Raw genomic sequence first — 141024 nt, forward strand, 5'->3', positions numbered from 1 at the left:
AGAAAAACCAATTCTATTCTTCCATATTACATTTCCAGTCATTTCACAGTTGTCTTTTGTACCGTGTAAATGGAGCATAAAGACTGTGGTAAGTGCCAACCCTGGTAAAATGAGTTCTGTTTCAGTACATTATGGTTGATTTTCAATGTTTCTTGCTGTTACTATACTTTTCTGTCAAGGAGAAGGAGGTGGATGCTGTCTAACCAACTGCTGAGCTATTACACAGGTGGTTTACATTGTGGTTTCCACTGATAGCAAATGTTGTAGTTAGAGATGCAAAATGGCTTCCATTATAAAATTCTGACTCAGTGTTCTCATCGTTAGCCTTGGGATGAAAGTTGTCTCCAAACAGAATGAAAGCAATAAGAAAATAAATTATTTGCCCTACCAAAGTCCTCTTATTGTGGAATTTGTTTCAAATCCTCTGCCCAGCTATTGAAACCTTAATTTTTCATAAACATGGGGAACTGAAACAAGATACTCTGCAAGTAGCAGAACTAATACAGAACAGCTTTTCACCAGGGAGCAGGAGTTACTGAGCTGCTCTCAGAGCCAGGATGGTCCTGTAAAGCCATCAGTATTGCCATATTCCAGCTATGTTGTACCTTTGCTAATGAGCCCAGGCAATTTCAGGCTGGCTTCACATCTGGGCCATGGTCATCCTGCAAGGCCCGTAAGGGCCTTGATAGCACTGTATGGCCTGTGCAGCAGCACATACAGGGTTAGGAACACGGAAGAGATGTGACTGAGAAAGATGTACATGAAAAGAGATCTCTTGTACAGATGAACTTCCTTGGGTCCTGGGCCTCTTGATAAGCTCGGAACTTACTATGAATGGAACATTCCCGTTCACTGTTCCATTCATAAAGAAGAAAGGAGCCAGTTTTGTTGCCCAGAGCTGCCCGCTCCCATAGGAATGGTTGCCCTGCTGAGCTGGTTGTGGGTAGTGGAAGAAGTGGTTGGATGCTTCTGCACAGCTTGGTAGATGTGCCAGTTTTCATTCTTTTTCTAGGGCAGCCTCCTTCACATCAGGATCTTGCTTTCACTACAGCAATCCAGAGGACAATGTTGTCTTCCCAAAGTCAAAGGCAGGGCGAAAGTAACTGGAACAAGGAGATAATTCTTTAGCAGGGGTTAGAGGGCAATGAGAGGAGGAGTGTGTGCTCTGCTGGAATAGCAGGGATCAGGGACTGGGTCTGTTCCTATTCTCACTGACCTACTCTGACTCTGGGAAGCTCGGGCTGCTTCAGTCCCCATTTGTAGGGAGAGGGAAACACTCCCTCATCTTCACCAGTGTAGCAAATATAATAGCCCTTATCTACAGGATTTTCTTCAATACCATGATGCTTCTTTATCCTTTTTCCCCTCAGCTCTGGCTGCACAGGCAAGCTTAAAGGAGGAAGGGGATTGTCCTTTTCCCCTCTTAGTGCCCTTACCAAAGAGAGGAAGCACTTTCGTGAAGGCAAGGAACTTCTGTACTGCTCTGAACGTGCTTGATCCAGAAAAGGCTTTGTTAGCTGACTCAGCTTCAGCAGCACTGAAATGAAATTAGCAGGTGTTAAGCCTGTTTTGAAATGCTGCATCACTGTGACCCGATTAATAACAGCCTAACTCTTTTAAGCTGCCTCTTTGGCCTTCTATGACTAAAATTTTGCCAATACATCATGTTGTTCCCTTGGTTTTTCTTATGCCAAAATGAAATTCACTTTATTGCATTAGCCGTGGTGGCTGGAGGATGCTTGTTATTGAAGGCAGTCAGAAATCTATCGTCCTGTTCCTGCAGAGAGCAGAGTGTGTGCAGCTCCTTATGGAGGGCTGGCTCACACCCAGGGCTGTGCAGAGCTGTGCCTTACCCGTGGCAGTAACTGACCACTGCTAGAAAGTTATTTTATCTGGATTGTTTTGTTTGAGACCCCAGGCTCAAAGCTTTTAGTACTTTCCTGGCCTGTTAAACGGGGAAATCATGTGCTTTGCTTGTGTCTCGTGCCTTCTGACTGGCTGTGGAGGTACAGAGAGACCCACAGTCCCTGCTGATTACTGTTGTGGCAAATAGCGAATGCCACTGCATTTTTATTTTGTTTTTAATACTTAGGGTGACGAACCTCTCGTGCTTTCCTCATGTAGTCTGTGTGATATAGTCCTCTGTCCTTTTCTGCAGATGCTGTTGGTAAAGCAGCTTTTAAGGAAACTGCTGGGTGCAATGAACTGGGACACCTTTCTCCAAAGGTGAGAATGGTATCACTCCTCTTGTAGCCTTCACCTTCCTGGGCTCCTATTTTCCTGCCTCAATTTGTTTATTTAGCCTATATGTTTCCAGGGCAGGGCATGGCTCGTTTCTTCTGAGCTGCATTCAGCAGAGCCCTGATCCTTGGATAATGCAGCAATAAACCTCCTGGAGTGTTTCCTGTCTTGACAATTGTGTGCTGAGCCCCATCTTCAGAAATTCTGGAACCCAACAGGCTCAGATATCTTGGATGTAACCAGCAAGACAAGAATGAAAACCAGGTCAGCTTTTTGGGAGCTAGTGTTTTGATACTCTGTCATCCAGCAATCACAGGAAACTAGATACTGAAAATTTGGTTATCTAGTGCACTGATATCTGCTGATAATCTGCCTGCTGGTTTTGATGACTAAGTGAGGGCTGACTCTCCAGGTGTTGTTCCTACTTGACTTCTGAGGTTGACTCCAGCATCTGATGTCAACAGAGATGACATTCATCCATCTGCAACAGGCCTGTGTGTCACCAAAACTGAGTTTTAATGTGGTGACTGAACTTTATCCTGTTCACTACTGCCACCTAAGCATGCTGCTTATCCCCCACATGCCTCTAAAAATGCTATGGATCCCCTGGATGGCTGAGTTGTTGAAGGGCCGTATCCTTTCTCTCACTGGTCAGTGCAGTGTTTACACCCACAAACATGAGGAAGCCTCAGCTCTCAGCTCTGCCATACCCAATATGAGGGCATGCTCTGTTAGACTAAAACTGATCTAATCCCATTAAAACACCCAAGCTGTGCGAGTTCAGACTGCTCTTTGCTCTGAGTTCTTGAGTACATCTCTGAACCTAGGAGAAAAAAAGGCACGATATTCATTACTGACATAAAGCACAGACTATGACAAAACTAAAATTGCACTGCTGCTAGAAGTGTTTGTGAAGAGGTTTTTTTTAGTAAAAATTTTCTTTGGCTTGCTGTGATTTCCTTAGTTTGTGCTATTTTCATGCAGATACAATGATTTGTTGTATAACCAGTGTTTGCACATGTCCTGTATTTTGATACAAATTGTCTAGCACTAGAGCTATCCTAAATGGTCATCACAGTAAACAAAGCCCAGTCAGTGTGTGTTGGGTGAAAGGAGCAGATTTGCAGTAAAACAGCTGACAGGGGAAGAGACAGTGTGAGACTGCAGCCCTGAATCATGTCACTGACTTCAGGCAATGCAGATCAGCAGGAGACAGGACTGCAGCAGATGGTCTGAGTTTGATTAATCAAATGTCCTGAATTAAAGCCTGATTGTTTTTCTTTAAAAAAAGTAGGTTAAAAAATAAAAGCAAGCTGACAAGGTAAATGCATGCACTGTCTATCGCTGTTATTAACTTCAAAAAGCTGAAGGCATCATTGTTTTCCTGACAGATCTCACCACATGGAACATCAGAGTGTTTAAAGAGATTTAAAACATTGTGAGGCTCAAGCACAAGTACAGCAAATTCTGCATCCGCTGGAAAGGTTGAGCATGATGGGCTGGGGACTGGTGGAGGACAGGCAGGACTATGCTAAAATACACAGGGCCCCATCAGTCTTGAGAGATGCTCTGGGCCACAAAACCCTGTTCAACCCCAGACATTCACCACCCTGTGCTTGAATTCAACGTAGTTGAGGGGTTGAGCCTTCCAATGTGACTTCCAGAGAAGGAAACCAGACCTCAGTTCTCCATGGCTGAGACTGCATGTTTATTTTTTGCTTCTAAATAATGCACATTTCATTATAATTAATCATCATAACTCAAGAAGTGGGGAAAAATTACAGAAGTGGTGCAAAATCATATTCAGCTCAATTTTCTGTCTCTAAAACAGCAAAAGCCACCCAACATTTTAGGAGTGCAGAATTGAATTAAAACTATAGATTGATCATAAGTCCTCTTGGCTCTAAGCCAAGAGTGGAGCTATTAATTTGACGCAAATTAATCTATGCAAATTTGCACACTGATTTAATGAAGAGACAGACATGCAATCATTTCATTACTTCTCAGATTTTCAATTAGATTGAATTCAGTAGCTGGCCACCATCATAGTCGCGGAGTTTTGCTAAAAGGTTATTTGATGAATATTTATGAATTTGTGACTCTTGCTACAGCTGGGCTTAATAGCAAGTATCATACTTTCTGAGTACATGCAAACGATTCTTCAAATATCCTAATGTGGTGATTGATTTACCTTTTTTTTGTCTTGACTGCTCTATCTTTAATCCTGGTTATTACTCTGGTGTTCTGGTCGGAGACAAATGACTTGCTATGGGGTAAGTGACTGTTTTAAATTATTACAAACACTGTCTTGTTTCATGGCTATTTCAGCGTGAGACATGATGTTCTGAACAGCTGGAAATGTGACAAATCTCACTCAAAGTGCAAACAGATAAAAATTGAGACAACCCATAATCCTGCCCTGGGCAAAAAAGGTGTCACTTCTACAGATGTCTGAGATTAGAGGGATGGATTCCCTTCCCATGGAGCTCTATAATGATATTCACCTTGCAATCACACCTAAGGATGTGTTTAGCTGGAAGTCTGAGGCTTCCTAACTCCAGTGAAGCCAGTACCTGCTTAAGCATTGTCCCAGTTTGAACTGGTGGTTCTGAACCTTATCCAGCTTTGCTGAAATTAAAGGAGCTAGGAAAAAAATCTGTGAATGGGAATAAGAGCAAGTCCAACACATTCTATTCCTGCCTTTCATTGTTTCAAGTTCTGAGTTGTTGCAAAGATCCAGATTAAAAACTGAGTGCACAATGCACTCATGTATTGCAGGACCATTTTTGACCTAGTGGGTGTTTGGGGAGCAAACTAGGTGAGGAAGCTAAAGCTTTAATGTGCACACACATTCCTCCTTCAGGAGTTCAGAAGTGTTCTCCTCTGGACTCATTTAAGGCCACAGATGATCTCTAGCTTTAAATCTGAAGGTTCATCCAGACAGCTACCTTTATTTTTGATAGGCTTTGGTTTTTTTCTTTCCATCTTTCAACCTGCCTGTTCACAAGACATTGGCTTGGAGTTGGACCAGATCTCTTCTGGAAACAGCCAGAATCAGCAAAAGTTATGCAAAATACTGGCTGCTCTGAGGTGGCTTTGCACCCCAATCTATAGACAGAATGTAGAGTAGAAAACATTTCATTTGGTGACAAGTTAAACAGGAAATGAATGATCACATCATTATGAGCACCCTGAATCTCCATTTTTCTATGTTTATCCATGTAAGCGCTTACAAAACCTTCAAAAACAGTGTCAGAGCATCTTCCTGTAACCATAGGTGTGCTGTTTAGCATCTGGCATGAGGGACTTGGTGTGTCTCTCTGCATCTCTTCTCAGCTGTGCTACAAATGGGATTTGTTCCTGAAGTCAGCCTGGAGAATACACAGCTGGTAGTTTGGATAGGAGATAGGGGGGTTTGTGATGCTCCTTAGTTCCCAAAGAAAACAATTCTGATGTCTGAGGTCAGCATCTTCCTGCTTATCACATGCTTCAAACTTTGCCTTGGACTTTAGCCCTTTACTGGTACAATGCAAGTGAAAGCACAGGTAAATGTGAAAGGAAAAAGGCTGTAATTTGTGAGCTTTACAAAACGAGATCTTGAACTGCACAAGGCAACATGGAAATAAGCCCTATATTTTATCCATTCAGAGGTGGAAAGAGCTGGCTAGCAAGAGTGAAAACATACAGACATCTTAGTAAACTGTGATGGAGGTGACAATGGTAAGTTCAGAACTAAGCCAAAACTGGTGTCACTTGCACCTTCTGCCAGACTCCTCAGTGTGCCAGTTAAACCAGTTCTTTTGCCCTTTGGTTGACACCCACATATATTATAATTACTCCCACATAACTACAAAACTGGCTCATTTTACCTGAGCAAGAGTGTTTTCTGTATGAAGAGTCAGAAGAGCAGGATATATCTAGAAAGACAAGAAGTGGTGATAAGGAAGTGTTGGCTGAAGGAGGCTTCACCTCCTTTTAGATTTCACTCTCCACTGGAGCCAGGGTGTTAAGTTTATTCCTACTGTAACATACACGATGTTATATCTTCCCACTGACCTCTGTGTGCTGTCCAGGGTATGAATTAAATCTTGTTTGTGATGGAGGAATTTAGCTGAGAAAATGGGAGAGCAGCAGACTTCAGAGGGTTAGGAGGTTACCAGGACAAGGAAGGCATGTTCCCATTCTGCTGAGGGGGAGTTCTATTCTCTTTCAGGGGCAAGGAGATTGGTCACTATTCACTAATAGCTCCTGAAATAAAGAATATTTATAAATTTTTGCAATCCCTTTACTCAACAAGGTCAAAAGGGTGCTGCTTTCATTGCAGCCTGTTTCTTGCACTATATAAACACCTGCAGGTTATGTCAGGCAGGACTCAGCTGCTCTGTGAGGAAATGCTGCAGGATTTCGACACAGGTCTGGACTGCCTGGGAAGAAAAGCTAATTCAATACAGGCTTTGGGAAAGTTTGTAGCAAATGTCATTGGCAGCGTTTGTCCATCAGTTATGTAAACTGGAGTACATGGAAAGGAGGATTATCAAAGCAATACTATCACCAGCATGTGACCTAAAGCTGAACCATTACAGGGAGGCTGGGCTGAGGTGGGGCTGCAAAATTTGACTCTATGAAGGAGTTTCTGATTTCCACACCAATTTATTTGCATCGTGTCTGTCAGTGTCTAATCCTCTCCTACTTATTTATATTTTTCCGTGCTCTGGAGAACATCCTCCCTGAGCTTTTTCTTTAACATAACAAGAGGAGGTTTCATCACTAGCCAGAGATGTGACCATACAACTTGGAGAGGTGTTGCTGCTTTTACAGCTCTATTATTTGACAGGGCATGATGTTTCCACACTTAACTGGAGAGCTTGTCGAATGCCTCATTGCCCTCCTGAAAATTGCCTTTCTTCTGTGCAGCGGTGACAAATGACCATCACAGGGTCCATGGAGCAGGAGGGAAACTGTAAAATTCCACAGAAATTAATTTTCTGAAGCAATAGACTAAACCCCATGTTTGCACAGCCCAATACATTTCAGCCCCTGACAGCATTTCTGCCTCCCTGTGGGAGCAATCGAAGTGTGTCCCCTGTGCTGAACTTGGAGCTGGTTTTGTTGGCTTTTGTGGCTCACGGAAAGGACATGGCATGTCCACCTTGGCACAGCAAGATGTACTCTGCAAGCCCTTCTTCCACGACTGAGCAAGCACCACAATCCTGCTTTCCCTTTAAAAAGCAGGGATGTACAAGAAACAGGACTGCCCCATCTAAGGGACCGGGAGTGTTTTGTCCCCAGTACTGTTACTGGCCCATGCTGGTGTTTCTGGTATGTCCTTGCCCTGAAGGTGCATGTCCTTTCCTTGGAATGGGGCCCTGAATTGGCAGGAGACATCCTGGGAGCTAAGGAGATTGATGTGAGGGAGAAACACAGGAGATCTGTGTGTCCTCACGGATAAGGCACCACCCCTGGCTTTACCTGAGGTAACTCCCCTAATGCCATTTGTGGTCAGTCTCATTATTACTACCACAGCTGCCTTCAGGAGAAAGGCACTGGTGTACTCCTGAGTAAAGGAAAACAGAGGTAAGGCACATAAAAAAGGTGCTTTTCCTGCCCAGGGCACAGTGCTGAGGGGCTGACTCTGGGGTACTATCCCCTGGCTGTCCCCTCTGCCTGCGGACCAGGAGGAGACCCCTCCCCTATGACAGGCCCCTGGGTCAGGGTTAGATGCCCTGTCCTGCCCTTGTCCCCTACTGTGCTTCCAGCACCCCTTTGCTTAAAGGAGAAGCTCTTCCCATGATGCAAACACAACAAGGAAAATACCTTATTTAAACAATAAAAAAAAGTCACCTTGTTTCCAGTGGTGTGTAGCCCATTGCTGCATGGAGGAGTTTTTACTGCAGGGTCTAATCTTCTGCTGTTCCTGGCACTTGTCTGGACTTTGGGGATATTTTTCTCATACTTTGGCTGCAGGTAACACTGTGCCTGCTTTGTTGTGCTTCACTTGCACCCGTGGAACCCTCTCCAAACTGCCCCTGAGTGGCAAGATGGCTCAATTTATTGTCTCGTAATATTAGGTCTCTCAGCCATACTGCAAATAAACCTCAGAGAGAAATCAATATATCCCACCCTTAGCACATTGATTTACACCACCTTTCCGATGATGGCTCTTGTAACAAATGCAAAAGGGCTTTTAAAGACTTATCTGAATGCAAATGTCTTCTACATGCAAAACACAGCAGTGTGGGGTGGTGAGCAATATGTGGTCCTGAAACAGCCTGCAGGTCACGCGGGCTCGTGCAGGGTTGACTTCTGTGCATATGAGTGCATGTTTGAGAGATGCAGCCCATGGTCTGGGAACAAGCAGTAAAACTGTGGGATGCTGCCTCAGCATGTGGGCTATAATGGAACAAGGATGGTGACAATACATGATGACAATAAAAAAATAAATATATAAATAAAGCCAGCTACAAGGTTTGAACCTTGAAGCACTTTGTGTCAAGAGAAGAGCAGAGCTGAACACAAAGAAGCAGCATATGCCATGCCGTGCTTTTGAGCTGCCTGTATTTTGGTGCCAGGCAGCTGAGTGCCTCAAATTTTTGTGTGTGAGAGCCTCAGTCAGATGGTTACAATACCAAAATACCGGCCTTTTAGCTGACAGGGCTGCAGTGAAACTCCCTGCTCTGGGTTGGACAGGGCAAGGGGAGAGGCTTCAGAAGTAGCTGGGATGACATATGGGGCTGCAGAGGTGGGTCCTGTCAGTATTAGAGCAATGTTCTCGATACTTGCTCACACCCCAAAGCCCTTCAGTGACCTGGAAGCTACCTAGGATTATGACTCTGCCTGTTCTTTCAATTTGCTGTCTAGAAAGTGTAATTTGTATTGTTACATGTTGCATGTACTCCAGCCATTGCTTAGCCACAGCAAGCCTTTGTGTTGAGCTGCGTTTTGGAGAAGTACAGCAGCATCAGTACCCAATGTCTCCTTTCATATGGCAAAGCACCCACCACATTCACCAGCCGAAGTCACCAGTCAGAGGAGTTGTAGGGGCTTCACAAGGTGCTGTGCCCTGGCAGAGCAGCATCAGATCATCTGTGTAAGCAGCCAGAGACAAACACTGGCAGCACAGTCTTGAGAAAATGCTGAATGCAGCTTTTTGCTGGCTAAAAAAAAGGACTTGGAGCTCTCTCCTGCTGCTGCGTTCCTGGTGTGTGAAGCGAAACAAGGCTTTGTACATAATTTGAAAGCAAACAGGATTGTGTCAAAAATATCAGACTTTGCCATTAATTATTTCTCCAGACTGGAATGACCCATGGGAGTCAGATTTTTTAGCCAGCTCCTCTGGGCAGGCAGATAGTATCATGAAATGTTCTTATCTGATGGAAGTGAGTATCACCCCCTGGATGGTACACTGATACACCCCAGGAAAGAAGCTGACAAAAATAAAAAGAAAAGAATTCTATTAGAGTTGGAGCTGAGCAGAACATGAATTTAAATAGCTACTTTCAGTTAGCTACTTGGTATATTAAGTACATAATTTTCCTGCTCCATTACTCCACTGTAAAACAATCACTAATGAAGATGGAATTAAGAGTTTGTAAAAATGCTTTTGAATATTTTGCAGTTTGACTCAAAGTGGTTCCTTATCTAAAAGGGCAGATCTGATAGTTCATAGATCTGCAGGGATTGCTGATATGCACTCTATAGTTGCTTTAATGGTGTCAGCATTTCAGAGCTGTTGAGCTGTACATCTGCATTGCTGCAGTCTATGAGTTCCCATTAGGGCAGTTTCCAGTATTTTCCAAGCTTCATCTCCAGTAAAATTTCAGGTCCTTGAGGAAGAAGACACAGAGGAGAATAATTTCTTATGTGTTTATACAGTATCTACCACCATAGGACTCCAATCCTAGCTAAAATCTTTGGGTACTGCCACAAAATAAATGATCTTCTAAGTGAGAAATGAGTCTTCTAAATGCTGTTTAAGAGCTATTTAGGAGGCTGAGTCCTACTGTACTAGTTCCCTGGGACCACAGATTTACTGTTGATAATTTCTTAGGATGGGTGCTTGGCTCATAGTACCAGCTGGGCATTTGGCAGTGTTGTTTTTCTCTTGAAGTCCTCAGACTTGACCAGAGGTGCAAAACCTAAACACAAGCCTAGACATCCTTCAGCTCTAAGGCTGTATTGGTTTGTGTGACCTTGTTGGGTCCTCAGATGTCCTTTAAAATGTGACTTGCTAGCGTCTGAGCATCTTCCTGTGTCCAGAAGGAGCAGAGGGTTAGGCTAGCTCAGGATCTTGTTCGCAGGCAGACTCACCAATGCATTTTAATGCTGTTGGTTCAGAATGTAGAATTTTTGTTTCTTGAAGAAACAAAAAATTCTGTCTTAGAAACAGGATTTTGTAATTTGGGTAAAATAGACACCTTCCACTTGAATGGCCCTCTATGCAAAGGTTATTTAACTCACCGAACATCATGATTTCCCATCAATTCCCAGAAAAAGCACTGCTCGATCAAGACACCTCTAGCTGCATGGCAGAGCAGTGCTGCAGCAGTGGTACTTTGCATGGTCAGTAAGCTGTGTTTATGGTGCACATTTGATGTTCCAGCCATAGTCCCATATCATACATAAAACAACGTGGATTTTCCCAGCAAGAAGCTCTGCTGTACCCCAGATCTGCTGTGCAGCTGCCTCTGCCCCCCCCAGCTCAGCTCTCAGTCCCAGCAACGCCTCGGAAAGTGCAATACTTTAAATAGAATGGTTGTATGTGCATCAGCCCAGACTGACTGTACTCATAATCTGCCACTGCTCTGGGCATGTACGAGGACAGGTATGGCACCAAAAAATGGAACAAAAAGCCACAGAGACTTTTATGCTTCCAAACACTTCGGCTGTAACTTGGATATTGGGAAATGCACTTCACAGGACAATGCATGATCTCTGCGCTGAGACCCATTTGCATGATTTGTCTCTTCTGTATTCATGAAGAGCTCTCTCATTATGGCTATTTCTCACATTTATTTTATTTCTAATTACAGTGATTTATGATTGGATTTTAATTAACTTCTCTTGTCAGGATCTTACCTATATGTTTAATTGAGCCTTGCAATCTAGGCCTCACACTGGCGAAAGTTGTGCATGGAAATACTCTTGTAGCCACTAGCTTTAAATTAATCTAAGATTAGATTCTGGAATGGAGCAGCTACTGAAGATGATCTCAGTTTCCGTGCTATAGAGGAGATGAATGAACTTGTTCAAGGTGTCTTCTGAGCCCTGGTCTTCCAACACCAAGTTAATGCTCAGTGGTCCTCAGACTCCCATTCCATGAGTCAAGTGCACCATGCCTGTGGATACACCCTGTAGTCCAGGAAGGTTGGCTTTGTGGATGCTGTCTTTCACCTTCACGGCACTCAGCAGCTCTAGTGAGACTTCAGATGTGACTTTGGAGGGTGATGGGACCCCACAGCAGAAGGAGGAGAACAGCAGACTGCTGACAGTGCTGTAGTGTCGATTCCCTGTGAGGCTGCCGCACATTCCAGTCGGAGAGAGCCGCCTCGCAGTGCAGCCCTGGCTGCAGGGACACGTTAACAGTGCCGGGAGCTAACTTTGATGTGACATCAGACTTTTAGTTTAGTATGACAGTCCCTCAATTTTCTAATAAATTTGGGTCAATGGTGGTCTTTCATGGGATAATTAAGGTTGATCCATTCTGCAGGGCAAGCAGGAAGAAAATTCATTACTGCACAAGGAGGTCAAAGAGGGCCAAGGTGGATAATATCTGTGTTCCAAGCACTGCTGTTTAGTGCTGCATCCTAATTGATCAGTGAACTATGTAAATGCCGAACAGGTCAGGCTGTGCATTTTATAAAGTGTCAGAACTGATGAGGCTTGCTTTGAAAAGTTACCTTGCTGTGCTGCATGCTGCCAAGAGAATAGGAAAATGGGATCTTTAACAATTGTTCATTTTTAATTCATGGCAAGTTCTTCTTATGATCTTTACACTGTGCTTGGCCTGCTGAGCATAGTGATTGCCCCTGTAAACAAAATACTCACAACACAAATACAACAACAAACATTCTCCAACCCTTGTCACCTCTTCCCCCCCTCATGCTGGGTGCTGTGCAAAGCAGTGGCAGAGCAGTGATGGTTTCCTATGACTGCAAACAACCAAGCAGCTTTGTAATAAAATTTATGAGCTTGTTCATGGAAGGCAGGCAAATTTTAGATCTAAACCCAAAGCCCATTGAGGCCACTGTTTCACACTCCCTTTGGTGTGGACTTCCTTTCCTTGTTTTTGTAAGAAGAGACACCTGATTCCAAGCACAGTCTCCATCTTCCTTCTACCTGGGCTCCAGGATCCTGGGCGGAATGTTGCCATGAACACCACTGCCCTGCACAGTAGAAAATAGGACCATCTCACAGCAGAGCTGAGCCTTTGTATGGCACTTCTAAGCTGGAATTCCAACACTGGGAGGAGGAGTTTTGCTATAAATACAGGGCTTTGTTTGCAGAGCTTTGACTTGCAGGATTGTGCTCAAGTCCCATAGCCTGAGCACTCTGCTAGAACAAATTGCTCTGAGAGATCTCAGTGTTTTTCATTTTACTATGACTGGAGGAATACCAAGTTTTTTTTTCATTCACTTGTAGCAAAGAAACTTACCTGACCTCAAGGCTTTACAAAGTGCAGTGAGTTAGAATCATCCAGGAATGAGAACTTCCTATGAAGCAAGCTGCATATTCATTTTTACAAGTGGTGCAGGAGCAGAATTCCTATTTGTTTCATTAATCACTTTTGTGACAGGCCCTTCACCACTCCTTCCTATCAATGCTAAAGCTGGGGAACATTGTTTTTCACAATGAGAGAGGGAAGAAGTGGATCTCTAATTATGAATACTATTACAGAGCAGAAGCAAATCACTCAAGGCTGTTTTAAGTATCATGCAATGGAAATCATCACTCAGGCTCAGACAACACGCATCTGTTACTGATATTAGAATTGTTAATGTGAGCATGCCATGGTTTTCCTTTGTGATAAGACTGTGCAAATAAAACAAAAAGAAATAAATTCAGGGGATGCTTGAAATTCTGATTCCTCCAGGCAGAATTCCTCTGGTGGGCCCTGGGCTGTTCACTGTTTGAAAGAGCAGAGTGGAGGACTTGCATCCCAGTCTGGGACAGGTATGCTAAGACTGATGGTCTTGTTATGAAGAACAAGGAGTTTCTAATCCTAAGAGAGGAGGTTGAGGCTCTCACAGGAGAAATAGCTTGGCTTTTACTGCTTCATGAAGTGAGAACTGAAGGGAGAATGTGATTGTTGGCTATAAATTCAAGAGGAATAGATAAGAAGGAGAAAAACTCTGTTGTTGGCCCATGTATCTGTAAGCTGGCCCAGTGCTTTCCCATTGTATGAATGGATTATTGAAAGATGTTACTTCTCCTAGAAGACTCTGGTTTTCTTCTAGTGTTGGACCATAGCAGCTGTGGTACTTCTATCCTTGGCACTAGGGTGGAACACTTACAGTCAAGTTGAGATAAATTTAGTTTCAGTGTGAGGAGGATTCCAAATATGAGAGCTGTGGAGATCTGGGAAAAGCTCACAGTATTCAGGCAGAGCACCTGAAATAGCCATAAATTGGCTTTTGATTAGTATCTGAAGGATTGCATGATGCGGGAGCATGTGATAGCTGAATTGTGATGGCTCAAAATCCTCTGCAGTCCTAAGGGAACACGAGCTGAAATAAAGAGACTGTGTAACATCAGTGAAGTGAGGAAAAATCTGCATGAGGAACATCAGCAGATTTACTAGCCAATGGTTTATATTTAATTATTGATAGTAATCCAAGCACTTCTTGCTCTGTCTTTTACTATTTTACAGTGTTTTCCTCTGTGTATTGAATGTCTGATTTACTAAGGAACTATATGCCTTGGAGTTGTGTAAGAACAATGAATGCATTCATCAGCTTTCATATAAAGCAGCTGTAAGATCTCACTGAGGAGGGCTTCTGCAAAGAGTTAAGCTGTGGGATAGAGGGGAATGTAATAGAATTATGCATAAGATTGGCACATCCATCTAATGTGCTACATGGGCTATGTCATCAGGTTGGTTGTTTTGTTTTCCCTCTGTGCTTAGAACTTACAAAAACATTTCAGAAATTCAGCATCAATATCTAGGGTAAGATTTTAGCTCCCACTTAGGCTCTGGACAAAGGAGCCAGGGTCTCAAATGGAGGGCTGTGCTGAGCACTTTCCCTTTGGCTCTGCCATGGAGAAAAGCTGCTCATCACACTCAGCCAAGAGGAATAGGGCACAGATCAGTGCCCTGGCCTTCCAGGCTCCCAATGCCTGCTGTGAGGGGGGCTGGCTACAGGTATTTTGGGGAGTTACTGTACAAAGGGAGTGCAGTGTTTTGAATTCTGCAGCAGTTTCTTCAGTAGGGCTGGTGTGGGATGCCACAGACCAAGAGCAACTTTGCATGAAAAAATTTTTCTGAGTGCATTGCCAAACTTTTGTCCAGGATAAACAACCAGGGAACATCAGATTGTTTCTGTAAGTTAACCTCTGCCAGTGGATTCACTGAAAGTACCAGGAAAAACTCTCATCCTTCCTCTGCACTGCATTGTATCCTTGCTTTGTATTGGTAAGATGAAGATTCCTTGTCTAGAGCCTTAATGGCTTTTGTGCTACAAAATACCTCACACACAGGTTTACCTGAAAGGAGGTTGCAGGGAGGTGGGGATCGGGCTCTTCTCCCAGGTAACAAGCAACAGGACAAGAGGAAACAGCTTCAAGTTGCCCCAGGGCAGGTTTAAATCAGATATTAAAGAAAATTTCTTCACTGAAAGTGTGGTCAGGCATTGGAACAGGATGTCCAGAGAAGTGGTGGAATCCATGCCTCTGGAAGTGTTCAAAAAATTTGTAGATGTAGAGACATGGTTTAGTGGTGTCCTTGGCAGTGCTGGGTTAATGGATGGACACGATGATCTTAGAGGTCTTTTCCAACCTTAATGATTCTGTGATATTATAAAATTGCAGGTCTCAATTCTTCTTTGATATTCCACTGAAAGGGAATATGATGGAGGGCTGATAAAATAGGATGGAAGACCTCACTGGGCCTCTCTGGAAGAATATGTGTGCTCAGAAGAACAAGTGAAAACCCTTCCCACATCCTGTCCAGGCCTGTACTTTGAACATGGGCTGCACTTCTTGATAGCTTGAACAGGTTTGGCTCAACCCTTGCAAATGGGAATGTATTCACAGAAATTACACAGCAACACTCTCACGAGATGCTACTCACCAGGAGTAGTTAGGAGCCATTGCAAACAACTGGATCCACACAGGACAGTGTTTTACACTGTCCTCAGTTATCATCCCTCTCCCGTTGTAAATGCATCTGAAGGGCGTGATTTCCATTTACAGTACATTATAGAACCAGGTCAAACATGAGGAATTCAGTTTTTTACCTGTCTGGTAACCTGACAGACCATGTAGTTTGATCTTTGTGAAATTATCTGACTAGACACGGCACTCTTCAAAAGTGGAGGATTAGGAACTATTTAGACGAAGACAAGTGTAATAAAACAGTGGTAAGAAAAGTTTCTTACCCTAGATTTACAGGGAAAATTAAAGAGGAAACTGTTGCTTATTTGACACTGAATGTGGAAATTATTGGGGAAAGTGTTACTTATTTGACTGTGAATGTGGGAATTATTACTAATTGCAAGAGTAATTTCTTGAAAATGATACTGTAATGATTCTTTCTATTACAAGTGGTAATGCTGTCATTACTGCATTACTCAAACTCAAATCCATGGGGAAGCTCTGTAGGGTGAGCAGTGATTGAAAGTTCCACATTAAAATAATTACACTCAGTCTTAAATTTAGACTATGTGATAAATATCTAATGTTCTCGAGATTTCTTAAGGCTCTTCTTTCACAAAGATGCTTCTCTTATGTGCACTGTGGACTGGCTATTTTGTTCTTTTTATACTAATCAGTTGTTCAGGACACGTTTAATGATGATATTCAGAAATGAAAGAGTTTTAGCATTCACACAATTGTGACAATCAAGAAATGAACAGCTCATTTCTTGTCTATAATGCTGTGTGGAGAAAAATTTGTCAGTCCTATCTGGAGCTTTCCTGGGTTTGCTGCCTCTTTGAGATAGGATTTAAGCATCTCGGTGGAAACATCCTGTGGCAATGTGAGAAATGCGACAGAGGAAGGTGCAACAAATGCTACTCCAGGTCTGGTGTTGATTCTGTAAGCCCTGGGGAAGGGGGCAGGGCATGTGAGGGATCAAGAAGGTCCTTCTGATTAGAGTAAAAGAGAGCTATAAAGTTGGGCTTCCATGAAGACTCTCTCTGCTGAGTGTCCGTCTCACTGACCCAAGTGCACCTCCAGAATTTCCTAAGGAAGGTAGAGCAAGCCCTTCCCCTAGCAAATACTGTTAATTCAGTTCTCCCAGAGGTGAGGAGCCTGCTTGATCTGGAATTTTAACTAGTGCCATCTGTACTACTTAAGAGTCAATTCTTTGACAGCCAGGTGGAGGCATGTGGCTGTTGTGTACAGATATACCTTGGTGTGGCTGAGACCAGGGAACACCTCTGAAAGGCAGTGAGAAAACAAGGGGCTTTCCTCTCCTTACTTTTTTACTGTGGTGTTCCTGGTAGCAACGGGGAACTGAGCCACTGCTGTGCCCTGCCCTTGGCTTGGCTTTCAGCAGAGGCTTGTGCTGACCTAAGTGTTAAATATTCAGGGATTGCTGTTGTAGGAACAGGTCTGAAGGAGAGTTTTAGTCGGGGTTTTCTGCACCAAACAAAGGGAAAGGAAGTCCCCCAAACAAGTTTTGCTTAAGTCACCTGGATGGAAATTAGGTAGTCATAGAAAAACACAACCCACTTCAACTAGAGGGTGAAGGAGCCATGGCAGATAGACTCTCTCCTGCTTTGGAAGCTCTTGCAGATCTTCTGCTCTCTGTTTCTCCATGAGGTCCTGAACAGGGGCTGCTGGCCAGCTGGGACTGCTGAGGGGACTTGGGTCCCACATGAGGGTGGTGGCTGGCCCAGTGTGGGCCCTGAGGGCTTCTGCCTGATCTCACTGCTCTTCAGTGATGATCTTACTTCCTTACTGAGCTTGTCCCAGTTAACTGAAGTTGGGGACTTGTCAGGATTCTCCTCTGGCAGAGAAAGTTTAGTCTTTACTCTTCAAACATATTCTCCTTTGTAAAAGTGTTCAGAATGTGTTTTCTTTTTAAGCGTAATTTTGAACACATTAATGATATTGGCAATTACTCAAAGAAAAACATGTAATCAATGAATGCTTGCTAGTCTGTGGGGTGATAAATTTTAGAAATACAGTCTGTGCTTGCCTGGAATTTATTGCTTCAGGCAAGGTGATGGCTGCAGCAGTGCCATTTCCAAAGACTGTGCCGTGCATTTATTTTCTCATTAGCGTCTAGTTTCTATTGTATATTTTGAACAAAGGTAACCTTGGAGTAGGAACACATTCCTTTCTGTCAGGAAGAACTTGTGATGCTGTTTCAAAGGTGCATGCATGATTGAGCAGCAATACATCACAAGAAGCTCTGCAAAGAAGATAATTCTCCATGGGCTGTAGTTGAAGAAAAGAAAAGAAAAATCCATTTTTTTAGATTACCGTACTTTGTGTGGGGGGGAGGGTTAATTTATGTCTGTTGTGACAAGCTCTCTCAGATGGTGAGTAGACTGTTTGTCAACTCATAACTATCATTCTCCAAAATAGCAAAGATTCATTGATTTGCATTTTAGTAGGTTTTGATAAAAATCTGTATTCCTTTTTAAAGGAAGGAAGCTGTTGTCAGTGAAAATTCTTTAAAAAGCAAAAATTCAAAGTGGTTTTTGTAGTTCAGGAGAGGAATTTGAAACAGTGACTCTAAACTTTAGCTGCAGTATGCATTGTACAGTATAAAACCCTTGCTGCATTGCTGTCATTTAATGCCCACGATGCAGACAGACTACACCGAGCTGGAAGTTCATAGGAGCTGCATTTCTGAGGATGGAGGAGAAGATGTAGTGGGGAAGTGAGGAAGGCCAGTCCTGTGGGAAAGCACTGAGCTGTGCCCTGGAGGAAGAGGAGGCCCATGGTGGAGGGAGAAGTATTTGTGACAAAGAATGTCAAAAGTCAGTGGGAGGCCTGGAAATGGCCTCTCAGATGCTCTTGTTTTGGAAGCACCTGCATTACAGCAACATCTCAGAAACATTAGACCCAGCCCAAGAAGGTAACAAGGAGAGGTCCTTTCTGTAGCTTGGACCAGAGCTGGGATGATAATCATTGCCCAGCACAGGAAAGACCCATTCACATCCCCCAGAAACCACAGGGCATAGTTAGAACAGGAAAAACACTGGCAGCAGAGCCAGGTATTGACCAGGATGTTAATCCCAGTACTCTCATTTTACAAAACACAAGCTGAGACCTTTAACAGCTCTGCTTAACCTCAGTCTTGTCTGCTCCAGCAGAAAGGTGCCCCCACGTCTGAGGCGAGCAATGATGCAGGGGAGTGGCTTCTGCTAAAATCCCACCACGGGCTGTAAAACCTTCGGTGTCTGGAAACTCCATCAGTGCAGGGGCAGCTGCCTCTAACACTGCCAGGATTTTGACTTAATGTGCCACTGGTGCAGCTTCCAGTGCCACCAGCACTCTGGGTTACACCCTCAGGGATGAGCTGAGCTGTCCCAGGAAAACAGAAGCACAGATAATGAGCTGTGGAAGCAAAGCAGTATTCCTTCAGGCTGCTGTTGTGGATGGGTTTGGATCACAGCTGAGCTGGCTCTGTGCGCTGGGGATGCTGTGTGCTGAGTGTTGGGCTGAGGACAAACAAGCTGCTCAGGCTCATCCCACTCCAAAGAGGGAGCAGTGCCTGGGGAATTCCAGAGATACTAAAGGGCTGCACCAGCCAAAGCAGCTGGATTGTGGCTTTCAGCTCTCAGCTCCAGTGAGCTGTGGTGTTGGCCCTTGCTCTTGTGTTTTTGTGATGATGGAGATGGAACTGACACCCTGAAGTTTCTGGTTTTCAGGATTTTTCTGTGATGGCAAGTTTGAATCCTCAGCCTTCCTAGGACACCAGGGTCCCAGGAACTTGCTTCAGGGGAAAATGGGGCTGGTCAGTCCTGCGCCAGGTTGATCCTAAAGGTGAAACTTCCATCAGAGGAGCAAAGGGTTTAAGGATAAATTTCTGGTGAGAGGCACTGTGTAATCACAACATGGGCAGACAGCTCTTGGCCTGACAAGCTTTAGCTCTGCAGTCAGCTACAGCTGTGCTGGCTCAAAAGATCACATTAAATCTATGCCTGTTCCTATTCACAAAACTTGATGGATTTTGAACATAACAAACTTTAATGTCTTTGAAAGTGCCTTAAGTTGGTAATGATGATGAAATGCAAAGAATCATCCAAACTTCTTCTGTTTACTTATATAGTATAAACAGCTTTATTCAGTAGTTCCTGCATGGGGTATTCAAGATTTTTAACTGACAACAGAAATCCACATATGGCTCAGAAAAATGTTGGCATCCTCTTGTGTGAAGTTTGTTAAAATTGTATGATAGACATCTTGTTATTTTAAAAAATCCTTTTCCTTTCAAACAAATTTATTCTGTGGTTTAAAAATTGTGTTTTCAAAGCTAATTGGACAAGGCCAAGGTTATAATTAGATTTATACTCATGAAGAATAGTCTCCTAGGACTATTTTCTAACTCTGTGTCTGAAACTGAAGTTTGTCAGCATGTCAAAATTTATTTTAAAAAATTGTCATCTGCTGTAAGTAACAATTGCAGTTGTACCAGGAATTTTTCAGTATCAAAGGCAGAGATGGTCTCAGATGGGGGGATCTGCCATTATTTACCATCTACCTTGTCAAGCTGGTTTCCTCCCTTCTCTCCTGGAGGTGATGCTAACAGCCAAAATTGTCCTGCTGGTGGTTTCTGTAGGATTAAGAAAGTTAAACCAACATGAGGTCATTCACTGAAGGCTGATTCATAGCTGTTAACAAGTGCATTCAGTAATCATATTCTTTCTACCAAAACAATTACATCTTTAGGAGAAGCAGGAAATAATTTATTTAGGACATAAGAATCTTCACAAGCAGCCTAAACATTTATTTAATTTTTTTTTTAAATGGGAATTTAAATTCTCTCTTTCCCTTACACAGAAAAGTGTGCCTTTATTTGCATCATTTCATGGCTGAGAGGTGTCTGGGCTCTCTCAGAAAAGCAAAAATGTTTCATTCAGCTTACCCTGGGCTTGTAACTGCCTTCCCCACCTATACTATAACTTTGTTATGGTACTCCCCTTGTGCTTTTACCTGCTGTTACTACACATCAGAGATACCTGCTGGGTCCTGGCTGAGCACAAGGTGTATTCCAGGTCCTGGCTGAACACAAGGTGTGTTCCAGGTCCTGGCTGAACACAAGGCTGCTCCAGTGGGTTCTCAGTAGAGGAGTTCTGCCCTCAGCCTCGTGTGACTCCTGCTTGCTGTGGCAGATGCTGTGTGCATGGGCACCTGTGGGAGAGGATCAGCTTACCTGTGGTTTGCCTCCTCTCCCTCACGATTCTTACAGGAAGCAGCAGCTTTTACAGTGGAAATGAGAGGCTGCTGCCAAAAAGTTCATCCTGATTCCATATCACAAATCCTGCATATTAAAGCAGTAATCCCTCATTAGACACATGCTATCATTTAGCACATGGAGGTATCAAAAAAAGGCAGGTATCCCTGCTGCTAGCAGCTACACATTTGGGTAATCAGAATTCATCTCTGTCCTGAAGAACTTGCAGCTGGAGCTTGTGCACAAGGCTCACAAGGAACTTCTTGAATGGGGAATTTTCCTGTTGTCAAACCTGAGTGGTTTGGTGGAAATGACCTGACTTTCCAGACAGAGCATATCCGTGTCTGAATGGCCACTGTTTTCTGTTTTCCTAGAAGCCCCAGCCCTTCCAAAATCCCATACAAATGGAATAAATAGTAAGGGCTTTCAATTTCATCAAAAGGCTGGGGATCTTGGACAAAAATGATCCTGAAAATTTTTATTGTTGTTTTTTGCTTTGTTTTGTTTGTTAAGTCTGGTTTCCTGGTAAGCTCTATTTATCATCTAATAGGAAAGGTGGAGGAAATGTGCCTTTGAGAACAAACTGATTAAATGACTTCTCCAGGGTCTCACATGTACTCCAGAAGCAGAATTGAACTTACAGCTTCTGAGTATTACTAGGGCCTTAACTGCAGAATGATCTTAGTCTTGTTACGTGAACATAATCTTAGCAATATGCTGGCTGACTTAAACCTCTAAAAATGAAAGCAAAGCTCTAGCTCAAAAATGAAATAAAATGCTGGAATCCCTTCAGTACCAGTGAATTATTAATATTAACCATTTAAAGAGGAATGTTGCAGAGGAATAGCCTTTTTAAAAAGTGTTTTCAAAGGACAAATGTTTATATTCAATAACCAGGCTGCAGGGAATCATCTCTGAGAAAGCTGCTTTGAGTCTTTACCCATAGTTTGCTAATGAATTTCAGCTCAAGTGCAGTTAAAATGTAAGAGTTTGACTAGGGAATGGATTGAAAATAATAATTTTTCTTCTTCCTGTTTTCTCTCTAGGCACTTGTTAAGAAAGGTTTGAATGCAATGAAGTGTTAAGAGACTTGAGAGCTTGTTAAAATAGCAGAGGGGCAGCTGTTGGAGGGGAGGCAAAGAAGAAAGTTAGGAACGTATCTGAAGAATTTTTCTTTCCAAGGAAGATTAAAAGCACTCAATTTGAGGAAAAATAAATGTCCTTTCAGATCTTCCTGTTACACACTTTAAAATCAAATGAGGCAGAAAATTTGTTTGGCTGCTTCTATGAGCATCAGTCTTTTATGTCTGCATTGGGACACTGGACCTGGTGTGCACATGCCCAGGCTAATTGCACTGGTAATGGTCTCATGCAGCAACTGGATCCAAAATTGGATGGATATTTAGGAATAATGGATGTACTCATAGTAACTGGGATCGGCTAAAACCAGGATAAAGTGCTCAAATATCTAGGTTGCAGTGGGTGATACATTCAATTTTGATAAGGACATTTTGCATTAAAAAGGCTTCTCTTTCCTCAATAATTAATCAATTTCTATATTTATGGCTCAATAGCCATCACTCAGCTCTGGTTAGGCATCTTCAGAGATGGCTTCTCCCAGTGCTTCTGCATTCCCTGCAGTCTTCTCAAATGCTGTAACCAACGGGATCAGATCAGCTTTAACTATGAGGGGCAAAGCCAGCAGCTCTAAAGCAGAGCAGTGTCTCTGTCCTGGTGTTTTCTGGCCTGGGTAAGGGCTGAGTTCAGGCTGTGTCTGTCTGTAAGAGCACCCAGCCAGGCTCTGCAGGGCACAGTCCCTGGATGGGGCAGTGCAGCCAGTTAGAGCCTGGTGCTGACAACACCAAGGGTGGGTGTGATCCCCACGTGGCCATTCACCGAGGAGTTGGGCTTGGTGATCCTTGTGGGTCCCCTCCAACTCAGGGCATTCTGAGATAAGAATCTGCGGTAAGAAGGCTGCAGTTGGCATAGCACAGTAACTGTGGGGCTGAGGACAGGCTGCAGGTTTTCACTGTTGGTCATCTCAAATAAGAACCAGTTTGTGGTTGTCTACCAAGACTGGCACAAGGGCAAGTGCCTGGGATGTCTCTGTGTTTGCCACATATGAAAGGAAGGGGCAGGTTCTCCGTGGGTCCAACCCACTGGTGCCAGACAGGAAAGGACTGCTTGGCCTGTGCCCTGTTCTTTTCTGTTCTTTCCACCTGCACTGTGTTGGATCTGATGATTTTTGGACCCTGTGTGGATCTGAATCTTTTTGTTAATCCAACTGAAAATTATCCTCCCCCGCCAAAAGGTGGTCTTCAGTTTGGTTTAGGTTTTTAGTTTGTTTGGTTTGGTTTTGGCAGAATTGCCCCAGAGCTGGCTCAGCACAGGTTCCAGGGAAGGAAGGCAGGGAGCAGGACCTCTGCCTTCAGAGCCGCTGTGTTGGTTACAGTGTTTCCTACACTGGGAAGTAGAATAAACAAGGAAGATTTGTTAAGTGAAGTGTCTTCATTGTTGTGTTATTACAAGTTAACAGGACAATCTGGGGAGCAGACACCCTGCACTGGGAGCAGATCTGAGCTGACTCTCTGGAAAGGTGGCAATACACCTTTGCTTTTGAAAGACTGTGCTAATGTGTATGCAATGTTAGCTTGTTTCGTGGTTTGCAGGCATGGATATTGAAAGAATTCAATTAGATTGCATGTGATTAAAGACACTTTTGCTGTTAATCAGTGTGGATTAGGAGGATGGGTTTAACAGCTTGAAGGGGGAGCTAAAATTATGGAAGGGGACTTAACTAATATTTGAAGTGCAGACTGCCATTCATTCAGCTGTAAGGCTTTGGGATCCCGAGAAGCCCCTGTTTCATTTCCCAACAGCATACAGATGGGAAAGTCTGTTTACAGATGCATCATGTTCTGTGGGAGACTTAGTGGGAATGTTTGCCCTGGACTTTTAGTATTATTCACATATAGCTCTTATTTAGATTGGATTTTAAGCAAGAAATCTGCCTCTGTTCTAGCCTAGTTTGCATTTCAGGGTTTGCTTGTACACGTGCTAGTGTGTACACTGAAGTGCCTCTGAAGTCCTGTGTGGGATGTGGGGATGGAGCAGGCACAGAGACTGAGCTGAGCTCCTGTCCCAGCCCAGCTCTTGTGAACGCACCATGTACACATCACCAAACTGTGCTGGGACAGCCCATTGCTCTGACCCCGCCACACCCAGGGAGTCAGAGGAGACATCTGGCAATGACTTTGTAACCAGGCCCTCAAATTAAGGTACCCTGAACTCTGGAACTCTGCAAAACCCCCGAAGATACGCTTGGCTGATATGCACCTTGATAGGCAGGGATACAGATATCCAGGCAACTACAGAATATCCTGGTATGTGTTAGTGTTGCTGGCTTTGAAAATAATAGTGGTATATTTTAGGGACTGAATTAAGCCATTTAAATCTTCCAGCCTGACTTCTGTAACATCAGAGGTTTTCCTTACATTTTAATTGAGAAAAAATATCTTTTAGCTATAAGGACCAATCTGTCACATCCCCAAGAGGGCTGTTCACCTACAAATCATCCTTAGTCTTAGAAGTGCATTTTGTTGTGCCTCTCAGTCGAGTTGGCAAGTCCATAAAATTGGCTTTGATGTTCAGCCTAATATGCTAAATTGAGCCTGGACACTGAAAACATTGTCCAAGAAGGGCAGAGGTAACCTGGCTTAAAATTTGGCTTGTCTTCACCTTAAAAAACAAAAAACCAAAACAACCTAAAAACCTAAAACAGACAAACAGAAAGTTCCAAGCAAAGAAAAAACACACAAAAATTATTGCCATCTAGTTTACATATGATCTCAGCCCGTCCCTGTATGGTTGCTGTAGTGTTGTTAACACAAGGGGATCAGGAGTACTGCTACTACTTTTCTGGTTGGACAATAAAATAATCCATGTTGGGGTATGAGTAGTAATTTTCTGCTACTACTTTTCCAGTTGAGCAACCAAATAATCCACACTGGTGTACGAGCAAGCACTTTTCAGCACACAACTGAAAATGGCTTTATCAAAATCCTCAATTAAAACAAACCCTCCCCTAGCCTCAAATACGAAATCCTATTCACTGCCAAAACTCGTTAGCTTGTCAGTTTGTTAAATATTCCCAGGACTAAACTCACCCTGCCAAAAAGGATAACGCAAAATGCAGAGTTTTCACAAAGCCATAAGAGGGATGGAAGTCCTTCTTTCTCTTGCTAATGTATTTCCAGCACTGTTTTGCATCCTTATGACTCTGGGGAGCACAGTCTGCGGAGTACACGATTAAGCATTATCACTGTGATTTCAGAGCCTTCCTGTTACACCAAGTAATAACTCATTTTCCACCATTGTGCACACCAATATTGCTGTCAGGGCTGTGAGCCTGACCCTGGCGCTGGCACTACAGGGGAAGGGAAGCCATAAACCATTGTGAGCACTTTTACACTTGGTAAAGTCAAACAGGCCTGTGGACTAGAACTTCATGCCTGCCATAGGCTTAGCAGGCTGGGCAAAATAAGGCTGTTCTGTTACTCCAAGGCTTTTTGGTTTATGGTTATAGTTTTCTGTGGGTTTATAAGACAGTCTTATGTTTTCCTGGAGGCACCATTTTAATTTTGAGGGCAAATCATGACCAGTGTTGGATTTGTCTGTTTAATGAGATTGCTCCGGGTAGAAGTTGCTCTCTGTTAATTAAAACATTCGCTTGAACTCAAACCTTAAGTCCTGTTTGGAAGCAGGAGAACAGCAGCTGCTGGGAGTGGATGTGAGAGGGAGGCTGAGGTTGGTGAGAAGGTGCAGCTTTGGGGCGGAAAGAAGTACAAGAACCTTTGCTCTTTAAATCCCTGCTCTTTCAGTCTCCTTGTTGGGCCACCTCACATGCAGTGAAAGGATGGCTGTGATGTCAGTTGATAGAGTATTACAAGGGGCTCTTGCTGCTTATAATCCCTAGACACAAAACTGGAGACCTAGTCCCCATCTCCCAAACGGGGAGGAATGTTTTCATTACTATGTTAATTCAATCTCTCCTGTAATGGTGATACTTTAATTGCTCCTCTGTTTTCCTCAGACATAATCCAATTCCCTTTGGCCTCCTAGTTTATCCACACATTAATTGGGTTATTGCCTTGTAAAACAGAAGGGCAAATACATAGCTTAAATTTTATGACAGACAGTTAATAAGCACAACTGAGATTTTTAAAGTGCCCTAATGCAATTAGGTGCCAGGCTCCCAGGAATTTCAGTGGGATCTGGGTGCCTTCCTGCATCACACTTCTTGGAAATACCCATCCCAGATATGTAAGGGAATCTATATTTCTTTACTGTACGTTGAGTACTTCAGAGTTTCTCCTTTTCAACCTGAAATCCCAATTCTACAGTCTTTAATCCTGTAAATCTGCTTTCGATTTAATCTAGTAAAATTCCTTTTGATTTCCTTGGTTAAGGTTTGTGGGGTCAAAGCCTTTGAAGTACAGCTGAAGGCTTTGAAGTATAAAACAGGCAGACCCAGGGCTTGGGGGACTGGTAAAGGGACACCAAGGTTCTCACCTTCAGGACTGCAGTCCCTGTCAGAGGTGACTCCGTGCTTCCCCAAGCTTGTGGCTGCAGGACTAATGTCCATCCCCTGAAATCTGAGGGAGCTGCTGAGTAACAGCCTTGTTCAGCAAACACAGAAAGCTCTGAAGCTTTCCCATCTCTCCACACCACCTTGCTGTGGAAAGGAGCTTATTTTGTCACAGCCAGGACTGTGCTAGTTATCCAACAAGCAGCTGTCTCTGAACCCCTCCTGCTTCATGGGCACTTTTGTCCTGTGAACTTCTATTAACTGTGTCAACAAGCACTGGACCAGGATAGCAGCAATGAAAATTGCTAGAAAAAAAACAGAGGTCTGTCAAGGATGGCCTTAATTCATTTTTACTTGAACAGTGCAGTGGAACACCAGGACTGAGCATACTGTGAAGATCTTCTCTCCCCTTGGCTGTTTCAAGCACCACTCGCAGCAGCAGGATCAGAAATAACCTTCCCACATAATCAAACACATCCTGCAACTCCTTCAGCTGGCTGTTCTGGGAGGCAACAGGTTGCAACAGGAGGGGAGATGGCTGCTGCACCCTCCCATGATTTTCTGGTGACATGGGAAACCATGAGCAAAGAGCCACCATTGTGGCAAAGCCTTAATCAAGGAAAAGCCTGGGCTCTGTATTGTCACTCACCTGGAGTTTGAATCAAACAGCATAAAAGGCAATAGGGAATGATCAAAGGGTGAATACTAATGATAAGAACATTACATGAATTCATGGAATATCTACCATGCCCTACCCACAGCACACCTGTGGAGTGGCAGTGATCAATTTTCTTCAAGCTGGCAAGGGAGAAATAAGAACTGTCGAAGCAGTACACACTTTGCCCTCTCTATTCTTTTAAAATATGGAGTGAATTAAACTGACAGGGATCGTTTTGCTTTGATTGGTTTTTAGATAAAAACACTTTCCATCCAAGCTTACACAGTGTAGGTGTTACAATGGCCAGGGAAAACCTGGCATTTCATAGAGCATTTCAGGAGCTGCTAAAAATCGGAATCAGAAATAAGTTAGTAAGTTGCAAGTGGTGGGAGAGAGCTGGGGGCAGATGCTCCTCCAGTTCAAGCAGGGACTGGAGACCCAGGGCTGAGCTGAGCTGGAACCTCTGAGTCCGGGTGAATGCAAAGCAAGATGTGTTTTCTTTTCTTTATTGGAATCTTTCTTGTTTAAAGTAATTTATGGATTCAGAATCAGTCTCAAGTAACTTTCACTGACCTGTGAACTGGGGTTTTTCAGGAAGCACCATGTTCCTAACCTCAGTGGACAGAGGGATGATGAACATCCTGATTCCCTTGGGTGTGCCATGGAGTGAGGCACAGTGTTTGCTTTTGTTTCTGACTCTTCCATGAGGAAAATCAGCCCTACTGCTGGCTGGGCTTCCATGTGCCTGTTGAGAAAAAATTACTTAAATCTGGAAGGTATCCCATGCAAGAATATAGAGATATGCTATCCTAGGTGGGCTGATCAAAGCCTCTGGAAGGGCTGCATTCTCCATCAATTACAGACAAATTCACAATATTTCAAAGGTACAGTTGTCCAAACAAGCTGAGAGCCTTATGTGGAGTGTTTCTGATCTGTTACATACGTTGGCTATGACTGTCATAATATCGTCTTAAAATCTACAAACAAATCTTGTGTTGTGTCTTTCATTTCCAGGAAGCACCTTTAATTTAAATAGAAAAAGTCTGAGTAATTAAAGCAAGCAAAATGCTGTAGCGAGGAATGTGCCATCCAGCTGTGATTGTGCTAAGTACCGATGTTTCCTTTCTCCATTCCCCAGAAATTAAAGGAGTTACAGACTCATTTCAACTCTGTTCCAGTTCCCAAAGCTCGCCTTGCCCATTTCCCACCGTCGCTGCTCTGGCTGGAGGCGTTCAGCTGTGTGTTTATAGAGAGGGAAGGGTTCAGCTGCCTGGGCTGGATCCACAGACAACAGCTTGGGAGCACCTGAACCAGCCTGGCCCCAGCACAACACCCGAGTGAGCGGAGCTGTGCCAGCCTGTCTGGGCTGAGCCTTCCGTGGGCACTGCTGTTCCTGCTGGAGCCTTCGCCATGGTTTTGCCCTTCTCAGCTCAACCAGTCAGCTCGTAGGACTGAGGGGTGAGTTCTCCCTTGGGGAAACTTCCCTGTCGTTTCTTTTGGAAAATAATAAAAATGAAACATGGAGATTTTCTTGGCAGTGTGGTGGATTTGGAAAAGACAGAAATGACTGCAGCAGTGCTCTGTTAAATGCTCACTGCCACAGGGGAAGAGATGCTGTGGCTGCTAAATTTGGGGTGGATTAAAACTCCCTCGTAGTGTAGGACAGAGTATTTTCATTTGGAGTTTGGAGTCCATCCAAAACAGAAATGTAGAAATAGAGAACAAGCTGTGATTCTGACAACTGCTCAATCCTGTCCTTCCATCCCTTCTCCCTGTACAAAAAAACAACACAAGTTTTGGTCTCAAGCCCTTGGTCTTGCTTTTCTTTTTGGCTGAGCACTCATTTCAGGTAAATGTTGCCACCAAGTTCTATTTCTTGAAAACCCAAAGGTCACAGATTCATTTTAGGAGATTGTTTTCTTCATTGCAGGCTTCAGGGTTTATATGAGGGGCCAGGATATACTTGATGGGTTTTTTAGTTACAAAAATACCTTAAATAATGTCTTTTACAGCCTCATAATCTTTATTTGTTGTTGGTCTTTTCTAATACCTTTCAGGATTTATTAGCTGTGTATATAGAAAACACCCTAAAATCTGATAAACTGTAATACTTTTACTCAGGCTGTTGAGTTGATTGCACCTTATGAGACTTGGTGACATCTTAAGTACTTCATTGAAGCTACAGCTATAAGATGATTATTGCTAGGTTATTTGCATTAAATATAACAGTAGCCACAAGGGTTTAAAACTGTTGCATACATTAGAAAGGAGATAAAACATATTGATTATGCTGGAATTTATTCACAGTTCTTTTAGACTGCACTATGCCCAGATGAACTGGGAAAATGCTGATCTTGCTGATAAGAAGCTGAGCTCCCATCAGTTCTTCACTAACAGAATCAGGCTCAGAAACAGCCTGAGATGGGGCAGTCAAAATACCACTTAAGCTGCTGCTGATGTCTCTCTTACTTAAGTGGAGTGTGGGCTCCAAATTCAAAGAAGTAGAGGGAAATATAGCACTGATTTCCTCAAACTGATTCCCAAATGACCAAGAAGTCATGGGGGATTGGGTGTTTCCCCCAGTAAATTTCATGGTTTTCTCTTTGAGATACGTTGTCCTGGCCCCATTCCCTGTAGAAGAGCTGTATGGATTGAATGCTCTAAAACCTTTAAGATCAGCAAAAAATTGGCCAGCACGTATGTGAACTTGAGTCCTGTCACTAACTTTGAACAGGCAGTGTAAGATCTCAGGGATAAATGAGAAGGCTTAAGGGAAATGTGGCGCTTAAGAACTTTACTGCTTACATTCTGTAGCACTGATTTTGATTGATAACTCTCTAATACTGGAAACATCTTGTCCAGATCAGAGGGAGCTCCTCACACGAGCTACACAGAGACCCCAGAGCTCACTCTAAGGGGCACAATCATAAAATAATTAGTGTGATTGTAAAAAGTAGGATGGTAGAAATGGGAAAAGGGGCAAAGGTGTTAAAAATGCAGGTATGGACTCTTTTAGCTCTGTTTCAGTGAAGCTCAGCTGTGGTGCCTGCTGTCTGTTCAGAGGGTCAGTCTGGGTTGTTAACCTGGGACTTTGCACGGAGTTGCATCGGGGGTGCTGAAAATCATGATGTGGTACAGATGGAGCCACTCCTTTTTGTGCCATGACACAGTTTCCCTGGCCCAGAAGGACCATCCAAGGCTGAGAGGTCATTTGACTCCCAGGGATGCACAGACTGTAACTTTGCCATCTACAAGTGCTCTGTCACACTGAAAAATCAGCCCTGTGCCTGGCATGAGATGTGAATCCCCCCTTTGTACCAGCTGGTGCAATGCAAGGCTCAGGACTGTTCTAACTGGAGAGATCTGGGAAGGTGGCAATAGCAGTTGAAGCTTTATCAGTTTTTTTTACACTTGCAGGTAAAGGAATCGTAGACTCTGTGACCTTGAACTGAACATGACCACCCTCTTTACAGCCTCAGCATAAGCCTTATCAGGACCACGTGAAAAAAGCATTATCACCTTTTGGAACTGAGTGGGTTCAGGGCTGTGATCCTGAGGTGTCCTGCAAGCCAAATCCAGCTCTGCTTTCCCTGGCCACAGCCAGCCCAACTCCCGAGAGATTAATGAGACAAATTCTGATCTCAGTTATATTTGTGGACTTGTCCCATATCCATCCTATATAAATCAGTCTTACCCTGTTCAGGAAAGCCAGCTGGGTTTTGGTCCCAATTAAGTCAATGGGAATGCTGCCATTGACTGCAGTGGGTTTGGGTTTCATTTGGGGTTGAGAGCTTTCAGTCTCATTTAACTGTTTCCTACTGGAAAAGGCAGTATTGTCCCAAAGCTGAAATAAATATTTGGCATCCTCTAAGCCAGGCAGCTCTCACGTAAAGGTGCATTGCATTTCCCATAAAAACTGCTTCAATATTTGATTGGCCAGGATTCTTCCCTTTCATGCTGAATCAAGGGCTCTAATAAGCATGATGACAAAATATGAGGAATTCTATGTAATTATGGCAACGGCACCACCTGCCTCTAATTAAGCTGCCAAAACATTTGGTCTAAAATGATGCAATGAATAAAAAAAAAAATTATATCCAATATTTTGGCAATGTAACAAGAAGCTGGCTTTCCTCACATAATTAGCTTTAACAAAGTGTTGTTAATCTGATTTTTGATTAATAGATTATTTAATCTTATAGCAGGCTGACAAGACTCTGATCTGCCTCTGGTTTAAGTTCTTGCCACCAAAAAGGCTAAGATTTGTAAGAGTTTTAAGAGATATACTTATATAAGAAACATTAGATTTCCTTATTATTTTCATTGTTCTACATGAGAGCCCCAAAGGTTACATTCTCTGAATTCACTGAACTTTTAAGCCTTTCATTAAATTGGAAGCCAGAGGAAAAGCTTTTTTTTCCCCTCTTCCTAATTCCTTGTACAGAGAAGTCACTGGTATGACTAACTGGGGGGAGGAGGGGTGCCCAGAAACCTGACAAGCTCTGCACATTTTAGAGCTGCTGGTCGGCTGGCAGAAAGTATCAGCTTTGTGGACTGCTGTGATGCCCTGGGGTGTTTGGTGGCTAATGGTCTCCCCCTAGAAGTGCTTCTCCGGTTGGATTTAGTGACAATGAGGAGGGGAATATAATGTGTAACAACAGCAAAGCAGCCCAACCGCTTTTCCAGGACTTGTGTGGCCATTTGGGTTTCAGAGCTGTTAATGTAACCTGGCATGTTAAATCAGACATGATCAACACTGTAAAAGAGCCAAGCATACCAATAGTACAGATGGGTGGCAGATAATGAAAGCAGCCATGGCTGAGCAGTGTAAAACTGCTGATCAAACCACGTTAATATGTGGGTCTTATAATTCTGAAAATCAGCATTTGAATACACCAGGATGCAAACAGGTAACTGTGTATTCACTGTAGGTGCCATCTATTAAAAACATATTTTAGCAGCTTGCTTGTGTCTTGCCCTGGGTGCCTTAAATGCATGATTTTTCCAGTGCCTTGTGCTCCCTGTAACAATTGGTGACTCCATGAAGTGGGTGTAAATAGTTTCTGCCAGCCACAGTTTGATGTCTGTTGTCTCACCCTGTTGAGTTTCTTTCCCATAGCAGTGTCTGGGCTGGATTATTTACTCCCACTCCAGCTGCAAAGTCTTGATGGGCTTTAAAATTCAGAGGAGTTTCAAGAAAGTCTGAGAACTTGACAGCTCTGGGCTATTTGTAAAGACAACTGTTAATTCAAAAGATTTGTTTCAATTTTCTCATCCTGAAGTAATGATAATGGCACTGTTCTTGTATCTGGTATATTGCTGGGCCAGTGCTGAGATTTCAGCATTTGAGAAAAGGTTTTCTGGTGCAGTTCCCTGCTCTGACAGCAGAGATTTGACGATACGAGTGATACTCCCTTTAGAGGTCAGACAGCCTTTATGTCTGTGTGCTCAAATCCCCTTCAGAGCTGGGTGCAGAAGTCCATTTGTTATCTCCAGGCTGCCTTTGTGCCAGCAGTAGGTTGGTTTCGTAGCAAACCTTAACAGATTTGCTAAATACAAACTGAGTTCAGGTGGTATCCTGACCCACAGGCATGAAGCTGCAGTGTGAAACCACCTCCAGATTCCACCTCCTGCCAGCACTGGAGATGTGGAGCATCCTCAGTGAATGCCTCCTGTACAGCTGCTGATAAGGGAGGACAATGAGGGCCAAAGGTCTCACTGAATGCTGATAGAGTGTGTGAACCAAAACCCCAACAGGGTGAGTGTCCCCCACGATCTGCTGAGGCAGCAGGAATTTGAGGTTACTCACTGTTCACTGGCACACCAGACAATTATAAAAGCCAGGATCTCCATTAATTCCCAAATCTTGCCTACAGACTGCCCTGCTCCTCCCAAACAACAGCAACAGCCCTTAGGTGACCACCTCACCTCTATTACATGTTGGACTGGCAGATTCAATGCTTATGGCTTTTTTTTTTTTTTCCCTCCACTCTCTATCTTATTTATCAAATAAGTGTTCAGATGCAGATTTGGGAATACCCTGTGTTTACTTTTAAATGCACTTGGTAACATTTGTTTTCTTAAAAGCCTATCCAAGGACTGAACAAATGGGCTCCTGAGCCAGTCTACAGAAGGAGGTGGCTAGGGTCAGTTTAATATTTGCCATGAAAAAATACACACTGCTGAGTCAATACAGAGAGGAATTATATGTTATTTGACTAGCTGCTAATTACGCTGAGCTCTTCCTGACTGTGCTTCCTTTTTAAAAGATGAAAGTCAGATCCCTCAAAATTCTTATATTTAGTTCCTTTGGAAAAAATGGTCTGGTAAATAAAACAAGTATTACTTCTCTAGTTTGTATCATGCTTCTTTTGCATGCTAATCCGAAGTTCCCCTGAGATAATTTGACAAGAAGGCCATTAATGCAAATTTAAGCATGACCTAGAAAGGACTTATTTTTCATGTACCACATTGATTCTCTGCTATTGTTATTTGTTCTTCTTTGTTTTAAAGTGCCTGGTGGTTTGGAGTTGCCTTTCCTTCTTTTTGTTTCCCTTTTTTTCTTATGATTTTAGTAGCACAACGCGGAAGAAATACATTTCAAATAAAATGCTTAAGTCAGATATGAAAGTGCTGCATGTAAATAACAGAATTTATCTGGCAAACACTAGATACAGTTTGGGAAAACTGTTTTTGTAGGCAATTAATAAAAGTTGACTTTAATTTCTTTCATTTTACTGGAGAACTTGTGTGTAAATTTGCATTATAGATACCTGAGCTCTCCCAGCAGGTGTGGTCTCAAAGCCCTTCATTGCCCAACCCTGCCAATTGGCCAGCAGAATGAAGTAAATGCTAACAAACCAAAACTATTGCAGATGTAAGGACTAAACATTCTCTTTTCTTCAATTGTTTGTTTCAGTAATTTCTAGGCATAACGTAATTTTGGGGAACTCTAGCTCTGGCACTCATGTAAGTTATCTAATGCAGAAGAAAGCAAGGAATAGACCCAAACACTTGAGAATCTCAATGCTTCTGGATTTGCTTATACCTTGTAAGGAGTAAAAAGGTCAGAGCTACCTGCTTGCCTTTAGCCCTTTACAGGTCACTTCAGGACTCTTGCTATTTTTATAATAGAATATATATGGAAATAAAGTATATAATGTTTCCCAAGGGATCTCAAAGCTCCGCGCCCTCTTCTTTCACTAAGTCCTTGAAAAATACACCATCGCTTATGGTCAGGAAAAGTAGATCTAGCTGGTTTCCAGATAAAATGTGGCTTGTTAGTCTGTCTCAGTCGGTGGGGCTTTCCTGCCTGGGACAGGTAGTGGCAGAAGGAGAACGTTTTCCTTCCCTATAGCTCCCAGCTGCGCTGGGAGGGCACTGCTGGTGCTGGCCCCGGGAGCGCGCACACAACTCGCTCCCGGGCTAGTTAATATTTTTGCTTTCCAGGTCGATACATCTGCTTAATATTCGGCTGGAGAGAATGCAAAACACTTCCTCGTGTGGCGCAATGGGGACAGCGCTCAGTCCTGAGGCGGAGGGAAGTTCAGTGCCTCGGGGTTACGGGGTAATTGAAGCGAAGGCTGGCGGAGGTGCAGCCCCGCTGGAGCCGGGGCCGAGCCGCCCCTGCCCTGCCCCGGGAGCGGAGCCAGGCAGCGACACCGCTGACACCGTGCCAGCTGCTGCTGCCGGAGAACGCATCCAGTGTCCAGCCCGCTTGACCCCCTGTCTGAGTAACTTGTTTTGCCATTTGTCACTGCCAAATGTTTCTTTATTCTGCCTCAGTCACTTGGTGTGCCACTCATTTGACTCCCTGCATAATTAACTTTGCCAGCCAATTGACTCGCTGTGTAATTATCTTTGCCAGTCACTTTGGTCTCTGCATATTAATCACGGTGTGTAATGGGCCTCGGGGCAGGCTGCAGCTCGGTGGGGCTGGCAGCAGGTGCTGGCTAGCCCTCGCACCCACCGGCGCTGCCTGGTGCAGGGAGAGAGCCCAAGGGCTGCCGGCACAGACGGGACCTGGCGGGGCTGGGACAGCTGCAGAGACATGCTGCCACTTGCTGCTTGTCTTCCCTGACCCGAATTTAACTCCGCTTCCCAGCAGTGCCCCCCTCCAGCCCTGCCCCTCCTCATTTAATTGCTCTCATTTCGTATCTCATCCGTCCGCCTTTGTTGGCGTCCCTGACACACTTCCCCATATGCTTTATCACACTCTGGTTGTGCAGCCTTAGCCCTTTGCTCCCCCAACAACTTGCAAGGCGTCCACAAATTCTTTGTTCAGCTTCAACTGGGGGGCCGTTTCGGCAGGATGCCTTGGAAAAATTATCTGACCTAGAGTGACAAGTGTGAAGAGCAGTTGCAGACAGTTTATACATCCTCCTCGGGGAAAATAAACCTGTTAGTGTGCTCCATATGCTACAAAGAAGTGGCTCTCGGCCACGAAGCTGAAACACTGGAGCCCTTCCTTGACTCTTTGTCTGCTTGTCTATTTGTCTTCAAAGCAGGAGCCCCTTACAGCAGACACTTCTTAAGTCCTGAGTACCAAATAGCTGCAGACTTTGTAAATAATGCAGATGAAAGTTTTGGATGTTGTGGGGAATAAATAACATCATGTCTAGATTAATCACAGGATAAGGTCCTTTGGAAAACTATCTTGCCTGCCTACCTTTCAGAGAGGGCTGTTTTTCTCCACTGGTACGTGGAGAAAAAATCTCTCTAGTCTGTGCTTTGTTCTGCCCTTTCCGAACATCTTCAGTCTAGCCCCTGTATTGCGTGATTAAATTTTGTACAACTTCATTCCCTACTGGATATGCTTCCGCTCTAAAAACACAATTCACCATCAAAACCAAAGGCTTCCAATCTAATTTTCCCGGACAAGGTTTTCTAGTTTGCCTGGACTGATAAAAATCCATTTCTAGGATTTTGGCCTCTCTGCGTCACTTTGTATTGACTGGTTATTTCATAGTCCAGTTATCCTCCTTGCTTAGAGGATCTATAACAAATTCTTGTAAGAGCTTTTTAAAATCCTCTCCCATTGCTCAGAGTTTTGCATCTCTATGTAAACAACAATGTTGCGCAGAGCTTATTTTTCTCAAGTGTCAAGGAAGTTAAACTCCCAAATGCATTTCTGAGATACAAAGGCACAGGCCCATACGGTGCAATCAAGAGTGGTGGTGTTACCTCACCGAATTTTAGTTGAGGTGGCTCCCTAACAGGAGCTTTCCAGCTGCTGGTTAGTGTGGCTCCAACCTGAGGTGCTTCAGCCCCTCTGTCCAGCCCTGTGCAGCCTTGCTCAGAGGTTTCTGATGGGCCTGGACATGGTGCCCTGTGGGGTGAGTGATGTGAATGTTTTGCTCATGTCAAAGGGAGGAAAGTGTTCCCTCTCCTCCCAGCTTGTCTTTCAGTCTCCAGCCTTTACATTCCCTGACATGTTCCTTGGAGAGCCTGAATTATTGTTGGTAATGGTTTTGTTTTGCAAGAGCAGAGTTCCTTGGCTGACTAAGGCACAGACAAATCATCTGTCCTGCCTTGGTCTTCCCATAACTTCTGCATAACAAAAGGAAAAGGAGCGATCCCATCTCAGCTGTCCTGTGCTCCCATGCCTGTGTTTCAGTCTGGGGCAAGATAAAGGAACTTTGTTGGGAAGAGATCTGAAGTTCACAATCTGGAGTCTTTCTTCTGAGGCTTAGCAGGTTTTTTTCTTTTTCAGAAGAAAAAATGAGTTCATGTGTGAAGTATGACTGCTGTTTATTACTATTTTTTTTCCTGGAGTGTCTCTCCTCTGCCTCTCCTGACAGCTTTGAGCTGCAATAAACCCACTCAGAACTGCACCAAGAGCCAGTTCTGACTGGTGCAGACAGTGAGGCTGCTGAAATTCAATTTCAGCACAGGAAGTGACATGACTGGAGCAAATTCCTCAGCTTGACATTTAAGAGCAAATATAACATCATTGGTGGTTTGACTGGGGCTGCTGTTGTTTTGGACGAGGCTTGGGTCAGTGGGAAACACAGTGACAGAGGGGACGAGCTAATGCAGCCTTGTTACCTGCTCAGGGACAATCTGGGGGACAAGGGCACAGCTTTGCATTTTCCCCAGGTCAGTCCCTGCCTTTACGGATACACAAACTCAAGGCTCCGTGCACAAGGAACTCCAGCAGAAAGGAAGAAAGAAACCCAGTCCTGGCACCGAGCTCTGGCTAAAGATTAACCTTGCTGACTAATTGAATGCTGGGTATGAAAAATCTTAAAACAAATAGACTAAAAACACTGGGCTGTATTTTTCCTCTCCACTGGCTGATGGAGGGCAGTGTTGCCACCTGTTTGGGCCAGCATTTTTAGATATTAAATAAACCTGGTCTCCTTCTGTGATACAGTACTGAGATGTTAATTCAGCTCTATTAAAAGTCTACAGCACAAAGTGAGCCAATAACAACTTTGAGTATGTCCTTAAAGCTATGTTTCACACCCACCCAGAACACAGAGATAACAGTGTTTACTATCACTTTGTAACTCTGGATGACTAAATCAAAAAGTAATGAAATGCAGCTGCCTGCTGTGTTCCTCTTTTCTCTTTCATTTATTCATCTTTCTGTAAGAGAGCCCAGGGTCTGTGATCCCCTCCTCTGGGAAAAGCAGGAGTAGGTTCCCCTCTGGGGAAAGCCTGGCTACTGCTGGGGAGATGTGGAGGCACAGAATGCTGCTCTTGAGGGATTTCAGCTGTGGTGACAGATTGGGCTTTGCTCAGGACTCTGAGTTTAGCCTCCTCACTGAACAATCCTGCCACCCTCCAAACTCAGTGCAAGATCTCTCTCTTTACCTGTATTGACAACAGATTGTCAGAGCGAGGGAGGAAAATGATACAACAGTAGAGGAAGGAAACAGGGATGCTGTTGGAAATCATTGGCCTTTTAAGACCTTTTTTAAGTCTTTCTATTATTGCAAAGATGAGCTTGTTATAAACTCCAGAATGGACAGACAGAGCCTGAAGTGCAAGAGAATGGGCCTGAGACAGTTTTCTATTATCTGGGAGATTTCTGTCTTAATAGAAGCTTTCAGAGCCAGCATGAGAGTTGAGCTCTAAAATTATGCCCCCACAGGAACACAGTGTGTTCCGATGGAAAAAGCAAATAAATTGTGTTTTATGATATTGGACACACACAGTATTATTCTGCTGGTTCTCAAGTCACGCAGACTCCATCACAGACATCGAGCCTAAATGTCCTCTGTGGCAAAAATCAAAATAACTTTCTGTTCTCACTGAGAAAATACTCACATGAGGCACTGCCTAGTGAAGGTGGCTGCTGTGTTCATCTCGCAAAGCTCTTCAGAGAGTTTTCTTCTCTGCTGCTCAGCCCTTTCTATTCTTATGCACACATTTTTCTTCTAATTTTTCTTTTCACAGTGTCTACTTACTCAACCTGTAAGTGTGAAAATCAACATTTACAGAATTTGAACCAGTTAAAACTAATTAAAGCAAACTGTCACTTTCCAGGCTGGGCTGAAATGGAGAACAGTCCGTGCCCCAATGCACACCCACCCTTTCAGTCCCCTGCCTGTCACACAGCAGGATAAAATGGTAACAAATCAGAATGTCAACTCAAATGAAGTTCTGCTACCACACTGCTACTCTGTCCTGTGGTTTCAGCCATCAGAACAGAACTCCCTCCACATTCAAACCTGTGGTTTATGAAATAGATTTTGCACTTCCAGTCTTGCCACAACTTTATTTACTTTACTACTTTCTTTACTTGCCACTTGTGGGTGGTGCCTCCTTTGGGAATGCTGGCATAGCTTCCATTACTGGCTGCACTGTTTATCATAATTCCACATTATTTTATTTTCTGCCAATGGCAATCATATTATAGCAATGGATTATTTACCTCCTTTCAGCTTAAATATGATCTATATATTTCAGCCTGGCTTAATAGCTCTTACATTTACAGTGCATTTTTTGAAGATTTTAATCAGATGTATGTTCCAATAATTCCTACAACAATATATATTTTTCGGCCAAAACCCAGAATTCAATAAAGAGGCTGTCTTCATGCTTTACAGGTTTTTAAAAGGAAAGAATCTCATGAACAATTTTTGGTGTTATACTTGCTTTTAATCTGCAATTAAGGGAATATAATTACTTTTCACCTTGTGTTCTGTTTGCTTTTTGCATTCCACTTCTGTGCTTGGAGTATGAATCATGTTTTATTTCATAGTTGGAAAGCAGGCATGGGTGTGCTGCTGATTCCATGTCTGGGCTGTATTTTTGGTAGAGACACTCAGCTGCTACAAATCAACAAAGGAGTCACTGAAGCCAAGTTGGTTTAGATGAGCAAAGGATGTAACCTTTGATCTTCTGCAAGAAAAAGCTCTTGACCCTACTCCTTTGAAAAGTCTAATTTCAAACAAAAAGTACATGACTGTCAATCAAACACATACTATTCTCTGGGTGAGGGTTTGCCCTTGCAGGCTTTTTGCCTCCTCCTAGGAATGCAGTCGATAGAATTCAGATAAAAACCTGATAGCTGAGAAAGACCCTTCAGCAAAATGTTTGTCCAGCAGTGTTAGAACTTGCCCCTGGATGATGAGTTAGATCCACCTTTGTCATTCCCTCATAGCTTTCATGCAATTAGGCAGCTGATTCCAGCACTCGTTGGAATTCACTGAGAATTTCCAGCCTGGATCTGCTCCTGCTACAATCAGTTTGACACTGTTGGAGCAGAGTGGGCCTGGGCCCATCTCTCCCAGGTTACCTGCCTATCTTCTGTTCCCCCTTCCAAACCTCAGGCTGTCACTGATGGAATAACTCTGTAGGCTCAGCCGAGCTTTCCCTTGAACCTGCTCTGTAATTAACTCTGCTTTAGGTTCTTATCTGTAGATTAACTTACTGCAGAAACATTCTGCATTTCCATAGCTTCCACGCCACATAGGAACTTGGCCACAGCCTTGGCATTACTCAATATGTCAGCTGAAGTCTTAGAAGTTTTCCAGACCTTTTAATCTTTACTCCTCACATAATATTGTTCCCTTCAAATAGATGTCATTCCACCCACAGACACTTTGCCTCGTGGGGCTCTTAATCAAGCTGGGTTGAGTAAAGACCCATTTCACACATGGAGGAAAACACAAGAAAGAGAAGGCCTCTAAATATAAACCTCCATTTAGGAGGACAATAAAGCCCATGCTTAAATCCATTCCTGTTGTAATTATTGGTGTTATGAGAGCTATAGAAACTACAGCCCTGTTTGTACTTGATGTTGTACGAATATATAATGAGGAGGAAGTGGTGTGCCCTGAAAGTCTGCCTGGCACTCTAAGGATGAAGGCAACAGGGAGATCCAAGCAACAGACGGGAGCACGGGAAAGTTGACAAAACCTTTATCTACAGAGGGATTCACTGGCCAAAACAAATTACCTGTTGAACAGCACTGTGATCTCTGTGGGTATTGTGGCATATCCTCAGCCCTACGCATGTATCTAAGGCTAATTGAAGAAATTGAAGTTCAGCATGTGCTTCAGTGCTCTGCTGAATCAGGGCCATAAAAAAGACTGTGTGATATCAGTGACATTCCTCAGCGGCTCCCAAATTGGGGACGTTGTGTCCAGCCAGGACAACTGAAGCCCCTTTCTGTGCTGTGATTTTCAACTCTGATTAAACCATCTCAATATACATTCCCAAGGCCACTGATGTAATAAATTCCCTCCAGAGAAAAAACTGCGCAAAGCAACGCTGCCAGGAAACGGGAGCCCTCACACTTAGTGCCTGTATTTATTGTAAATATCCTGACTGAAGTCTTTTGTGTGACAGTTTGAGAAGCAGCTTGTTGTTGTCACCCTCTTCAACTGCACCATTGTCCAAGTCTGAAAAGAAATTGGGATCTCATCTGTGGTGAAAAAAAATCCATCCTAGAAAAGGAGATGAAATACAGTAAAGACAAAAATAGCCTGAAAATGGGTTTTCAGTGGGAATGTAAGTTTCCTGGAGTTCCTGTCAAAATAATCTTCATCAACAAAGAGCTCTTAAATGCTATGGGATTTTCAGCTTTTTTTTTCTGTAATAGTAGATTCAACACATGAATGCTCATTCCCAAAAGTGGTGCTCTCCCTGACCGTATGGTCACAACATGACCCCCAGTTTGCTGCTGCAAACATTCTCAGCAGCTTGGCAGCCTTCTGTGCAAGGGGGCAGCTCACCTCACCCTTAGTCAGTTCCCAGAAGCAGCAAAATTGAAGGAGAGTTTTGCAACTGAGGTGGATAAAACCCTTGAGTGTTTGTGCTGGGCACTCCACCATGGTCATACCACAGGCTCGAGAGCTCTTCTGCTGGAATCAACAAGTCCCTTGTCTCAGTACTCCAAATGTGCAAGGCTCCTGCATGCATTAAAGCAGCTAAAATTTAGACAAAAGAAGCAGCCGGGTTTTTGGCATACTAATAGTATTAAATGTCATTATACCGTTAAACATCAAAGAAACCAAGCTTGGACCAGAGTTCTCCCCTGCTGAAACCAGTTAGTGACTGCAGGCTACGGCATCTGGGCAGGCCAGCACTAACCAGAGAGGTACATCTGCTGGCTGTGCCTGGCTGGGAGTCCTCAGCCACAGAATCAGCATCCACAGCTGCTTTCCAGCTACTGCTGAAACTTGTGGGCTTTCCCACAGCCCTGACCACTCGCCAGATCCTCGTTAAGGTGTCAGAGCTAAAGGCAAGGAATGTCAGATAAAATGTGGGGCAAGGATAGGGCTTAGTCACCACGAAGTGCTCCAGACTTTGACCCTGGGGGCACGTGGGGACACTGCTCCAGGGATGGTAACTGCTGTGGTGACTGTGGACAGCCACACCGCCCTGTGGCTGCCGACAGGCCTCACCTGGTAAAAATTATCACAATTAACAAAAGAGTACAGCTATTTACTAAAATAGAGAGGGGAATGTCTCAGTGAAACCACACAGCTCACTGGGTGTGCCTTTCTATTTATAATAAATCCCTCAGTGGAAGCATCATCAATCTGCCACCACAGGTACCTTTCTAATTAAAGTGAGAACATCCCACACACATTTCTCAGTGTCCAGTGTTCTTTCTTCACTTGCAGTGCTGGTTTTGACCTAGGAGCTCCTTGTGTGATTTGGTTGAGGGCTGCCTTGGAGTATGCTCCTTCCCCCTCCAGCCACCACAGCAGCAGAAACCAGGGATGCTGTGACAGGGACTTGCTGAAGCCAAACTTCTGATAGAGTTTTGGGCACTTCTGTCTTACTGGAATTCATTCCCCTATTGAGTCAATAAAATCTGGATGTTGAAGTTAGCACAGAGTGTAACACTGAGCCATGTGAGTGAGAATCAAGGTGTGTATCTTAACTGAGGAAACCACGCTGGTGACTGCCAGAGGACACATTTTCCTTTCACAAAAAAGTACGGAATGAATCAGCTGCTGATGAAGAAAATATACCCCTTTGCCACCTTTTTTTCTTTCTATCTGAGTCACATCTGCATGTCAAATGATGATAAGCGATAATCCTACCCTTCCTTCTGCAGCCTGCTGGCAACGAGGGAAATGTGGCTCAGTTGTCTAGAGAGACAGAAGTGATGAAGATGTAGAACATCTGAAGTCCAGAGATGTTTCTCTGGATTCCTTCCATGGTGTTTTACAGATTCTACCACCATCCTCCCTCGCCTGTGGGAGAAGGTTATGATGTGACAGGGAACGATGTTGTCACACAGCTGGGCAAAGCTGCACCTTCATGTGCTACTACCAAAAAGTTCTTTTGTAGGAAGGCAGAAATAAGGAGAGATTGGGAAACCAATTCAAAAGTATTCTGGGATTTTTGTGGTTTTGTGATGTTTCTTCATTCTCCCAGGTGTCTCATTAAAAATGAATTAAAATGAGACAATTAGCTGCTACAGAGAATTTACAATGCTGCTGCATCAAAGTACTTTGGAGTACTCACTAAATAAGAGCTAAGTAATTGGTACCTATCTCTACTGCCTGTCATAAAAACAATGGACATGGCCAGAGTCCTGGAGAGATGTGGTCTTTATTGAAGAAAGAAAATGAAGGCTTAAAAACACTAATTATAAACAACATATATAAATTAATATGATTAGCAGTAGCTTGACTGGCTTTTTCTTTTATCTTTTTTTTTTTCCCCTGCTTCCTTCCACACATTTTTGTTCTGGCTGGCTGTAGAATGAGTTTCCTGGTGAACAAATAAGGAAAGGCAGAAATAATATCACTTTCACAAAACTAAGGTCGAAATGCCCTTGTGCTTCTTAAAAATGGAGGCATGTCAGCTGAAACCACTGCCTGACTGGCCGCAGGACAGTTGCAGTCTGTCCCCCTCCCACCTTGCTGCTTCTCCTGTTAGTTCTTGAGCAGAATTCAGGTCTTGACTACTATCAGGACCAAAATTAAAGGCCAACATTTCCCGTGTCAAACGTACTGTGAGTGCACCAGCAGTCCCCCTGTGTGTGGGGCACACACAGCCTGGATGGGTCCCCCTCTGGCACAGGCATGTTTGATCCCTGCAGGCAGAGCCACCAGCCTGGGCTGAGGGATCCTGCCAACCCTCTGCTCTGAGCCAGGATTTACTGCTTTTCCACATCTTCAGAATGGTATGGCTGCTTCTGCCTCCCCAGCTCTCTCCTCTGGAGGATTTCACCCCAGGAAAAGGAGGAAAGAAACAGAAAAAGCAGTGAGGCAGGGGAGTGGCAGGAGAGAATTTCTGATTAACTCGTTTTTACAGGCTCCATTTTTACTTGAGAGTATACCAATTCCAGTTTTCATAACAATGCATTTTTCCTTTGACAAGTGCTTATTTCATTTCATATAGTTGTCTAAATAGTTATCACACTGCTAATGTTTCCAGCCAGAAATTATTCCCCAGTGTGCCAGATCCAGACCTTCCAGTAATTTGTGTATGTAAATTTAGATTATTATTATGTTCACATGTAATACTACAGGTAACAAAATGAAAGAGCAGGTACAAATTATCTGCATAAAAATCTGCATAAAATATTCACATAGGGAAACCCAATTTTTCTTGTTTGTAGAAATGTCTGAACATGTGAGATCTATTAATCAGTTGCACCCATACAGCTCATATTTATTGTGTGAGTCCTAACACCATCTTCCAATAGTTCATAAAATACGATCACTGCTAGGAGCTGAGCAGAATTCAGAACTGTATGATTATTTGGTTACTACTTTGGGTCTAAAATGTCTTTTTTTTTTTCCTCATTTGACAGCCAGCTCAACTATAGTGATCTGGGAGTTAGCAGCTGATGACTGTTCAGCACTGCAGGATGCTTAATGCAATTAGCAAAGTTAATAAAATGTTGGACAGGTGCCTTATACCAGGGAGGAAAAGGCGTTGTTCTTATTTGTTCAGGATCAAACAGTTATGTTGCCTTGTTTCTTTTAAGAAAGCATTTATTCTAAAAATGGGATGAAATAAAGAACAGAATCAATGATTGATTTGTTACCAGTTGAATTTTACAGTAAGTTTCCCTGTTTTCTGCTTCCAGGAAAATACAAGTACAATGCTTTCAGGAAACAACACCTACCTATTTGCAGAGGGGCACAGAAACAAAAAGTACACTGAAAAGGGCAAAGCCTGGAGAAGATTGCCCTGGAATATCTGAGGAACAAGTTCGAGCCAGCTCTGAACCGTCTACCTTTAATAATGGGTGGAGGACAGGAAATATAAGAGAGGTCAGAGAGGAGTGAGTTCTCTGCTCCTCCTCTCTTTGACGGAGTTTATCCTTGGAAATCACACACTTATCAGCGTAACACCTGGAAAGACGGCAGAGAAACTCAGTCAATGAGAGAGAGCTGAAAAGTACCTCTCTGTAGATCTGGGGGGAGCAGAAGGCTCCTGCTGAGAAGTCAGCCCATGAAGCATAAGAAAATCAAGGATGTTGCCAATAAGGTAAGTGTGAGAGTCTGCTTGTAACCTCACTGGAGAGCTCACAAGCTGGAGAACTCCCCCATTTAAGGTAAAAGTTCTGCTGCATCTGCCCTTGAGGGAAAACTAAACTAGGGTTAGTTAAACTAGGTAGTTCTCTGAAGTAATTTCTGTGTTGGTTTTAATGGAAGATTGGGAAGTCTAAGTAAGAGCCTGTAATTATGATGGGCTGGTTTTTTAAATTAAAAAAATTAATACTTAAAGAAAAGAGCTTGAAAGAGAAATTGCAGAGTCAGTCTGTCAGGTTGCTTGTCCTCTGTTTCGAGTCATGTTGTTCCAGGTTGTATTGCTTTTGTGCTTCCCTCACCTCTTCTATATTTACATCCTTCTAAGAAAAGATTCTATTATGGCTGAAGTGAAACCAGAGGAAAAGATAGTCTCAGTTTCTTTATCCCCATCCTGCCTCCTAAGACACCCCCTGCAGAGGCATCTGCTCTCAAGGAATGCACACAGCTGCCTTTGGCACTACACTTTCCCCATGCCTTCACCTCTGGGGATCAGAACTGAATCAACAACAAAAAGCAGACATGAAAAAGAGTGGCTGGAAGACATAGTATCACTTCTATCTATGTAATTGTGTTGGATTCTCTGTCTTCTGAGCAGCCATGGGGGTATTAGAGGGTGAACAAAACCTCAGAGGTCCGGCTGAAGGCAAACCAAGGATGCTCCAGGCCCTGCCCACCTTGTGAAATCCTCTGTCTGCTTTGGTCCCTCAGAAATCTGCAGAGCACAGGCGTGATAACAAGGAGCATTTTACTGTTCCTGCTGAGGCACAGGCAGAGCTCCTCGTGCTGGGACCAGGATTAATGCTGATGTAGCTCCAGTCTCTGGGTGGAGCCACATCTTTTACCCTTTCCATAGGTACAAAATGGCTCTCAGTTCACAGGTGTCACCTTGGTACCACTGGTAAATATAAAATGGGAGCGTGACTATCTTTGTGGGCTTGGGCTGAGAAGCTGGTAATTGCTTGAAAGAACTGTAGTTGCTTGCCTTCACTTAAATTGATAAGAGCTGGTGGTTAAGACCCTGGACTGGGCAAGAGGAGTGGTCAGGACAAGCTCTCTTTTGGGCATGGGGGGGATGACTTCCAACCTGCACTCTGTGTTAACAAGGAGGACTGCCCATCCCCCTTAGACACTTATTTATGAGAGAGGTACAGATGCATCAGCTCTCTGCGACTCCCCTCTGCAACCCTGGGCTAAAAGAATTCCCTAATCCTGCTTATCTGAAGTAGTTACACACCTCATAGTGTCCAGGTGTCAGCAGGAATCGCATGGCTGGGTTTCAGCTTTGAGTCATCGGGTGAAAGCAGTGTGGTCTAGGGCCTGTAGTGACTAGAAATCATTACCTTGTGTTGGCTGCTTGTCCTCTGCAAGATGAATTTGTGGGCTTGATCCATTTTCCCCGCATAGATGCATAAAACACCCACACATCTGGCTTGTATTAGCGTGTCCTCATTGGCAATTTCCCTAAAGACAAGCCAAGCTGGGGAGAACTGGAGTGTTTTAACCATCTGCAGCTCACCTGGCCCGTTGAGAGCACAGGTACAGCCAGGGAGCTACACAGGGGGTGCTGGTCCTGCTCAGCCGGCCAGGACATCCTCTGCTGCTGTGCTCCTGTTCAATAACAAGGTCCTTCCCCAATGTGTGCAATAACCTTTCAGTCCTTACAACCACGGTGTTTCATCCTCCCTGCTACGGGCAGCCCAGTTAGAAAGCAAGCCCATGCTCTCTAAGGACATGCACTTTAAGAAACAAGTCAATAAGCGTTGCCCCTCATCTTCACCTGCTGTGAGCCAAAAGCTTCTACTGAAATCGCAGGTCTCTGAACGCGGCTTTTCGGGAGCAGGGCCCCGGCCATGCGGGGTCCCCAGGGCAGTGCCCGGGCGCGGCGTCGGGGGCGGCCCCGGCTCTGCGGTGCCGGCGGGGGCAGCGCACGGCAGCCGCGCGGGGGGATTCGATCAGCGCGGCTGCCAAAGCCAATTATCGGGGAGAGGACGATATAATTATATTAGGGAACATCTGTACTTCATTAAAAGCCCTCGCGGGGCGGATTCGCGCCCGGCCACGTTACGCACAGGCGCTTCCAGCCGCTCCTCGCCCCTCGCTCCGGCAGCTGCGCCGCCCCGGGGCCGCGCCCGGCTCCGGCTCCGCGCCGCTCCCCGCCCCGAGCGGCTGCACCTGCCCCCGCGGCCGGCCCCCCCTGCGCCCGCCGGGAGCCCAGCCCATCCCATCCTAACCCATCCCATCCCGGCGCGGCGGGCAGGCGGCGCTCTGCGGCCAGGCTGCGCGGGGCTCCGGGGCGGTGCGCTCTGCTCTTCCTCCTCCTCCTCCTCGTCCTCCTCCTCCGCGGCGGCGGCGCCGGGCAGATGCGGCGGATCGTGGGGCGGCTGTGGCCCGCAGCGGGCTCCCGTCCCCCCGCCGCCCCCATGGACGGCAGCGGGGGCAGCAGCAGCCGCGCGTAGCTCGGTGAGTGCCGGTGCCGTCCCCTCCCCCGCGCCCTGCCCGCACCGCGCTGCCGCAGCCGCGGGTGCTGCTCCTCTCCTGCGCTGCTCCGTCTCCTTCTCTCCTCCGAAAAACCACCCCCGGCCCGGCGCCCCACGCGTGCTGGCGGCGCGGCCCCGGCTGGCGGCGGCGCCGGGGCTGGGCTGCGGGGACCGGCTCTGCCACCTGCTCCCTGCGGCGGCTCCGGCTCCCCTCGGGCTGCGGGAGCGCCGCCGCCGCCGGCTGCTCCCTCCCGCCGGGACGGGCTTTGGGGGAGCGCTCCCCGCTCGTGCCGCGCCAGCGTCCTGCCTTCCTCTCTATCGAGAGTCCCGGGCTGGCGTTGCAGCTGGGCTCCCGAACATTTGTTTCAGGGTAGGACTTTACCAATATCAATTTTGGAGTTATTTTGTTTCAGTTAAATTTGATTTAAATTGACTCAGCGGTTGTGAGACGCTGAGAGGAAAATGTCAGTTTGAGGATTGTTTTCTTTACCTTCCATTTAAAGATCTCTCTCTGTATATTCGGTAATGATTTGTTTTTGTAAAATAATTTTGTTGTGCTTTATTAACTCCTGGAGTTTAACAGTCCTCCAAGACAGACAGGCTTGTTAGAGGCTGAAATAATCAGCTCCAAGGTGCAGCAGTGCCCTTGGTTGTAACAGGTGCAGCGTACATATTCTTATGAACAATGAAATGGTTTCAGCATTCAGGTTTATTTGTATGCTCTGCATTTCTGTGACTCTGAAAAAATTGTCATGCCGTGTTATGTCAAAGATGTGCTTACGGCGTGAGCGTGTCCACAGTACCCAATTACCAGGACAGTGGAGCAGCTGCACAGACGTCCTCAGTCCGTGGTGCCTTTAATGCCCAGGGTACTCCTGGGTGACATCGCATAGCGTTGGGTGTTTTGGTGGCTGTTTGAGGACCCACAATGGTCACTGCTCCCTCTGGCACAGCATTAAACACTGGGAGATGACGAGGAAAAAGAGAAGTGCAGAGGGAACCATTTATGCTTTGATTGTGTTCTCTAGGCTTTATGGTCCTTGTCCATGTGTTGAGTAGGGTGGTGATGGCACATCATATGGTGTTACTGAAACTTAAAATACTGACATATGTATTCCACGGGAGAAATTTCCTGGGCAGGTATTTTCCAGATAAAAAGACTGTCATTGTTTTAGTAGCTTCTTGGGCTCCTTATTTAATGCAAGCATCCAGAGTGATACCACAGTTGGGAATTGGCTTAATGGGAGTTATTCAGGAGTTAGAGCTGTAGATCAGAAGGAAATTAGACTGGAATTTAATTATTGTTCTCAAGCCAATGTAGCTGAAAAGGTGTATTCCAGCAGTCCTTGCCCAGGTTCAGCTCTTGCTGTGGGATACCTGTGCTCTATGGTGCACCCAGTGGCACCTCGTGCCTCGAGGTGTGTCTGCCCTCCTGAGCACTGAAAGATGCCCCTTGCTGGTCCTCTGTTTCCCAGGACTCTTTTAATCTCACTGTTTTGTTAGGGATGGGAGAAGGAGTGGACTACTGCCTTGGTGGGATGGGGGAGGATGACTGGGTAAAGGAGTGAGGATGGGGGGTGCATTTCTTTGTTACACTCTGGCTCTTTATGTACTTCAGCGAAGAAGTAGTAGAGCAAAGGAAGAGTCAAGGCACTAGCCAGGGGAAAGTGCCTGGTAATAAAGTCCTGGGTGATATTAATGGAGGCACTGAACAAAGCAAAGGCACCAGAGATGTCTAAGAGGTCTGAGCTTACTGTAAGAGATGCCCTACACTGCACAGGCTTGGAGTTACTGCCTTGTAGCTTACCCTATCATAGGAGACAGTGCTTCTTCCTCCAGGAAACTGGTGAGAAAGTAAGTCATGGAGGTGTCCTCTGGTGCTTTCGGCCCTCTCCAGAGAGTTTCCTCAGTGGTGGGGTGGTCTGCCAGGTTATGCTGATAAGCTGCAACAGCAGTGAACTTTGTGTTGTTTTGTAGTGTCTACAAACCTTGGGACAGCAAAGTGTCTTGCAGAGGAGGTGGAGAAATATAACCAGGATTCCTTGTGATGTCTTAACTTCCCTTGGACTTCTTACAGCCTCACCCAGCAATGTAATTCCATCCCTCGTGCTTCTTGGTTTACAGCAGGTGAAGGTAGGGATATGTTCTGCCTCCTTTGAGTCAGGGCATTTTGTGTAGTTCTAATTCAGCCAAACAAGGAAGATAAACACCTTGTTAATCCTTTGTAAGGTGTGACTAGTACAGCTCCCTCTGGTTTAGTATTTGCTGTGTACTGGTAAAATACAACACGCTTCTCAAAAAGCCATTACTTAAGAAAATGGTTCTTTCATACCATCAAGTAAATGTCATCTAACGATGTTTAATTGAAAATATTTATAGCATTTTTTAAATCAAATTTGAGGTCAGTAATCTTAAAGGATTCTTTAAAAATCCTTAGAAATAATTAGCAGCCTTGTTTAACTTCTTGGACAATTTGTGCTGGTGAGAGAGGGATTTGTCCTTTTCACGTTGCTGTGAGTAAGCTGGATAATGTTTACAGGTCTGCAACAGCAATGAAGCTCTGCACAGCGGCCCTTTGGTTGCCTGAGGCTTTTCTTGCTATACCTGCTTGTTTAACAGGGTTTTGAAAATCATCTCTGGAAGCCAGTTACATGTTTATGCTGCAGATGCTTGTCTGGCCAGGGCTGTGTCCACGCTGCAGCTGTGGTTGTAGCTGGAAGTGCTCTGTTCTGCAGAAGTGTCTGTGACTGCGTGGAGCTCGCTGCATCCTAATGCTGCAGGTCCCTGCTCTTGCTCTGCTGAGCTCACCTGCACAGGAGGAGCTGTGTCCTCACTCCACAGACCTGATCCATCTGCAGGAAAGGGCTCAGGATGACCAGGGTCAAGGTGGGGTTGATGCAAGAGCAGAGACTCCTGGACACTCTGGCCAGCTGATTTAGCAGACGGGTAGCCTCCAGCCATTACTTAGCCCAGGAGTTTAGCAGGATGTAAATTGAGTTAGATGTTTCAGATAGTGAGGATGAGAGAGCAGCATGTGCTGAAAATGAACAAAGCTTTAAGGGGATCCATTGCCTTTTGCTCAGTATTGTTCCTTTCTGATGCAGAATTATGAGAAGATGCTTTCTAGGTGCTGCTGATGCCATATGGAATTTGTGAGGACTGGGTGGCAGTTCCTGTCCTCTGAGAAAGGCCTCTTCTCTCACAGTAGACAGTTAATAAACGAATGCATTCATTTGCAACTATAAATTCCTAGTCAGAAGTTCAAATCTGTGTGGTGAATTTCTTAATAAACTTCATTTATTCTGTTTTCTGATTTCCTTGCTCAAGGACTGCTCTGCCTGTGTAAGAATAGTAGGTCACATGCTCTGGGGTGCTTCTTTCAAATATCACCATGTTGGTTATTTTAGAAAGGTTTTGTCTAAGCAAACTCATTCTGGACACTTTTCCCACCTGCAGGTTTCCTCAGGGATGCAGGAGCTTAGCAGGTGTATAGTAAAGGCTTTTCCTTTGCTGGCCAAATGTTTGCTCATGTCCTAAATATAACTTCTGGGAATTTGTGTTTGTTTTGGAGCTGGGGAACACTTTTCTCTTTTACTCTATAGATTCAGAGAATTTAAGCATATGATTAACATTAAACATGTGAATATTCTCTGTGGACTCCTTTTTTGGATCAAAGGCAGAGTGCTCAGGCTGTTGAGAGGATGGAGCCCACAACCACTAAATGCAGGGAGCTGATCTGCTGCTATGCTTGTCTAAAAGGAGTATATGATACGAGTGCTTTGGATTTATGTCTGTCTGTGCCCCAAATCCCTCTGCTAACTACTGTCTTGATGTTCCTTATCTACAAAGTGCTTACAAGCGTTAACAAACCTTTTTGATGCTGCTGAGACGTGTTGTTATCCCCCTTTTCCATAAGGGGATGCTGAGAGAGTTTGGTGATCTCCTGAGACCACTGTGGGTTCAAAGCTGGGCATTGAACCCGGGGCTTTGAATTCCCAGCCCGGTAAGGCAGCAGGAAGGGGAAGCAGCACAGCTCTCTGGCAGTGCTGGGTTTAACATTGTCTTTCACACTGTCAGAATGCTTCCCAGATTTTCATCCTGACAGAGAGGCTTCTCATATCATCTGATGGATCAGGCTGCAATGCAAAATACAGCCTGTCTGCAAGAGTGAGCAGTGGCCTGTTAAGGGAAGGAATCTCAGAGCAAATTGTGTGTCCGTGCTGGCTCTCAGCCTTGCTGGGTGCTACAGGCAGAGCTGATGCGTCAAGATTCCTCTAATATGAACTTAGAGAAAAGGGAAATTTTCCATCTTCTTTAAGTACAGTGATTCTTGATTTCTTGCTGATTTAAAAATACTCAGAATGCCTCTACAGAGCAGAGAGCCTGAGTCCATGCATATAAATACAGACACACTAGGTGTGTGTGCCTATGAGCTGGCAAATGAATCAGTTTCCAAATCTGAAGTTGGCATAGTGTCACTTTTGGCTCCGAGGTGCTTTTCTTCTTCTTCCTGGTTTTATTGTGTTTCACTTGCTTAAATTAGAAGAATTTCTTGAAAGAGAATGGGCAAACTTCGAACGTGGAAGAACACGCTTTGTGCTGATCTCACTGTGCTTGTGCAGAGGTGAGAGGCCAGCACCTGCCTCCCTCCTTTGGCCCTGGTCCATAACACCCTCCTGGACCACTGCAAGATGCCAGGACACTGGGAAGCTGTGGTGTCCAGGCAAGCTTATGCTGGGTCCAACAAACTGTGACAAAGGAAGGCTTCTGTGGTTTTTGAATTTTTCCTTTAGGAAATGCGTTTCATCAAAATCCAGAGTTTTGTAATATAAGGCTGGTGACAAATTTGCACCGATTCTCAAGTTTTCCACAAGCCAGTCATCTGCTGTACCTGCACACACAAACGTGTGAGGGACAGACAAGCCCTAATTGGGAATTTACTACCTTTGTGTGCTGGGTGAATGAACCCTCCTGAGCTTTTGCATGTATATAATGGCATCTTTCCTTTTATCCTCTGTAGGGAACCTGTGTTCTTCTGAACTAATGTTCCCTTCCATAAATGACCCAATCAGCCTTCATCACTGCTTGTTAGATCAGAAACCTTATTAGTTAATAGCAGTACTGTTCTTCCTTTTAGTGCCTACTACAGCTAAGCTCATGGCATTTACAGACAGACTTGTTAGTCATTAATATTCTTTGTATTCTTCATCTTTGGCTTCAGAAGAGAAGGCCTTTCATCTTTTGCCTTGCTTTGTTTTTTAGAAGAAGCCAAGTTTGACTGGAGGAAAAAAGAAACCAAAAAAACATTTCTCTACTGCTTTCTTACAAGCTTCCAAGCAGTCTCCCCTGCTGACTTTGTGCTTTTGCAGTAGACAAACATTGACTTTGTTTTCACAGAATATAGCTGATTATTTTTTTTTTCTAGTTTACCTTTTTGGTTATGCCTCAGTAGCTTGACAGGACAGGATTAATTAGTCAATGACTGCGTCTTTAGCTGAAATTCTCATTTGTTACTCAGTTTTTCCATCAGGTTTATTGTACCTGAAATCAAGTTGGTGTAGGGAGAACGTAAGCATGTGTCTAAATTTAGCAAACTTGTGAAGGGTTTCCCTGGTTTGGAGACTAAAAGATTACTGAGATCGATCTGTGGATTCTTGTTCTTATCTTTAAAAGAAACCCAAATGCTGATACCCAGGAATGTGTTTTAAGTCTGTGTACTGGGGGTGACATGTGCGTGGGCAGGACGATAGCAAGCCGTGTTTCTCAGATGGGGAAGGCTTTGTTAACATCACTAAATTCTAACCACTTGTAAGTGGTCAAATCCTTTGTTAATCTGCAGTGCTAACTAAAAGGAAAATACAGAGAACAGCATTTGTTGTCTGTGATCACATGAAATCTCACACCTCATTTCTGAAGAGCAGGATCAGAAGATAAAAAACTTGGTGCCTGAGTTGTGTGTTTTGTTCTTGAGGTTTGATAAATGCTTTTTTGAGCGTGCCAGTAGTTCATATCCATTCTGCTCAGGTTTCCTCAGTCCCAGCTCAAATGTGGTGCACATCACAGTGTGATCATTAAGTGTGATTACTGCATTTTTGACCTATTTAAAAGTGTCTGGCTGTGAAATTCCAAAGATTCTAATTTAAGCTATAAAACAGATTATTAATGTGCTGCTGCTTACACATTTCATGGCTCATTTCCTGATTACAGCAATTTTGAACTTGTACGTGTAGGCTGTTCCAATGCATGTGTATAAACATCCTACACCATGTTCAGCCTGGTCACCTGGCTTGGGGATCACGTTCCACATACCTTCCACAGCTTAAAAACAAATAGAAGAGAAAGCCACAAGTGCAGGAAGCTGGGATGTTCCACATCGGTGCTGTCAAAAGGCCTGATGCTTTCTGCAGGGCTGGAGCTCAGGACAGGATGTAGGAATGAGGATCGTGCAGGGGTATGGAAGCTGGGCAAGGAATGTCTTCAGACAATCCCTTGCTGTGCCCTGTGGACTGGAGAAGGTGCCCCCTGAAAGTGTCAGGGCTCGATGGCTGTCCCTGGATTGCTGCCAGGAGACTTCAGCTGTGCTGAAACTGGAACACAGACAAGATGCTGTGTGTAGTCAGTGGATCTGCAGAGAGAAAAGATGACTGTTGGGATCTTCAATCTTTTCCATCACTTCATTCAAATCTGTCAACTTGTTCATGGAACTGAAACTCTGAAGAGCTTCTTTATCTAGGTGCGCAGAAAGGAGTTTGGGGTTACGGTTACGTGAGTCCCTTATGATTCAGCCATTGGGATGACCCAGCATGGAATAATTCACCAGGGTTACAGGTGCAACTGCAAACAGCGGGTCCAGTAGAGAAATTCAGGTAGAAAGATCAAGAGTAGGTGAAAGTGTTGTAGAGAATATCCTGTGAGGCAGTTCTGTGCGCTTACATTGAGTCTCCTCCTGGTGAGGACATAAAGAAAAACTTGGCTTGCTGTGTTTCATAGAGGATTAGTTACGTGCTGAAAACTGCACCTTGAGATTTCTTCCTGAGCTGGGAGCATGTGTAAAGCTAAGTAAGTGTGTGTCTGGCTGAGTTTGGTGCTTTGTTACAGAGGGGCTGACCCTGGTCCTACATGAGCTGCCAGATAGGGATATCTGCCTCTGTGTGAAATTAGCAGTGATTTTATACAAGTTTGGGATGCAGGATGAGAGCAAGGTCTGGAGAAGGTGTGATGCTCTTCTGCATCAGGGGTGGGATTTGTGCTTCTGCTCCTGGCATGTGCACACACTAAGCAGCATTTCAGTGTGCATTGCTTCAGAACTTCATGAAGGCAAAGCTGCTGCAATTCGTTACTCAGCTGCTGGAACTGCTTTGGATCCTTTGGATCCTTTTGTCTGTCTCTCAACTGGGAGGTTGGAAGCGAGGCTGGCTAAGTGCTGGTGGAAAGTATCATTGCATAGGGTACACAGCTGGGAGAGCATCAGCTTGTCGTTTGCAGTTGTCTTATTTCTTAATGTGGTGTAGTAAATTATAAATGTACACAAACACCTAAGGAGTGTTTCATTGATGAGCTGCCAGACGGCAGTGTGCTTTTTGAAAGTGCGGGTTTGGGGGTTGTTTTTGTTTTGTGGGATAATTTCATTATCTGACACCAGGCATTTCCTAAAAGTAAATTGATCACATGAGGACCATGTGGCCATTAGTGATTCCACTAACAAAATTTTGGGTTTTTTTCATTCCATGAAAGACCTTCTGCACCACAGCCTTTTTATGCTCTATGGCAGTTACTAGCTATTGTTATGTCATTTTAGGAAGGTCATTATTTGCTAATGGGTGTGATGTGGGGCTTGGAAGCATGTGCCACAACATCCTGTAGGCCAGCAGAAGTATTTGAAAGTATAGATTGTTAGGAAAATGTGCAGGAGGGTTGTATAAATAGGGATGGTTATGAGGAGTCCCTCTCGTGGCATTACTCACATGCCTCTCTCCTGGGCTGTAGCAGTGCTAACAGCGATCCCATTTGTGTATTAAAGCAAGGATCTTCTGAAGTGGAACCACAAATGACAGCAGAATTATGATTAAAGGGCGGTCAGTACTGATGGCAAGCCCAACATAACATACAAGCCTGGCTGGGGTTAGGAGAATGTGCCCATCTAATAAACAGCTTAACTTGGTGTATTACTGTGAAATAGAAAGAACCATGGAATATGTGATGTGAATAGTAGGCTGGATTTCCCTGTCACTTCGTATTTATGTTCCTGGAACTGCCCTGGTTTTGCCACGGTTTTGCCACGGTTACTTCTGAATTGCACCCGAGGGAATGAGAGGTGGCAACACCTTTCTTCTTAATCTGGAAACCGTACTATAATTTCTTTGGTTTAGCCCTAGATTTGAAGTTTTCATATCAGATGAAATGTGTGCTAAATACCTTAGCAGTAAGAGTAATTGGTCCAAATGTTTTATTTTTCCAGATCAGCTGCTAACTGATACAACTTCATCCAACTCTATTGAAGAAAATGGGCGTTGTTCTTTTCTCACTAATTGGAGTTGAATTGGGGCATTAAAGGTCAATTCCAGGAGAGATATTAGCAAATACTAAGGCTTGATCCACAGCACTTTGCACTCAATCAATCAGCAATTGCCGTCTGCACAATAGCAGATCGAGTGTCTTTGAGATTGAGAGCCCTCGTCTTGAGTATTGCTTAAGTTTCCTGAAATCAGTTAAATTGAGATAAAGCCAGTGACTTCTTCATGTCTGTTGGAGTTGCTGAAAATTTATGTTCCTCACTGAGAATAGACTGTGCTCTGCTGTGCCTTGGGGAAAGTGGAAACTTTTTCCCTTGGACTGTTAACAGCCTGCTGAATATTTGTATTCTAAAGGTGTTCAACCAGCCACTAAAACGGTATTTCCAAATTGCCTCAAGTCACTTCCTGATCGTTTCTGTAACAGGTATCCAGGTTTTACTTTTTGTAGGCTTTTACATGTGTGAAGTTTCCTTTTAAGACTGTTGTGTCTCCTTCCCCTCCCGTCAGGATTCTTCTTTACATGCCACGTCCAAATATCTCAGTGGTATGTTGTGGAAAGAAAAGCCTGTTGAACCAGGCTGTGTGTTTGGGTGTTTCAGCAAAAAACACAAGAAACCAGAAGTTCTATCCTGCACACCTTCCATCTTGATGTTTTGACAAGCCCCATTTAAAAGCTCTTATGGCAAGTGATTTTTATGAGCACGTGTGGAGGGGAATGTGTAAAGCGCTTGAGATGGTAGGGACTGGAAGAAGCATGATAACTGCTTTGTGTAAGATGATCTGTGTTCGGAGGAGCAAATGGTGCATTGAGATGGCAAATGGAGCGGCAGAGGTGCAGCTGGGCTGTTCCGTAGCGGCGGTACCGCCAGGCAGCTCCATGGAAGGAGTTTGTAGTCGATACCAAAAATTTCCTGCTAGCTTTGAGCTTTCTGATGAATTAATGATATAATTCTCATTGATTTAATTAAATCAGGTTCCAGGGTCTTGATTTGCAGAGTTTTCTGGTAGTAGTATTGCAACTAGGTGGACAAATAGATGGCCTTTATTTTCTTGCTTGCTGGGTGGGGTGTCTGGTGATAATTACTGCATTTATCAAAGCGTCCTTCCACGTTGGAGACGGGCTGGTTTCCACTTTTGATAGACAGAAGCAGGGACAGTGAGATTATGGGACTCGTCCAGCGGCTGCTGTGTGACGTGTCAGAGCACGAGAGTTAAATGCCTGGCACCCTAAAAGCCAGACGGGTCCCCCGAGTCGGGCATCCTTTGGACCGCACTGCGCCTTTGGGCGCGCAAACACCGCGCAGAGCCGGCGCTGCTCCCGCCCAGGGCGTTATCGCCAATTCAAGCTCAAGTGCAAGGACTCGAGGTTTCGGTACCATCCCAGCTTGGCTTTTCACCTGCTGAGACGACGTGCTAATGTCACATTGCTCTGATGAGTTTTGGTTTCTCTCACACGAGTTTGAATGTGCGTTGGCTTTTGTCAGGAGATCAGGAAGGAATTAAAGCTGCATTCTACTTAATTGTTCCTCAACAGTTAAATCATGACAAAATTGCTCCACCCCAACTAGTAAAATAACAATTAAGACGACTTAATTAGAGTCAATATCTGAATGTTATTAGTATCTATCTTTTTATTTCTACTAATTGCTGTGCTGAGTAACAAATTTAATAAGACCAGCTTGTAAGATGAATGACAGTAAAATCATGGGAAGAAAAGAATATTTGGGTTTTTCCTTTAACAGGATTGGAGGAATTTGTATCCATGGGTTAGATTTGCAAAGCCTCTGACCCTCCTCATTGGTATTTTTTTCCTAAAAACAAAGATGCTGTCAGCACAAGTCACCATGTCTCCAAGTGGGTCGTTTACCTTCCATAAAAAATAATAAAGGCCTGTATAAATACTCTCCGTGTGCTGCTGCTGGATTGTATTAGTGAAATATGTCCGTGTTTGTGGTGTGTGCAGCCCTACATTTCATGGCACCAACTTGAAAAATGCAAGACATTCCGGTGAGTTATTTGGAAGACAGTGACAAACCTATTTGGCAAAGCTGTGTCCTAAGGAGAGCATTTCCAAGCACCCAGCAGAGACAGACGTGTGTGACCAGTGCTGGGGGAGCTTTAGCCCATGTGCTGCTGCAAGGATAAGCTGTGGGGCTTTCCAGTTTGCTGGGTTTTCCCAGTGTGACCTATGGGACCAGGTGCTTACAGGCACCAAAGCAGATGGCCATGAAGATCTTTCTGCATGGCTTCCAGAAATTTGAAAGCAGGGTGGTTGTTTTGGGGATTTTTTTTGACAGCTTATGTGCTGTTGGGTCTCTACCGTACCTTGGCATTTCTTAGCCATGTCTTGACTGAGCTTCTTGGATAATCTGTGTGTTGCCAAGACGTGCTGCAGAGCTCAGCAGACGCCGCAGAATCCAAGATTGTGGTCAACCTCTTAAGAAACTTCCACCTGACAGTGCTGGCTGGAGCAGATCAAACCCCTGTACATCTGGTGCCTCCTACACCTGGGTGCAGAGGTTTGCATTGGTGACCAGAGTTGTTTTTTCTTGAGCCAGAGGAACGAGGGTGCTGAGGGATAAGCTGGATTTGGATTTGGGTTGCAAGAGTGTGCCATGGGCAGTTGAGGAGGAGGTTACCCCAGCCACCCTTCCTGCTGAGGCAGTTGTGCTCTGCCTTCCCCATCCAATACAAGAGTGACAACTGATAGTAGAGAGCAAGCAAGAAGCAGCTTTTGCCTGCATCTTTTTATTATTTTATCTAGTCCCTGAGCCTTCACTGTATTATCTCCTTAAATCTCTGTGCCTGACACTTTTGCTTTAGCACAGTTGAATGTATTACTGTCCTGGGTTGTAAAAGAAAAGCGTGTGCTTGCAAGCTTCCCTAGGCTTCCTGGGAGGGTTTGGAGTAAATCTCCCAACATGCAGCTGCCCGCTTCAATGCTCCCTTTTCATGTAGCTCTTTTTTTAGCAGTGACCTGTTGCAAGGATAAGTTGCTATATGCAAATTCGAGATTAAACCTTTTGTCTTTCCAGCATTTTCTGTTTGAATTGCTCAAAAAGGGGTTGCAGGTTCCCAGCTTTGGGCTCTGGTTGTGCAAATGCCCCAGCTGAGGGCTGGGAGTGTTGGTGCATTCGGGGCTCAGTGTTCCTGGGACAGTGAGGGATGGAATTGATAAAACCCATGGGTGAGTGATTTGTGCTGCAAAGTGGGGGCTCTTTTGGCTAATGAATATTGAACTTCTCCTGTCTAACAGCACGTTGTGTCCTGCTCTGCAAATGAGCATCCTTGCGAGAGGCTGAGCTGCAGGCACGGGGGCTGCTGGGGAATTCATTAATTCCTGTCTGGGTGACGAGTGTGCTCCAAACAGGGCTCTGCTGGTCACCCAACAGTTGGTGCCATGCAAGATGACTTTTTCTTTTTTCAGTTGTTCAGTTCTAATTATTTTCCTCTCAAAAGTCTTTTCTCAGGGCTGGCTGCTTTTCTCTGGATGCTTTTCTTTAGCTGCCCACATGGCATTTTCTACATGACAACGTCCTCAAAGAATTGATGTAATGAATTTGTGCACTCGGCAGTCCCTAAATTCAGCTCTATTTGTGGCAGGAGTTCCAAAGGGCAAATGCATCTCAGAAGCATTGTGACTGTTGCATGAAATGGTAATTGTAATGCATGGAAGATCAGCTGCTGATTTATTTTTATTAGTGCAGATGAAAATTACTATGATGTTTCAAGTAGGGCGTAAAATAATATCTTTAATCTCATTCCAGGAGGAATATTAACTTCACATTTTGTATTTCTTTTCTTTCCCAAACCACTGAAAAATGCTTAGTATGTGACTTGAGTGTCTGTTCTATCATGTTTATGTAGGAAGGTTTCTCTATTTTTTTTTCATGCTCATAATAGGAAAAGTGTATTTTGATTCCTGTTGTGTTTTATGTAGTGTAGAAGTTCCAGTTCCTTTGATCAGAAAAGTCTCCGTTTTTAAGCAGAAATGTGCATCTGTCCCCGTAAACAAAAGTAGGAATTAGGAAATGCTTTTCCAAACAGAACACTGCAGGTGAACTTCAATTTAAAATCCACCTGGAGTCAAACATTTGCTATCAGCAAGAATAGCTGGGTAGCCAGAGCTTGTGGAAGGGACAGTTTCTACTTCTGGTTTCCTACAGGTGAGAACTAATTTGATCCTGGAGATTTGGTAGTTACACAAGTAGTTTCTTGGAAGGCTGACTGTAAATGGAGGGTCTGAGCAATGTCTGGGTGCTTGAGTCTTCTCTTTTGGCGTTTCCCCAGCTATCTTGGCACAAGTTTCAGGGAGGATAAGCCCTTTGTAGACTTCAGCTGTATCCTGTCTGTGATGGGTTAATCTGCTGCCCATGCCTCGAGCTGGTTGGCAGCATGAGACCAGCCCTGGAAATGGGAAGTAGTGCTCCTTCCTGCTGCCATTTCAGGGGTGGCACATTACAGGAGGTCAGGGCCATGATGTGTCCCAGCAGCTCTAGCACCCCTGCCTGCTGTGCTGCTGCTGTACAGCCCAGGCCATTCTGGTGGTGTTAACTGATGGCACTGGCCATGCCAAACATCACTGAATAAAGAGTGATGATTCTGCTGGCATGACTCAGCACTCCTGCTCTGATCTACCTCAACAGAGGAGGGTAAGTAAAGTTGTGAATATCTAAGGGTTTTCATCCCTGGATAAGTTAGCAAAAACACGGTTATGGGCAAGCCAGGACTTCGTACCTGCATGTGAGAAGGTCAGTGTGTATTTCTGTGACATTGTCCTGTCTCTGAGTGCTGTTGTAAGAGCATTAGGTAGCAATGGTGTTTCGGGGGGGGGGTTAATTGCTAGTCTAGATAAGCATTGTGGGGAAAATTGTAAAAGGCCTTGAAGAGAATATTAAAGGATTCAAGTATTGCTTGAAGTATTAACAGAAGATGCACATGTAGGTGTGTGCATGCATGTGTGTAATTGACAAAGCAAAGCCTTTAAATTGGAAATCATTGGTACAGAAATACAGTTAAGGGTTTAGAATGGAGTTAGTTCAAACAGCCATGGGGAGAAGTCTGGGTATTAAAGCAGTAAAAGGATGTATTGCAAGGCATTCAGTTCTTTATCAATATATTGATTATACCGAAGGTGGAGTGTGTGCACAGATGGTAGGAAAGGAAAATGTATTTTGGGAAATGGAGAAAATCACTGAAAGTGCTGTAAGATATTCTTAATACTTCTTTCTAAGTCTGGAGAGGATCTTTGAGAGCTTTGCTCTGTGTTCCAGGAAGTTGAAGACTGTCCTCTGTCTGTGAAAAGCTTTGCACAGGTGAAGAAATCAGTGTGGTCTAAGACTCCACAGGTATAAGAGAAAGAAAGTCATGATATGAAAATATTTATAATGACAAGAAATTGTACACTACTAAAGTGACACTTCTGCAGTGAATAATTTTCCATAATAAAAGTCAAGAGCTGGGCATCCTGGTGAGTTGACTTTGACTGTTTGCAGTGAGAGGGCTCAGAGATGTTCCTGAGGAGGCAAGGTTGGTGTTTATTATTCCGCAGAACAACTCAAATAGTCTTTCTCTATTGGTAGCACATAGTCTGCTAAGGGTACTGATCAGTGGGAACAGGTAGAGAGTGTGGTCAAGATGTTGTCTATCCCAAATGCCTTACCTGCCGTGGAGCCCTCTGTATGCAGCGCTGGTGAGCGTCCCCTCACCTGGGCTGAGCGCCCTGTGGGTGTAAAGCTTTTTGTAGGCAAACTTTTGGGAGGAATTTGGAGGAAGTGGCTTTGGGAGTGTTACAGGTTGAGCTGTGCAGAGACCTTATAACCCACACTGCTCTTATGACTGGTCTGTCTGCTGTTGACCTTGCTAGTGTTGCCTCTGCCCTCTCGCAGCAGGTTTAGGGTGTCTGGGGGACTGTGATGGAAGGCTGCCATGTCTGTGTGCTCCAGAGTGAAGTGGGAGCAGGTATCCCTTTGTGGTCTCCACCACTGCTGTTTGCTCAAGCCATGCACTCGCCCACTTGTTGGTGGTGCCCAAGTCCACTGTGGATTTCTGCATAGCACTAGGGATGCCGAGCCTGTCCTGTCCATACCCTGCAGAGGACACACTGCACAGATGCTGTTAACTCCATCCAAACCAGCTCACAGTGCGGGTCACTGTTCACATGAAGGTACACAGTGGCCCCCAGGTACTGAGACAGTGTGAGAGATGTGATGTCTGTGCAGTGCAGGGTATGGAGCCAGTTCATTGCTTTTTACTGCAGAGCATAAACCTGCCCCGAGAGCCTTCTGGTCTCAGGAGGCAGCTCATCCCTCTGTCTCTTGAGCTTTTGTATAACCAATAGGCTGAGCTACTGTGGGGTTTTTTACTACTAAGTGCTAAATCTTTGAATGTACCAGCTCCTGTAGGAGGTATTGGTATTTTTAAGGATTGCTTGGTTTCCGCTTGCAAATACACTGCTTGTATTCCTGGATGAAGATATTCTTGGAATACTTCAGTGTGAACCCTCCAGTGGGCAATCTTTTATTCCAGAATAATGGGCCTTTGTCCAATTTAACATAATGTACTTTGGAAGTGGAAGCCTGTGGTTTGTTGTGCAGGAAATGCACTCATTTACCAAATCTCATTAATTAACTGGCACCTATTTAAGGGAAGTCTCTTCTTTCATGCAGTGTTTAAAACCTCATCTATCATAAAAAGTAGCTCTTTAGTTTTTTTGAACTCATCTTTGATTTTACAAATGATTCCTTCTGCATATTAAAAGTAATTTTTCTGCTGCTGCTTGTTATGAAGAAGGGACCTCAGCTTTGAGAATTACAGTTTGAGCTGTTCAGAGTTGTGCGGCAGCTCTGTGCTTGCTGCCAGAAGCTGGGACTGTGCTCAGGACACTGCGTCTCTGCCGTTCGACATAATATTCTACGTGATGAAAAACTAAAGTAGCTATTTTTTCTTCTGTGTGTAGCCCCCACCACCTCTGAAAGGCACGAGATTAATCTTGTGGCTGCCAATCTACAGAGCTTTGCCCACAGCAGAGACATCCAGCAGTGCCTGCACTGCACCGACTGTGTCAGACAAACCTTGTCGCCTCTCCTCAGCGGGCTCTGTAGAAATAACCGTGCAGACGTTTCTCCTCAGCCACCTCGTCTTTGCTCCTTCCCTTGCATCACTTTGTCATTTCCAGGTCACTTCCCTTGCCTTTGTCAGCATGTTTAGCATTGCTCCGTGTGGGCGCTGCCCTCAGGAACACCGTCATGCATACTAAATCCACGTCTGGGGCCACAGCGTGGAGTGTCCCATCCACTCGGGGGTGAGACACAGCCATAGGGAAGAATAGGCAAGCTGCTGACCTTCTGGAGGTCAGCTCTGTGCAGCCACATGGGCACCTTCTCCTGTCCTCCCAGAGTCAGAGTGCCAGGGTGGCCCTTGTGTGGGTGGGTGCACTGCTTCTGCCACCCCTGGCTGCTCTGACTTGTCTTCAGTGGTGCCTGAGCCAATCTATTTCAGTAATGCAATTATTCACATTGAGCTTAATCAATGAGCCACAGAGCAATCTACTGGTGGCTTCAATCAGTGGAATTACTCTGAAGGATCAAAATGAGCTTCTCTTTCTGAAAATGAAGCTGTCGTTCACACAGAAATGAGTTCAAGGGAATCCTGTTCTTTATGCAGGGCATGCTGTGACTCAGAGTACCTGTTCATGTAAGTCCTTGTCTTGCTGTAACGTAGGAGTAGGGGTCTGTGTATGTTTGGGAGGATGTGGATCCCAAAGCAGAAAGGCCAGGGTGATAACCTTACTGAAAGAATATGAGTAAAGGGCTGCAGAGAATCCTGCAGTTTGCTGTCTCCCTGCCATCAGCACCGGTGCAGTGGATTAAAGATTGTTTCAGTGGGGCCCAGCTGAGTGTCTTGAGGACCATGTGGCATAGCTCAGACTGTGATCACCACCCAGGGTGGAAATTTGTGCAGCTGTCCAGCTGTGAGCTGCTGTGTCTGGTACTGCTGCCACGAGCCTGCTGTCCCCATGCGAGTGTTCCACACACCCTCAGCACCAACCACTGAACACACAACATGTGGGCAGCTCCTCCTGCCTCTTTCACATGTGCTATTCCTTCCAAATTACAGGGATACATGGAGGATTTGAGGGAGTGGGCAGGGATTTGGTGTGAAAGCTGGCACTCCTCTGGGCTTGGCAGGACCTCGTCCAGGCTCACAGCTGTACTAGGGGAGGCCAAATGTGCACCCCTGTCTGAGCGTGCCTCGGCACAGCTGTGGGGAGGAATCCCGCACATTGTCAGCCCCGTGCTGTGATTTTTATGTGCACATCTCTGCCTGCACTGGTTATGTGTTGCTTTGCAAACCTGCCTGTGTCTGCTGAGTAGACCCGAAATACCACAGCGTTGTCTCCTCCCCCACATGTGTTGGATGCCACTTGCTCACTGAGAGCATGGCTTGAGGGTTTTACCCTCCCCGTGAGCTGATGCCAAAAGGGAGACTCTTTCCTCTTTTGGAGCTGTGAATCTCCTCCCTCTCCCTTGCCTCAGGTTTGCACATGGTGGGATTGACAGGAGTGGGCTCCCTGGGCTCATTCTGTGGGCAGTGTTCGGTTTTGATAAGGGGCAGGGCAGTCCTTGGAGGGGTTTTTACCTCTCAGTGTGTTCATTTTCTGCCAGATCAGATTGAACAGACTCATCCCACTTTCTGCCAGTTGCTGTCTCTGTTGCAAGGAAAGCAACAGGCAGCAGTGGGAGAGCAGGATTTCTTCTTCACTCTCTGCATGGTCACACCACGTTATGTTTAACATCCAACTGCTGTCTTGCCTCCTTCTTACCTTGGATGTGCCTGCAAGTGGAAACTGCTGAGCTATTATATGATTATTTTTGAGTTCTGAGTTTCAAAATGCAGCTGCAAATAGCTGTCTAGCTCTATAAAGCTAAAATGTTGGGTGCATGTAGTGATTATTTATTGTCAGATTCTTAATGTGACTGAAGTAAGTGAGAAGCTGATGGTGGGATCCAAATACTTCCACGCTTTCAGAGACCTCAGTTCCCAAGTTGGAGATTAGGTCCAAATGTTCATGGTGATCCTTCCCAAAATGCCTAATCCCAAAGGGCCTAACACTCCCTGCCCATCTTTGGGCCTTCAGCTCAAGTTCTTGAGTTCACTTCCTGTCCCTGGTCATCCGATGCTGTCCTGCAGAGAGGTAAGGGGAAGACAAACCTGAAGGTATTTTGAATTGCCAGAGCCATTTGTATTTTGTATATTTGAAATCTAGCTGGGGAGGAGGGTTTGCTCTACACTACATTACTGTTATTTTAAGGTATTGGTTTGGGTGCTTTGGACAGTTTCATGCTTTATTTGTAATCTTCTCAATATATGTTTATGTGATACAGAAAACCTAGTCTAGGATTCCTGCTGCTCAGTAAAAATAAAGGCATAATTGGAAAACGTCCAGCTGGGTTCAATTTTTCAACTTAAATCAGATCCCTGATTAGGGAGCACAGAATGTGGATGAGAAAGCCAAAGTGCACAAGTAACCAATGTCTCCAAGACACCAGGCTGTCTCTGAGCATGTCTCTGGCATTGGCGTTTCTCTTGATTTATAGGAATAAGCGTGGTCACACTGTGATATTTGTTGGCAAAATGGTAACTTCTCGTGGCAGCCTCTGCAGGCTTCAGGCATCAGTTCAGGAAAACACAGAACCGTCTGAGCAACTCCATCTCTGCTGGATGGGACATGTATATGTTTACTAAATTTTGAGCACATGAGTAGCTTTGTTGGCTGGTGCATTTTGAAGCACACATTTAAGTGATTTACTGACCTGGGGCCTGCATGCAGATGTGAATATTAGAAATGAAAATTAAAGCATCCAGTCCAGATTGCGAATCCAAAATACATCTTTTCAAGGCAGTCTTGAGGATTTAAACAAACATTTTCCATTAAGTTTAATGGAAGATACATGCCTTAACTCCTGTAGACTGCTTTGAAAAGCATCAGTTGAGTGTTCCAGTGTGAAGCCCTGAATGCTGGATGCCTTTGCATTCCAGATATGTTCTGAGCTCTAAGGGTCTTGTAACACCTCCTGGTCACTATTTTGCACCAGGATTCTCACTGCCCTTGTCACACTGTGTTGCCAGCCCCTGCAGTTTTGTCTTTAGCTTCATGGTACTTAGTTAGTTTTATCTTAAATAACAACTCCTCATTCTGAATCAGTACAGTTTCAGTTTCTAGTCTTATTTCTACTTAGCATGTGTTGCAGGGGGAGATGAACATTTACAGCCTTTTAAGTTCCTGAAGGAAGCACTTGAAACACTTGACAGCATTAAGCATAAGTGCTCAGAATCCCGAAGGGAATAGGGATTTGGTAGACTTGTGCATGTGTTTTTAAATCTGGGGGCTTTAACATTGGTCTCCCGACCTGTTGTATTGCTGGGGGAGCATTTGGTGCCAACCTGGCACACACAGTCTCACAGCCTCCCACATGGGCATCAACCAGACACATGCACTGGGAGACTGCGTCTGTCCTGCTGTTTTTAGCACGAACCCCAACTGGATGATTCTCTTACCTGTCTTTCTGGAAAGCACTTACAGTTGTCCCAGCTTCTCATGATGGTCTGCCTTCTTTTTAGTGGTGCTCCAGGGATCCCAGATTGGTGCAGCAAGTGTCATTTCTGTGTGCTATTTGTAGAACTGCTTTGGTTTTTTGGAGGTAAAACTGTTTTCCTTCAACTCTGCCTTTTGTTCATAGGCACGGTGCTTGAGGCAGAGCATTTCATTAAAGATTTATGTAAAGCAGGGGCTGGTCTCTGAAGCAGGAGGATAAAGCTGTGCTTCAGAATGCTAATGGTGAGCTGGAGACGTGCATAATGCAGCACCAGTTGGCACGACCTGATGTCTCATGCAGGAGAGGGAAACTTGCACCATGTTGATCAGTAACTTTGAGGATCATTCAGGATTCAGTGTAGGTGAGGGAACAGAAACACCCTGCAAGCAGGCCCTGCCAGGAGCCCTGAGAGTGCACAGGCTGGGAGGAGTGAAGGGGGTTTGGCTCTGGAGCTGGGGTGGCAGCAGCCACTGCACTGAGCTGTAGTTGTTGGGAGGAAACCACAACCATGTCATTTAGTTCTCTCTCTGCCTGATCCTCCCTTTTCCAGCTGGCATGAGCAGGATGTGGAGGTGAAGCTCAGCTTATGTTTCCTTCACTGAAATCTCTCTGATAACTTCTGCAGTGGCTGAAATATATGGAGAGTGGCCTTTCTTGTGTCTCTGGTTCCCCAGTGCTGTCTTGGTAGGGAATCCAGGGAGTCTGTCAAACATTGAGGCACTCGTGAAAATTTACAATGCACCCAAAAGTGCTGGTGTGGGTGGCTTCATTGAGTACCTGGCAGCTGCTGCAGTGCTGCTGGAAACCTGCCTTATGGGAGAGCACACGTGTTCCTGCAGAGCCAGGAGCAGGCACTGTCCCAGCCCCATCCCCAGCAGCTTGTGCAGAGCCAAGCAGCCTCTGTCTGACAGCACTAACCAGATATCCTACAGCATATGGAGCTTCCCCTGGGCTCCACAGCTGTGCACAGGAACCCATCGTACTCTTTCAGAACAGTGTTGTTTACTGTTCATGGCAGGTGCAGCTCCTGTTCCCCGCTTTGCAGGCAAAGCTCCTTCCTGTCAGGAGGCACCCAAAGCTCCCAGGGACTTCCCAGCCTTCAGCCATGCATTAATGTATTGCTGAGCTGTTTCTTTGGATGTAAAGGCACGACAGGAAATGGGGCTTGTATTCATGGAAATGTAATTATGTATGTTGTGTAAACTAACTAGTAAAAGTAATTCTGGAACTCATAACAGGACAAGATTTGAATACTTATTAACCAAAACAATGGCAGTTGCTGTGTAGGTTGGAATAAACATCTCTATCCAATAGGAGAGGCTGTGTTGTCCCGTCCTCCTTTATAGCCCTGGCAGCTGGAAATGACCATCCCACAGGCCTTGTGTAGGAGGCTTTGGCAATTGTAGTCTTGGATTTTCTCTGCTGTATGGAGACCCTGCAAGTTACAGGATAAAAGACTGGAACAAGCTTGCCTGCACAGGCAGTGCCCTTCCAGCTAATCTCCTGAAGATAGGATCTATATATCCCTTTGAAGTCATTCATGGAGAGCCATGATAATGTGGAAATCTCTTGGACTGTCTCCTTCTGCCAGCAGCTCCAGCCGGGATTGCAGGCCGGACTGCTGCCTTGAATGTGTAAGAAGCAAATGCTGCTGGAGGACTCTAGGCATGCAGACGGTGGTGGTAGCAAACAGCCTTGTTAAGGGATGAGTGGGGTAGGGTTTGATTTGAGGCTGACATGTCAGGCAGAGCAGTGTTAACAGCTCAAGTGTGAAACAACTCTAAGTTGGAGAGCCCAAGGGTGTGGTTGCAGATGGTCCTTGTGGTGTGAGCTCCCAGTTTACATCAGCTGTGTGAAACAATTGCACTGCCTGTCACTGGTGTGTCAGACCCCAGGACTGAGTTGGTTTCACTGATTTCACCATGTAGCTGAATTAATATAGTAGACTGCGACCACTCTCATTTGCAGTTTGTTTTTGAGGTAAGGCTGTCACAAATTGTAAAGTCCAAGCCCCAGTCCTCTTCACATCAATCATCTGCATGGAGGACACCAGCCAAGTGTGTATTTTAACAAGAACACACCTGGAGAAGCGTCTAGTGGTTTTTGTTCTGCATTTGCCAGAGGCAGGTAATGCCAGCTGATAGCTTTTATAAGGGAAAGTTCTGAGAAACTCGAGTTATTCTGGTGCAGATCAACTTGGTTGCAGTGTGAGTAGAGCTATAGATAAAGATTGGCCAATGTTGCTAATCCTAAGCAAGGGATAGTTTTCTATATAGTTCATTTCAAATCACTCTTTCTATATAGTTCTCCTAAACTGTGGAATATGAATTGAAAAAAAACCAAATCTATTTCTTCATTTTTGTGGTTTCCATTTTTTGGCAGTGCCTGTGATGTAGGACAGCTGAATGTCACCTGGCTTACTTGTTGTGTCTTCAGCAATGAATGCAGGCAGCCATCAGCTCCCAGTGACTTTCAGCATCTCTGCAAACAAGCACTGGAAATAGCTTTGCTGATGTACAGACAATGTCGGATCTACAACTAACAGGTTGGCAGTGACAAGTTGTTGTTTCCCAGCAGCTTTGGAGGACAGGGTATACTTGAAATAAATCTATCAGGTAGGATTTCAAATTGGCCAGGGCTGTAAGTAACGGTTTATTGAGCTTATTTATGATGTGGCACCTAGGAAATGAAATGGAGAAATGTCAAGTGCTTTCAACACCAGCCAGCACAGTTTAATGCCCCCTCCCCCTTGCTTGGAAGCTCTGTCTTGGCTTCATGCCGGAAGCATATTATTGTAATAAAACACATTCACATTCTAGGTGGTAAATGGAATTTACCCGATAATTAAAACTAGAAGTAAAATAAATTCATTCATCATCATCATCTCCATTCCCAGCATAGCTGACATTCTTATCACTATATATGGTATAAAAATGTGCACCTTGGGCTTTTTAGCTGTTCATGGTGTAATGACCAAATCCATCTGTGACAGTCTTGGGAATTGAAGCTGAAGCAAAACCACACAAAAGCTAGATCTGAGCAGTTCCCATAAATGATGTTTCCATAGTCTCTTCTCCTGAATTTGGACTTTGGCCCGGGCTGAAGCCCGTCTTCCTTCCAGACTGCTGGTTGTTACCATTGTGTAAAGAACAGCCTCAAGTTCCTCAGCTGAGTAACCATCTGTCTGCCCTCCCACACAGACACCTGAAGATGAGATAATGTTGAAAAGAAAACAAATAATTTAAATAATTTTAAAGTCTCAAATGCATCTTTCTGCAGTCTTTAAAGTTTCCAAAGTATTTTTTTTAATGTGTTAATAGGATAGGTATATTCTTAGAGGTTAAGTTTGCTTGTTACATTAGAATTATGCATTCAGTTTGATAGAGTTGTTTCATAATTGTGCAAAGGGTCTGTGCAAACGCACAAATGAGTTGGATTCAGTCCTGAGGGCCAGCAGCCCTTCTGCAAACCTGGGGACTGGGAAGAGTGATGTGAGCCCGGCAGTCTGCTTTGCAAGTTATATCTCTTTGTGCAGTCTTACTGAGTAAAGCCTTAGTAAGCAGTCGTATAATCCAGTACCAAGCAGCACAACTGAGCACAGCAATTTCTTTTCAGAGGAGTGCTTGCTAATATTAGGATAAACTTACACAAAATAGAAAAATTAAAGACAACTTTGAAATGAATCCTGAAATGCAGCTAGAGGGGTCTTGGATTAAAAACCTCTTGTGTGCTGCTTTATGAACAAACAACTTCATCCATGATAGATTGTGAGCCCTGAGCGTACATAACAAGGCAATTAAGAGAAGGCACAGTCAATGGAATAATATTGCAGTATCTTTTTGTTTCATGTAAGTCCTGTATCTCCTTTCCACTGCCAGTGTGCTGTAAATTGCACCTTGTCATTAATAGGATTATTGATAACTCTGCCAAACAGAGATTCTGCAGAATTTAGTGTTTGCTAAAATGCCTCCTTCACCATTTAACAATGTTACTAATATGCTTTAAACATAAATCTTGTACAGTTAATACTCGAGGTTACAGCCAGCAGCAAGTAGAGCTCTGTGGATTACTAAAGCTGAAAGACAGGGATGCATGCCTGCTGAGGGATGCAGTGTGTCCAGCTGGTGGAATTTTTTTCAAGTCTGTAAATGCTTAAAAGTGAATTTGCCCTTCTCCCATGGGGCAAATTCAGGGGCGAATTCCACCCTGGATAAATTGCCTTGTGCCACAATCGCCAGACAAGTGGCATTTTCCTTGCTTTCACTCTCTCCTGCAGCTTCCTTGGAGGCAGCAGCTGTGGTGCAGGTGGCCCCAGGCTGTGCTGCTGGCGTTGGCTCCGTGGGTGGCTTGTGCTGGCCTTGGCCATAGGGACACAGGTTCAAAGTCTGACAGCCTCTGGGTTGGCTGAAGGATGTGGGTTCATGTTCAGCAACACAAAGCTCTTCATCTCCTGCCAGTAGTGGGGCTGCGTGTCACACATGTCACACGCTGTCCCTCTGCCTGGACCCAAGGCGGATGACTGCAGGGCATGGGCTCATTTGGGGATAAAAGACAGAACTGTGGCTGGAACTTTGTCCAAACCACTTGTCTTTGCAGAGTAGCATCACATCTCTACAGCTTGGGTCTGGGCTTCAGCCAGTCGCTTCCCGCCTTTCGTCATCCTGTCCTGTGAGGTTGTCATCGTGGCACCTGTAGTGTGGCTGTGCAGGAAAAAGGGCCAGCGGTGCTGGGTCTCCTCTGCCCTTTGACAGCTCCCCAAATCCTCCCTGCATGTTGTGGTCCCACAGGTGCTGAGTGGGATTCTAGGACGGGGCTTGATAGTAAAGGTGCCATTGCCCATCACTCCTGTTTATTAGGAAAAGTTATCTTGCAGGATTATCCTGGAGTACTTTGCTCCTACTGGGAAGTGCTTTATTACTGACAGGTCTGAAAGCTGCAGAGGATTTGTAGGAATGAAAATAAATTATTCTCCCATCTCTGGTGAGAGTCAGAGATCATCTGTCACTGCTTTTGGTGTCCCACCTCCAGCTTCAATCCAGGTTGTTGTCTGGACTGTGGTCTCATTCAGGTGATCATTGCTGCACCCAGCGTGCCCTGTCTCTGTGTGGTACTCCAGTGCACAGTCCAGCTCAGACTGAAATAACACAACTGGATTTAATCGTTATTTGCTGGAGCTGTGTGGTATCAATCTGGCATCGTAACAAGACACAAACAGATGTGCTGTGGGACCATCCTGATGTCTTCAGGACAGTGACCAAATTCAGGCCAAGCAAGGATGGTGCAGAGCAATTCCTTGAGATTTTCATTACCAGTGTGGTAATGTTCAGATACTGTTGAATTCTGTGGCCTGCATGGGGTTAGAGCAGTGACCACCACGTGCTCCCGTGGCCCCTTCTCTAGCTCACGTAAAGCAGCCATTGAGGCCTCCTGCTCAGTCATTTAGAAGATGGTTGTTCTCTCAAAGCAGCAGTTTGTCAGACTGTAATTTTAAAATTACACTGTGTTTTTCTAGGACTTGGCAGAATTTCTCCAGGACTTTTAAAATAGTACACCAGAAAAGCTCGTTCCTGGTGCAATAAAAAATGAAAAGGAGGAAGAGTGATTTGAAATGAACCATTTGTTTGGGAGCTGGATTTTTGTTTTGGTTCTTTCTAAGAGAATGCTGCCTGAAACTCTTGCTTTTGAAGATGTATTCCCACGCTGAGATGCAGGGTTCCTACAGAAGAGCCCGGCTGGTGTTTTAGAGGTCGATATTTGTTGACTATTTCAGTGATGTTGCCGGTGCACGGCAGTGGTGTCTTGCAGATGAGGGCTGCAGGCATGCCCTGAGATAAATTGATTCAAAAGGTAGGCACTGCCTCTTGGCTGCTTTAATTTTCCTCCCGCTGGGTTCACTGTGCTGGTGTGATTGCAGCACACACCAGGCTGGAGTTGCCATCTTTCACTGGGTGACAAGGACAAACATTTTTGCTTTCAGAGAGACTGAAGGTTTCTCTATTGTGTGTCACTGTGTCTGGGGAGCACATAACTGCATGTCACCTGTGACAAACGCAGCATTAGAAATAAGTCTGCTGTGGGTTAAGAGCCTCTATCTGGAGGTTATGTGGCTGTTATGCTACTAAATGTCACTTTAACTTACAGAGTCTCACTCCAGCCTTATTTCTCAGTGCTTCGGTTGGTGAGCGCGTGGTTTTGTTGCTGCTCCTCATGGAGTGCATAACTCAGTGTGAGTAAAGACGCCCATCTGAAACCATAATGTACAACTACATTAAGCCCCATTAGTTAAGAGTCAGACTGGTTACAAATGAGGCTAAAATGCCCAGTTCATTGCTGCATCTGCCTCTTCTCTGTGTGTGTGTGTGTGTGTTTAATTCTTTGAACAAAGGGTGGGGAATTAAGAGACACCTCTGTGATACATTTGGTGCCATTTTGAGCCAGCCCAGATCTGGGAGAGCAATCGTATTTTAATCATCTTTGTGAGTCATCACAAAAAGTGCCAGCTCAGGTTTGATTGCTGAGATCGCATTGTTGCTGAAGTGCGAGACATGGAGTAGAACACAACGTGGTATTTAGCTGCAAGACTGTGCTCAAGATGCTGACAATTTGAAAAAGCTCGGTTTTGACTTTGTGTGCCAAACAAATTTACTGTTGGAAGAACACATTGGCCACGCGATGATGCCATTTTCGTAGAGTCACTTTACAGATGGTGCCCATGGCTCAGCAGAAGGCTGAGTACAAAGACCTCTTCAGGATTCTTCTAAGTCTCCTGGTTGGAAGAAAGCCAGTACTGATGTGATACTGAGATGCAGGTGGTGAAACTGCTCATCCCGTAAAATTCCTGCCTGAAGTCACTTGCAAATCAAAAGTGTCATTGGACTACCTAGAGAAGGTGAAAATTATCAAAGATTTGCAGATGTGTGAGAGAGGAAAAAATATCTGAGGATTCTACAGAGGCTGGAGACATGGTGCTGGACCAAACCCTTTCTTTGTGGAAGGGTCATTTGAAACTTGGAAGCACCTGGAGACTTTTGTAGAAATGAGCATTGAATAATGATGGACTGAGCTCCAGAATAACCTCTTGACTCTGGTTTCTCATGGTGTGTGGTGTGGCAGTGAAGCAGAATGAAGAGCTGGTGTGACATGAAAGGCTTTAAAAGTGGAGGATTTGGGAATTTTGAAACTGAGTTCTCACAGAGGAGTCACTCAGCTGGCAAAATGGACTACAGTCCTGAAAAATGGTGGTGGATTGTACCAGACGTGAGATGGAACTTTTCCCCCCCCCAGGTTATTGTGGTAGCCATCTAAATGCTCACTATGGTAATACAATTTTTAAACAAGAAAGCAATTATATATTTATGAATGGCAGGCACACACTGAAAAATGCCCTGGACAATCAAGAAGAATGTTGGTCATTAGTGTGGTAAAAGATGTATAATAGACTAAATCACTTAATTTCCCACACATTTCCGGATTTGGCCAGTGGGAAAGATTTCACTGAAATGATCACAAAACAGACTGAGATAATCTTGGCCAATATCCTCCTTTTTGACAAAACAGATTCTAATAATAAAATCCTGTGTTTGGTCACTTATCCCAGTGAAAGGCTTTTCGTGGTCCTTCCTTTTCATGGTGTTTAATAGGCTGTAACACCACTGCCAACCAGCCCGGAGCAGGAAGGGAAGGAGAGCTTTGTGCTGGCCTTGGCAGGAGGGTCAGGGCACAGATCTGGCCAGAGTGCAGTGGCATTTGCAGGGACCAGCTGGGGGCTTTGTTAAATGTGTGGGATGGAAGTGAATGGGAGCACTGGTGTGAAGGGGGAATCTTCACAGATATCTCTATTTAGAAGATAGTTCTTGAACAAAATGCTTATTACAGCATGGAGGGCATTCAGATGTGGGTGAATTCCTTGTATTTCCCAAAAGGGTTCCCGGGCTGGGACTGACAGGGACGCTTGGCCCCACTGAGATACACTGAGCTCTCCAGGTGAGATGATGTGACTTGCAGGTGTGCACTGCTGAGCAGATAAATAGCTGTACATCTCTGCTTTTGGACACTGCAGCTTCTCGGGAGTTTAATCTGCTAAACCTCTTTGAAGAACTTAAATATCCAGAGCTCTGTCTAAAACTGAATTATGTCTTGTCCTGTTCATGTAGCACAGCGTGGTGTTTTCGAGCACTCTCTGAGTCGCTGGGTTGGTTTTTTTTTTCACTGACTATTAAAGGCACCCTGTCCTACCATGTTGTTTTAAAGCTTGAGTATTGCAATTTTGTGGATATTTTAAGCAGGGATCCTTGAAATCCCTAAGAAACCAGCCTGTTTCTCTGAGTCCCAGGCATGTCTTCTGAAAACACTGTAAATGTCATAAGAAGCGATTTTACTGTACGGCTGCCCAGAGCAGACATATTGATGTTATTTAGCCTTCACTTGCCAAGCTGAGTGTTAGGATTGGGTTTTCACATGCGAGGCAGCTATCAGCTTTACAGATAGCCATATTTTCATAAGCTGCATTTGGCTGTCACACCTTCTTCTGTAGTTTCTTGATATGCAAACAAGTCTCAGTTATATATGCTCCTGGCGTATAAACTGATATCCCTGAAGAGTTCCTGATTATCCTTCCATTAACTTTTACTCTCCTCTGTCTCCCTCGGGGAGGTAACAACTAGTCGTTCCTCCATCGTGGGTTTCCAGCTGGTTACCTCCCCGCTTCCCTCCTAAATAGATTCTCTCAGTAGGGATGTACAGTCTGTGAAATTTCAGTGCCATCTAAAAGTACAGCAGGGACTGCTGAAATGGGAATTTGAAAATTTGAATTGCAAGGAGAGCATCCTGGATCTGAAGGTGCCCTCCCAAAGAACAGAATAACCATACACCACATCTAAATGCAGAGTTGTAGTGAAGCCAGGAACAGGGGCTTTGCTGTTTGTCTGCGGTATTTCAGCTCCTGAGCTGTACTGCTGGAAGCTTTAGTGGAGGCTTGTGTGAGGCTCTGCCATTTTTACATTTTCTGGTCTAATTAGTATTGTTTCCAAACCAACATTCAGCCCCACCTCTTGGTTTCACTCAACACCACACACTTCACAACATTCCTCACTGCCATGGTTTTCCCTTTGTGGAGTTCAGATTGTTTCTTAATAGGATTCCCATACCCCATGTCCATCAAAGCTGCAGCTGGGGACATCCTAGTGCAGCATTCAGCAATGAAATCTTCACCTGTCCTTGTCCATCCTCCTGCAAACTCCTGCAACAGGAAATGTTTGTGTGAGTACAGCCTGAGTCCTCTTCCCAAAGACCCAGGTCCATGGAGGGTGCATTGCACCGGGAACCCACCCATACAGGTTTTGGCACATGCTGCTGGTTTGACCCCCAATCTCTATGATAATTTAAATTCTAAGTATTCCTAAAGTAGTCCTTGAGGCCACTCTGTGCTATCACATATTCCTACTTGGTTTATATCCAGTTGATGAAGGGCTGTGTGTATCGTCTAGTTACTGCTTTAAATTGAGCATAAAGCAGAATTCTTGTCAATATTCTTTGTTTACAGCAGGATGCTGGCTCAGCTTCTTTAGAATTATTCAAACTGAAATAATTTAGTTGAATAAATGTTTCAAGACAAGTTGCACATTTCTGGTTTTGCTATTAGCACTCTTAGAAAATTTGCAAATACCGGAGACTGGGTTTTTAAATGTGATCTCTAACCTTGTTGCTGTAAATGTTGACGTGAGCCATCAGTTGCATTTGGGGAGCAAAGATGACTCCCCTTACCCACATGAGCAGAAGCATACTTGTGGAATACTCACACTGATTTCAAGAGCTTTTTGAGGCCACAGAGCAGAATTAAGATGGCAAGAATCTGGCCCCAGCTATGAAGCGATGCCAGACCTAATTTGAGCATGTGATTCATCCGATTTCCCATGCAGAGTGGAAAGTCGAGGGTTTTCTTCAATTGCATGTGTAAATCTACAGGCTTGAGAGATTACAGGTGACATTAGGCTCTTCCTTTTGCAAATACTCTGTGTTTGCATATCTATGGATGCATAGTTTTACCAGAAACTCCCCTGTGGAGTTTAAAGTCCTATGTCTGTGTCTGTCTGTGCAGGTCTGGAGCCTGAGAAGATTAAGTAAGGGTGAGACATTTAGCCACAGGGTAACAACTCTGGTGTACATTCAAATTTTGTATCAGCCAGTTTGTTATATTATTAAAATAGTACCATTTCATAACAGTGAGAGTTGCTGCTTTTAAAACCTCACTGTTCCTCAAACATTATGCAAAATGAAGGAATGAATATAGTTTTTATATATTGGGTGCTATCTGTAGACACAAATCAGGATTTTCACTGTTCCTGTACAGCATATTCTTTTCCAAGCACTCCAGGGGGTGTCTATGTCCCCATCTGGGCTGCCTAAACCTTAGGCAAGCTGCTGCCCTGCAACCTTGGAGGCTGGGGGGAAGAAAAACCCACGTGTGTTGTTTGGGGCTTCTCAGGGCACCAGAATAATGAGTAATTAAAGCTCTTTGCCTTCTGACGGGTCACATATCTTTTTGATCTATAGGATTTGCACCCTTGACACCATCTTTTGAGGAGCACTTCCAAAAAGTATGGAATGAATGTAGATTATGTGGGAAATATCTCAGTAGTGTGCTCACACAGCTCGAGTCAGCACAGTCTCCCACTGTTAACTGGACATGTCCTTTATGGAAATTGGCTTTGTAGCCCACATTTCAACTGCTGAAGAGTTATGAGGTCAGCAAGTGCAGTTCAGAATTTAGCTCATTTTGTGTATATCTTGGACCATGTTCACCCCTGGGTTTTATACCACAAAATTCAGTGGAATGATGCCAAGAAAAGAATTCATCTCCTAGTATTTAGAATCAGCTCCTCTGACATGAGTGTAATTTCACTGAGCTCCCTACCATAGCTCTAGGAAGGGTTCTGGTGCTGGTTCCTGAGGGTTATGATTTCTGCATGGGCACTGAGAATCACTAACAAGAGCAGGTTTTGGATGGTTATTAAATCTTGTGCTTCAGGGTACGAACTATTCCCCTTATTCCCCTAACTGGGAAGCAGAAGGAGGCTGCTGTTGTGGGCAGTGTTGTGTTTCTGCCCCCTGCAGTGCTCTTGCCCTGTCTAAGATGCACCCAGTGGTGGCCAGCATGAGAGGCAGGTGGGTGAGCTGGATGGACCACAGGCAGTTCCCATGTTTCTGTGAGAGCCAATTGTCGATCCCAAAGCTGAGGCATCACATTGCTGGTGCTTTGATTGGAAGCTAAGAACTAGTGTCTGCAGTCCTTTTTAATGACAGACTTCTAGCAGTGATCACAGAATTGTCTTGCAGAGTTAATTTTGGCTAATGAGCAATTAGTTAGCTCAGCAGTGACTCTCCCTTGCTCGTGTCCCCTGGGGAAGGGGTGGTCAGGGCCGAGCATGGTGCTTCCCTGGGGTGTTGGGAGCCCCAGCATGTGGGCCCAGCACCCTCACTTGCACTGCTGCTTGGGCTGCAGCTCAGATTTCTTCCTTCTGAAGCAGAGGGATTTATTTTCCAGCTACAGATTTGCAGTGTTATCCTAAATGTCAGCAGTCTCTTCTTTTTTTTTTTCTTTTTTTTTTTTTTTTTAAATACTTAATGCAGCCAGAGAAAATCTGTCAGCCAAAGACTCCTTGCCTGCCCAAATGAAGGTTGAACTTGTATGGGCTTGAGCATATTCCAGCGTGAATGTGCTTAAATTTGGGGACAGCTACGGATGCTGCTGCTGCTTCCTGGGCTCGTGCGGGAGGTGCGGGGCTGCCTCGGGTCACGCTGCAGCAGCGGGTGGTGGGACTGGGAGCAGACACAGATGGTGCTCCAGAAGGGGAAATCCAGAAGCTCACGAGCTCATTTCTTTTAAGGAGACGTGTCCATATGTCACCCATAGAGGATGAGAGCCTGCTCATCAGTCTGGAGCACTCTGAGGCTGCTGGGATGAAATAACCTGAATCTATGTCTAAGCTGGAGCCTGATGCTGGCTGTACTGATGGAGCCCCTGTGCTCTGTCCACCTTCTCTGCCAGGGAGGGAAGTCCTGAGTGTCTGAGTGTCACCAGTGCCTCTCCTGCCCAGGGCTGAGAGGGGGGACTTTGCTAGAGAGCCTGCATGGCTGGATCCATCACTGACAGGCTCAGCTCTGACCTTCAGTTTTCCTGCCCACAGTCCTGCGCACAGCTCCTGGAGCTGAGTTGAGGCTCGGGGATGTGAGCACCATAAATCAGGTGCTTGGCAGTCTGTCCCCTCAGCCAGGCACTGCACACCAGAGCACAGAGATGCTCCACACAAAGGATACCTTGCAGCTGGACATAAATCTCGGGGGTGCCTCCAGACCCTGGCAATTGGCACAAATGTCTCTTAAATGTTTGTTCCTTATCTGGTAACTGAGCATTGCTTGAATACAGTGTTAATGAACAGTGGTGATAAATTGACACTGGTGACAGTCAGAGCTTATGCTGCTCTTCAGAATGTGTTGATGTTTTCTGAGATAAAAATGAGACCCTCTTCCATTTAATATTTTAGCAAATCTGGGGAAGAAAAGAGGTCAACAGAAATGTTGTCCCACTCAAACTGGAGCAGTGATAAGGAAGTTACTTGAATTTCTGTATTTACATATTGAGGAGGAGGGGTGCACTTACATAAATATGTGTGTCTCTATATAACTGCATTTACGTATGTAACACCCAAAATACATCATTATGCATTCATATTCACATGTGGAGTCTGTCTGAGGATGTATGTGTATGTACAAAAATATGATTTATAGGTTTTTAAACCTCCCTGATAGACTCCAGGAGACCAATTTCTAAATGCCGAGATTTTTGACTAAGAGACAGGTAGCAGTAGGTGCTAATAAATGAAAGAACTGCAAGTAAAATGTTGTGACATCCACCTCTGAACAACCTGCAGAGCGCTGGCAGAATCATCAAACCGAGCTGAGAGTAATCAGCAGGGACTGATAAAGCTGCTCTTGTAATTATTTGTTTGATATACAGCTTTCCTTCTTCCTTCTGCATAAATAGCAGGATTGCTTTGCTTAGTGTGGGAGGTTTTTTGATTCCTGTCAGGGCTTGTTCTCACCAAGATGTCGTGAGAGGAGGACTGAGATCTGCATTTTTGTTTTATTTACGGGCTTTCCATTGTAATTCTGACAGCATGAGGTGGAGACAGCGTTCATTTAGCTGGGGAGAGGCGTCCTCGCTCCTGCAAAGCTGTCGGTGTTGCGGGGGCCAGACTCTGCCATGCTGCTTTCAAGGCTCTCTGATTCCTCCAGGTTTGGCCTGGAGGAAGCTGTTCCTGGGAGGAGGCGGCTGCTGAGGCCTGAGGGCGGTCGCGATGTTGCGCTCGTGTATTTGGATATTAAATACAATTCCCACAGCAGCTTTCTTGTTTTCAAGTGTGAGTTTGATGATGCCACAGCCCAGGCTGCCCAACGAAACCACACAGCCCTGCAGTTTGACAAGTGTTTGTTATCCTTAAATAACTTCCTCTCCTCACCACTTCCACTACTGAAGCAAGAAAATCCAAGCATTGACTGATTTCCAGGCAGTCACTGTGGTGGCCCGTCAGCGACAACTGAACTGAGCCAAAAGGCTCCTGTTGATGTCAGTGGTTTCTGGGAATGCTGCCTGCATGGTTTTGTTCCGGGATTTCCCTCTCTGTCCATGCCTGGTTGAGCTCTGACTTCACTCAGGGCAAAGTTTGCAATTTTGTGTTTAACAAAAGGTGCAGTAATTCATTCCCACCCTAAGCACTCTCATGTTCCTTTTCCCATTTGTGTTCTATTTAGCCTCTTTTTTTCCTTAAAAAAGGGAGGGAAAGGATAGAGGATATTTCCTTAGCAGAAAAAGAAATGATAACTTTTACTCTGAAAAAAAAAACAAACCTGTACACCAGAATAGTTTTTATATTGTCCAAGGGTTTTGCCAGGATAACAGGAACTCAGGAGGAAGAGGAGGCGTACAGGCAGAGAGAAGCACATTAGAGCAGAAAATAGATTTCCTAGCCTAAAGAGAGAAATCCAGACTGCTGCCTTTGGCATGCATTTGAATATTGTCAAGGGCATCTGGAATATAGCTGTTCTCCTAATAATTCTAAATTTCTGCTAATGATGAGGCACAGATTTGCCACCGGCCGTGTCTGCCACGTGCACACACAGCACTGGGAAAGGGTCTGAGACATCAGAGGCTGCTCTGCTCTCCTGGCAGGGTCAGCACCAACTCCCTGTTACTCAGGAGAAATACTTCAGACTTGAACCAGATTAATGAAAATAGAAATTGCTCTGAGACTAAAAAAAAAGCTTTACACCCATTGCAGTGTTGTGGGGGGTTGTTCTTGAGCGATTACAGCTCATCCTTTCAATGCCTTCTGATTCCAGGCAATGATGGCATTTTCAGATAAATAACGTGTTCATGGCTCTGCTTGTTATTGAAGGGCTTTTATTATTGCTGATGTTACATGAAAAAGAAAGTTATTTAAAAAATGTGGCACTAACAAATTGAAGCCCCCAGGGAACTGTTGCCTGAATGGGATTTTGATTGGAGTTCAATTTAATTGGCCATAAATCTTCTCTTTTCTGATTTACATTCTACTTCAGACCAGTCTACCAAACTCATGATAATCAGGTTTTCATTTTTCTCTATTGAGCAGAATACTCTGACATGAGCATAAACAGAAATATTCCTTCAGCAAGGTGACCTTGTTCTTGCTTGCACCGTGCTGGTAATTGATTTAATGCCTCCTTACCTATAAATTGGACCTCTTTCTGAGGCATGTCCATCAGATTTTGAGGTAATTGGTTAGCATGGTTGTTTTCCTGACTGCAAGATATTTCTCATAAACCTCTAGTACAAGATCATTTTACCTCTAGGATCATTTTACCGACGTGATGGAATAAATTCATCAGGCAAACGTACACTGGCTCTGCTGCAGCTTTGAATGCACCTATATGCCTTTCTTGGAGAATTACAAAAGATCTTGTTCTAGCCTGGAGTAACTCTGTGAAGTTGTAGAGCCCAGTAATTTCTGTGGAGTTCAATTTTGCAGAAGAAAAAGAAGAAAAGTTTTCCAGGCACCCTGAGGCTCCTGGCCCACATCCCCTTCTCTGTCGTGTTGTGCACCACAACACATCATAGAGCTGTCCTCTCCTCTCAGCTACTCAGCTCCCCTTCCTCTACCCAAGGTTGCTTTTTATGGTTGCTGCTTTAGATTTGTGAGTTTTCCTTCCCCTCCTCTCAAAGAAGGCTCCACTGGGTGAACTCTTTAGGGAACTGATATGTGTGGGCAGATGAGTCAGAGGTGAGAACCAGGTGGGATCAAAGGAAACAGAATTGTCATCTAATTCTGATTAGATATCCAAAGCCATAAATTCACTTGCTGCTCTTGCAATCTCATGCATGGGAATCTCAATAAAGTCCTCAGCTGCTGCAAGGAGTGGGTAGGAAAGGGAGGGAACTCCTTTTTTTTTTGAGATGTAATCATTATTATTGAGGTTGCAGGATATTGTAGTTAAATGTTTTTCCCCACTGTTCTTATCCCTTGTGCTTCCTTTGTGTTTCTAACTCATGTAGATACTTCATTGTATTGCTCATTTAACCATTTCCAACAGTACTGGGATTGACAGGTTGAGTTTTCAGCAATCTCACAACTTCATAGACTGTAAATTGAATGTTTTAGGACCTGGTGAAAAGGTGATAAGAAAGTTACATCTGCTACCAGTTTCCTAATTACATCAGCATCAAATACATTGAGCTTGTTAATGCCAGGTACTCTCACTGAAAATACGTTTATAACCATGGCCTTGGCAACTGGAAGCAATTACTTTGCAGTGGTTTTCCTTTTGTATTCTGAAACACCAGAATTCTTTTCTCCTCTTTCCTCTGCTTCCCTCCCTACAAAAGAAGCAGAGAAAAATCTGAATTTTAACTTGTTATGATTATGTTCTGAATTTTTTTTTTTTGTCAGCAAAGATGAATAGCTGGAAAATTACTGAAAGTAATGTAAAGAAAAATGAGCATCTGTTACTGAAGTTTCTGCTGAGCTCAGTGGTATTTAGGGCTTGTGTGACAGCAGTGGGCAGGTACTGAGGCTGATGAGATAGTGTGTCTTGTGCTGTCCTGACAGGGACTGTGGACAGGGTTTGTGTCCCATGTAATGATGGCTGGGTAGTAGACCTGGTTACTAAAATTGGTCAAGATGTTTTTTCCAAAATGTTTTATTGGGAGCCATCTTCCTTTAGCTATGGTTTTTGTGATTGTTTGATCAGAAAAGACTTTTTCAGGATTGAGATGGGATGGGAGATGTCTCCTATCTTGATTCCCGGCTCCCTCTGGATTAGGTGTGTTTGTTAAAGTCTGTGCCTTGCCAAATTAATGCTTGACCTTGCGTCTCCCATACTCTTGGTTTGTCCCCTGCCCCTGCTCCCTGAATGCTGGCTTGCTTGAGTGACACTGGACCCTCCCTCATGGCACAGATGGGTACCCCAGCCTCCACACCTTCCCTTACCACCCTCTCTTCCTCCTGTAATTTTGCTGGGAGATTGTCAAGATCTTGTGCCTTTCATCCCTGAAGTGGGAAGGCTTTTATTTATTTGGTTAATCCGAAAGTTGAGTGGGTGGGAAGATAAGTCGGCAGCCCCACTCCTTTCGTCACATGTTACCAGCTCTTTTTTCCCCTTGAGAGAGGCAGAGCAGATGGAAGGCAGAGATGAAATGAAGATCAAAAGTAAACAGTGTGATTAAGTTTTTGATAAAGGATAAAACACTTATCACATCAAAGGCACTGAAAACCACATTAAATGTTTCCTGAACATTTCGTGTCCACGTAAGCATTAACTGCATTTGCCATGGGGATGCTTGTAACAGCAAGTGGTGGAGCTGGGGGATGCTGGTGGGTATGTACCCTCGTGGCTGTGCTGCAGGTCACCTGCCTGGCCCAGAAAGCAGCCTGCAGCCATCCTCTGGCTCCTTGAACCTCTCTTGCCACAGATCAGTGGGCCCGTGTTATGTGCATGCTTAGGACTTCTGTAAGCCTCCTCAGTCTTCCAGGTTTCACTGGTCTTCCAGAGGTTTCAAGGCACTTGCAGAGGTAGATAGGTGCAGAGTTAATGGTTAGCTTTTCTCCCAAGCATTGGTGATCCTTCGGTTGCATGCTTTAGCTCAGTGAATCAAGTCCTGAAATATTTTTGTGTAAGCAGCATAATTTGTGGTGAGAAGTGTCTATGCCTCTTTTCAACACTGTGTGGAAATACTGAGCGGTGCTGGCCAGTGGAGAAAGATGAAAAGGTGTATATTGCCATTATTTTTAAATGGTGGTGCTGATTGCTCTGGGCCACTGCTGGTGGACATAACATTTTGGTAAAATTAATACAAAATGTTACCAGCCCAGCAGCATTTGGTGTTCCTTTTTCCAGGTAGTGCTGAGTCCAGTCTGCTTTTGTTTCCAATTTATCACCTTGTTTTTCTGTAGGCAAGGAAGGAGGCACATGCCCTGCCTTCTGCCACATGGGAGGTTCTGTGTAACAGAGACCAGTCCCAGAAACAGTCTGCCCCTGGATTTTCTTTTTGGTTTTTTGAACCAATGCAGAAACATTTTCCTATCTCCAGGTCTCAGCCCTTCAGAGCACAGAGGTAGTTTAAATGCCATGTGTGTGCAGCCACCTGTATCATCAGTCATTATGCATGTTGGGGGTGGAAGTTTGCCCTTCACTAACATCTCACCAGCAGCACTTCCTCCAGAGCACCATTTATCAATTGAAATTGGCATCTGATTTGCTTCTGAAATGAGAGGAACAGCAAAACATTGTGTGTTGAATTGGTTGAAAGTTCATGGAAGCAGCTGCTGAATGTTCACATGCTTAAATCTCATTGACTTCAGGTTAAGTCCAAGAGGTTTTCAAGTGAGGTTTTGAGTCATTTTTACCACATTTGAGCTGTTGTTTCCAGGAAATGTGGAAAAAACTTTTTATGCCAAGATGGACTTCTTTACAAATATTTAATAATCTGGACTCATTTTTTACTTGCCAGGGTTTATATTAAAAAGCTCAGAAATGGGGCAATACTATGAATGGAAATATGCTAGAATCACAGAGAAGCTAATCAGAAGGGACCACTTGCGGTCATTAGTCCAAGCTCCCGCTTGAAGCAGGGCTTGAAGTTTGCTCAGTGTCTTGTCCAGTTGAGTTTTGAAATTCTCCCAGGATGGCAATTGAACATCCTTTCCAGCTCCCTCTTCCAATTTCACGCAGTGCACAGGGGATGATTCTTGCTCAGCTGTAACTTCTCTGCTGCAGCCTGGGAGTGCTGCCTGACATTCTGTCACTGTGCTCTTCGGGGAAGGGTCTGCCTCTGTCTGTGGTGCCTGCCTTTTCCATCATCCAAAGAGTTCAATAAGACAAATCTCCTTGGTTGTTTACTTGTTTGTTTTCCTCTCAGTGCTTCCCTTGTTTCTGTGTTCTGTGAGCAGAACCTTGTCTGTGTATTTGGGACCTTTCAAAGAAAGATCTTGTTTCTATTTAGTACTCTTGAAAAGAGAACTTTGGAAATGTATGAACAGAAAAAGAAGTTAGGTGGTGCAAGCAGAGAAGTCCCTGTCCCAAATTCATGTCTGCCAAGTGCTAATGCTAGTTATTTTCAAGCTTAGTAGTGCAAGAGGCTTTTATCCTTTGTACAGCTGGCCTCATCCTGCTGTGAACGTCACAGTATCAGTAAAAGCAAGCAAAAAGACATCTGTTAAAACCTTCACGTCTTCTTTGGTGGCAAGTAAGGTGGCAATCATGCACCAGCTCAGATATGACACAGGCCTTGCCTGAAAACTTGAGGTTAGACCAGGAACTGTGTAATAAAAAAGTCAAATTTAATTTCTTGACAATACCCAAGACAGATATCCCAGTGACAGTTGTACAGCTGTTTTATTTCCTTTTAAAAAATGTAACTTTTTCTTAAAAAGCTTTACCTTGTATTTCAGCAAGATTTCTAATTTAATAAGATGCAAAAGTTCAGGCAATATCCTGTTTAGATGGTTTCTATTTGATAATAAAAATGGCATTGACAGTGAGGGATTGCACCGAATAAATCATTACTTGTGTGTTCTGTTTTATGCTGCAGCCAGGATATGTCCTGTAAGTTCACAGCTGTTTTAACTTTTTCTTTTCCTCATCTAGACAGCTGTATGTCCATGAGATTTATTTCTTGATCTGTGTGGACATGAAATCCTTCTTGGGATTATTGCCATAGAAACAAGCCATAACATAGAGCGTGTTAGAAGTAACAAATGGGATTTGGCAGTCCTTCCCATTTACTACACAGAGTCTGAGCTATGTAGTACAAAAAGCAGCAATTACTTGCTCTCAGAGCTTTATTAACAGGCACATCTGCACATTCATTAAAACTAGATGCTTCAACTTCCATCCTGGCTGGGATGGCATTTACATATTCTGGTCTTTAAACTAAAATCCAGCATCTAGTTTATTTTCCAGTCAAGGTAGGAATGGTCAGGCTTGACTTTTTGGTTGCTTTTGTTGGTTGCAAATCCCAGAGGCAGCCCATGTGAGCCTTCCAGAAGTAGATAAGTGATCGAACTGCTGGCTCCAGGGAACGGTCCCTCCTTTGAAGGATGAAGTCACCCAAGTTTTGCTTGTAAAGCCTGATCTCCCACGGAGCTGGGACTCAGCTCCCAGCCTCTCCCAGGGCTTCCCACCCTGCCTGGCTTATGGGAATGATTCCCTTCTCGGTGGCCCAGGGTGGCTCCGAGCTGGTGAGGTGCAGCAGCCTGAGCTGGGGGAGTAGATGGGTTGTGCCAGGCAGGGAAGGGTTTTTTGCAGGAGTGAGCACAACAAGCTGTACCTGGAGCTGAAGCTGAGCTGGCTGTCTGGGTCACAGCACAGCTGCGGATACACGAGGGAGAAAGGCAAACTCCAAGTTCTAAGCCAAATCCATGGGTCAGCTTTTGAAATTGTATGGGATAGTAGAGGCAGAAAAGCAGAGGGAACAGAATACAGAAAAGGGCAGAGAAATATATTAAAACCCGGGGTGTGTCTGCTGGCGGTGTGTGCCCGAGCCCCGGCACTGCTGTCCCCATGGCCCTGTGCCTTCTGCTGTGGGAGGTCCATGCTGGCTCAGCAGGGCACAGGGTGCAGATCTTGCTTGGCTCTGGTGCTCTTCTCTTATCTCTTTCCTATCCTCCCTTTTATGAGGTAAAATCTGACATGGAAACAAATAGGTCACGGAGGGGTCCCTTTCTCTGGATGATGCATTTGCAGACCTGGAAGGGAGCACACACTGTTCTTTTCCCTGACCATATTATGTAATGCTGTCTCTAGCTGAGAGAGGAACAGCTTCCAGGGGGGATTTCAGAGGCAGCTGGAGATGCTTTAAAGCTTTCAGGGAAAAATCTCTCATCCCTCTACAGCAATACAAAAACAAAACAACTTTACTCAACAGGGGGAGCATTCAAAGCTGATTGTAAACCATGAAATCAAGATGAAACCTAGAATGCAACCTGAAAAACCCAGAGAACTGAAATATAGGGAGCTTGAAATTGGGCTGCGTGCTCAGTCTGCCTGGCCTCCTTTTCAGAAGTGCTGAGAACTTGCAACTCCAGTGAAGGCGATGAGTGCTCAGGATCTCTTTGAAACATATATTTAGTACCTAAGTATAGATCTAGGACTGACTAACTTCAGGCTCCAAAAATAGGTCAGGTGTCTGTATTCTCACTCTTCCTCATTTCTCTTTTCCTTGCTATTTAATCTCTTCATCAGCTCCCACATTCTCTGTTTCCTCCAACTTCCTTAACTTTTCCATCCTCCCCCAGTTGACTTCTGCTCCTGTTTCTATCTCCTCACTCACTCTTGACACCTCTGCTGTCCTGTGGGACCCATTCTCCAAGGTCCATCCCAAGCAAGCTCCAGGTGGCACCCCTTTTCTCTCCCTCTCACCCTAAATTCTCCCTGTCTTATTCTCAGGAGGGCAGAGGTTCAAACAAGCTGCTTCATCCTGTACAGGAACCTGCTGAATTCCAGTCCTGAGTATCTCTCCTCTCCTGCATGTGCCTGACCAGAGATGGCAGTGAAAAGGGAATCATCACAGACACTTTTGACTGGGGGGGAGCCCAAAGTAGCTGCCATCACTTTCTGGCCCAAAAGCATAAATCAAAATGTCCCATTTTCTGTGTTCTGCCAGTGCCAGCAATGAGAGAGACGTGAAGGTTATCAAGAAGGGATCATGTTAATTTTGTGAACAGGAAGCTCTCGCTAGCGGCTGTGTTGTTCAAGTCAGCCAGAGGACAGATGTGGCTGTGGATCTGATGGATCTTGTCCTTGTCTCTGTTGCAGGAAGGCATGCCCCAAACGCTGAGTTCTACCAGTATGTTTACCCCATGTGGCTTCAGCCCTCATCTACATACTTCGAAAGAAGGTGAACAAGGAGGACTGATCTTCCAGGATGGAAACCTTACCTCAGCATCTCTGGATGCTCTAATCCAGCATCTGATACCTACCACTGATTACTACCCTGAAGTAAGCAATTCACAGTATAATAAATGGTTTAATTTTGATGAATTGGGGCAGCACTTTATGCAAAAGTGCAAATGTGTTAAATTTTGAATTAAGAGGGCTAATTTAAAACCTGCATACAATTAAAGCTTGGTAAATTGATGCATTACTTTAAATGCTGTTTCACTGCTCTATAATTGTTCCCATGAAAAAGCAGATCCCAAAGATGATACTGCCTTTAAATAAGAGAATGAGGTAGGGGGGATGTCACGGTGATGAATTAGTGATGTAGCAGTTGGAGCACTTCAAAAATAGCAGTGCTTCCCAGAGAGGTTTAGAGGAAACCTGAAGCAAAAAACTCCCAAGTCTGAACTGGCATTAAATTAGCTGAATTTCAGTGGCTGCTGAAGTCATCCAGGTTTGCCTGTATGTACAGAGCATTCCCTTGATGACAACAGAGATGCTTCTTCTGGTGGGTTTATAATTTACGTGGGGTTGTATTCACAACTGTGCAGTCACTGGACAGCATAGTCTAGATGCTGGTCCTTGCTCCATCAGTGGAAATTAAGTGTTTCCTTACCAAGAGTGTGAGGATCTAAACTGGAAGCAGGTTTATGGTCCTGCAGTCTATTGACTTCACTGGATTTTGCACATCCTCAGTGGAATTCAGACAGAGTTTCACTGGAAGACTTTTAAGTGCTAATATATCTCCATGGCTTGTATTTCAAAGCACAGAGGAGCGTTGACTTCTGGGTACTTTAGGAGACTGGGAAAGTTATCAATGCAGAGCAGGCAGCATGTTTTAAATTACCTGGAGCTCAGTTTCTGATCAGCTAAAAATAAATAATAAAGAAGCATCTCAATTAAAAAAAAGAGAAACAGAAAGGCAATAAAAATAGGTAATGGATAGATCAGGCTGTGAGATTTTTATTAGGCAATGTGTGATATGCAATATTATACCTGCTGCTCAGGAGCATGGCTAGGGCTGGGGGAAAGGAGATAATCCAGGTGCAAGGAGGGGTCAGGATGCAGACAACTGAGACTTCATGCATGTATTTTAAATTCACTGCTGGAATAATTTCAATAATCCAAGGATTTATCCAGCAGACCTGCTTCCCACAGCTTCACAGATGTGGAACTGCACATGATATGACTTGGCTGATAGAAATGAAATTTGGGGAGTTAATAGAATAAATGCAATATTGCTTAAAATAGACTGGGTGAGATTTGCAGTGCAATAGCAAGATGTGGCTGACACGGGAATGTCTGCAGCTGACAACCCAGCACAACACAGAGATTCCTGCCCATTTGGCTTTACCGTCTCCAGCATCCCGGCTGGGCTGTCTCCTGTACCTGGGCTTGCTCCTGCACACTGGCTTCACTGGATGTTTGCCCAGGGTTTAGGCAACCAAGGGCTGGAAGAGGATGCTGTGGAGGAAGGAGATGCTGCTGCCTCCTGCACCCAGTGTAACCAGTTCCATACTCAGGGTCAGGAATTGTTAGGTCTTTTAGGTAAAAAGGACTTGCCAAGTAAAAATGAAAAAATTGTGAAGTTCAGGGCTTTTACAGTCAATATTACCCACTGTGTGGCTGCTTACAGTAGGTCTACTTGTCTTTCTCCTGCAGAAAGCCTATATCTTTACATTCCTGCTGAGTTCCAGACTCTTCATCGAACCCCATGAGCTTTTGTCCCGAGTTTGTCACAAGTGCATTGAGCAGCAGCGGCTGGATGACCCCGTGCTGGACAAGGTTAGTTTATCCTTAGAGCAGAAAAATGTAAGGTATTTTCAATGGGGAGAGGATTCTGGGCCTCTGGTGTGTGTCCCTTGCCTCTCTTTAGATTGAATGAAGCTTTCTCATAAAGGATTTGCCACTGAGATCCTGACATTGAGGTATCCTGGTATCCGTGTCTGAGAGCAATGCTTCAGGCAGTAGTCGCTTCAAATCTTCTTCTAATTTTCCCTTTCCCCCTGTCTCAGTCTTCCCAGGTGACTTTCCTTCTTAACTTCTTTAAGGCTCTGGTGAAGCCTGCAGGATGCAAGGAGGTAGGACGTAACCCTCACACACTGTCAAGTGCAGATGTCCACACACCACTCTCTCTCCCATTTTTACTTAATGTCTCTCTGCCCCTTTGCTTTCTTGCTCCCAGTACAGTAATATTTCCTTGTGGTCTTCCCTGTCACTTAGAGCACCAGGTAACAGGGGGTAGGTACCCACCACCCTCCTGCCCTCTGTTCTGCTGAGTCGCACCAATGGAGCACTGGGAATGGGCAGGAGCAGCAGTGGGGCCCTGACAGGTGAACAGAATGAGAAAATCCAAGCTGTTCCTGCCTTGGCACTCCTTCCCTTTTGCCCCAGGGACTGTGCAGACTGAGACAGTGTATAGCAACACGTGTACATCCACTGGCGGTGCCACAGACAGTGCAGTGGTGATGGATCCCACTGGATCCTGTTCAGTGCTGGATTCTGTCCAAGGTCTCCTTGCTGCATTGATGGACACTTATTCAGTACATTATCTGGAGCAGAAGATGCACCTTCAGAGCAGTGGAGGGGGAAAGAATGTGAATTTGTTGCAACTTTCCAGAAACCCCAAAATTCTGAAATGGTTCTCAGGATCAGCCCTTCCAGCTTTGAAACAGTGAGTTTAGCATCAAATACTGAGTCACCAACATCTGAATGTGTGCTTGTTTTTGCACAGGCAACTGGTTTCATGAGTAACAGGAGCTCTGCCTTCACTGTGGTGAGCCATTCTCCAGAATGCTCAGCAATCCCAGACTTGGGTTACCCATACAGTCAGTGTTAATAGAAATATCTGTATGGGGTGAACCATGCAGAACAAGTTTTCTAAGGTGTGAGGTTCTGTTCTCCAGTTCTATGAAAGATACAAGTTTGGGAGGATTAAAATTTGAGTGCTGCAAAGTTTTGCTGCTCATTAAACTTCCAAGAAATGAGGAACACTGTCTTATTATGAAGATTTCTTATCTGCCTGAAGTGCATCTGGGTTTTGTAGCAACACAGGGTTGGTGGGAGCACAGCTGATTTTGTGTTCCGGAGAGTGGGGCTGATTTTGAGACTTTGTACACAAGCAACCTCCCATCCCATGTCCTGTGACTTGCACAAAGTCCTCTCCATCAATTCGTAATGCAGTTTACACAGCTGGAGCAAATGTCTCCCCAGACCTTTGTAGTTTCCAATAAAGCTTTCCCTTTAGCAGCCACCTGCTGGTCTTTGAGCCTGAGCTTAATGCTAGCTGACAGCAGTTATTTTTAGAGATGTGGTTCATTGAAACCTGTTGTTGGTGGAAAGCTGAAATATGCATTTTAACCACCTTGGTTGAAAAACAAAGAGCTGGGGAGCTTAAGAGTATAATTTTTCCTGATTACAGGGTACACTTCAGCTGCAGTATGTGGGATGCAGAAGGCTGTTTGTTTCGGTCTGTGTTTTCTGTAAATAAAAACGCAGTTTGTTGTTTAACACCATTTCCTTTTCACATAATGGAGGATGAAAGCTTTGGGAGCAGCCGCACTGGCTGTCTTTTGAGAATACTAACGCACCAACTGTGCCATTCCCCGCATTTCCCTCCTTGCCCCATCCTGTCTATTCCCACTGCCACGTCCTCAGATACACCTACACCAGAAGTGGGCATCAGCTGTGTGCTGTGTGAGTGAGTGTCCTTGTCCCATCATGACCTTGAGCTCATGTGGGAAGAGAGCAACATTATCAGCAGCCCAGGTAAAATTGCAAAAGTGCTGCTGTTTTGTCCATCTTTTCTTCATTGTGCATCTGCCGCTGGTTACTAAGCAGTTTTTTTGGTACAGCCAGAAAGCAAAGGAGCAAAAAACCTCTTTGTTGGTCAAGAAATGCATTCCAGTTTTTCAGAGAAGGATGAAAATATAGAAGAGTTGAAAGTACAAAAGGGAAGAACAAATTATTTGAATCATCAAAAAAGGCCAGATGTTTTTAAAAAAGGTATAAAGCTTGCACCAACAAAATGTTCATCCAACCATAAACAGGCCAATTGCATGTGCAAAATACTTAAATCTGCATGTAAAACAGGCAGTTGTGCATGCACCTAAGTTCTGGTATATTTTGCATGCCAAAACATATTATTTGTGCACCACTCTCTTTGTATGCATGTGTGCAGGTTTTGCAGGTGCAACGTAAATGCCTTCTTTGAAAACCTGGCCCCACGTTCAGTGACACACACAGTGAGAGACTTTAGTGAGTAAATATGTTTCAGTCCCTCATTCAACAGTTTTCATTTCAGGCTCGAATCAGAAAATTTGGACCCAAAATCTTACAGTTGCTAACAGAGTGGACAGAGACATTCCCGTATGACTTTCAGGAAGAGCGGATGATTGGCCACCTGAAAGACATGATTCACAGGATAGCCCCATGTGATGAGGTGAGGATGCCTGACTTGGGATGTTCTGCCGATACGTTGTTTTTCCCACTTGGTTCCTCCTTTTCCTTCTTTTCCTCCTTTTCCCACATTCTGTTCCTGGCTACTCTTGAGTTTCGCTCTCCAAAAATGGTGAAAACCTGTAGTAGCTTCCCTGAAAGCCTTATCTCTCTTTAGGTGCTCCTGGGACAGTGACATGGGGAGACACCAGAGTGAGCATTGGAATTTATCTCCTGCACACTGAATTTTCCATTTTACAGAAGGAATATATGAAGGCATAGCATAGACTGAATGTGCTGGTGATAATTCAAATAGCAGCAGGGCTTTGATCTCCCAAGTTAGAATCATAGAATCACAGACTAGTTTGGGTTGGAAGGGACCTTAAAGACCATCTTGTTCCACATCCCTGCCATGGGCAGAGACACCTTCCACTAGACCAGGATGCTCCAAGCCCTGTCCAACCTGGCCTTGAACACTTCCAAGGGTGGGGCATCCACAGCTTCTCTGGATCCAGGTTCTTACATTTAAAGATAATACTAATACATGTAGCTTGTCTGGGAGCATGGAAGTGGCAGAAGACAGCAGTGCGTGGCCTGCTGAGCACAAACTCAGGCTAGATGTCTGTATGATCCTGGTGGTCAAATATGTGAGCTCTGTGTGTGGCACAGTGGGTCACAGTGAATGGAGCCTCTGGGAGACCTGCTTGCAAATTCAGGTGGGTGAACCCCATAAATTAATTTGGAAACATTAAAAAGACCACAAAGTTCATGAAAATAATAAGCAAATAGTAGAGAGTATCTAATTACTTCTAGGTTAACCATGGGATGTGGAAGAATTCAGTTCCACTGGCTACATCAAGGCCTGGCCTCAAGTCACAGAGGGGTGCAGTCCAGTAGGACAACAAGAACATACCCATGAGGATGAGAGAGAGAAGGGTGGAGAGATGACAGAAGGAATTAGCAGGGCTGCAGCACAACAAGAATGAAATTGGGCTCTCCTATGCACGTGAAATATGTCATAAATGGGAACAGCTGCTCTTGGGCTGGGCTGGCATCACGTCTGGTACTTTCAGGGAGCTTTAGGCTGCCATGGATTGACTGGCTGGGCTGGACAGCCCATGGGAGAGAAGGGGCAGGAAGGGGAAGCTGTGGGACACAGTGGTGGAGGTGAAGGCAACAAAAAAACTCAGAAAGAGCCAAAGTGGCTTTAGTTCCATTAATGAGAGCAGTAAAATTCCCTCAAGGGAAAGAGGCAATGGACTTGCTCCTGGCCAGCCACCATAAAAGATGCCTTGCAGCCCTTCAGCATCAGAAGTGAGGGAACCCTATACAGACCCACCAAAATCGTGTCCTCAGGAAAGAAGGAACCAGCCCAGAGGGCGGAGAACAGGAACTTAGTGTGTGCTCTTTAACAGCAGTAGCTGCCGTGCTGAAGAATCATAAATGCTATAAATCAACTTTCTGCATGCAAAGCGGTGGTTTATTTGCCTAACCTGAACAAGCACTGCACACCTTTGCTCTGGAGCCTGCACAGCTGTGTACAAATGCTTGTGGGTGCCCTGGGGGGCCTCAGACTACATTAGTTTCAAATCACTGTTTTTCAGATATTACTAGGCACTGTAATTGCAAGTGATTATGCCTGAGCAAAATCAATAATTAATTTAAGAAACAGCTCATATCCTCCAGATGCAAATTTCCTTTTTTTAAGGGACAGCACAGAAGAGTGATGGTGGCTGTTAGTTTTTTGGAAGAAAGTTGTTCTCACTGTGAACCACAGAAATTAAAGACTGAAAGATTTGTGATGTCATCCAGTCCATGTAGGTCAGTGCAGGATTCTCCCCTGCAGTGTCTGTTCCTATCCTTTGTAGAGTCCACTTTCTAAAGGCTGAGATGTGCTTATAAAGGTGTCCATGCTGAGAAGCATTTCTTAGTAAGTGCTGTGATTTGCATTTAGAGTTAGAAATTTTAATTAAAATTTGAGCTCCTAAGCCACCTGCTGAGGCCTGCTGTCTTCAGAGGAACTTTCCTAGTTAAGAACGAAACATTTTCTTTAAATATTAAACAGTAGTGTGCTGCTTTTGACTGTTAATGTGGCAGTGAAGTGAAATGGGTTGATAAAGTCCAGCATGCAGCCCCTGTATGGTGGGGGGTCACTTTGTGGCAAGATAATTACCAGCATGTTGAAGGTAATGAACAATGTTGTTTTCAGTTAGTGGATGTAGTTCAAAGAAGGCAGGAAATTATTTTTGAAGGGCAAAAGCAGGATTTTATGTTTTTTTATTTCTCCCCCAATGTGCACAGAAAAGATTTCTAGGCAAGGTGCACCCAACCGATTTCCAGTGAGTCTCTTCAAGAGCTCTGATTTCTGTGTAATTGTTTGTTTCCTTTAAGTGTCTCTCTTTTTCATTCTTTATTAGGTGGTTGGCCTACCTGAGTCTTTGTTTACTGTTGTCTGTATCTATTTTTTGTGCCATATGCCCTACCAAATGAGGTGAAACTCGATCTCTTAATAAAGATTTATTGAAAGACTGGCTAATATGCATGTCTTTCAAGCAATTTTATGCAGCTTTGTGGCTTTTCATCCAAACTATGAAGAATTTGATACTGCACAGACATGGCAGGTCCAAGATTTCTCATGCAAACTCCTTTTAGAAAGAGGAGCTGGGTTTCCAACTAAGTCTTTTAGCCAGATGTTTTATATTCATTAGAAGGCCTAGCTTTCAGTGCTGTCCCCCCAGCCCCAAAAAACTGAGTTCCCTGTTTACAAAATAAGTTCACAAAATACTGAATATTTGAGTTTTTACTAAAAAATAACTGTGTTCAGAGAGCTTCATAGGCTGTGCTGTGATTTGCAAACACACCTGAATGTTAAACAGAGAAATATTTACATGGTGGTCAGTAGTTTGGGTCCAGAACAGTCTTTGTAAATCAAAAGTGTGACCATCTGTTGACACGAGGATTTACATGAAGAAGGCCTTCCTTGGAGCTAATATACATCAGTAACAGATAAAAACTGAAAGAGTGGGGTTTTCTTTTCCTCACTCAATTTTCACTCCACCTGTGGGATTTGATTCCAAATACATTGTGTGTTGTCATTCTCCAAGACAAGTCCCTCCTACCTTCTGGGTACTGGCTTCATGTCAGACTTAACAGCTCTGTTTTACAAAAAAAAAAGCCTGACTACATCCTGCTTACCTGGTCCATGTTCTAGCCCAGCTCAAGAGAGCATCTTCCTTAAGTGAAAGGAAAGCAATGTGAGTCCAAGTGAGCAATGTGAAACCTTTTATTAGAAGAGTTGCATCAAAGTTACAAAGTGTTGCAACAAAAGTTGAAGCACTTGGGATGTTCTGAATGTCTCCAGCCTTTCCTACCTGTAATGAAGACAGAGTAGATGTGAGAAGTTATTCTTCACTGTGAAGTAGGAGAAGGTGCTATCTCCAGTGTTCAGATGGAATTCTGTGCGGGTGAGAAGAGCATGGAGTCTGGTTTCTGGTTCCTTGAACACTTCAAACATGAATGCTGTCAATGCCTAACACTGAAGACTCTGAAGAAGACAGGGGCTGGATCTAAACCATGGGATTGCTTCCTGTAGTGGTTTGATCTAAAATACTCATTACTGTTTACCTTCTGTGAGATAAGAATTAAGAGAAACGCAAAGCAGGCACCAAACTTGAAAGAATATAAGGAAATTTATTAACAGACCTAAAAGAGGGAAAAAGAAAAAAATAAAATCATACCACACCTTCAGAACTCTTCTCCTCCCCCCACCTTCCTCCCTTCTCCCACTGACAATGTAAAAAAGACAACCCTTGGGATGTTCAGTCTGTTTACCACTTCCATAACAACCTTGTTCAGTCCATTTAGGAGGAGGAGTCTCTCTTGCTCATGCTATGGAGAAACTATCACAATGAGACAGCCGCCCGGGTTGGTTCTCTGCTCACATCATGTGAGAGTCCCCCTCCCACAACTTGCAGCTTTTCCCACAACTGCTTTCGAGGGTCCACTCTTGAATTACTGGGGTACAATTTTAAGGTTGAGCCATTCAGAAACAAAAGTTCTCTTCACTCATCTCTGGGAGCATTTCATCTCTAAGAACAGAGGCCCTTCTCCTTCCCTGGGAGCAAAGGGTCCTCCTCATCTTTGTCTCTAGGACTATCTCTGGGAGCATCTCTAGGAACAGAGGTCTTCCCCTTTCCATGTGGACTAAGAGTCCTCATCGCTTCCATCTCTCCCTGTTCAAACTTCTCATCAAATTACAGCTGCTTCAGCATCTGCCTATCTCAGCGCAGGTGCTTTTGCTCACAAGTACAAGTTGAACGCTCCACCCCCCCATGCCTTCATGAGATTACAACGGGTACTCTGATATATCATAGCTTTACAACAGAATTTCAGCTTTAAGCATCTCCTCTTTCTCTTCCCTCAGGTTTTCAGCTCTTCACAGCACTAAAAGGGTTAATCTCACCTCGGCCTTGCAGCTGGAATTTCCCTTATCGCTGTTGCTCACATGATCTTTGCTGGACAGCGGTGCAGCTTTCGGCTGAATCTTGGCCGCACTGGAGAGGGGGAGCTGGGCCGCTCTGGCTGCCCACAGCAGGGCTGTGGGGGGGTTCTGCAGGTGGAACAGGGCCCATCGGCTCCAGGATGGCCGTGGCCCGGCCTGGCCCGAGCAGGGCCTGGGCTGAGCCCACCAACCCCCACACGGGGACCCGCAGCCACCTGTGCCAGCGCTGGAAACGAGACAGAGCCTCTGCCCGGGGTTTGTCTATTCTTAAGTGTGGACCACAGAGGCAGCCACAATTTTAAGTGGCTCAAAGAATTGTCCATATTCAAACTGGCCAGCTGATAGGTTCTGTCAGGTCACAGAGGAGGCTGTTAGAACCCCTTTGCAAGAACATCACTTCTGAGACTATGCTTTGCTAACCCATGACACTTCCCAAAGACTCACTTGAACTGCTTCCAGCTTGGGACGTGACACAGGTGTGTGTTGTTCTTTGTGGTGAGGCACAGTCTAGCTAAGGACATTTCCAATTAACCTTTGTCTTTAGAGCCCATCCACCAGGTCTGTTATCTCAGTTCTGTGATGTTTGCATCTGTTAGTTGTGAAGAGGTGAAGTAATTTCTTTCTGCCCATCCTCCATGGCTAGAGACTCCACTCATTGTCTGTAAAGAGTTGCTTCAGCTCTGAGAACAACCTGGGCAAGTTGGTAATGATGATCCTGCTGAGCACATGGCTGTGCTTGGAATACCCTATGAGCTTCCTTCAGTAGCAATTAACATTTGGATATTAAATACTCAAAGCTACACAATGCTCCAGCCACTCCAGCTGGGTAGCAAGCAGCTGCAGGCTTTTTCTGCATTCAGGTCAAAAAGATGGAGAAAATAGCATTAGAAACATTTCTTATTCCTAATAAATAAGAGTTGACAAGGCACCATTAACAGGTAGAGTTCTCAGCCAACATGTAGCTGACATAAAAGATAGGTACCCAAAAGCTGCTGTGCTCCAGAAAGCTGCAGTAACTCATATTGTAGCATTGCCTCTCCTTTGAACCTGATGTTGGCAGTAATCTGGAGTATCAGTGCCAGCCCAACCCACCAGTCCTGCCTGCCTCTTCTCTTGACTGCAGTCTCTGTGTCCAGAGCACAGAACTGTAATTAAGCCAACTAGTTATTCTGAAATAGGCTTGTTGGAAATAAAATGGTAACCTGTTGCTGGCTTAGGAGTATTTTGCAGAAAGGAAGATTCAGCATAAAAAAACACTCCTATGTCAAGTTTTCTGGGTGGCTTATGTTTCTCTCCCTGTCTCTCCAGGCTTACTGGAAAAAGATGAATCAGCTTTTGCAAGCCCTGAATCAGAAGCTTGCAACCCTCAGCCATGGGCAAGAAGGGATTGTCAAGATCAGTACTGCTGTCTCTGATAAGCTGGTTGCCTTTAAAACTAAACCTCCATCAATTCAGAGAGAAATCCTGAGCGTCTGCAGTGACCCTTACACCCTGGCTCAGCAGCTGACACATGTGGAGCTGGTAAGTGGGAATGGTTCCCAACTTCTGCAGCCAGAGATGTTATTTTAAGCTGTCAGCTGCTAAGTATTCCAGACATAACCAAAAAATGTCTGCACTGCTGCAGCACATCCCATGCTGTATCAGCACTGCAGCAGGAGGCAGGGTATGACAGTTTAAGAGATGCTTGGGAAGCAAACTATATATTAAGAGTGTCCCTGTGCATCTTGGAGCAGTTCACTGTAGTTCAGCTTGCTTGTTTGTGGAATGAGAACCCTATCCCAGCAAAGTCAAGTCCCAGGAGTGTCACTTCTAATAAGGTGCTCAGAGCCCCACAAGCTCTGCAGGTGCTATTGAAATGGCTGATCATTAACCCTTTTATCAATCTGGAAGGAATTTTAGCAGTTCAAATCCATTTCTCCAGATTTACAAAGCATGTGAGTTGTCTTATGTGGCTTTCATTCTTCCCTTTGGGATTTTGTGCATGGACACACAAGGATGTGCAGATAGCACCCCCACAAAACCCTGCTGTTCCCCCTGTGCTGGGCTGCAGTCTGCTCCCAAACAGGCTCTTGTGTGAAAAATTGCAGTGCTGAAACCTTGGATGTGCTGTTGTGCTGCACACCCTTCTCCCAGGGTCAGGTCCTCCCCGTGGACCTCCTGGATGTGCACAGGAGAATGTAAAACATTGCTGCCATCTGCAGATCTCTTGTTGCTCTGGTGCCCTGCTGCCTGTCCTCCTGTGGACACTGCTCATCCTTGAGGGGAAGCATGGGAAAACAAAGCATGAAATGCACTGTGGATTGGAACGAGTATTAGGAAATCAACCTTTGGAATTCTGAAGATAATTGGTATTCTATTTGTCAAGAAGTGGAATGGTTAGTTTTCAGAACATGCAGCTTTGGCTCTCTTTGTTTTATATAACCTAAGCCAGAGAGTAGAAGTCCTTTTGCATGGAGTTTTTTCTTGCTTTTGTTTTTTTCCTCTTCCACAGTACATCTGTCTTCCAAGGGAAAATTCCCTGTAACTGAGGCATCACTGCCTTTTTAAAACAAATGCAGCTAGAGATTTTAATTTCACTGTGCTGTAATCAATGTTCTCTACCTTCTCTTCCATTGCTATGTCCGATACATCGAGTGCTTTGCACTGAAACTGTCTGATGCTTATTTGTTAGTAAGAATTATTTGCTACTTGTTTAAAACAGTTATTGATCAGTAAGAGTTACAGATACAGTTATCAGTGTTAAGGTGATAGGCTCAGAGAAAAAGCATAGGAGTGGACATAAAATTTTTCCTTGAGCATAATTACCATTTATTTTATTGTTGCTTGGGTGTCCTAAGTTTGGGCTGTAGGAATTCCAAAATACCTCCTCTGAAATACATTTGTGGCCTACAACCTACTGAAAACATTTATTTTTCTAATAAACATATTCAAGGGGAGTGAAAAGCCTAGCAGGAAGGTCATTGTGTGGTTGGAGCTGCCACGTTTTTTCAGAAGCTGTCTTTTACTAAGAGAGATTTGGATACTTCATTTATTCTTGTTTTGCTTAGTGCCTGGGACACTCTCCAGTGTAAGCAAAGCCTTTAAAGTGTCACATGCATTCTCAGTGCCTTCCTTACCCAGTGACCCAGAGCCACCACCCCGGGGCAGCACCTGAGGGTCAGTGGGCAGGGAGCCAGGGCAGAGCCCTGTGTGGGCAGCTGAGCAGTGGATTGCTGTGGATGCCAGATAACAGCATTACTGCCATTTAGCAGCTGGGAAACAAGGCTTTTGAGAATGCTGGACCACAGCAGGTCTAAGGCAGCACCAGGCACAGAACTGATGCCTGCTGGCTCCAAGGTGAAGCCCTGTGCATCCAGCACAGTGGAGGGGACTCTTACTGTGGCTTGTCAGTAATAAGACGTATTTATTCTAATTTTCATCTTTCTGCTGACATAGTTCTAATTGTTATTATGAATTTTAATGTCTGGTTAGTTGGCTGTCTACCAGTTTGGTGACACCACTCAGAGCTGACAGAAAATGACAATGTCTTACCAAGAGGAACAGAAGATACTCTGGGGTGCTTTCTTATTTTTCCCTCTCTCTTCCCACTCCCTACCCTCAACAGGAAAGACTAAGTCACATTGGACCCGAGGAATTTGTTCAGGCGTTTGTACATAAAGACCCTCTGGATGGCACCAAGGTATGGTTTCTCCACATACAAAGTGTCACCTGTGACCACAGTTTGTCCAGATGTGATGAGGCCCCCAAGAGCAGGGCCTGAGTCATGAGCTGACCAGGGCCAGGCCAACTGGTGACTTGTATTGTCATGGCAAGGATGGGAACCTGTTGGCAGAGCTTGCACTAGCAGGTCACTGCCATTCCTTCCTGGGGACAAGCTGGCCACCGTCCTGATGTTGTGCTTTCAGGCTTGTTCCTCCCAAGCTGCTTTGACTGGGACAGATGGTTGTGGCTGTGCACAGCCAGGGAATGTCTGTTGCTCTGCTGAAGGAGTAAAGGCTCTGGATGTGATGTAATGCCCTCAGTGTGTGCCCAGACACCACAGCAGTGAGTCAGTGCGTCATCAATCAACTCTTCTCTCCCTACACAATAGCTTTTAACCCAAAGCACCACAGGGAACAGAGTGCCTGATCAAGGCTTCATCCAAAGGCTGTGAAAGCCACTTGGAGTCTTTCCACTGATTCCATTGAGGTTTAAAGCAGCATTTCAGTGAGTGCCTCAATAAGGAAAGAGCTAAGAGAGCTAGGAAATTCAGAGATTTCACATACTGTCTGAAAAGAAAGAGGGTGGAAAATTCTTCCCCTGAACTGTGTATGGGTTCCCACTGAGATCATACATCAATGGCTGAATTTCCTCATTGGATGCCAAAGGTATCAGGAAGACCTGTGTTTGTAGTGCTACACAAAGAGCCCCAAAATAGCTTGCAGTGGTGAAAAGATGGATGGATGGATGGATGGATGGATGGATGGATGGATGGATGGATGGATGAAATGTGCAACATTGGGCCCTTTCCTTCTCTTTTTGGACTTAGGGAAATTCTGCAGTTTGTTTCAGGATGAGGGAAACAGTCAGGGATGGAGTTTCAGGTATTCTGGGCATTGATAGCATTCTTTAGAAAGGAACCCCAAGGCAGCAAATGTGCGTCAGAAACACAAGATGCCAAACCAGCCATGGTGAGATTTCAGCCACCTGGGCTTCAAGTCAGCAAGGCTGATCAAAGTGGGGTAGTTTGGAACTTTTCTTCATGCTCTGCATGGTTGATTTAGAAAAGCTTCTGTGCCAAGACACAGCCCAGGGGGAGAGCATTGTACACAGAATCACAGAATAGTTTAGGTTGGAAGAGACCTCTAAGATCATCGACTCCAACCCTTAACCCAGCACTGCCAAGGCCACCACTAAACCATGTCCCCAAGTGCCACATCCATACATTTTTTGAACGCTTCTAGGGATGGTGATTCCACCACTACCCTGGGCAGCCTGTTGCAATGCCTGACTGTCAGTGAAGAAATTTTTCCTAATATCCAATCTAAACCTCTTCTGGCACAATTTGAGGCCAATTCCCCTTGTCCTGCTGCTTGTTACATGGGAGAAGAGACTAAGCCCCCTTGCCCTACAACCTCCTTTCATGGAGCTGTAGAGAGCAAGAAGGTTCCCCCTCAGCCTCTTTGTCTCCAAGCTGAGCTCCCTCAGCTGCTCCTCATCAGATTGGTGCTTCAGACCCTTCCCCAGCTCCTTTGCCCTTCTCTGGACACATCTTTGGACAAAGCAGCACAAACCTTATGTGGAGTCACATATTCCCTGACCCATGAAGAACACCCCTATCAAGCACCGGGAAGTTGGCTCAGGTCTGAATTCCTCCAGCTGGAGATCATATTAAACATCTTTCTTGCGTGAGGGCTTCAAAAGGCTTCACTTATGAATGTTTATCAAGCATTCTGAGCTGCAGATGGAAGATGCTTGGGAGGTGCTAAATATTGCTGCCATTTATAAAGCTTAACCTTTAAAAAGCAGTCTGTCTCAACTTCACTGTTGCACATTTTTCACAAGTTTTGCGTTATTAGCTGTGGCTCTTATGCCCTGGCACAGGACAGCAGTTCTGAGATGGAAATACTATTTTCAGAACAAAACCTGGGGTTTGTGTACTTTCTGTTGTAATAGGGAACAAGAAACAGAGCACGTGTAAAGCAGCTGCTATGGTTAGACTGGGGCTGATTTGGGTTTCCTTTGGGTTTTTTGATATTTACATGCTGCTTGCTAACATTTACTTTTGAGATGCTTTAAAAATACACTTTTATTGTGTTTGTAGTCTATTCATAAAGTGGCTCAGACTTTCAGTCCTGTTAAGCTTTGATCCTCCATAGCATGGTACTGTGATTTCTGTTTCTAAACGCATCTGTATACAGAATCACAGGTGAATGTTTTCTTACTTTGAATTACCTTGGGAATCATATTAAGCCCCATTTCTGAAGGGGTTCTTAGTCACTGGTTTACCTTACATAATATGGGTGATCTCATTGACATTAATGGATCTTTGCTTATGCATTATGATTTTCTTCTTAGTGGCATGTGTTTACAGTACCTCTGGGAAATGATCATCCTAATAAAACAAAAATAAGTATTCTCTGGTACCCTCTAGTGGAAGTTACTGAATGTTCAGACAAATCTCTTGAACTCCAGAGAGCTGAGTGTCCTAGATAGACTGTCAAAGACTTTAAAGCTGGAAAAGGGACTTGAAGTCTTACCATCCCAAGCAACATACTCAGGCTGTGTGAACTGCCCTATCACTCCTCTGAAGTCAAATTTTCTGTTGATGACAAAGGAATTGGAAGAGTTCAGCCAAGTATCTGCTCGCACAGCCTGTATCAGTTATGGGAATTTATGTTAAGTTTTGTATAAATAAGTGAAAAATATGCTTCTTGTAATGGCTCTTATCAGTGAAGTGTCTCTGGCATGTTAAGTGACCTGTTCAAGCATAGCCATCCAGGCAGAGCTGATTGTTAAGAACCTGTTTTTCTGAAAATTCACTAAGGAAAATAGTGGGCTTTTTTCATGAAGAATCAATCAGAACTGTGTTTTCTCTTGTTTATCTCATGTACACTTCACTAAATTCTGGTCCCTCCCCTCCAGAAAAGGACTGTGGGTGATTGTATTTACTGAAGTGGAGGAAGTCCTGGAATCAAAGTCACAAACTGAGCCTGCTGTGGAAGACTGTGCCTGTCTTATTTTGTCTGCATGTCCTTGTTGATGTCAGAATCCTGCAATGCCCCAGCTGTTCATATCCCAGTGAACAAGGCTCAGTGCAGACTGTCAGTGAACACTTGCTGCAGGCAAAATAGGGCTGTTTTCTGGACACCAGTGTGAATTGTGCATTGTGACACACCCAGCTAGACCCCCATCTGCCACTTGCAGGCTTTTTAAAAGGGGCCCTTAGATGCACAGTCTTCCATGAGCATGAGAGAGATGTCGCCAGTAATTACCTTTGTGCAATATTTATCTTAGTGATCAGGTAGCTGACTGGAACACAATTATATCTTTCTGTGCTTTTTTCTCCCCCAGACGTGTTTCAGTGAACAGAAGAAGACAAGTAACCTTGAAGCCTATGTGAAATGGTTCAATAGACTCTGCTATCTCGTAGCAACAGAAATTTGCATGGTGAGTTACAAGCATGTGCCATGTTTTACCACATGCCTGAAGTACCTCTCTGAGATTTTATATTAGTAAGCAGTCCTGGGGATTTATTTCTTATGACCCAGCTAAGCATCTGATGGTAAGTTTTAGCAGTATTGCACTTGCAGAAGCGACCTGATAAATGACAAACATATTGCAAAACAAAGGCGGTGGCACACGGGGGAATGCACTGTTCTCTTGATGTAGTAGGGGCACAGTGTGGAATAATGAACCCTGCAGGGAAAAAGAGAGGGAAAAATGCCTTGAGTTATCCTGAGATTTCTGCCAGCAAAGATTCTAGTGGAGCCATATTTGTTATCTGTCATTCTAAAGATCTGGTCTGTGTGTGAATTCCCACTGCATGGCTCTCTGTCCTGCTGCCCATTAGTGTAGCTGTGGCTGTTGTTTCTTAACTTGGTAGTGGTTTTAATTTGTTTAACTTGGTCCATCAAAATGAAATTAATGTTTTCCCCCTTGAAAAGGGTGGGGAAGGGAGGAATAATAATAGTTTAAAGAGCTTGGATAGCCTGTGATACGTAAGAATTACCATTTGAAGATCATCTTTGGAAAAGATGGGGTGATTCCAGTCCAATTAAAATGTGTATTTAAAATGCTATAATTTGGCCTGGCCATATTGCTAAAGGGACAGAAGAGGGGAAAGGGAGTAATGCAATGAAACAAGCTCTTTCTGGGACAAAGATGCTGCTGTTATAGGGGTGTGAAATCCTGCCCTTAGGAAAGTCTGTGCTGATGTGCCCACAGACTCGAGGGAGGCCAGCAGGGAGCTGAGGCTCTGCTTCAGGGCTGCTTGGGCTGCCTGTTCCAGCACTGAGACAATCACTGAGGCTGGGAATTGCCATGAATTTCTTCTGTGTCACTGCAGTGAAAGCTTTGATTTCAGAGGCTGCCAGTCACCAGCATCCACTGGATTGCTGGAACAGAATTAGGGCCAGTGACTAAAAGCAGATGGCCCAAGCTGTGCATGAAGCCATGCTATGCATGCAACAAATGCTTAGGATGACCTCCAATTCTGCATATGCTCATTACAGATACTCATTTATTTTAATTCACAGCCTGCAAAAAAGAAACAGCGAGCACAAGTCATCGAATTCTTCATTGACGTTGCCCGAGAGTGCTTTAACATAGGGAATTTTAATTCACTGATGGCAATCATTTGTAAGTACAGCTTCTAGCTGGGTCTTCCATCAGCTGTCACAGATGAAAAAGGAATCCCAGCTCTTATCAATGGCTCTCTTTTTTTCCCTCTCACTCATAGCTGGAATGAATATGAGTCCAGTTTCCAGGCTAAAGAAGACTTGGTCAAAAGTGAAAACAGCCAAATTTTTCATTCTTGAGGTAAAAAAAAATAAATTCCTGATGCACTTTAATTATATTCAGGATCTTTTTGTTTGGGAATTTTACATTGTTATCCAGGTGTGAGATGTCTGGAGACACATTTCACAGGCAGAGGGCCTGATTCTAAGCTGAAATATCCCAGGTGTAGTGAGGAGGATGTAAAACTGCTCATATGCAGAGGGAATTCAAAGTACTCAAATAAATAAGAGGAATTAAAAAAAAAATCAAAATATGAGCCTGTATGCACGCCATAGTGCATCCACTGATGCATGTTTTGTTTAGCCATGGACACAATGCTGAATGTAAAGCTCCCAGTCTATACCTTGGATGTTGAATGAAGACCCAAGGTTGTATTTTGTATTGAGGATTCCAGGATTTGGCACACATAAAATGTGCAGTGCTTATTCTTCACATAAAAGCTCAGTAAGCTGTTAGTAGAAAAACCAAAGGTATAGGCAGCCATGGACTGTAGAGCTCTCATTGTGCATGGAGTGCACAATGGTGCATGGACTTCTGCAGGTATGTGGATTTTGAAGATGGAGGCTCAGCTCTGCTCAAGGTTTGCTACAACTGAGCATAAAATTGTCTTTAGAGGACCCAGGCCACTTTCTAACCTAGGTGTGTTGTTTTGTACATGTAGCACCAGATGGACCCCACTGGCAACTTCTACAACTACCGGACAGCGCTGCGGGGGGCTGCTCACAGGTCCCTCACCGCACACAGCAACAGGGAGAAGGTAGGTGTGACCACATCCCATCCAACTCCACATGGGTGGGGTGCATTTCTGCTAGGAGGCAGTGGCTCAAACACTTGATGCAGATGCTCTCCTCCCTTCCATGGTCACCAGTGCAAGGCCTGCGTGCTTCAAGATGCAACTGGAAATGTAAAATGTAAAAAAAAAAAAAGTGATTGAAGGAATCTGGATAGGATCCAATGTCAGACATTGGGAGGGTTAGAGAGGGCAGGACACACAGCATGGAGGACTTAGTTGCAAGTGTCTCTACATCCCTGGAAAATTCACATTGTTTAGATTGATAAACCTGATGGAACAGGTATTCCAGACTGAAACGACTTTTATTTTGGCGATGGAGCATGAGCCTGGCAGACGCAGGTGGAGCTGTGCTTTGTTACAACTGTGCCCCGAGGCTCTGGCACAGAAGCCCCTATTGTGTGATGTGGGAGGTGAGATGGAGAGCAAAGGGCACAGCAGCAAAGAGGAGGTGGATCTCCATTTACATTACGGAAAGATGATTTACCACAAGTCCTGCAAGGGAATCTAGTCTGAATCCACTGCAGCAAACTTGGGATGATATTCTGTCCTTGTGAATTTTCATTTCATTTGGTTGTTGCTGCCATCTCAGTGAGCAAGAATTGAAGTGTTTTATCAGTGTTCAGGGCAGATGTGGAGCTTCCTGACATGTCACTGATGCTGCAAAAATCAGACTGACAAGATGTTAGAGTGTAGGATCCTCCTGTTTTGTGCCCCAATATGCTTCTTGTTAATTTTCTTACTCCTTCATTCAATTCTTTATTTTTTTGTTCTATGAAAGAGGGTTTGTGTTTTACACTGCAATTGCCCATAGTCATAAATGGGTAATCTTTGAGCATGGCAAAGCTGAAGTAGATACTGCATGAACAAGCACAATATGGAATTTAGTATTCATTCACTAGAGGAGCCAGGCCAGATGCTAATCTCACACCCCTGTAAATTTGATGTAAATCTGCTGAAGCTAATGGAATCTCACAGCATTTACAGTGAAATGAGATCAGCATCTGGTGGCAGGCTGACTCAGCTGCAATGGGAGTACACCGAGTTGTTCTGAAAAGCACTTCTCTATGCAAAGGAGAGATGATTTGGATGTTTGTGACTGGAAAAGCAATTCTTTCAACTCTCACACACTGCAGCGAGGACCTGTCAGTCTGAGATGCTTTTGCAGTTTAGTTCTTCTGCAGCCATCATAGATATTCAAACCAGTTGCTTTATTGTTTGACTTAATTTCCTGTGAAGTTAGCAATCTCTCTCATATCTCTACCCCCAGCTGGTTAATACTGCTGGCAGAGAGGTTATTAGATTGAAAGGAGTCTATTTTACATCATAAAAAGCCCATATTCTGTTTTCCTTGTGTAGACAACATTAGTTCAGGAAAATGTGCCAGGATATGATTTGGTAACTACTCATACTGGGTATTTTACAGTGTCAGATACAGCAGATCGTGTAATGCTTTCTGTAGGATTAAGGAATTTTGTTTCTTTTTATAAGCAAGATTATAATTTATTTGTTTTAATGGACTCGAACACATCTGAAAGAACATGATCACTTCTTTTTGATAGAAAATGTTACATTGTTTCTTGGCAAACCCATAGCAAAGCTCACTCTGAAGAAAATTTTTATCTTCAAACTGAATTGTGCTTGCAGAGGGGTGTACTGGTTAGTAAGTAAGTCTGGTTTTGTCTGTGTAGTCAAATGACCTGTGACAGCTCCAAAATGAAGTTATTCCACTGGGAAACTCTGCACTGTACTTATGGCATGTCTCTGGCTTTGAAATGTTGGGAGTATGTACAGCACAGCACTGCGTGTTGTTGCTGTCTGATACTGTGGAGCAAGAACACGTTGGATCTCATTAACTTTCTTCTTTCTGCAGGAGGCAATTGTCCTTTGGCATGTGGGTGGGTTGGATGGCATGGAGGGGGGATAAAAATGGAGAGAAATATCAGTTTCTGGCACTAACCCAGGTTTTATGCTAGCAAAGTGCCTGGATTGAAGCCAGTATTAGAGTATAATTGTAACCACTTTTGTTGCTTTTCCTACAGAAATTTGGAAAGCAAAACATACACAGTAATATATTTTTATTGGGGAAATAAATGGTGACCGAAATACAGCAATTCCATGGAAATGTGTAGAGAATTGGTATCTTCGGGTATGTCTCTGGTGCCTTTTGGATGAGATGAGAACAAGCTCTGCCATGTTCTGAGCTGACTGGGGGCTCTGTAGCTGTATTAGCCTGGCATCCAGCCCACGTTTGTGTACCTTGCCTCTCAGCAAGCCTTTTCCTTCATGTTTAGTACCACTAATGGTGCTGACCTTGCTCCCAGGCAGTGGAGCAGGGCAGAACAAGCTCACATCTGCCTGCAAAAAAATATGTAGACAGAACCTGGCAGTGATTTCTAGCTGGGGATCAGTGTGTGGCTCCAGCTCTCTGTATCTTTCCACCTTTTAAGACCGCACTGGTTAGGGAGTCATCATCATTTTTGGTAGAAAACAAATCACATGGAGTTGTATTCTTTGCTGCAGGTCGATTGATCTAGTTTGGGTAATAGGAAAATAAATCCTGAAACACACTTAGCTCAGTTTGACTAGAAATTGCTCCACCTGACCCTAATAGGAGGGCTCAGCATTTTGGGAGGATAGGCTGTGGTTTGTTTTCATTCCTGAGTTTTGTCAGTGGAATGTGTCAGGATAAGTATCCAGTGGCTCTTGGAGTGTCAGTCCAGGCTTTTTTATGGCTGTTGCAGTGACATTACAGAGTTTATCCATGGCTGTCCCATAAGAAAGCCAGCAGAGATGCAGATCTTTAACAGTTTCCTAGATGTGGTATTTTAGCTGGAACAGAATTTGGTTTCCATTTTCACAACACGCACTGGCAGTAGCTTGTGGATTCCTTGCCTCAGTGTTTTCACTTCTATGGCTCGTTCACACTCATTATAGCATCACAACGTTGTAGCATCCATGTAGACTGGATAATAACAGCTGCCAATCCTGTTCTGGGTCCATTTCATATCCTGTTACAGCTGATGTACAGCATGAGATGGAATAACATTAAATACTTAACTAAAGGATTGCTCTCTTGGCTGTTCTTGCTTGCCATGAAGGTGCTTTAGCTTTGATGCTGCTTAACAAGCTCCACTTCAGTTAATATACAAACAGCCCAGTGGAAACTTTGGACACTCTGCCATGCAGTGTTTTGCTTTATGTTCATGGTGGCCAAGTTTGTACTTGGTGGTTTAAAAGACAGATGTTGCTGCCACAGGAAAATTCTCAAAGGGGCAGCTGCTGACCTTCAGCTCAAACCCCCCAAGTGGCCTTTTGCTGTCACAGTGGCACTGCTGGAGAGGTGGGCACACTGAGGTTTGGCTGCCAAATCCCAGAGCCCTGGGAGTCAGCTTTCAGGGACTGGTCCTTTGTGTTATCTTTCTTTTCCCTTTGAGTTGTAAGACAAAGGACCCTGAGGGAGTCTGCTTCACTCTGGATCTCTGCTGAGGTTCTGAGGATGCACTTCAGGAGTGCTGCTACTGCTTTCTGCTGTAGAACATCTGGCAGCAAATTTATTTATCCCTGCTTGTAATTCCATTAATTTCAAGAGTTCTACCCAGAAATAGAATTCTTTTGTAGCAAATTGACCCAACTCTAATGGGTTCGAGGGAAGGCTTGGATCACTGTTATATGCCACTCTGCCCTGGATGATGTCCAGGGCTAATTTTGAGAATTGCAATGGTCTCTCTGGCTACTGTTGGCAGTTTCCTGTCAACCAGCTTAATATTTTCAATCCTGTTGTCTGCAGGTTAATTTGGAGAAGCAGGTTGTACTAATCAGACACCAGGAAGGAAATTACATGCTTCAAGAGCTAGCCATGCATGGAGCTGTTGAAAATGAAACAGCTCCTGATTAACTGTTTGTAGACAAGTCCTTGGTCATCAAATTTGATTCTGTCTTTCCTTGTCTAGGGACAATACCGGTTCTTTGGTTCCCACCTGTGTTTAAATTGCTCGATTTGTGTATTCAACATCTCTGCTTATAAGGAAAGGGAAGAGTTCTGCAATGTTATTTTGCTCTTTGCTGTCTGATGTTGTCATCAGACAGTGATGCTGTTGATAATAAACTGGGCTTTTAGCATTTTCTTAGTCATGGTATTCTGCCCAGTGAACATTTGGTTCAGTTCACTTTCATCTCAGCATACATTCTGCTGGTGGCTGAAGGTCTCTCTAGACACTACTGCCCTTTGGCCTGCCTGTCGTTGTACTGCTTTTTAAGTGCACAGCACACTGGAAAGTTAATACTTCTTTATTCTCATCTCTCCCAGTTGAGTTGTTCTTTCATGCAGAGAAAATACTGAACTGAAAAGATAATGGTTATGTCATTTCTGTCCACAGATTGTGATCCCCTTCTTCAGCCTGTTGATCAAAGACATTTATTTTTTGAATGAGGGATGTGCTAATCGCCTTCCAAATGGACACGTCAACTTTGAAGTAAGATCTAAAAAACGTTTTTACCTATCCCATTCCGATAGCTGAGGGGTGCCTGAGACTATTGGCCTGCAATTTTCTGTGCAGACCATCAAACACTGAAAATGAGATAATCTTACTGTATCTGAGTGGAATGATTTTATGTTTACAGAAATTTCTGGAATTGGCTAAGCAAGTAGGAGAATTTATAACATGGAAGCAAGTGGAGTGTCCATTTGAGCAAGACCCTAACATCATCCACTACTTGCACACTGCTCCCATTTTTACGGAAGATGGTAAGACTGTACAATCACTAATCACTGCAAATGTCTCTCTTCATCACTGCTAATTAACACCCTGATCGTGCTTTGGTGATCTCTCTCACTGACTAGTCCCAGTTCTTTCCTAGCTTTCCTGCCAAACAGCTTGTTTATCCCCAGTCTATCAATGTGTTTTTGCAAATACAACCTTCTAGCAGATGAAGCTGCTGCCTGATGGCGTTTCTCTTGTCTGTAGCGTCTCTATAAGGCACTGTCTAGGAAGCTGCCATTGTGGCCCTCTTTTTGTAATCACAAAAAGGGGCCACACAAGCATGTCATGGGCTGCTGTGAATGTCAGCTGTCCCTTAGCCACTCATTCTGTGATTGATGGAACCAGAGCTAATCTCTTTCACAAACCAACACTGTCATCTCTTCAGTAAACACAGCCCAGGGTGATGGAGTCCAGCTGACCTTTTCCTCTACAACAAAGACACATGTTATCTACAGAAAAGAATTTTTAAGAAAACCTTTTCTATTAATTCCAGCTGTAGCTATGAAAGCCCTGTTCTGAAATTATTTCTCTGATTGTCTTTTTTTTTACTTATCCGTCCTCGTCAGTTTGGTATCCAGCATGTCAGACTGTGTCATTTCATATTGGTTCGTGTCAGCTGCCTCTCTATACATTGTCACACACAGAATTGTCTATAGCAACCTTCCCGTAAGATATTCTGGTGCTGGATTTATTTTTCCTTCATTCTATAGGCAGTTTTCTGTACTAATCCAAGGTAATCAGACCAGACAGCTTGAATTTTACAGACTACTTCAGAAAGCAAAATACTGCTTCTAAAATCCTGCCTAAATCCTAAGAATGACTGCCAAAATAGAATAATTAATGTGATTAATATGTATCAAAAGGAGATAGGATGAAAGAATTTCATCTTGTTTTAGGCTCTAAAGGGACAGAAAATGAAAGGGTAAAAGTACAGTTTTCAGGCTACTGGACTGAAAAAGAGTGACCTCAACCCACTAATTGTTTGCAGATTTTCTTCCTCATGTCTTCCCCTATATTCATACTGCTTTTGTGAAATGCCCTTTGCAGAAGCCACAGGAAGCCTCCCCCATTACCCAGGGGCAGTGCAGAGTAGAAAGAACTGCCCTGAATGAAAGGTGGGAGGATATCTGAGAGAGATGCAGCAGTGGCATGTGAAATGCAGCTGTACTGTGTTTGTCTCGATGTGGAGACATGGTGGCCAACACTTGAATATTAAAAGACAATGCATTTGTAGCACAGACTTGAATGCTGAGGTGGTCCCTGCATTAGAGAATAAAAGCATCATGAAACAGTCAAATGAGGAAATGTGTGTGAACACAAATTACAGCCTGTGATTCCGAGAAGACAGTGAGATATTAATGCACTGCCAGCTTTTGCAGAGAAGACTCTACAATCTAGACTCATTTTGGTGTCATAAAATGCATCCTACAGTGTAAAGATTTCCAGGGGGGGAAGACATTTATTTTCTTCCACTGCATTCCTTCTCTGGTTTCTGTAACTTACTCTTACCTTGAGGGTATTGTGTATCCTTTTAAGCTACCATGTTCCCATAGACTTTAAAAAGATTGAGGAACATAAAGTTGTGTTAAATGATGAGAATATCCTTAGTTTCTAAAAGCTTATGTGTTTAGGTGTCAGGTCTCACTGTCTCGTTTTTAATGTTCATATAACTCTTGAGTAGCCGTGCTGTGATGGAGGAAATGGGCCCAGATCTCTAGATGCAAAACCAGAGACCATTCAACTGCTTAATACTGTTATGAGAAGGTCATGCTAATGTATTTTAATTCTGGGCTCCTTTACTGTTCCATCAAAATTAACATAACAGCTTTCCACGGTAGATACGTGAGCTAAACATCAGTGTCCCACTATTACCAGCTACCTGATGGACCATGAAGTTTTAAAATTTCTGTGTGGTACAAAAGAATATACAGGAATGCAGAGAGATGGGGCTTAACAATGCTATTGGAAATAACACATATTTACTGTTTCCAGGTTTGTATCTGGCTTCCTATGAAAGTGAAAGTCCGGAAAACCAGACAGAAAAAGACAGGTGGAAATCCTTAAGGTAACATCTCATTTTATCAGCTCATTTCTAAAGTATGTCCAAACTGCACTGATACCAAAGCTTGTGAAGTGCAGGTATTTAAACTGTGACCTCTGAGGGAGGTCTCTTCCATTTAAAACTAATTTGCAGAACCGAGGCTGCACTGATAAAAGCTCATTTTAATCTCAAATTATCCTCCATGTAAAGAATACCCTCAGCTTGCTGTACCCATGCAAAAGCCTGATGCAGATGAAGAATGCCCCAGGCTAACTGGATCTTCCAACAGTTTACAGCTCTTCTAAGAGATGTATAATGGTTTGATATAAGTGGGAATATGAAGAGAGTGATTGAAACAACTGAAACCTTTAAATTTGCTTCTTTTTTTTCATTGTCCTTATGTTTTACATTTACAGATCCACTATTTTAGGGAAGACTTGAAGATTAAGAGATTATTGCAGTAGGTCAAGGAAAAGAAATCCGCAAACATTTTGCACTACTGATTCCAAAGATGCCTGTTTGGGATTTAGACAATTTCTTTTGTTTGAGTTTTTTTGTTGGGTTTTTTTGACTGCCTAACATGATGGATGAACTGGATTCATCCACTGAAATCAACAGAACTGTGTGCACAATGATGCTTTTCTAACTATGAGACAGAGAGAGGAAGGACAAACAGACTATTTGTGGCTGTGCCCAAACTGCGTCAGGATCACTGTAATTTTGCCTCTGAAGGAAAACACAAGAAAACCAGGAGCAGGGAGAATCGTGGTACTGCAACAGAGGATGGAAAAGTATAAAAAAGGAAAGCAAAAATACACGAGATTATTTCAGAAGCAGGTGCTTCAGACAGCGGTTCTTTAAACCCTCCGAAGATTGTAAAATTAAATCAAAGACACACACAACAGCAATCTGGTTAATTGCTGAATGAAGAAAAAAGAACTTAATCTTGCATTAGCAGTCCCCCAGCCTTGTTGAACAAAGCACTGACTGCTGCAGGTATGAGCTTGCAGGGACGAGGACTGACACTGCTCACATACAAGTCTGTCACGTTAGGCCACGTCAGCATGGGACAGTCGTCCTGACCCCATGGGTTTTTACAGAGAACAACCTGGAGTGTGACTCTTGCTTAGTTAATCTTCCCACCGCTGTTGTTGCTTTCCTTACTGTGAATCTGGGCTGGTCTGAGGAGGGCAGAGGGCAGCCAGTGCTGCTCAAAGACACCCCCAGCACTTCTGAGGTTGAATGAAGAAGCAAATGACTCTGGACTCAACTTACCTCTATTTAATGTATGTAGTGTATTCCCTAAATTTATTGATGCTGAGTTGCATCTTTTAAGGGGTTTTATCACACTCAAAGGAAAAAGGTACTTCATTACCATTTCTGTCAGGTTCCAATTAACACAGTACTGTTTACTTTGCAACATGATACGTAGGAGGATGGGGGGTAATTGCTCTGAATTTGGGAAGTATGTGGTATGCTTTAAAAAGACAAAGGGTTTCAGACGAGAATGAATGCACTAAAGAATTTGTCATTCATGAGCAGATAACCATTTTTGTCTTTTTTACTTTTAGGCTGTAAAGGTCACTGTTTCCTTACAGGTAATAGGAAATAGGGACTGTGTCTTGTGTTTAAAGTTGTACAATAATCAAGGTGCTACTGTAATAGATATATTAAATGATAATGAACTATATTAGATTCAAAACTAAGACCTAACAGTAGACTTACTGTTTGTGTGTGGAAGGAATGTTCCTAACTGCCCCAGAAAATATCTCAAAAAACTTAAATGAAATCTAAATGCCACATCATACTGAACTTTGCATTTTTGTTACTGACTTGGTGCTACCTTTTCAGATGTTCCAGTCCTTCTCTCCCTACAAAAGGATGTAACCCTTTCTGTGAAATCAGTAATAATTTTATTTCAGCACAGAGTGATTCCAAGTGGCTGTAGTGTTTTGAAAAATTCGGGTTATCACAAAACCTGGCTGTGTTGGCCTATTCAGCCAGAAAACTGGAACTGTTCCTGTCCTCTGCCAGGCCTCGAAGTTGTCTGTGCCTGAGTGAGCTGTTGACCTGGAGGCATTGGTGGGCTGGTGTTTGAGGGCAGCAGCCTGAGAATGCTCTGTGTGGTGCACTCCAGGTTTGATGTGTCTGCAGAGCAGTTTTGTGTTAGGTTATGGCCTGTGGGAGCCCAGTCTGGCTCACTGAATCCACTGCTCCTGTGCTTGCTGAGCTGAGCAGGATGGATTTTTCTGGATTTGCAAACAGGGGCTTGAGGCAGAACTTCAGGTCTCCTTTTCCTGTAGATCTATCAGCACATGAATTCAAACAGGGGGCACATAAAACTCTAATGTGTTTATTCGAGCTTTGTATGGAAGAACTAAGTGTAAAGATGGCACAGCATCATTGCAGCCATGGAATGATGACTATTCTGCTGATACTGTGAATATGCTGTTTGTTAATTTTTGTACATGAGCTGAGAGCTACACAGAGAAACTATACACATATAGCTGTTCCTTCAGGCAGAACCATTTCCAAAATGAAGCCATTAAAAGCCTGTTAAATTTCAGATTAATCCAGAGCAATAACCATAAACATATCTACAACAATGCTAATATTTAAGTGTGTTTGCTAAATGGTCATTCTTTCTTACTACCCGCATCTTTTTAACAGGCACAGTGTGACTTCACATTGGAAATATGGGGGTTTTGTTTAACTGAAACCCAGTGCAGGTGGAGGGACCCTTTCTTAAAACCTGCTTTTAAAATGGAAATCCTCACTCCTTTTCAAGTTAGCCACTAGAGGCTGGTACAGATGAGATTATACAACCGTGACAGTTAAAATGTGATATCTCATTATAATTCCGTGTATTTTGGGGCACCTTCCATGAATTTGGGCAATTTTGTAAGTGTAAGTTAAATTAGATCTTCTAAAGTTTATCATTGTTGCAAACGAAACCATTTTCGTAGTCCAAAACTTTCAAAGCTCAGTGCTTATAGTAGAAGCATAAAGGTCAGATTTAGGTGGGTATTAAGGGCTTAGTGGGACTGTCAGAAGCACTAAATTATTCTTAATCCTTTATGTAGTCACACATTTAAAAGGTCTTTTTTCAGAGGTGTTAAACATCCTCATCTCTTGGGGAGTAGTGAGGCAATTATTGCTTTATAGAGGTGCATGGCACATTAATCTGTAGTATTTGATCTCCAGAGACACTCACTGCTCTTTGCAAATGACTTGGAGATGAGAGTGTGAACTACTTAAAATGAGAAGACAGTGCTTCTAAAAAACGGACTTCAGCAGTCATAGCTTGTCTTCACATAATTTTGTAGCTATTTAAACAGAAACAATGTAAGCCTTAAGTTGCAGCTGTCGGTTGCATTTCTAATTGACCGGTGGCCTAACCAGGGTGAGCAGCTCCTGGCAGGAGCATGGTTAGAGCCTTGCTTCACCAACAAGCACCAGTACAACTGAAAACAAAGAATGACAACTCGGGCAATCAATTTCTTCTAAAAATGTATTAATATTACATGAAAATGAGAACATAAACATGTCCAGTAATTCATTTTTCTTGCTATAAAGGCATAAGGAACTCCTGCCATGCTGAAAAGAAAGGAGGATCACTTCCCACCGAGCACTAAACCACTGTAAGGCTTGCAGTCATTAGACCAACATCTAGACAAGTTACTAGGAGTAATGTTGTGGCTTTCTAATTCTGCTTCTTTGAGTGGATTCACTCCCCGACAGCTGCTTGAGCTAAGACTACACAGAGAGCAGAGCAAAACCAGACCTGTATGTCTGCAGTGTTGGTATCAAACCCCTAAGCTAGTAAGATGTGAATATGACACAGTCTTGCAGAAGCATTAACTTAACTTCTGGTATACAGCAGTATTTTAAAAGACCCAAATACACGAAATCACTTCTGCACCTCCTCCAGTGTAATCAAAATGGTAGCAAAAGTCCCCATTTTTTCATTTCTTGAGTGTGCCATTCTGCAGTGCAGGGCTAGGTATAAAGCTCAGTGGAAAGCAAGGAGGGAATTGTGTGCCTTCAGCTTGTGTGAGGTCAGTAGATGAACTTGCTCAATGCCTTTAAAAAGACACTTAATCATACAATGTTGCCCTCAATTTCACATCAGCATCAATCACATTACTGAATTAAAGGTGCATGGATGTTGGTCAGTTGGGCGTGACTAGATTTTCAGGGCAGAAACTCAAAACGAGTCAAGCACTCAAGAACCCTGTGCACCAGAGTACACTGATTAGACTATCATTATTCCCTCTCTTAGGCAATGAACACAATCCTGTTGTACATCTCTGGAAGCTCCCCATGTGGATAGGGCAAACTGTGATTGCAGCTTCTGCTGAGGTGTCACTTTAAAAAAGTGTGGACAGCTGCTAAAGCACTTCAAATAAGAAACAATTTAAATGTAGAGATATTTTTCTCAGCTTGAGAATATTTTATGACGTGGTCATTGGTGGTAAGATAATCACTCACTTAAAATTAAGCCTGTCCCTTCCTGCTATCTTGGTTATTTCATCATGTTGTATTGCAATAGTTTATGCACCTTTTCTTAAAGCACATGAGCGCTGGTTTGCACATGACTGTAAATCCAGTTTAGAACAGAGCTCAGATCACTGAAAATGTAATTGGAATTATCAACAAAAAGACATGTTAGTAGAAAATATAGTTATGCATATCAATGTAAAAATGTTACACAGTTAACAGTCTCTGGCCTAGCAATGACTGTGTTCCATGGAATGAGACTGATTCCAAGCATAGCAATGTGCCAGAGGAAAAACTCCAATTAATTTTGATGGGCTTTGGAGCAGTACTGCAATTATTAACTGTAGTACAGTTTTTAGTTATTCATAGGTATTAAACTGTATTGACAACTGATGTAGTCTTTGTGCCAGGTGCAACTCTCAGATGAGAGGTGCACTTAATAGGGTGAAAATCCAGCCTTAACAAAAGTTTTCTTTGACATTGTTGAAGTTTCAGCAGCAAATTCAAGGACTAAATCTGATTAATTAATGTCTGAGAGCAAAATTTGACTTCCTGGCTTTAAGAACCTTTTTCTCTTTTTATACTGGTAGAAATTAGCCATACGGTCTCAAATTACTCTCTCATTGGAAATTAAACCCCCTTTGATTGTGAACTGATTATTTCCATTGTTGTAGTTGCAGAATGGGGTTAGGGAGTGACAAGGAAACAGGGAAAAGCCCCTTTGTTACTGCGCAGAGACTCAACTGTGGGCCAAAGCTGTCTTTTCTTTTGTCCTTTCTAACATTACCTGTCGAGTGAAATTACCTGCGTAGGTGGTGCAGGGCATTACTGAAGTGTGGCTGGGGAACAGCACACATACCTGGGCTCAGGATGGCAGCACAGGCACCATCAGGGACACTGAGGAGTGATGAGATGATCCTGGACAAAGCTGATGTGCACATTCATGTCTGAGGCTGCACTCAGCTCTCTGATGCTGGGACACATCCCTTTTGAAAGAGAGAAAGTTCTTGGAAGTTCACCTGAGGCAAAGCCTACTACACTTCCTTATCCACCCAACAGAATGATTACAAGAAAATTCTTTGAACTAAAAGAGGTTTCTCTAGTGGACTTAAAGCAGTAAAGAATTTGTTTCTTAGTTGACAGAGATTTTAAGACCTAAGCAACATGGAAAAGTAAGTATTTTAAAATTATGAGAAATACACTGATGGTTGTTAACTTTCATATTTCACAGCATGGCAGCAGAGTGGAACAATATCTTCTATTAATACCAGTGGCAGCTGGGCAGGCAAAGGCAGGAGAGAATTTCTGGTGCAGAAGATGTTACCAATAATTGTGTTTTAATATTGGCTAGAGTGCATCCCTTCCCCTAAAACCACTGCTCCCTGCTCTGTGGAGCAGCTGAACCAGTTACATTTTTAGATGGTACAGATCTGGAGTTTAATCTGGTTTGTATTAATTTCTTTTACAATTCTTTCTGCATATTTTCAGATAGGCAAAAAATACTGAGTACATTAAAGCTAATGCTCATACAAGGCATCACATCCTGCATTGTTACATTATGCAAGTGTAGATAGGGAGCAAATAGCTTGTATGGGTGGTATTTCATACACTCAGCACAGGTGCAAGACACTGAAACTCAGGCTACAGCCTCAGCTGCAGAAAAAAGTTAAGTATGAGTAACTCCTGCCTAGATCCCCTGCCCTGCTCCATGGCCAGCACAGACTATAGTGCTGTAAATTCCGAGTGGCTTAGCCTGTTCGCTCTTCCCTTGATGCCTTTCCCTCCACAGAAGTGGTGTTTTGCTCCATAAACAGCTCTTGCAAAATGCCAAAGGAACATTTTTTTTCTAGCTCTCTGCCATACAAAGGCTCTGTAATCATACTCCAGATCTGTCATAACAGAATAGGAATTCTCCGTTTTCATCCCCATGGCCTTAAAACTGCCAACCCAGATTAATATTGCAGTGCAGCAATGTTCCCAAGCCTCCTAGAATGCAGAAGACTTGACAGTTCAGAGCTCAGGAGTCCTACAAGTTATGTGTTTGTAAAGGAACCTTCCTTCTAAAAGGTGCAAAGCCCATTTAATGGAATTCTGAACAAAAAATTCCATATTCCAGCTACCTTTCAGAGAAGCATGGCTTCCTCAGTGAACTGTTACTGGTCAGTACTATATCACTGCTTTCATTATTTAATTATGCTTCTAAAATTCCAGTGTTTTTGAAATGAACATATGATGTTTTTTTGATGATTGGTCCATGGGCAAACAGAATAGAGAAAATGGGGGCTGTAGTTTAGACTGTTGACATCATCTGTATTTCTTTAGCAGCCCAAGTTGGGTTATCACTTACTGTCTGTCCTTGCCTTGAACCAGAAGGAATTGTTCCGATACAATTGTCCAAATTATTAAAACTTAGTGAAAGACGCACACACAGAGCTATTAAATTCAAGTGTTTCATGGTCTGTCTGATCCTTACAAATGTACAAGTACTTCCCTTAGGGGTCTGTCTGTAAAAACACCATTACTAGTACAACACAGATGGAAAATAAATTATTCTCTGGGTTTCAGAACTCTTAGCAAGCGTTCATCAGCTTATGAAGGTGAAAAACCAGATTTTAAGATTTTTTTTTCACTTTTAGCAACAGTGACTATCAACTGTCTTAAACCTAAATTCCAAGAATATAGGATTCTAAAACTATTAGAATGATACTGTTTAGTCACAGACCTAAAAGCACAGAGTAGAAATGGATAAGCAGAACTGTCTTTATTTTCACCCTGAGAAATTCAAAGGTTGACAGGACCAGGGTTACCTGGGAAGCACGTCCTTTCAAACAATTACCCCAAAAAGATATCCAAATTTTAGTTTTACATTTCTTCTGGTGTTACTCCTTTTTACAGCTGTGCTTAGATAAATGGGAGCTAAATTATCACTTTAGATTTTAAAAAGAACCAAGCTAAGAGATAAATATGGCTTAAAAGAATGGTATATATTAATCATGTGAGTGATAGCAATGAGGAACTGTGCTTTTCCTGTATCTTTTTCATTAAATTAAACAATTCATGTTGTGATTAGCATTTTCGGGTCAAATTGAAATCCCTCTATCATAGAATCATAAAATTGTAGAATCATTTAGTTTGGAAAGGACCTTTAAGATCATCAAGTCCAACTTTTAACTCATCCATAATACTCAAACCATGTAGCTTTGTTAGAAGTTCCCAGAACAAATACCAACACTTTATTAATTGCACAGGCAGGAAACAGTAAAGTTACTTGAAAGTGGCTGTTAATGATTTTGTGACTGTACATAGATCTTGCAAAATGTTATTGGTAATATGCATCCTATACCCTACATAAACACTGCGAGAATAGCATGGTCATTGTTACGCTGTATAGCTGTTGTGGAAAATGTCTTAACCTGCATTCATGATGATAGTGCCCATCCTACTCCCATGCCTTTTTATACAGTTGTGGTAAGATTGTTATGAAATCCTTTTGTCAGTCATGTTCCAGCTAACTTACCTATGTATAGAATTTATATATTAAACCCCCCTAATTTATACTGTGTTTTAACAGTTTGCCTGAACTGTCTATGGTTTCTAAATTTTGTAATGTGAGTGTCAAATAAGAATAATAATTAAAAAAAAAAAAAGACTCGGCTGCGTGGAATTTTTTCTTTTGTTTTATATGTAGTAAAGATTTCAACAACTGCAAATCTAGAGGATAGGCTGAGAAGAAACTCACATTGCTTTGAAACTCCAAAAATACGAAGATGTCCCTGACTCTGCCCAACAATGCATGAATATGTGTGTAGGCAGAAACCTGTGGTTTCTGCTCTTTCTCATTTCCACTTTACTGCTTCTCTCTTCATCCTCACACATTCAGAACATTGCACTGCATGTGTACTGCAAGGAAGGGAGGCAGATTCACAGTTCCCATAATAAAATATTTTCCCAAATAGGAGCTGTAGAATGGGAACTTCATAATAATAGGAGGAAAAAGCTGAGACTGGGTCTGAGTATTTTTAGTTTGTTTCTATAAAACTCCACAGTACAACTGATGTTTAAATGTGTTGTTTTAATTCTTGTATTGCTGATGGCAATACAAATAATAAAGTGAGAGGTACTACTGAGAGGAGGGATCCATTTCAGTAACAATGTACAGTAAGAGACATCCTTGGTTCAAGCAGCTTAAAACTCTTTTAAATAAAGAAGAAAGAGGCTCAGAGGTGAAACTTGTGTTGACGTAAGTGGTGGAATTCCCTTGATGTAACATTTGGCACCTGCACCACATTGCTTCTGTGAGTGTGTAACTGCAGCACAGCTGGTCCTGCCTGTTGTCACCAAGGGAGAGCTGCCCGATGTGAGTGGTGTCACTGACTCCAAAGCCTGCGGAAGTGGGACGTGCAACCTCCTTTCTCAGCACAGTATTCTTACAGTGCCAGAGCTCTTGCCAAAAGGAACTGTTGAGTCATCTGGCTGAATTTCCTGTAAACTGTGGCTTATTCAGGCTTCCCCTGTCAAGCCCCCAATTCATTATTAGGCTAAAACATTTCAATCCTCAGGAGGCCCAGTTGTGCCACAGAGAGTGAGAAAAGTCCAAGTTTCAACCATCCCTGTGAGCCTTTCAATTAAAGGGAGTGGATCAGCTCAGCTCAGCCCAAGGCAATCCCAGCTGGCCCACGGATCACCTAAGTGAAACCCAGTCTGCCCACTGTAGGGAACACTCCTTGGCCCCGGTGACCTGCCAGCTGTTCAGGGCACGGTGTCCCCGTCGCCCTCAGTACAATGGGAACACGCTGAGGGCAGCAGAGGCTGTTCCAGACTGCCACTGGACACAGCTCAGAGAGAACCATCCTATTACCTGGCCACAACTGTTCCCCAGTGCACATGGGAATGAACACAAATGCCCACACTGACACAAAGTTTCTGGGCCACTGCTTTTCTAAGAAAAATTCTAATAACTCTTTAACAAGGAAAATGTGTCTCTAAGCCATAACCATACCTTGTTCTTTTTTACCCGGTTGAATATTTGCATTTTTTCTATTCTGCTGCATAATCTAAAAAGAAAAAAAAAATCTATTTTAAATTTTTCCTCCATAAAAATAAACTCCTGTGGAATGGAAATACAACTGTCAGTGGGTGCTCACTTTCCTTTTTGCTGATCCATACATCCAAGCTCCTATTATCTCTTTGAATTTACAGATGCCACAACAATCTGGGACAGTGGCTCCCTTGATCAGTAGTTATAGTGATTTGTGAAATGAATAATATATTTTGCCTGATACATCTTAGAAATTCTCCTGATGGTTTTTCCATCCCCATTCAGTTCAGTCCCTTATAAAGAGACAGTATTGTCATTACTCTGTCCCTGAGCTCCCAAGCAAAGACAGCTACTCCCACACGGTCAAGGGAACCTAAGAAAATCTGTCAGTATAAAAATCAAACCATGGAAATGTAGAAATCCATAAACAACTAAAGGCAAAGCACAACTGCTAATCGGCCACCCTTTAACACTAACCAGAGGGAGGAAAAACAAAACCAATACATCTGTAACTAAGAAAAAGCAAGCACAGCACTGGAAGTACTGAAAGCCAGGAATTTTTGGCTCTGCCTGAGTTCTTAGGCTTTGGGCAAGGCAGATGACCCTTGCTTTAAATTCTCATCCAAACAATGAGAAAACCAGGTAAGATCTATATCTCCTGAGGAGCTGTTGTGAGGATGGATCACCTCCTATGGTAAGGCATTTGAAAGAGGAACCTTACAAAACTGCATTTTGAAGCAAATGGTTTGAATGTATCTCTTCATACACTCACAAATGTGTCCCACCAGCACAGTAACACTGAATTGTAATGTACTCTGCTGTACAAAGCAATCTAAAACATAGTTGCATTGTGTGTTACTCACTCCACAAGCTGTGCATACATTTGGTGTTGCAAGTCTAATTAAAGAAGGATCTATCTCACATAAACAAAAGTAAATACCATAAGGGCTGACAGCAGAAGCAGCTGTAACTACACTCAAATGAATTTCCTGAGTTTTGTAAAGACTAGATTTCTCTAGTTTGATTCTTCAGTGTTCTTCACCTCATTTCTGACTTAAAAATGGCCATTTCTAGAGGGACTGTCACTTTGATACATAACCTGGTCATGGCCAGCAAATTTCTCCTGACTTTATCGTTCTCTGCGACATCACTTAAATTCCAGCTGACATTCCTCCACTGCTGTGTCTCCACTGCCACCTCCCGAACAGGAAGGAAAATCAACTGCTTCCAATTCTGCTTTTGAATGTCTGCAGAGGTGGTTTTGAAAGCACTTTGTTCAGCACACAGAGCAGGAGCCGAAACTGCTTTGCAATCTGTCTAGAGAGGCTACGTTCTATAAAATCCATTGTAAGACTTTTGCTTCAGAGGGAAATTTCTTTATGTATGTTTGATATGAAGGTGGTACAACCTTTTGTCATAGGTTAGCAAGCATAGTCCCGGAAGGGACGTCCTTGCTAAGGGGTGCTTACAGTTTCCTCTGGGAACTGATAGAACCTATCAGCTGGCCAGTTTGAATATGGACAATTCTCTAAGCCACTTAAAGTTGTGATCACCTCTGTGATCCACATTTAAGAATAGGCAAACTCCCCCTCCAAGCTCTCTCTCGTTTCCGGCGCTGGGACAGGTGGCTGCGGGCCCCGTGTGGGGGCCAGCGGGCCCGGCCAGGCCCTGCCTGGGCCAGGCCGGGCCGGGCCACGGCCATCCTGAAGCCATGGACCTGTTCCAGCTGTGGAACCCCCCCCACTGCCTTGCCGTGGGCAGCCGGAGCGGCTCGGCTCTCCCCCCTCTCCACTGCGATAAGAAAAATACAACATTCCAGCTGCAAAGCTGCAAGGCCGAGGTGAGATTAACCCTTTTTATTGCTGTGAAGAGCTGAAAACCTGAGGGAAGAGAGAGAGGAGATGCTTAAAGCTGAAAGTCTGTTGTGAAGCTATGATATATCAGAGTATCCTGTTGTAATTTCATGAAGATATGGGGGGTGGAGTGTTCAACTCGTGAGCAAAAGCACCTGCGCTGAGATAGGCAGATGCTGACGCAGCTGTAATTTCATGAGAAGTTTGGACAGGGAGAGATGAACCAGATGAGGACTTTTGCTCCAAACGGGAAAGGAGAAAACCTCAGTCCGTAGAGATGAACCAGATGAGGACTTTTGCTCCAAATGGGAAAGGAGAAAACCTCAGTTCCTAGAGATGCTCCCAGAGATAGTCCTAACGATGAAGATGATGAAGACCCTTTGCTCCCAGGGAAGGAGAAGGGCCTCTGTTTTTGTTTCTGAACGGCTCAACCTTAAAATTGTACCCCAGAAAACTTCAAGAGTGGACCCTCGAAAGCAGTTGCGGGAAAAGCTGCAAGTCGGGGGAAAGGACTCACACGCAGGCAGAGAGACTCCTCTTCCTAAATGGACTGAACAATATTTGGAAGTGGGCGGCTGTCTCGTTGTGATAATGTTTTCATAGCATGAGCAAGAAGAGACTTCTCTTTCTAAATGGCCTGAACAAGGTTATTATGGAAGTGGTAAACAGACTGAACATCTTAAGGGTTGTCTTTTCACATTGTCAGTGGGAGAAGGGAGGAAGGTGGGGGGAGGAGGAGAGTTCTGAAGGTGGTATAATTTTTTTCTTCTTTTAGGTCTGTTAATAAACTTCTTCATATTCTTTCAAGTTTGGTGCCTGTTTTGCATTTCTCCTAATTCTTATCTCACAGCAGATAAACAGTAATGAGTATTTTGGACCAAACCACTACACCTTTATACACTGCTTTTCTTCTTCAAAAAGGTCCAATTATTAACTTCTGATAGGTTTATTCCTCTTTCAGCTGTCAGCTGAAAACCTCTGACTGAAACCAGTACATTTTTACAGCTCCCATTCATTGTGTTTTCATAATGTACAATAGTTATTTCTACCTTTTCTATTCCAGGCTGAAGATCCTTACTCCCAACAGGAGAGAACCAAAATATCCTAGAACCAAAATTTTCCTGCTTCCAAAGGTAGTCAGTTCTGGACGGTCTCTTCTGCATTAATTTCCTTTTTTCCTATTAAATGTGGTTTCCCAAAATTGTCTCTGAACTGCTATACCCAGTTAGAGGCTCTGTCATCCATTAAAGCTTCTCTTTATAAGGGGAGAGGAAAATAGCAAAGGTAAAACCCAGTAAAAACCTAGAAGAGGCATCCAGGCAAGAAGGGCAGATAGCGTGACCCTGTCACATCACATCTGCTCTGCCCTGCCAGGAATACCAGGCACTGGTTTGTCATCAGCCTTCAAGCAAGAAACTTTCCATAAAATCCAGATGGTCTTCCTAGACACACCTCTTGTAATAAGAAATTAGTGAAAAATTGTAATCATGTGGTACAGTTGGCTAATGTCAGGTACATGACTATTTTCTGCCTCCTCACCTGTGCATGTTCATTCTCTGTAAATGTAATTTTATGCTTGTTTTTTCTGCTGCTTGCAGTCTGAGACAATTCCCCAGAATCAGTGGATGTTGGGGAAACTTGTAACACTTCACAGATATTACTAATTTTTTATAAATAATAACCAATAATTTAGTGCTAAATGAGAAACAGTGAAGCACTGGCACCAAATACGTATTTGGCAATAACAGATTTGGTATACAACACGAATTATGAAGGTAAAAGGTTTTTAAAAATACAGGATGCAACAAAAAGGTGTCAATGCTCCATATCTTAGTTTGTCTTCTTTTACAAAAAACCCAAAAAAACAAACAAGAAAAAAACCCAAGAAGAGGAACAGGATTTCCCCTCTAGTGCAAACCGTGTTTAAATGGTTATCTTAAGCTTGTTGGCAAACAAATTTTAATGAAAATTTTAAAACCACACATGCAGAAGTATGTACTCATTTTAGAACAATTTACTGTTATTGGGGACTGACATTAAAAAGACAACAGCACCCATTAAATTAAAAGTACATTACACCTTAGCTATTCTGGATTTTGCTTCAGCTGCAAAACCTCGCTGTATTAGAGGTAAAACTTGCTAACATTATTCTGGGAGAGTCACTGAGTTCAGGAGTTTTTCAATTTATCCATTAACCTTCAGAGACTGTGATTTTCCCCAGATAAAACACTGTGAGCTACTAAATCTGAAGCTTGCGTTTCAGTTCCACTTTTCCCTGCTTTGGGGTTTGCTTTACTTTGTAACAATCTCTGTGGGCTGATTAACTTTGTCCGAATGATACCTGGAGAAGTTGGTGGTAAGTTTCCCCCGTGCAGTAGGGTTCAGGCCTGGGACGCTGGGTTTTACCTCTGCCAGGACACGACTCAGCTGCACCCGCCGTCCCACACGTGCTCCGGAGTGAATCCGCAACCGCGCAGCAATCCGTGCATTGCACACGGCGGAGGGGGCAGTTCCGAGTTACAGACATCGCAGATAATACATTTTATTGCGTTTTTACCGTGAGCATCGCACAGGAACGGCTCACACAGAGAACCGCGAGCCTGAAGCCAGGCCTATCTGCGGAATCAACCCGCTCACCAAACTGCTTAAACGCTACGTTTGGCGGGTTCATTAGAAGGAATTAATTGTTTGGGACTAATTGGTGATTTCCGCACTGCTACACGCGTTTGATGAGGCACGAGAGGAGGGCAGGCGCGCAGCTCGGGGGTGGCATCCGAACTCGCCCTCGCTGCTTGAAGCCCTCCATGGAACTGGCTCACAAAGCCATGAAGGATTTGGGGAAAGTCGATGCCCAGGATGTGGGGTGGGACGGGACGGGACGGGACGGGACGGGACGGGCAGAGCAGACACCGCCCCGAACCCCTCAGAGCGGCCGCCATGGCGGAGGCACCGCCTCAGAGGCGAGGCGCCAGGGGCGGGGCCTCTCCTCGGGCGTTCCCGCCCTGCCGGTCCTTACGCTGTGCGTCTGACGTCACAGCGCACAGACGCCGCGAGAGCGAGGGAGAAGGGGGAAGCAGCTTCTCTGCGCTCGCCGCCGCCATTTTGTCTGTACGCGCAGGGCGGACACGGAGCTCGCTGGTTTTCTGTTCCAGTTGTAAGTGGTGAGGGCGGCCCTCCTTGGTTCTTTTTTCACCTTCGCTTTTTGCCTCACTTCTTTCTGTTTCCAGAGGGGACGAAGCAGCAGGGAGACGGAAGGCACGCGGGCGGGGGGGGTGGGGTGGGGTGGGGTGGGAGAGCTGCTTGCGTTGTCTCCGCGGCGCGGGGCGCATCAAGCGCTGCTTCGGGAGATGTTGAGAGGGGAGGAGAATTGTCGGCACAGGAGCTCTGTCGGGGTGTCTGCGGAGTTGCGGAGGGCTGGGGCGGGCGGAGCTGGGTTCACCCGACTCGGCCGTGCCTGGCGCCCGCCCAGGTGGCAGCGGGGACCGGCCCTTCCTCCCCCGCCGGCCCCGGAGGCCTCCCGGGGGAACGTGGTGTGGAAACGGGCTTGGTGCCGCATTTGGTGGGTGGTGGGTGTCCCCTCCAGGACCTGCGGTGTCGGACTTTGGCCATCCCAAAGGAGTAAGCCTTTGACCTCCTCGGCCTGCCAAGTTTTTGACGAGAGGCATTTAGAAATTGCTGTGTAGGCAGCTTACGGCAGGGCTTTCGTGGCCCTTATGTGTATGGATCTGTTCAAAAGGGGAACGGCTCCTGCTTGAGGAACCTTATGGTAAAATGTGGGAGTGAAAACTGCCTGCGATATGGATTAGTTCCACATGCTACAGGAATGCATATGTTCGTGGCAGCTGTCAGTATTACATAAGTGAAGTTCTTCGGCGCATAAAATCAGAGGGAGAGCACAGTAGTCAAAAATCTTAAGGTAGCTCCTACCTTAAAATGGACTCAGACCGATTCTGGGCCTTTCCTCCTCATTTAAATTTACTTGGCTCCTTTAGGGACAGAATTTGCAATTTTTATCTTAATCTCACTAATGCTGTGTGCGCTTGATTGTAGTTAAGCAGCAGTTAGTCTTCAACAAAGCATTTTCTCCAGTTTCCTGTGTCAAATATCCATCCTTCTGCCCCCAAGCTCTACTCTGCAGGACAGTTTAATAGTGATTTTATTTAGCTGGTTGTTCATTACAGAGCCTTAGTCAGCCTGCCTTCTTCCAGGTGGGGAAAGAAAAATTCCAAGCAACCATAAGTAGAAATTTCCATTCACCTATAACTGTGTGTGTGTAGCTCTGCACCTCAAGAGTAAGTTAAACCTGAGTGTGCTTCAGAACCTGAGTTATGTAAGGTGAAAATAGAGGAAAATGGCTTTGGAGCTGTGTAAGAAGAGAGGAAATTAAAGCACGTAAATGAAACACCAAGTCGGTTTTAATTTTTCGGGTGTTTTTGTTTGTTGTTTGCTACATTAGTATTTTTATTTTTTATTAGAATCTCACAACTGAATACGATTTTGTGAATCATGACTCACCCAAAATGTATATAAGGCACTTATTTTGCACAGTTTGTCACTCTTTCTTGTCGTGGTTTTTGTATTTGTGTTTTAAAAACCAGTTTCCTTAAAAAACATTGTTGCAGGTGTCTGGGGCGGGGGGGGGGGGTTTGCGTTTTTTTAATTACCAGCCTCTTACAGATCTTCTGAAAGTATTAGAAAAAATAGTTTTTTCAGAATAGCCTTATCATTTGCATGTTCTAGGAGTTTCCATCTTAATGCCTTCTCTTTGTACGAAGGCATTGTTCTCTGTAAATTTACACAGATTTGCACAATTTACACATGATTTACAGTCATGATTTTTCTACTCTCTTGCTTTCATTGTCTCTAAACTGCTTTTCTCACTGTCACTAGTTGCTGCAAAAACTTTTAATTATTTTGTATAAATTCATTCTTTGGAACATACTGGAATTGATATAGAAAGTTATTCTTACTTTCAAAAAACTCCTGCTGCAGATGAGTAAACAAATAACAGTTGGTTTTGTTACACTCTTTAATTCTACAGCCGTGTTTTACTTTGCCTTTTTTTTTTTTTCAGTTGTGCATGTACCTGTTTGAACAAAGAATTCCTGCACCAAACATCCAGCAACAGAAGCTGGTGGGTTTTGTCTTTGGTAAATCAGCTGAACTGTAGAACATGCACAGTCCTGCATGCTAATAGGGTGCAAAAGTTGTGACTTGGCTCCAGGTGCTCCAAAGTTGTGTTAATCCATCAGAGTTCACAGTGGTTGTTGCTGAAAGTGACTGTTTCCTGGTGTTTTGTAAATAGTTTAGTGAGAGAAGTTTTTAGACTGATTGTACATGCTCGATTTTCATGTAGTAACTTTACAATACAGTAGGAAGACCTAAATCCAGGTTTTCTTGTTAGAGGATGTTTGGAGAGGAAGGTTTCTTCCAATAAAAGGCTCTTTAAGGAAACTATTCTGTTTAGTCACTTGAGAGTTTGTTTAAAACAGCCTTTAATGACATGTTTGAAGCTATTAAATGGAGATGAGTTGGCCTATTTAATCGTGATTTGTGTTTCATAACAGCGTTAGTGTTGGGATGAGGGAGCTGTGCCTGCTTGCCAAACTGAAATAATGGGGGGAGAGAGCTGAGGAAAAATGAGTTTTTAGTTCTGTCATACTTGATCAAACTACCATTGCTAACTTGCACCTACCTGTGTGTTTGTTGATTTTTAAAATATTATTATTATTATTATGTTTTCCAGTGGGAAATGAGGCATTCAAAGCAATCTCATTGTCCTGAGTGGGATGACAGAAGGAGCTGGGATCAAAGGAAGCACAGTAGCAGCCGCAAACGCAGAAGGAGGTCCCACAGCAGTGGCCAAGAGAGCAAGCACTATAAACCCAGTCGCATTTCAGAAAGGTATAAGACTCTGAACTGAGTAGTGCAAATGTTTCTTACTGTGTCTAAAGTAAATGTGTTTTCAGGGTAGGAGTTTTTGAATGCCCAGAGTTGTCAGTTCCTTATGGTTTGGCTCACTTAAGCCTAATAGGTAGTTGTTAACACCGCACCTGAACCATTAAATAGAAATTCTTCAATGAAAACAAGTAAATGTTACTAGTTTGTCTCACCGGTGTCAGTTAAATTTTGGTATTGAATACAATCAATATTAAATTTCAACTAAAAAGAATGCCTTTTGATTTAATGTGAACAAAAGGAGGAGAAGGTTTGTTTAGTCATTTAATACAATGGTAAGTATGAATTTCCCTTTAATAATCTGGGACTGGTTTGTGTTTTCCCTCACACTGCTTTCAGTGGAAAGATGTGTTTTTCTGTTTTGTGTTGGTTTTTTTTCCCTTGAGAAGATCCAGTGGAATTCTTTTAAGAGCTTACACTCATGCTTATAAGATGCTGGAAGGAGTAGGTGTACAGCAGTAAGGGAATTCTGTGCCTCAGCAGCTTTCTTAATGGTCTGTTTTCTGTGCAAAAGATCCTTGTTCCATATGATCTCTGAGTTTTTAATGTTCGTTGCAGAGCACTTAGAATGATGGTACTTCTCTCAGTCTCTAGGTTTTATTTAACACCTGGAGCTTTAAAAGCATAGAAGGGATGATTTCTGTATTGAAAGTGGTTTATCATGTGTCTTTTAAGGTTGTAATGAAGTTTCTCAGTATATTTTAGGAAGTGTTTCTCCTTTTTAAGTCTGAATTTCTTACTATGCAAACTGTGGACAGATCATACATTGTTCATGTGGATGGCTGCCATGTATTTGAGACTGACAATGTTGTTAAATCCCTAATAAAGTAACATCAAAAGCTCCACTATTTTTGGGGAGGGATTCAATTAAAAAACATTTTTGCTGTAAAGACAGATACTGTGTAACTCAGCTCAGGTCACTTATCTTGTTGGAACCTCAAGTTTTTGAAGTGGAGAACATTCACTTAAAATATATTTTCAGTCATTATTTGGACGATAGAGCCATAAATGAAAGAGACCATCATGACCGGAGATATGTTGAGGAATACAGAAATGACTTCTGTGAAGTGTATGACCACAGGCATTATCACAGAGACTATGAAAAGAGTCACCATCATCACTATAGCAAATCCTCTGGTCGGAGCAGGAAAAGTAGTCATAAAAGGAAGCATAAGAGACATCATTGCTCCAGTCACCAATCGCATTCGGTATGAGTAATTTTTAACTTTATTATTAATGAATTAGTGGTAATAGACTTCTTAAATGACTGCTAGAGCTGCAATTCCTGATCCACGGTACTTTAAGAACTACATTATTAAAAAAGGATTTGTGTTTATTTGAGTCCATTTGTGGAGCATGTGAATATGTTGTTAGTTGAGATTCTCGGATCAGTGTCGGGTGGGGGGTGGGATTATCATCAGTACAGTTGTACACTGGGAATGTAGGAGGTTGGTAGTCAGAATCACTGGGATTGATCTGAAAAATGTTGTCTTGAAATTAAAGACAGGTAGCTATCCTGTTTTAAAGTACAGTTGTCACTTAGCTTTGCAGCATAGTGAACTGTGTTTTTTCAGGTAGATTGTGGATGCCATCCATCCTATTACTGAAAGTAATTGAGATGACATGCCTTTTTAACAGGAATTGAAAGTATGAATGTGCATGTCTGGTAAATTGATATGAACAATTCTGCACCTAATTTCAGAAGCTTTGATAAGCTCTGTGCCTAGCTAATGGCATCTAATGTCTTAGTGAGATGGGATAAGTTTGCTGCTTCCCTTTTGAAGGTGTGCTCCCTGAATTTCGCATGGTTGTTGTGATGCCCACTGATGCATCTACAGCTCCAGGTGTTTTATACCACTTTCCTGCAGTAGAAACAGCAAGGTGTATTAGATTATATAATGCAAATTAAGGACTTCAGAGTAGTTTTTCTTCTCTCTCTAAACGTGGGGGAAGTAAAAGTGTTTACATGAGTGGATGTTTTAAGAATAGAAACATTTCACCTGACTGAGAGCTTAGGTATGTAAATAAATGCTGTTTTTTGCTATTTGCTAGCAAATTATTAGAAATAGCAGTGTTGCAGTCTTAATCTGTCTTCAATTAAGCCACTGTTTGAGAGACAAAATTGTGTTGTTTTTTTTCTGTTGCTTGTATCACTTTAAGTATTTATCTGAAAATCTGTTCCTTGCCATGTTTTTCTTCTGTAACATAAACTGTGCCCTGTGAATTTCTGGGGACTGAATTTGAAATTGCTCCTGCCAACTGTTCGTGGCCTGGTGTGTAACTGAATGCCTGAATATCTCCCCGCTGAATGAATTGCGTATTCTGCCCTGAATTCACTCTGATATATTGATTGGCTGGACGATCTTGGTGCCGTTTCCAGAAGAGTCACCGAAGGAAAAGATCCAGGAGTGTAGAGGATGATGAGGAGGGTCACCTGATCTGTGAAAGTGGAGACGTTCTAAGAGCAAGATGTATAGAATATTTTTCAACACTTTTAAAAAACTTTTCAGAAAAAAATCTGTTTAGAATAGTATGTCAGAGGAGGGGGGCTAAAGAAATCTCATTGCTCTTTTTGTTCTGTTTTTTTTTGTGCTTTTTTGTTTTTTTGCATATCTTCTTTTCTGTAGAGTTTAAATACTGTGTTCAAAAAGTTCCAATTAGTAAATGAGATTAGAACAAGAGATAGTTTTTTGGCTAACTGTTTTCATGACTCCTGTCCAATAAAATAATGCATTCTGATGCTGAAATTTAAAGTAATTACGCTTTTGTAATGGCACATTTTTAAATCTACATTAATATGTTCATTCTCCTTTAAGTAGTTGTATAATTCTAACTTATCTTTGTTCTTTTTAGATGAAATTGTTGCGACTTTAGGAGAAGGAGCTTTTGGAAAAGTAGTGGAGTGCATAGATCATGATATGTAAGTGTTGGGTTATCTTTATCAGTGGATCTCATGATAAAAGATACTTAGAAATTAAAGCTCAAGGACATTTTATTTAAAAGAAAGTTGCAGTTTAAATGCCCTTTTTAATGATAGAGAGCTCTGGTTTATTTAATTACATTTCTCTGGTTTTTGCAAGTGCTGCTGCTGTAACTGGAGAATGTGAAAGCAGCTAAAGAGTGCAGAATTAGTTTGGGAGACTTTTAGAAGATGATGCAGTGAGATACTGAGAAAGTAGTTTTGACTCTTAGTGAAAGCAATTTCTGGAAAGCAGTTGCTTGGAATTGGTTGAGCTGTAAATTGCTTTCCTCAGTTCTCATAATCAAAATTATCCTTTAAAGTTTTTTTTGAGTCAACAGTAATCTAGTATCCAGTACTTTCTTAATGGAATGATTACTTCCATGTGATGATACGTCTGGTGAAGAAGAAACTTACTGTATTTCCACTACCTTCTGTATGCTCTAACAGTTGTTAGAACACAGACTATTTTAACTGTATGTTTTATATCAGCAGTTCTATGACATGGTTTTAGTATATTTTCCTCTACCTTTGGTTTGTTTGTTCTGTCATTTCATAAGTTAAGTCTGTTCTGGATTTTGGGATCGCGTTGTGAGGGCAGAGAGTGTTCTGAAATTGTTAGAATTGGAAGAGCTCTACAGAGACATAAATTGTCTGAGAGCAAATGTGACAGAAGGATCTGTGTGTCTGTGTTCCATTTAAGAAACAGCCTTACAGTGAATGCATGCAGACATTCAGTGCAGAGCAGTTCTCACTGGTATAAAATGCTCATAATCCAAACTTCAGAAATTACTCAATTCCTGTGATTCCGTAAGAGCACTGGAGAAGAGCCAGGACAAGTTGTGCAAGTTGCAGGAAAAAAAAACCTATCAAATTTTTGCCGTGTTTTTGTTCAAATGAGAGCTTTGTTAATTTTTAATCATTCTGCTGCTGGATTCTCAATGTTTATTCTACTTTAGATGAGATAATAACACTGAGAAGTCATTAATGAAGCATATACTATAAGTACTTGAGAAAGGAAAGATCAGGATTACTTCTTTTTTTATAAAAACTGTTCTGGTTGAGTGCAGCATGCTTAAATCAATTCCCCTAATCCAACTCATAATTTTCCATGACCTTTAATCTTCCTGTGTTTCTTTTATTAAAATCAAGCTGCTTTGGTGTTGTGGGTATTTAACAATAATTGATCCAGTTTGCTGTCCTTTACTTTCTTCAAGGAGAGGAATGCATGTAGCAGTTAAAATAGTGAAAAATGTTGGTCGATACCGGGAGGCTGCCCGTTCAGAAATACAGGTGTTGGAACACTTGAACAACATGGATCCAAGCAGCAATTTGTAAGTATGAAATTTGAGTAGTCAGCATACCAAGGATTTGAGGAAAGTAATTATTGAATAGATTTTCATCTGTTTTCTTTTTCTTGTTTTCTGTTTTAAGCCGCTGTGTCCAGATGCTGGAGTGGTTTGATCACCATGGCCATGTTTGTATTGTTTTTGAGCTACTGGGACTTAGTACTTATGACTTTATTAAGGAAAACAGCTTTCTGCCATTTCATATTAATGACATTAGGAACATGGCTTATCAAATTTGCCAGTCTATAAACTGTAAGTAAATGTCAATAGTTCTTTTAAATATATGGTTGTGGTTTTGTTTTTCCTGTAGAAATTCTATGTGTAAATGATGGAATAATTTTTTCTTTTTCCTTGTAGTTCTACACCATAATAAACTAACTCACACAGATTTAAAGCCTGAAAATATCTTGTTTGTGGAGTCTGATTACATAGTGAAGTACAATGCCAAAATGGTAAGTTTGTTCTTTGTTTCTCCCAACTTGAATTGCACCACTTCTGTCTTCACTGGAGCTTCTCTTAAAAAAAAAAAGAGACAACAAGTAACTGAAGTTAATGTAAGGTTAACAGAAGAGGAAGAGAGCTCAGAATGGTGTTTACTCAGCTGTTTTGGGTATTGAGATTGTCACTTTGTTACCTGCTCTTCTTTCTTGAAGCATCGAGCTGAATAGGAATTAAAGTATTTGGAGGAAGTGTTTTGTTACACATTTTATGCTAGCTGGTACTTTGAAGATAATGTGATAATGCCTTTTGCCTAAGCATGCTTTTAAAAAGTATTAACAGCATTTTGATTTCTTGCAGAAGCGAGATGAACGCACTTTAAAAAACACAGACATCAAAGTTGTTGATTTTGGAAGTGCAACTTTTGATGATGAGCATCACAGCACATTAGTGTCTACAAGACATTATAGAGCTCCTGAGGTTATTTTAGGTCAGTAAAGACTTTTAAACATTCTGGAAGTTAATTGCAGTTCATTCAAATGTCTTTACTTCATAAACTGGAGTAGTTGACTGTTTATCAGAACCATGAGCATCTCTCAGATGGTGGTGGCGAAATTCTTAAGAGTAAACAGTAAAAGAAATACTCTAAAAACAGAAGTCCAAACATTGCCTTCCCTCTCTCACCCCAGGGTTTGAGGAGGGCGTGGGGGGTAAGTTGGGCATCAGTAAATGTGTGGAAACTGGGCATGTACTTTGTGGGTTACAGATTTTGAGAATATATTAAAAAGTAAAACAAACTTTGCCTATTTTGCAGCATTGGGATGGTCTCAGCCGTGTGATGTGTGGAGTATTGGTTGTATTCTGATTGAGTATTACCTGGGATTTACAGTGTTTCAGGTGTGTACCTAAGCTTAAATAGAATGTGTTTGTTACAGACTGATTTTAATCTTCTAATGACATACACCTAACTATGTAAAAGGCATAACCTCATGGGCTTTTTAAGGATTATATAGATGAGATTGTCAAGCCAACATCCATACAGGAAAATGTTACGTCTTGGATATCTTCTTCAGAGTATCTAAGATTACCTTTTCTGGCATTTTGAGTGAAGCCACCTGTCATGATACTGCCGGAATTAAGAGTAAAGAAAACACTTGTACGATATTTGGTTTATGAACTGTTGTTCAAGGGTCATTGTAACTGTGGAAAATGTTGTATAATCTGCATTGCATAATCTGTTTTTAATAATTGAAGGTGGCAGTGTTTAAAGATACTGTAACAGTGCTCTGGCAAGATCTTGTTTGCAGTTTGAGTGTTGTTACCAAGTAGCTCAGAGGAGAAAAATGTGCTAAGTGCTTTCATTGCTTTTTCCACACAGACTCATGATAGTAAAGAACACCTGGCAATGATGGAAAGAATACTGGGGCCTCTGCCCACTCACATGATCAAGAAATCCAGGTACGTTCATCATAGAAGTGATAAGTTGCCTTATATTTTCTATTACAAGAGAAATTGCAAAGTTGCCATTTTAAGCTATGAACTGCTGCAGATCAACAGAGACTCATGGGCTTTTTGTTACCTTAAGTAGTTGACATTAGTCCTCTTCCGATTTTAGTATGAATTGTCAGCCTCTTGAACTTGAGTATGAATGTTTCTAAGTCTTTAAAGCTAAGTTTGGTGTGGTCACCAGAACAGTATTAGACATCAATTTTTCTTTAAATTCTAAATATAAAGAACATGATGTCATCACAATAATTATATTGAGAGGAAGAAGAGGGTCCTTGCTAATACAGCTGTCATCCTCTTGCAGTGCCCCTCCGTATCCCTCAGACATGTGCTTCGGTGATCTTTCTCTCTTCCTCAAAGATAACTACATGCAGCAGGAGCTTCTCACTTTCATTGCAAGGAGAAACAGCCAGCACAGGGTTCTCCCCTGACCCCTATGTCTAAGATTTAGTGGTCCTGGGATTTGATGGTCCATTTTCTTTTCTTACATAAGCTGTCTTCTTGCCAGCTCTTGTAGATAATTCTGTAACTCAAATTACAGTAGAATAATTCTGGGTTGGGTAATGGATATTGTTTGTTACAGTTGTCCAGTTGATTATAGTACATTTTGAAAAACAGGGAAAAGCTTGGAAAGCAGCAATTGCAATAGATTGAAGTAATACTCAAAAAATAAAATGTTACTGTTTTCTAATGATTGTGGCAGCAGTAATAAAAAAGGAGCAGATCTCTGTGAATAAATATGCACTTAAAAAAGTGTTAGCTCCCAAATGCAGAGATACATGCAGGAACACTTAATGGTGTTTTAAAACCTCTTGGGAAAGCATCTGCTTGCTGTGTGCACTGACACCATTTTACTGTTATTTCCCTTGTCATGCAGAAAACATTATTTTCACCATGACCAGTTGGACTGGGATGAGCACAGCTCTGCAGGCCGGTATGTCAGGAGACGCTGTAAGCCTCTAAAGGTAGGAGACGGCATTTTTATTGCTGTTAGACTGCAGTTGTGAAAGCTCTCTCTAAAATACCTCCTGCTTTTTTCTTTCAGGAATTCATGCATTGCCAAGACACAGATCATCAAAGTCTGTTTGACCTTGTTCGCAGAATGCTGGAATATGACCCAGCCAAAAGAATTACTCTTGATGAAGCCTTGCAGCATCCTTTTTTTGATCCATTAAATAAATAAATTCAAAGATCTTCTATGCTTCTTCAAGGAGATTTCCTAGACTGTGTCAGTCAGTCAGCAGAGGTTGCATGAAACTTTTGTAAGCTTTAAATTATTTTGTACAGTTAAGTCTGTAAATAATTACATATGTTTTGTATAACTGTTATGTTTACCTTGTTGAGCAGTTGTAGTCTTATGGGTATCAAAGTGAAAAATAAAAGTAATTTTCATTTTTGAAAGCCTGTACCACTCTCCTTTTACAGGTATTGAACCCTTAGACTGTAGGTGAGGAGTCTGGGCTAGCTGAAGGAGTTGTGGAAACATTCCCCGAAAAATGGTTCCTTTTATTAGTCATGAAGAAAAGATCCACCTAGTTATGCTGTATATAACAGCTTGATGGCATTCTGAAGCATGGTTGGAAACAGTGTCTATCCTAAGTAGGTAGCTTTTGTGAGTTGCCTTTTTCTCAGATTTTCTGTTATGCACTGTGCGTTGCTCCCCAGTCAGCTAATTAGCCCTTGGAAACTTGTCTGGTGCTTTCAGAGTTGAGTATTCGTAGCTAATCTTTTTAGTTAAGGTCTGAAAAGTAGCATTTCCTACTTTCAATATTGTTTCTAGTCATTAAAGATGAACATTTTTGTGATTAAGTTTTTAGACTGTACTACTACACAGAAACACAGCATGCCACAGAATTGTGGCATATTTAAGCTCTTGCAGTAATGAGATCATTCTGAACTCTTCAATGTGTATTTCTATGGAGCTTGATTTGTAGTTGCTGGTAGAAATGCTGGCATTGAGACTATGCAGGATGGAGGTGGCTGGGTTCTCCATTGTGACTCGTGAACTCGGGTACTGGGCTGAGAAGGAAATGGTACAACTTGCCAAGGCCCATTAATGTCCTTTGGAAGTTTTGGGTTTTCCATGTCTAAGTTGATGATCTTTTGTTCTTACTCCAACTCTTAATCCATTTGACACCACATGGGTGACTTGCTGAGCAGTAGGAAGGGAGCCTTCCATGGAAGGGTTTGTCCTGGCTGCAGTAAGCAAGTTTGGGCCATTTATTTCAATCTTGACTTTACTGCATGAGCCTTTATTCAAAGGAAGGAAACAAAATTGTTTCAGCTCCACAGGAGCCCAACTTCAGGTTTTGTGCTTGCTGAGTTAGTCCTAATGCACAGTAAGATTTTAAACTGATGTCCTTGTTCCACTGATACGGAGGAGGCTTCATTTGCAAGAGGCTCCAGACGTGCATATCTCTGAGCTGAGGGTAGAATAGAGCTGGGACAGGCTTTGAAAGCTTATCTTCTGTTACCAGTGCCACCTCCTGGGCTTGATTACAGTTCATCATAGCCACCTCCTGTCCTTGGATGTTGGTGTTGATGACATTGTTTCTGCTCTGCATGACAGAAAATGTAACAGTCTATGCCATGCAGGTCAGCTCGGTAGGGCTGAGCAGGGCAAAAGCAAATTCCTTCTCTTCCCACAGAGCTTTCCATCCCACAGTTTCAGAGGCAAAGCAAGGACTTGGCTGAGTGTATCAGCTAAGCAATGCAAATCAAAGGCAGATGGGGGGAGAAAAGTTTATATGCTGCTATAACAATAAAACTGTAACTATAAAACAGTTCTGTAGAAATTAGGGAAAGATGGTGTGCTTTTGCTTACATTCTAGCTGTTGATGTAGGTACTGACATCCATTGTGCTTGGTAAAGGAGATACAGTTTAGCCCTATTATAAAATCATGTTTAAATTGACTTTCCTCCTTCCAGTAAATTTAAAAGTTCTGTCAGGATTAATGTGGCATCTGCAGCAAGGTGCCAAGTGCTTTTGCAGGCCTTACAGCATCTGCACCGGTGTTGGTTTGCACGCACATGAGCCCGAGGCCCCTGGGCTCCCCAGGGAAGCTGTGTGGGGCTCTGAGCAGCACCCTGGGGTGGGGGTCTGGTGCTGCAGGGCACTGCCTTCAGTGATTCTGTCTTTAGTAGGGGATGGATTTTTATGTGCACACACCACTACCTCCCGTTGTCATCTTCATACTTGAAATTTGTAATGTTTATGTGTTTAGATCAAGCTATAGCTGTTAAATAACTAGAAGAGTATTCACACCTATTTCTGCACAGATTTTCAGCTATTGTACCTTCAAAATATGCTCTGTGACTGGCTCATCATTTCCATAATGAGCCAGTCGCACTTTTTACTAGATAAGACAGAATAAAGCTGTCTTTTAAGTGAACAGACCAGGTTTCATCACTGAAGTTCAAAGAGGGATCGATGGGAGGGAAGAGTTGAGCTTGGGACTAAACTGCATGAGAGAGGGGTTTGGACTTCTGCAGCAGGACTGGTCAGTCCTGCCTGTTCCTTCACTGTCTGGATGTCAGGGTTGCCAGGAGGGCTCAGGTCACACAGGACAAGGATGCTTTGCACCTGAGCAAATGATGGCACTGTGTGTATTCTGCTGCTTTCATGGAGCTTGTAAGGAAAGTTTTGGCAAGCTCATACAAAGGAGAGAGGGAAAAGGAGGTACGAAGAGGGTCTCACAGAAACTGGGAGTTTTCTTTTTGTCTTCAGGCTATGCAAGAGAGCAGGAACTGGTTGTCAGCAAATGCTATGGATTTGCCTGGTTTAACTGCTTTGGAAATAGTAGCTACAGGAAGCCTGTGTCTATCCGCTGCGGCTGTGTCCCTGTGCGCGTGTGTGTGTTTTATTAACAAACTTAATTAGAATCTGACATTGGTAATGTTACTTACCATTATAGCATTTCCTAACCCTGTCCTAGGCTTCAATCATCTATTCTAGAAATAAGAATTACTCCTCGAAGGGCAAGTGTCTGTGTCCAGGAGGCAAAGGATACACTGGAATTTGTGTGCTATGTGCTTAGAATCTAGACAGGCATTAAGTTGCAGGAGGATGCTTTCTAGGTAAGTTAACAGTTGTGATGCTCTGTGTAACAACAAGGAAAAGGCAAGACAGAATAGGTGGATGCTCGGTGCTTATCTGTGAGTACAGTTTTTTTCGTTCAAGGGCTCACCGAAGTGGCTGGAGCACTTCACTGAGATAACAGTGAGTTACAGTGCGTGGTGGGGTTCCAGGTACGGTCTCTTCTCTAAAACAGGTCGCGGTCCAGCCGGGCTGTAGGGCAGAAGGTACAAAACCCCCGGCC

At 43.6% G+C, this 141024-nt stretch overlaps 2 protein-coding genes and 1 long non-coding RNA gene across 11 annotated transcripts; all 3 read left to right on the plus strand.

Annotated features, from left to right (window-relative positions):
* The first annotated feature begins 28209 nt into the window (after nt 1-28209).
* On the plus strand, nt 28210-33781 carry LOC121658196. The gene is made up of 2 exons (XR_006013871.1): nt 28210-28512; nt 30472-33781. It is a non-coding gene; the product is annotated as an uncharacterized LOC121658196 (long non-coding RNA).
* Nucleotides 33782-44688: 10907 nt separating this feature from the next.
* On the plus strand, nt 44689-121259 carry LOC121658106 (ras-GEF domain-containing family member 1C-like). Of its 6 annotated transcripts, none has more exons than XM_042014558.1 (16): nt 47267-47474; nt 49469-49624; nt 87951-88133; nt 89736-89858; nt 90089-90154; nt 92377-92514; nt 98320-98532; nt 100616-100690; nt 104065-104160; nt 105249-105351; nt 105452-105531; nt 106172-106267; nt 110680-110775; nt 110924-111047; nt 113056-113128; nt 113521-121259. In XM_042014558.1, exons 3-16 carry the CDS (start codon nt 87957-87959, stop codon nt 113543-113545), a joined length of 1485 nt encoding a protein of 494 aa, XP_041870492.1. In that variant the 5' UTR covers nt 47267-47474; nt 49469-49624; nt 87951-87956; the 3' UTR covers nt 113546-121259. The 6 variants fall into 6 exon arrangements, with proteins under 6 accessions (XP_041870490.1, XP_041870492.1, XP_041870494.1 ...); XM_042014560.1 differs by having other exon boundaries at nt 49469-49582; XM_042014561.1 differs by lacking the exon at nt 49469-49624 and adding an exon at nt 68985-69147.
* Nucleotides 121260-127527: 6268 nt separating this feature from the next.
* On the plus strand, nt 127528-138106 carry LOC121658126 (dual specificity protein kinase CLK4). Of its 4 annotated transcripts, none has more exons than XM_042014631.1 (14): nt 127528-127649; nt 129570-129629; nt 130242-130399; nt 131436-131661; nt 132834-132924; nt 133307-133373; nt 134630-134746; nt 134847-135013; nt 135119-135213; nt 135560-135689; nt 136014-136096; nt 136578-136657; nt 137583-137670; nt 137751-138106. In XM_042014631.1, the coding sequence occupies exons 2-14, from the start codon at nt 129576-129578 to the stop codon at nt 137886-137888; spliced, it is 1494 nt and encodes a 497-aa protein (XP_041870565.1). In that variant the 5' UTR covers nt 127528-127649; nt 129570-129575; the 3' UTR covers nt 137889-138106. The 4 variants fall into 4 exon arrangements, with proteins under 4 accessions (XP_041870565.1, XP_041870566.1, XP_041870564.1 ...); XM_042014630.1 differs by having other exon boundaries at nt 127535-127656; XM_042014632.1 differs by lacking the exons at nt 131436-131661; nt 132834-132924 and having other exon boundaries at nt 127530-127649.
* Nucleotides 138107-141024: the final 2918 nt, after the last annotated feature.

Source organism: Corvus kubaryi, unplaced genomic scaffold (assembly GCF_017639235.1).
Source record: "Corvus kubaryi isolate FWS band 111438036 unplaced genomic scaffold, C.kubaryi_AGA036_p1.0 split2-37374, whole genome shotgun sequence".
NCBI classification, from domain to species: Eukaryota; Metazoa; Chordata; class Aves; order Passeriformes; family Corvidae; genus Corvus; species Corvus kubaryi.

Coding starts and splice junctions, on each gene's coding strand:
- LOC121658106 (XM_042014556.1), top strand. CDS start 44,935: ATGAAGCATAAGAAAATCAAGGATGTTGCCAATAAG. Junction 104,161..105,248: donor TAGCAACAGAAATTTGCATG/GTGAGTTACAAG, acceptor TTTAATTCACAG/CCTGCAAAAAAGAAACAGCG. Junction 113,129..113,520: donor GACAGGTGGAAATCCTTAAG/GTAACATCTCAT, acceptor TTACATTTACAG/ATCCACTATTTTAGGGAAGA.
- LOC121658126 (XM_042014631.1), top strand. CDS start 129,576: ATGTACCTGTTTGAACAAAGAATTCCTGCACCAAACATCCAGCAACAG. Junction 131,662..132,833: donor CCAGTCACCAATCGCATTCG/GTATGAGTAATT, acceptor TGCCGTTTCCAG/AAGAGTCACCGAAGGAAAAG. Junction 135,690..136,013: donor AGCTCCTGAGGTTATTTTAG/GTCAGTAAAGAC, acceptor CCTATTTTGCAG/CATTGGGATGGTCTCAGCCG.